This window comes from Camellia sinensis, chromosome 7 (genome assembly GCF_055761805.1).
Source record: "Camellia sinensis isolate YWXY chromosome 7, ASM5576180v1, whole genome shotgun sequence".
NCBI classification, from domain to species: Eukaryota; Viridiplantae; Streptophyta; class Magnoliopsida; order Ericales; family Theaceae; genus Camellia; species Camellia sinensis.
Genome location: NC_138967.1, coordinates 164,153,968 through 164,298,146, shown reverse-complemented (window position 1 = coordinate 164,298,146; position 144,179 = coordinate 164,153,968). Strand labels below are relative to the sequence as shown.

Below are 144,179 nucleotides of genomic sequence, written 5' to 3'. Positions count from 1 at the left end.
CTGTGTGCATAGTGAAACCCTAGCTCCTGACAAAATAGGACAGGGAAACCCTACCCCAACTTAGGGGTGTTTTGGCTCTCTTTTACTTGTTATGTGTTTTTAGAGTGTATCTATGCAGGGAACACACATATCAGTTTACAAGTCTGAGTATCAGGCCTGAGGGCACCAGTATCAGTTTATGAGAATCAGTTATATCTGTGGGTATCCGATTCAGTATTTTGGGGGTAGTGATTCAGGCAATAATGGTCAGCAGTAGAGTACAGTTGTTCGGCTACATCTGTGTTTGATCCATTTAGGCTGAAACGCTGCTTGTTTTTCCTTTCAGTTCAGAGAGTTGATACAGAATGGCTAGTGTTCCCCTTTGCTGAGTGTAGACACCTCATTTTTGACCGTCCTCAAGACTTGGACGTCACCGTTTGAACACTCGGTGATTATCCATGTTTGTGTTCATTTGGAGTTCCCGGAGGTCTCGGCTCGCGTGCCTTGCCTCAGGATCTCCGAACTTGACTATTTAGTGCCTGGTTTTACACCAAACACTTGTGTTTTGCCTTGGAAGGGCGTGCCCCACTTGCATTGGCATGCGTGTCTCATTTGCATTGTCTTACATCCCTTGCGACCTGCATTGTCTTGCATTCATTGTGCATGCTAATTTTATTATCTGCGTAGACCGCATGTTTGCAATTAATTTTATTATTTGCGTAGACCGCATATTTATTGTTCAATTTCTTTACCTGCGTAGACCGCATGTATTGCTTGCGTAGACCGCATAATTGTTCAATTTCTTTCTTTGCGTAGACCGCATCTTTATTGTTCAATTTCTTTACCTGCGTAGACCGCATGTATTGCTTGCGTAGACCGCATAATTGTTCAATTTCTTTCTTTGCGTAGACCGCATCTTTATTGTTCAATTTCTTTACCTGCGTAGACCGCATGTATTGCTTGCGTAGACCGCATAATTGTTCAATTTCTTTCCTTGCGTAGACCGTATATTTATTGTTCAATTTCTTTACCTGCGTAGACCGCATGTATTGCTTGCGTAGACCGCATAATTGTTCAATTTCTTTCCTTGCGTAGACCGCTTATTTATTGTTCAATTTCTTTATCTGCGTAGACCGCATGTATTGCTTGCGTAGACCGCATAATTGTTCAATTTCTTTCTTTGCGTAGACCGCATATTTATTGTTCAATTTCTTTACCTGCGTAGACCGCATGTATTGCTTGTGTAGACCGCATAATTGTTCAATTTCTTTCTTTGCGTAGACCGCATATTTATTGTTCAATTTCTTTACCTGCGTAGACCGCATGTATTGCTTGCGTAGACCGCATAATTGTTCAATTTCTTTCCTTGCGTAGACCGCATATTTATTGTTCAATTTCTTTACCTGCGTAGACCGCATGTATTGCTTGCGTAGACCGCATAATTGTTCAATTTCTTTCTTTGCGTAGACCGCATATTTATTGTTCAATTTCTTTACCTACGTAGACCGCATGTATTGCTTGCGTAGACCGCATAATTGTTCAATTTCTTTCCTTGCGTAGACCGCATATTTATTGTTCAATTTCTTTACCTGCGTAGACCGCATGTATTCCTTGCGTAGACCGCATAATTGTTCAATTTCTTTCTTTACGTAGACCGCATAATTGTTCAATTTCACTACTTGCGTAGATCGCATGTTTTGATTGCGTAGACCGCATTATTATTTTCATTACCTGCGTAGACCGCATGTTTTGATCAATTTCGTTGCCTGCGTAGACCGCATGCTCCACTTACATGTTTGTATTTTCACAGCATTGTTATGCTCCCCACTTGCTTTGCGCTGTCACGCATTTCGAGTACACTACTATGCATATTGTTAACGATATTGTACCTGTTAAGTTTATTTTCTTTTCAGGCACGATATTGTATGTACGGTTCATTTGAGGCTGGCGCAACCAGACGAGCCGCACAGGTATTGTATCTCCCGAGTGAGACGTATTGAGAATTGCATAATTCTCTTACATCCTTTCTGCATTGTAGTGTAGTTCGGTGTATGCTAGCTTAAAACTGTCGCATGTGTGCTTCGTTACAGCTTTCTTTGCATGATCATAAGTTATGTCCGGCTCTGTGCATTGTCTTGCATTTTGCCCCTACCTTCGGGCGCATATCTTGATTGTCTTGCATGTTTGTCTAAGTCTTCGGCCTTGTCAAAAATGGGTCATCTCTGGGCTTTGACATTCACTCCCGTCATTGTTATGACTTTCGAGTTCTGTCAAAGAGGGGCAACTGTAGACACCCCATTTTTGACCGTCCTCAAGACTTGGACGTCACCGTTTGAACACTCGGTGATTATCCATGTTTGTGTTCGTTTGGAGTTCCCGGAGGTCTCGGCTCGCGCGCCTTGCCTCAGGATCTCCGAACTTGACTGTTTAGTGTCTGGTTTTACACCAAACACTTGTGTTTTGCCTTGGAGGGGCAGGGAATGCCTTGTGAGGCATCCCCACACATCACCGGCAGTGGCTAGAGGCCATCGGCTGGTTTTTGCTTCCATGGGCACTTTTTATTGCCGGTCGGCACTATTTGTTGCCGGCCAGCACTATTTAGTGCCGGTCGGCACTCCTTTTGGCCAAGATGGCATTTTTGGCCGGCCGACTACTGTGCATCTGCTTTTGCAGATATTTTAAGACAGCTGTCTTGCTTTTGCTCCCCTTCATACACGTGTATGGAGGGATCTCCCTCTTATGAAGCTTGTCTTGTAAGCTTTACAAGACAAAAGCTTCTATATAGAGAGGGGCTCTCTCTTGTTGCTAGGGTTAGAGAGTTTAGACATTTTAGGGAGAGGAAAACACAGACCAAGCTCTGGTTTTAGGGTTTGAGTTACATACACATCCTATCTCTATATTACTCTTGTGCGTGTTTTAATTCATACTATTGCACACAAGCACCTAGTGTTTCACCTTCCTCTTGAAACTGAGGTTCTAAGGGACTGATTTTGAAGTTTTGGTGTTGGATTCAAGCCAAGGAGGGCCATTGGAGTATCATTTGTAAAGGGGTCTTCAAGGGTGAGAATCTAGTCCCATTATTCTCCATTTTTGCATTGATTTTCTACCTGTCTTAGAGCTATTTTCGTGCTTATTGTATAACACAAAAAAGTTCTGTTTTTTAGTCCTCTTGATTGTTTATTAAGGGTGTTTTGTGGTTTGAGGGTGTTTGACCCCTCTTAGGCCTTGAAAGGCCTCATTTTGTGCTATTTTGTGCTAGTTTCGGGACTTTGGTGTTTGGGCCTCTTCACCACTGAAATCTTGAGGGATTTCAGTGGTGGAGATGGTGCCTTGAAGTCTCTAAAGGGAGAGGGCCACCCCCTCTCCTTGTTGTCCTTGAAAAGGGCATGTTTTGGTCTCTAAAGGGAGCCTATGTTTGAGTGTGTGTTGAGCATGTATAGACTGTTTTTCATGCTTATTTTTCCATAATATAACATGATTTTAAATTGGTTTTGGTACTCCATGCATGCTTAGCATAGTTGTCATGTAATGCCTTGTGATTCCTTAAACATGTCTTAGGTTGTGTGCCTTTGTTTCTAGCATGTTTTAGGCTTTCATTTGTGAAGATTTTGTGCTTATCTTGACATGTTTTAGGTCTGTCCATAAGTGTTTGGGTTGATTTTAGCATGCTTAGTATAGCCCCTTTGCATTCCGGCTTGTTGGCCTTAAGTATGTGCATGTATAGCATGACATCTTTGCATTGATTTGGTGATTTGGGGCCACCTTACATGTTATTTCAGTCCCAATTTCATGCTTGCGTGACTGCCTTGCATGCCTCTTTAATGCTTTGGAAGCATGTGTTGCATGCTCCATGTTTTGACCATCGTGCATGCCTCTAAATTTGAGCCACTTAGATGCCATCTAAGTAGTCCTTTAGCCTTGTTTTAACATGCTAAAAACCTATTTTTAGTTGTTCAATGCATGCCATGATTGTTGTGATAAATGTGCTTCAAAGCTTCATGACTTGCCTCAAGTATTTGGACCATGCTTGCATGCATTTGCTTGTCTTGTTTAACGTGATTAGGCATCATTTTATAGCATGATTTTAGAGCTCATGTTGCATGCTAATCGTCCATGAAATCTCTTGTCAAGTGTGCTTGAATGTTGCTTGCTTAATGCTTGAGGTTTGGACCATAACATGTGTATGTGTGCATGTTTGTTTAGCCTCCATTTTTGGGCATTTTGGCTACTGTTTTGGGCCTTATTAGAGCTGCCCAAGTCTTGTATAAGTCCATCTTTACATCCATTTGCATGGTCCCATGTTTGCTTGTATGCTTGCATAAGCTTGTTGCCATGTCATGTTGCATCCTTAGCTTGCATGCTTAGGTTGCATTGCATCTTGCATGCATACCTTGTTCCTTGACTTGATGATAGGAATTGGGCCTTGGTTTGTTTGATTGGTTTGCATTTCATTTGACATGAAAGTTGCATACTCGATTCTTTGGGCCATCTTACATGGAAATACGTGATTGGTGGTCCGAGAATCGAGACACATGCCCCTTTGAGTCATTACCATGATAAGGGACATGGTTGGTGCATATATGCCTTGAATTGTGCTGCCATGCTTTGCCTTGCCCTCTGTTGCTGTCATTTGCAGATTCTGCAGGAACACTCTGCCGACCGGCAGTGTAAACTGCCGACCGGCAATCATTTCTCTGCCGACAGCTTCGTTTTGTACCGGTGGCCATACCACACTGCCGGTGGCAATTCCATTCAGCCGGTGGCACTCCTCATTGTCCAGAAAAGCAGTCCTGAGGTTTTGGCAACCTCCAGAGGAGTGAAGGAAGGAAAACAGAGGCAGCTCACGCATGGCGGCGCATTTCCCGAGGCGATTTACTGTTTCTTAGTTTAATTAAATTTGCTTAGTTGATTAGGCAATTTGTAATATTTAATTAGCTTGCGTAGTTAATTAATTTGTAATATTTATTTGGTCCCTCCGAGTGAGGGCAAATCTGTAATAAGTGTGTGTGGGTGGTGTGTATGTCTTCCAATCCCCACTTCTTTCTTCCCTTTTATTTACCTGCTTATGATGGTAGATTAGGGCATCTTTAAAATTAGCATACCTTATGCTATGCATGCGTGCATCCATACATTTGTATTACATACATTAGGCTCGGTACATCACGCTAACTGCATCTGTACTTCAATTCACAAATTGAATATGTGGTAGTTGATCGCATTTCACATGCCATGTTTAGGGTTAGCCGAGCCTGCCTAGATTGCATTTTTGCATGTGATGCATTAGCCATTTTTAACATGAACTAGGACATGCATGTTTGCTGACTAGTTTACTGTTTTAGCACGGAGTACGATGTAAGTATTTATGCTTTAGCATCCCGCATGTGTGTGAGTGTTGCCATGACAGTATGCCTGCCATGCGGCTAAGTGCTTATGTGAGATAAACTGTTTGAATGCCTGTGGGTGAAGGTTGGATTGTTTGAGTTGGAAAAACTCGTTGAAATCCGTATTTTAGCCTACTTGCGAGTAGCAAATTCCAAAGCACTTTTCAAAAACCGAACGGATATGCAATGTTTATTTCCAAATTAGGCAATCTAGTCTATACTTGTTTGCTGTGCGCATAACATAGTAATTCTAGGCTAATAAATGGAATAAGAACTCATAACATTTTCAAAATCGGATATCATGGTTAGTAGAGGCCGGTCTTCGGACCGGGCGAAAGGGGGTGCTCATAGCTGACCTTCCCCGATCGTACCCAAGCTCCCGAGCCGAGACAACTCCGGTGATGACGGACATGTGGCCTTCGGCACCGAGTCAAGGTTTCCTAAATTTCCCCATTTAAAAAATATTTAGGTGGCGACTCTGTATCTGGCAAAGCAGTCCATGTTTGGCACTACTTTTTCAAAAATCTGTTTCTCAAAACGATTTGCCAGATTTAGACTCTTTGGTTCAGATTAAGAACCGCGACAACAAAATCGCGAGTCCGAACTGTAGTAACATAAGGCCCCCCTCCATGGACGCGTCTACACTGAGGCAAGACAGATATCTGATCCGTCAGTCACCGTTCAGTACCGCGGACTTATCATGACGGAGAATTCAGAGGAGATTGTGGTTATGACGGCCGCGTTAGATCAAGGAATCACTCTGCAAAGCGAGACCAATGTCGATGTACCGCATCCACCCAGGTCGCCTGTCGTGCACCCGGTCTGAACCCCCCAGTTGTATTAGGCTCGTGAGCCCACCACATTCGAATTGATGGGAATGATAGGTGACCTCCAGAGGTCCGTGGCGGATCTCGCTTACGGAATGTCAGCTTCGCCACCAGCCGTACCGTATGCCGGGAATTTTGTACCACAGGAGCCCCCACTGTTGGGACAGATTGTGATTGAACTTAGCCAACCCGAGATGGCCTCCAACTATAACAATGACATATCAACATCAACCCAAACCGTCGATCAGGATGAGGCCAGAGGCAAGAACAAATGAAGGCAGATGCCGATCCTATTGAACAACTGCTGTGGGCAGTTGAGGCTTTGAAAGCCGAGGAGATGAGTAAACAACAGGTATTCGCAGTCGTAGCTAAGGCTGTAGATGATGTTTTCCCCACTCCAACCGAAGGCAGTACAAGCCAGTTAGAAAATCAGGATAGGCCCCGTCATGCCAGAACAGTCCCTTCCACTCCCAACCCTGCACCTGGGAAAGATCAAAAAGCTAAGGCGGTGCCTGCCGACCCTTTCGCTAGTGCGTCTAGCAAGAATACTCTACCTTCAAAGTACCTGCCCCGAGGGCGTAGGTCCTTTCACGCTCTCTATATGCCATTGTCAAAGGCACTTCAGATCCTTGCCGAAAGGGGGCATCTTAAACCCTTGGAGCCTCGGCCTCTCCCAAAGAATCTCCCTACTACACATGATGCTGCCTCGTACTGTGCGTACCACCAGCAAACCGGTCATGCTACCGACAATTGTTTTCGCCTCTGTCACGAGGTGCAAGACTTGATCGACAGCGAAGTTATCCTCCCGCCCACCTCAGCCAAGTCCGTTACTACCTAGTTATTGGATTTTGAGGATACTAATACTGCGAGTATGTAATCAGGAAGTGAACCACCTGCGGGCAGCGCTCAGTGTATTTTGGATGTGGCGTCTGGTATGTATTTTTGGAGCATCTGCGAATGCTAGTTTTGTAAATTCTGGCTTGGGTGTCGAGTCAGTCTTTTGTTTTGTTTTGAGTCTGTCTCATTGTCTTGAGTCAGTCCTTTTGCTGATGGGTCTGTCTTGTTATAGCGAGTCAGTCCCCTTTGTATAGAATGTCGAGTGATCCCGGAGCTGTTGCCTCGAACACCATTTTTGTTTTATGATTATCATTTTGCTTTCTTTTAAGTCTGTCTCTGTCGTGGAGCCAGTTGCAACCAGGGAATCTGAATGAAACAGCTGCGGCTATCATGTTTCCATGCTTACTACTATTCTGAATTAGTTGTGCCAGGGGACTTGAATGGAACAGCAGTACATTCCACCTGTTCTCTTGTGCCCTAAAAATCATTGCATTGACCTAAGTTTTTCAAAACTTTTTGAACACTGCGATGAGAACAAAGAGGAAGGAATTCCTCGAGTTTTGCAAACTTTGATCAAATTGAGAGAAAGAGAGGCATGCTAAGCCCTTAATGATTGAAATCATGCTTGTCAGCGTGAGTACTGAGAAGGACCCTGGCTTGATCCAGACTGGTTCCACACTATCTTCAGCGCAAGCGATTTGTCGCTTCTTTAAAAACTTTTAAAAACAAAATGTTTTGCGCGGTCCTGCGAAGATTTGTGTGGGATCACTCTTGAGATTGTGCAGCTTAGGATCGCTCTCAGCCTCAAGGCTCGAGCCCTTGTTTTAAAGCCTTGAACCACAATTCGGAGTGTTCAACGATCGACCATCAAGAGAGGCCTGTGTGGCCAGATTGGAAGCAGCCCTCGAACAAGAGGCACCAAAGTCAGATCAAGAAGATCAGATCTCATCAGAAGAAGCCTGTAAAGCTAGAACAGAAGCACCCCTCCAAACTAGGGACAAAAATGTCCGATTTGCTCGAAGAGCCGAAGATGGGTCCTTCAGTAAGTCAATGCAACAGCCACTCTCCTGGATACGGATGGCTTCAAAACCCTAAAACCATTTGGCATGGACTTGTTACACTTTTACCCTTTGAGCGGCTCGCTAGGCCGAAAACCCGAAAGGGCGACCCAGGCAAAATTTAGAGCAAAAGAAAATATATACAAAAAAAAAAGAAAAAATATACAAAAGAGAGAAAAAAGAGAAAAAATATACAAAAGAGAGAAAAATACAAAAAAAGAAAAAATAATAATATACAAGAGAGGAAAAAAAGAAAGGGAAGAAAGAAAAAGGAAAGAAAAGCTCGCAAGGTCGAAAACCCGCATCAGGCACCTTGGCAAAAGTTAGAGCCTAAAAAGTGAAGGTTAATACCCGAGTGTACCTTAACCGGAACTACGTAAGGCTTGATTCCCATGTTTGGGATACGTAGGCATCTTCGTCCTGAAGTCCAGCCCCCAACGCTCTCATAGCGCCTCAGTCCATGTAATGGTTTTGATTATTCTTGCCCTCCCCGAATCCGATAGTTCGGTCGTGACAACCGGATACGTAGGCAACTTCATCCCGAAGTCCAGCCCCCAACACCTTCAAAGTGACTGTGTCCATATATTGGTTTTGACCATCTTCGTCTTCTCTGTATCCGAGAAAGTTCGGTCGTGATCATCACTAGTGAGGACTGTTTACAATATGCTACGGCACTATCCAGACAAGGGGCAACTTTCCGTTACCATGAGTCGCCGTTCAAACCTGGGGCAACTTCCGTTGCCATACAGCGTCCTTCAAACAAGGGGCAATTTTCCATTGCCTCCAATCCGAGGTTGTGCATCTCGAGAGTAGGTTCCGTGCTCTTTGAGCATTAACTGTTTGCAAAAATAGTTTTTGAAAATTTTTACTGAGGTTGACTATTTTCTCGAAAACTATTTCATTTTTTCAAAACTGGACCATTTTCTTGGATCCAAAAAAGGAAAATTTTCAGTGCTCATAGCCTGACTTGCATGGCTTTCAAATCAAAAATCGAACAAGTGTGTTAATCTGACTCTCGTCTTGGTCAAAATTGTTTCAGTAAAAAACCAAAACAAAAAATGGTCAAAATGATGAACTAGGAGGCACAGTTGAGTTGGGCTTCCTGTCTTTCCCACATCACCAACATACTTGCCAAGAAAGGGCACAACTAAAGCTGCCGTTAAAGGGCTGAAAGCTCTCTTAACCTCTGAGCAACGAGGTATGAAACCAAGTGCGAAGCACGAATCTGAAGGGATCAAGGTACTCCGTCCCCTTTACCTGGGGCATCGACCAAATGCCACCAGAAGAAACAGCCGTGAGCTAACTATGTTGGGCGTGAACCCACAACTTCCTATTCATCCATTAAAAAATCCTGGGGAGGGATAAAAATGAGAGAATAAAGAATAGAGAGGTGTAAGTTGAGAGAAAGAGTGAGCAAAAAGGGTTTTGAGAGAAAAACCGAGCTTGAGTGCCAGAGTGATGTGAGAATCACAAATGAGAAAAGGGTGGGAAACAATACCCAGAGAAACTGGCTCCTCGTAATCTGAGGTCCCCCGTCTTCGTTAACGCGTCTGTATGTCGTGTCTTTTGTTTTGTTTACCTCAACCTTTGTTTTGAGTCTTTTCCGAGTGTGTCTCGTTGTATTTAGGTTGTTTACCTTTTTGTTTCCGCTGTTGAGTCGTTCTCACTATGTCCAGTTGTAGGCTCACTACCCCGGTTTAAAAAAAAAAAAAAAAAAAACCCCTTCTTCAATTTCAAAAATTAATCGTTTTATGCTCAGAATGCTATGCCATTCTCCACATTTGTGTGAAAACATGATTTGGTTCTTTCATACAACTGCAGGGTCCATCCCCAATAAGTGTGAATAGAAAAACCTGGGCCTCTCTGAAGCTTTTGGGTTTCGGATCGCATCTGAGTGTGCTTCAACTTCAGTAGATTAAACCTTCATGGTCCGTCTTGTCAGATTTGGGCTGTTTGTTCAGGATCCGCTGTGTGCAAAATGAACCAAGCTCTGTGTTATGAGCTATATGCAGATTAATCCCGTTGGAAGTTGGTATGCCCGAATTCTTGGAGCCGCTTGTTTAGGGGGTTGTTCAGGAGCCGCTTGTTTAGGGGGTTCTATGAAGATTTGAAGATCGAATTCTACAACTCTACCCTGACTTACCCGCAGTCTAACGGTCAAGCCGAGACTTTGAACAAGACCATTCTTGATGGACTGAAGAAGAGGCTTGAGAAAGCCAAAGGAAGGTGGGCTGAGGAACTCCCCAGTGTCCTTTGGGCATACCGAACAACCCCGCGGTGATCTATTAGGGAAACCCCTTTTGCTTTGGCATATGGCATGGAGGCAGTCATCCCGTTGGAAGTTGGTATGCCCACCCTCAGAAGTGAAAGTTTTGAGCCCGAGCTGAACGCCGAAGCCATTGCCTTGGAATTGGACCTAGTGGAAGAACGTTGGGAAAAAGGCTCTTATCCATGTGGCCGCCTACCAACAAGAGCTTTCAAGGAAATATAACAAAACCGTGCACCCCAGATCGTTCAAAGTGGGTGATTGGGTCTTGCGGAAGGTCATGGGCAATACCCTGGTGCCAGGCGAAGGCAAACTAAGGGCAAATTGAGAAAGAGCCTACAAGATAACCGGTCTGGCGGGCAAGGGGGCATATCACTTGAAGGACTTGGATGGTAGAGGAATACCCCGGCCATGGAACGCAGCTAACCTCAAGTTGTATTATTTCTAGCTTTTTGTAGACACCCCATTTTTGACCGACCTTAAGACTCAGACATCACCAGTTGAGCACTCGGTGATATTGCATGTTGTGCTTGTTCAGAAGTCTCAGAGTCGCGGCTGCGAGCCCTGCCTCCGGGCTTCTGAACCCTCTTCTGTGCCTTGCCTCGGTTTGCGAACCAGACTCGGTTTTCTCTGTTTCTTTTCCTGAGGGGAGGGAGAGGTCCCGTAGACCATCTCTCAGTGGCCGTGAGCTACATTTGGTGGCCGTAGGCCATTTTGCCCATTTCGGAGCCCGGTTCTCGATTTTCGGAGCCGTCAGGCCGTGTGCCTCGGTTCGGGACCGCCTAACCACCTCCGTTTGCTCTGATTTTCGTCATACTTCTTATTTTCTCCCTTTTGAGGGACACTGGGGTTTGAGAAACCCACTTCGTGGCCGATTGCCATTTTCGGTGCTTAACAGCCCATTTTCGGGACTCCGAACTGCGTGTTTTGGCCCCCGAGCATTCGTTTTGCATCAGTTTTTGCTCATTTTTGGCAGGTACCTCTGTTTTATCACCAGGAAGGTCACTGAAGGGTGGGAGGCTAGTAATTGTTGCAGCAACCAGTTATCTCTCCTCCGGAGCCCCCCGGCGCCCGTTTTTCCAACTTCCGGGCCAATGTTGAACACCTTGGAGTTAGTGTTGCCAACTTTCGACCATATATCTGTGATCTACACACTTGGGAGGCTCCAAAAAGTTTATGGCCGGCCATTAATTTTTCTTTCCATTTTTGCCCCTCCTCTTCCGGGCCAATGTTGAACACCTTGGAGTTAGTATTGCCAACTTTCAACCACATATATGTGATCTACACACATGAGAGGACACCAAAAGTTGGTGGGAGGCTAGTAATTTTGCCGAAAAGCCAACTTCTTTTTGGTCAAAAGTGGTTCAGCATGAATCCGGGAAGGAGAAAAAGCTGCGCGGCTTCACCGAAACGGGCGTAACTCTTTGTACAAGAGGAATTAAGATATGAGGCCACCACCATTGGAAGGCTTACTTCTGGGGCTTCATTTTGCACTCAAGAATCTCCCAAGTCCAAGTCCGGGGGGGAGAGATGTGGTTGGTTGAAGTCCGCTTGGACTGAATCTGCGCGGCTTCACGGAAAAGGGCATAACTTTTTCTACAGGAGGAATTTTAATGCAAGGTTTGCGCCATTGGAAAGCTAACTTCTGGGGCTTCATCCTAGGGGGTGGCCGGCCACTTTTTCTGGCCGGCCGGCCATTTTTTTCTTTGACCTAGCCGGCCGGCTATGTTAAGTGGCCGGCCGGCCACCTGCAGCAAAAGTACCTGGCCGGCCTGCTTCTTCAGGTTGAGTGCATTCCAGCTGTGCCTTGGTTTTCCCCCAAAAAATATCTACATCCGGGGACCCTTTTGAAAGAAGAAAGAGGCTCATTTTTCTCTACACTTTTGGAGAGGCTCTTCTCTCTCTCTCTTGAATTTTGCTGGCCTCCCAACTCAAGAAAAGGGGTTACAAGGCTTGCTTGGAGGAGATACATAGATAGCACCCCATTTCCTTCAAGTTTTGGGTTCCATTTCTTCATCATCTTCAAGCTCTACCACCACCCTTCCATTCCAGCAGCAAGGGGAAGAATTCCAGCAGCTTAGAGTCACCAAATCTGGTCCAAGAAGCAACAAAAGTGTTGATCTTCAAAGGTAAGTCCAATTTCCCTCTTTTCTAGCTCATTTTTGCACCATCTCTAAGCCATACATGCTTATTAATTCAAGCTCCGGCCCTAACTGAAAGTGGCCCTCTTTTGAGCTCATTTTCACTTTTCATTAAGGGCTCAACCCTGTTTGAGCCCTCCATGATGCACTTGCTTCATTGATCCTCTTATATGTCATAATCTTGCATGCTATTTTTGGCCCTTGAGTAATCTGTTTTTGAGCATGATGTAATTTGTGAATGTGCTTATTTTGGACCTCTCTTCAACATTGTTGAAGGGCCCCTCACCATTTGGTGCCTCCATGTGTCACTTGTAGTTATATCCCTTATTTGGCTCCATTTTTGCATAAATTGGCAACCCCTTTTGCTTCTGCTTTTGGACCTTGGTCCGAACTGAAAGTGGCCTTATTTTGGCCTATACTTCATGTTTCATTAACATTTTTTTTCTGTTTGATGATTATTTTGTATACTTCATGTTATAACACCTTTTGAGCCTCAATCTTGTGCCCTTTTTTTAGCATGTTTGTATATTGATTCGAGGCTTTCCATATACTGTAAACATTCATATTTTTGGTCCCTCTTCAATGTTGTAGAAGGAAATTTTTCAGTTTGGATTTTTCTTATATCACTTGCTTCATTACCCCTCTCTTGGCCCCTATTCTTGCATGCCATTTTTTCCATACCTATGCTTGCTGTTTGGCCATATTTATAACTGTGAAAGTGCCTTTTTTGGGACTTCCCAGCTTCTGTCTTTGCATTACATGTCCATATTGTGCATGTTTGGCATAGCTATAGGCCATTTCGGGTGCCTAAATTCGTGTTTCAGGACTTTTTCATGCATCGGGTGTGTTTTCGCCTCATTTCGGGGCTGTTTTCCCCCATATTTTAGTGCTGAAATTCCATTAGAATGATTGCTTTGCATTTTCATGTCATTTGCATCGCTTTTGCATCGCCTCGGTTTGCGTGCCCGTGTGCACGCATTTCGAGGCACTTCATTTTTATCCGACGGCATCCTATGTGAGTGTGGCTGAGGCTCACTCATGTTGGTATAAGCCCATTTGTCATTTCCATGTCATTTTATTACATTCTATCACTGCCTCGGTTTGCGTGCCCGTGTGCACGCATTTCGAGGCACTTCATTTTTATCCGACGGCATCCTATGTGAGTGTGGCTGAGGCTCACTCATGTTGGTATAAGCCCATTTGTCATTTCCATGTCATTTCATTGCATTCTATCACTGCCTCAGTTTGCGTGCCCGTGTGCACGCATTTCGAGGCACTTCATTTTTATCCGACGGCATCCTATGTGAGTGTGGCTGAGGCTCACTCATGTTGGTATAAGCCCATTTATCATTTCCATGTCATTCCATCACATTTTGCCATTGCCTCGGTTTGCGTGCCCGTGTGCACGCATTTCGAGGCACTCCATTTTTATCCGCCGGCATCCTATGTGAGTGTGGCTGAGGCTCACTCATGTTGGTATAAGCCCATTTATCATTTAAATGTCATTCCATCACATTTTGCCATTGCCTCGGTTTGCGTGCCCGCGTGCACGCATTTTGAGGCACCCCTTTTTTTATCCGCCGGCATCCGATGCGAGTGTGGCTGAGGCTCACTCGTGTTGGTATAAGCCCATTTGTCATTTTCATGTCATTCCATCACATTTTATCATCGCCTCGGTTTGCGTGCCCGTGTGCACGCACTTCGAGGCATCTCATTTTCATTGCATTTTATCATCGCCTCGGTTTGCGTGCCCGTGTGCACGCACTTCGAGGCATCTCATTTTCATTGCATTTATCATCGCCTCGGTTTGCGTGCCCGTGCGCACGCACTTCGAGGCATCTCATTTTCGTTGCATTTATCATCGCCTCGGTTTGCGTGCCCGTGCGCACGCACTTCGAGGCATCTCATTTTCATTGCATTTATCATCGCCTCGGTTTGCGTACCCATGTGCACGCACTTCGAGGCATCTCATTTTTATTGCATTTATCATCGCCTCGGTTTGCGTGCCCGTGTGCACGCACTTCGAGGCATCTCATTTTTATTGCATTTTATCATCGCCTCGGTTTGTGTACCCGTGTGCACGCACTTCGAGACATCTCATTTTCATTGCATTTTATCATCGCCTCAGTTTGCGTGCCCGTGTGCACGCACTTCGAGGCATCTCATTTTCATCGCATTCTATCGTCGCCTCGGTTTGCGTGCCAGTGTGCACGCACTTCGAGGCATCTCATTTTCTCAATTTGCGTGCCTGTGTGCACGCATTTCGAGGCATGTCATTCCATAGCATTCTGTGTATGTTAGGATTGTATCTTAGTTGCATTTCATGCATATCATGCATATTGCATCGTGTCTGGAATAGGAGTTAGCTCGGGCACGGGAAACGAGGTACATTTCGTACTCCGAGTGACGGAATGTGTCTCAATTCCCCAGTCACCGACACTCCGGATTACCCATGATGGAGTTAGGTTTTAGCTGTAGTTTCATGTGCATTCATCCTATATTGAGTAGTGCATTTCGACTCCTTGGCCATCATGCCTCGATATGCGTGATTGGTGGCACGAGGATCGAGACATGCATATATCTGTGTAAATACATTGCTATGCCCCTTTCCTGCTCTCTGTTGCAGCAAAACGAAGAATCAGCAACTTTTGGGGTTTGGCACGCATTTTAAGAGCAGGTGTGAACAGAGGCTAATTGGGGCATTCCGGTGGATTTCTGCGCAAGACAACCCGAATATGCATCATCCATCAGAAGCAAGGCGGTCCCTGGCTTGCACGCCAGTTTTATTTACTTTCGTAGTTAATTTGTTAATTAATTAGAATTTTGTAATATTTCGGACTGTAATATTCTTTTATTTCGGACTGTAATATTTGGGACTGTATATTTATTCGGACCCTCTGCGCGATGGCACAACTGTAATAAGTGTGGGTGAGTGTGATGAATGTCTTCCAACCCCACGTCTTTCTCCCTTTTATTTATCCGCTTATGATGGTTAGATTAGGGCATGTTTAAATTAGCATACAGTATGACAGCATGTTTGCATCATTCATCTGTTTTGCATGCACCGGGCTCGGCGCACCATACTAACTGCATCGTATTTTCAATTCCAAGTTGAATACATGGTAGTTGTAGCATTTCATATACCATCTTAGAATAGCCGAGCCTGCTATAGTTGCATTTTGTATGTGTTGCATTAAGCATTTCTGTATACTTAGGATTCATGCATGATTTCTAATAAGTGTCTATTTTGGCTTGGAGTACTCGGTAAGTTTTTATGCTTTAGCATCCTTGCATACGTGTGAGTGACTGCCATGAATAGCATGCTTACCATGAGGCTATGTGCTTATTTGATATAACTGCCTGAATGCCTGTGGGTGAAGGTCGGGTTATTTGAATTGGAATAAATCATCAAATGTTTCAAAGCCTACCTGCGGGTAACAAACCATTTTCAAAAACAAACATGAAATGTTTCGTTCCAAATCAGGCGACCCGGTCTATATTTGTATGCCGTGCGCATCACATAGTAACCTAGGCTAATAAACCGGAATAAGAACTCGCAATGTTTTCAAAAATTGATATCATGGTTAGTAGAGGCCGGTCTATGACCGGGCGAGCGGGGGTGCTCACGAAGTGACCTTCCCCAATCGTACCCAAGTTCCCGAGCCGAGGCAACTTTGGTGATGACGGACACGTGGCCTTTTGGCACCGAGTCAAGGTTTCCTAAATTTCCCAAATAAAATATTTAGGTGGCGACTCTGTATCTGGCAAAGCAGTCCATGTTTGGCACTTCTTTCAAAAATCAGTTTTCCTAAAAACGATTTGCCGGATTTGGACTCTTTGGTTCAGATTTAGAACCGTGACTACGAAAGTCGAGTTCGAGCTGTAGCGAGGTCCCCCGCGGGCTTGTTACACTTTTGCTCTCTTTTTTTTTGTGCAAAGGAATTTTTTGCCTTACACTTCATGTAATATTCATTTTGGTCAATATATAGAAGTGACTCATTTTTGCCTTAGCATTTTTTGTTGCTTTGAGTTTTGCATATTCTCAACCGAGATTTTTATTCCGGTTGAAAGAGTTGACATTTTGTTCAACTTAGGTATTCTCAACCGAGATGTTTACTCCGGTTGAAAGAGTTGATATTTTGTTCAACTTAGGCACTCTCAACCGAGATGTTTACTCCGGTTGAGACAGTTGATGTTTTGTTCAACTTAGGTATTCTCAATCGAGATGTTTACGCCGGTTGAAAGAGTTGACGTTTTGTTCAACTTAGGTATTCTCAACCGAGATGATTACTCCGGTTGAAAGAGTTGATGCTTTGTTCAACTTAGGTATTCTCAACTGAGATGTTCATTCCGGTTGAAGAAGTTGATGTTTTGTTCAACTTAGGTACTATCAACCGAGATGTTTACTCCGGTTGAAAGAGTTGAGGTTTGCTCAACTTCGGCTTTCTCAACCGAGATGGTTAGTCCGGTTGAAAAATTAATGTTTCGCTCAACTCTGGGTGTACTACCGAAATGATTTACTCCGGTTATATGAGTTAATTAATGAAATTAGTCTTGCCGAGATATTTTGTCCGATTGAAGTTATTCAATTCTAGGACCGTGCAAACACTTGGTGAAACTAGATCTTTTTCATTAATGAAACAAAAAAAGTAGTACAAAATGAGGGGCAAAGAGGCCGGTTACATGTGCAAAGCAAAAAATAAAAGAAAACAGAAAACTACACAAGGGGGGAAAGATTGGCGAATTCGTCATCAGCTGCTTCCAGGTCGACCGTTGTTCGCTCTTGGACACCAGTCTCAGTTTCTCCGGGCTGCTCTTGGCCGCTTCCCTCCTCGGCATTGACCTCGGTTTCTCTGGCAAGCTCTTCCTCGGCCTCAGCTTGCAACGCGCTGAAGACGTCGTTGGCATAGGGCACGAGGTAGACCGATAAGAAGGCAGCCGGGGGAGCGGCAAACACATCGGTATCAGGACCTTGACCGAGATGTTCGCAGGTTGACTTCCAGCCCGCTTTGAAATAAATGTCTTGAGTAGTGAAAACCTGTTTCTTATAGTTGTCCTCGGCTTCCTTGAAGTCGGTGTTGTTGGCATCCTTGCACTCCTTCTCCATTGACTTCTGGAGCGCATCCAGCTCGACCTGGAGCTCATCCCTCTTCTTCTCGGCTTCATCAAGCTGGCCGAGCAACCTATTATTGTCAGCATTGGCAATTTGCAAAGAGGATTTTGCTCGACCCAGCTCGGTTTGAAGGCACTGGACTTGGCCGACAGTGTCATTCGCCTTCTGCCGCAGTTGATGGATTCGCTCCATGACCAAATGTTGCTTCTGGATGGCCTGCAAGAAGAAAGTTCGATCAGAGAAGAAACCGTGCAAACACTTATAAAATTTCAGTAGGAGATTAAGATTCTTACCCTGGTCATGGACTTCACGGCTGATTTCACCAACCGGGTGTCGGGGACGTGGTCGCTGCCGACCACGTCGCTCGGCAACAGAAGGGCTTTTGAAAGGTTGAAGGCGAGCAAGTGCTCCTTGTCGCCCTTGATGGAAGCGTTAGCCAGGATGTCTTTACCCTGGTGCTTCAGCTGTGGTTGCCACGGAGGTGTTGGGTCGACAGTATCGGTGGGTTGCTCGGTGGTTAGCTCAGCAACCATCTCAGCAATTGGATATGCGCAAGGTCTTTTGCCAGCCTGACGAGTCTCTTGTCTGGCCTGCCCGGCGGCTGGAGACGCCAAGGCAACCACAGGGCCGCTGGATTGACCGGCTGCATAAGAGTGGGTGGTGATGCTCGGTATCTCGGCTGAGATGGCTATGAGGAGGTTCTTGATGCGGCTTCGTTTTGTCATCTCTTGTTCTTCGGTCAGCTGGATTAGCGGCACGTCCGGTAGAGTTGGATCCGAAGGAGGTGTTGGAGCACGGAGAAAGTCTGTAACTTTGCTCCGGCGTGGAGCTGAGTATCTGTAGGTTGGAGTGTAGCCGAGCAACTCGTTACAATCCCAGTGGCTGTAACGGAGCACGGTTCAGATGGCTTCAACGTTGGGATATTGGTAGTTGGATTGCAAGGCTTGAATTGCTGCAAAAGAAACAGGAAAAATAGTTAAGTACAGAATATTGAAGGCAGGGACTTAATCGAGCAAATTAGCCCGGCTTACATGTGGAACCAAAGTTCTTGCTGATGAACCAGCCCGGTACGTCGGCTGTTTCATAATTGCCAGACACCCAAAGAAGTCGTCGTCATGTAAGTCCTTGTCCGGGGTGCTGGTTACTATTTTCTCTTTGCCCGGTCTTATTTTTAAATAATAGGCCAAGCAGTCACTGGTGTGCCCAAGGGTGTATTGCCGTAGTATCTCGGCTAAACCTAAGTTTGTTCCTAGCCGGTTGTTTAGCTCGTGCACGCCATTGATTATTCGGTAAGTGTTGGTCGAAACCTGGGTGGGTGCTAGCCCGGTGCAACGCAGAAATTCGGTCATCAAAGGGTTGACCGGGAAGCGGAGGCCATCTTCAATTACTGATAGCACGGTGAAGGGGCATTGGTCAAGCCTGCCCCAAGGGGTTGTTTCCATCTCGGCGAGCTCTAAATGGACGTCTACCGGGATACCGTATTCTTCCTTGAAGGCAGCCAAGGCAGCAGGTGTGTCCACAAGGAAGCGGAATTTTTCCATGTGTGACCGACTAATCTAGCTCGGCTGAGGTGGTTTGGCACAGGTTGGGAATTAATGGCTGCTCGGTCCTTGAGAGCCTCAGAATTGGTCTTTGGTCCCCTTGGACTCTGTAGAAAAATGGAGGGTAATTGTAAGTGGGAGCGCGGTCGCGCAAAACGAGCTAGAGTTGAGCTCGGTCATGGATAGTGCCAAACCACCTCGGTCGTAAAGGTTAGCCAAGGAGCTCGGTCACCCAAGCGAACCAGAGATTAGCCCGGTCGAGCAGCCAAGTCCTTTTTGCTACCCCCGTTTCTCCTAAGGTTGGGACAAACTAATGATTTGCCCGGTCTGAGTGATTTTTTGGATCGAATGAAGATCTGGAGCCCGGTCCACCCCAGATCTTCATTGTTCATCAGGGAAATTGAAGAACAGTGAAGAAACTAAGGGGCACTGAAGGTTTTGGATGGGAGAGGCCCTAAAACCTATGGATTTAGTGCCCTGATATGTGAAAATACCAACTGAAATAACAAAAACGAGGCTCGAAGAACTTACTAGGAGAGGGCAAAGTCTTCTTCTTCGAAGACGAACTCAGCAATGGCAAGCAAACGAAGGCAGAAGCTCTGGATCGACAAGGAGGAGAGAGAGTCGGTAAGGTTGAAATGAAGGAAGGTTCAATATGTTTATAAAGATGAAGAAGACTGCCAAAAATTTGAATCTGAACGGACGTGACGTTTGGCTGCGCGAGGCCAATCAACCAACGACACACGTCCTTATTGACGGTGGCGTCAGTACTGAAGAGATAGGATGGTGAATCGAGGCGTCGACCGGGCAAGTTTTGAAGACAGGCATGTCAAGTAGCCTGGTCACCGCATTGCGAACCGAGGACCGAGGAAGTGTTACCCCGGTCAGAATTGGTAATCCCAGTCACGCTTGCGCAGACGGAATTAAGGGGCAATTGAGAGGGAGAATTATGAGCCGGATATGGGCCGAGTTAGAAGCCGAGCAAATTGGAGGCCCAATGGTGCATTGGGCCGCAATAACTTTGGATTTGCCCGAAGTTGGGGCTGCTCAGAGATGGACCGAGCCACTTGGATCTGCGTAGGTAATAACCGTGCAACTTGCGTTGCTCAGTCAAAGGCACGCACCGTTAGCCCGGTCGAGAAGCTTATGCCAGAAGCCCGGCTGGAAGGCCTTTGGTTGACCGGTATGACCAATCTCAAGGTCGGCTTCGCCGGAATGCTGCTGAGCATGGCTGGAAAGGATCTCGGTTCTTGGAGCAATTGGGCACGAAACACAGCGTGGCCGTTGACAGCTGAGAAGATTCAGCCCCGCTGCCGAGCTCCCAGTAGAGTGGGCTGGCAGTCGGGCTAGGTGATGTTCAGCAAGATTTGTGCTGACAGATAGGATAGCAGAACCACGTGTCGAGAGATCATTGGGAGTAAATTTGGGGCGCAGAAGGTATATAAGCAAGTCTGCGCCCCCCATGCTGAGACAGATGAACATTTGGTGAGATTTACACTAAGCACTCAATCCTCTCTCTCTCTCTCTATCCCTGTGTGTGCCTAAGTTGATCGTCGGAGGGGTATTCCGGCCACACACCGCCGGGTAGCTCACCGCTGTTGTGCACGCAGGTGATCGGATAGAAACGGAGCTTGGAAGAGAGGAGTGCGGGCTCGCCCGAATATTTGCTCCCCGCACAGACTGTTTACCCAATATTTAACTGAGTTCTACTAGGAATTTATCCACATCTTCGTTTGGGAATATGGTTTATGGGTTTTTTGATTATTTTAGTCACAAAAGATAAAATAGGCTATTTTAATCACAATAAATAAATATCACATCCAATCCATAATCATTACACTCTTCTCTTACAAAAAAAGTCAAAAAGTTAAAAAGTCCTTCCCAGACCAAACTTTTTAGCCCAAGTTAAAATAGTCAAAAAAGTCAAAAAATCGAAAAGCCAATCCACTTCCCAAACGAAGCTGAATGAAAAATCCAGTTGCTAACAACATTAAATCTATTACCTTTAAACTTGGGCCAATCTATTTGGTTGTTGGAACCCATCCTAATGCCTTTTTTTTGGCCTTCTGAGAATCAAATCCTGATTCTGTCCCTGTACGTAAGGGACTCAAAAAATAAATTAAAGTAATGCAGGACATCAAACAAGGGAAAAAAAATCATCTAGCATCATCCAATGAGGAGTTTGAGATGAATCACTGAGGTTAATGATTTCGTATACTTAGGAGATCTCGGATTTAAGTCTCACTTAATGTATCCCCAAAAAAAAACAAAAAAAAAAAAAAATTTCAAGGTTTTCATTATTGCTCAATGCTTTATTTGCCATCAAATCACAACCATCATTCTTTTTTTTTTATATATATATGAAAATTGTTAATTAGTGCCCTCAGATCACTGGTTTGAAACTAGAATAGTGTATTTTGAAAATACATTTTAAAAAAAAAAAAAGTATATTGAATTCCATACAAAATGTATCAAGTTCTTCATATTTTTAGTTTTTGCTTGTTTTCAAAAATATTTGTTAACAAAAGTCTTCTCTTGTAACTATTATTTTCTTTTTTCGATTGTGACTCTTACTAAGATCTTTTTATTTCAGTAAGATTGAAATATGACGAGAAAAGCCACATTGGTAGCAATAAGGACTCAAAAATCCTAACATTGGATCTCATAAGAAAATGTCTAATCCATCATATTAACCATTAATTTATCTTATACCCCAATTAAAATTAGCTAAAATATCCATACAATCTAAAATTCAATATTAAAAGCCTAACCATAAAAGGGTTGAGCTATATTGATGACATGAAAATACAATGGCAACGTTGGTTTAGTTTTTAAATTAATATTTTGATCAAAAAATTAAAACATCTGTTTGATTAACAAAATTTTAAAACTCTTTTTAAAATTATTTTTTCTCTCTCCTCTCTCCTTTTCTTTTTTTATTATTAATAAATCATCAATCGTTTTTTCTCATTTCTCCCTCATTCTCTTATATTCTGCACATCAACTAATCAAATTTTCTCTCACATCCATCTATTCAACTACAAAAAATAAATAAAATAAAATAAACTACAAATCATCCCAAAATTATTTTTAAAGCTTATAATCAAATAAATTTTTAATTTTCCAACAACTTATCTTTTAAAATACAACTCAAAATTTAAAATTCTTTTCAAAAATCAAACTAAATGGTGCCAAAGTATGAATCATTCATCAATAAAGTAACGGAGAGCAAAAAAACATCAAAGCTAAGAAGATTAATCTCAATTAGATTGGCATCAAGCAATTTGCCTAACCATGTGCAAGTTCAACCCCACGGTCGATGAGAAGACAACCAAAGAAGAAGAAAAGAAAAAAACAAAACACAAGAGGGCACCAATATAGTATAACAGCTCCCATTCCTGTTGCAGCACGAAAACACCAAACCTCTGCCTCACACACAAACTCTATCTGATTTAGATTTGTTACAATGTTATGGACAGAATAATTCACCCCTTTCAGGAGAAAAGGGTTGACTCTTGAGACTAGACCATTAGGAAGTCCTAAAGGTTACCTTTGGTAGTAAGTCGCGAACTGGCATATAGATTGGAATTCAAACTTACACTTCAAATATTGTGTACAATTCATCCAAACTATGGTTATCAGAATCTCAATCCGGATCTTATAATCCTATGATTTTACAATCCATTTTAGTACAATCGATTCGGATCGTGTAAAAAATTCCTTATAGTAGGATCTTTCGATCCTGGTAATAAGATCTTATTGGATCGTGGAATCTCGATTCGAATCTAATCCTATTCGATCCAATTTACAAGCCCTGTTTTGTATTATATGACCTATTTTATTGTAAACTTTATGTTTGTTGTCTAAATACCAATTTATGTGATAAAAAAAAATAATAAAAATTAAGTAGTATAGAATCAAGGAAAAATTACTCATAAATCTTATTTTGATAAATGTTGATCTAGCTAGTCCTGAGTGTTTTTTCTTAAACCATTTAGTCCTTTTTATTTTTGGTATAATATATGTTTTTGATATATTGTATATGGAGTTTACATTTTTACCCATATTGATTTCATTTTGTAGGTCTCCCAATCTTTCCAACAATGGTAGCCCCTTCGGTAAAGAGAGAGAGAATCCATTCTCATTCGTTTCTCTCAATTTGTATTTGTATTTGTATTTTTGTTTGTATTGTATGGTGTATAAGATATGCAATACCTATCTATCTCAATAGCACGGAGCAGGAATCAGTACAACGATGGCATCATCAGAAAATCGAAGCTCAGAAATCAGGAAAGACACTGTCAATAACCGATGGGTTATCTTCTCTCCCGCCAGAGCTCGTCGTCCTTCCGATTTCAAATCCAAATCTAACCCTAACCCTAACCCTAACCCTAACCCTAACCAATCTGAATGCCCATTTTGCATCGGTCACGAGCACGAATGCGCCCCCGAGATCTTCTGCTTCCCTTTCGATTCCACCTCCAATTAGAAACTCATAGTAATCCAAAACCTCTACTCAGCTGTCACGACCCCAAACCGCCCCTAGTAGTTTGGTGCCATGATGGCCAGTAATCCGGGATTACCGAAGGCCAACTTGAAAAATTCACACACAACAGAGTATATATATATGGGGCTCACAAGTGCAGAAGAAATAATTTAACATACAAGTGGTCCATAAGAGCAGTGCATAAGTCAAATGGAATGGCATACATCTTTACAGCCTTACAACTTAAATACAATTAAAACGAAGTACCAAGAATACATGTTACAGAAGGGCTTTACAAGTCGACATAAACAAAATACACGTAATACAACCGAAAGCATAATCTCCAAGATTGCCGACATCCTCACTGCCGACATAACAAGCATACAAGCACACGTCCTGATCAAAAGACTTCTCGAGCCGACGTATGTAACATACAAGTTTTACAAATCAAGAAGCATAATTTTCAAGACTGCCGACGTAAATACAAGTTAAGCCAACATAATCAAAATCCAAAATAAGCTCCAGAACCACACCTAGGCGTCACTGCCTTCTTGTACATCACCTACATATATATAGAGGGGGTGAGCTTGGATACTCAGTGAATGGTATAAATAATAAAGGGGTTTTGCATGAATAATAGCCGAAGTCCTTTAAAACATTACGAGTCAAAACTCTAGATAACAAGGGATGGACCTCGTCCATCTAACAAATCTTCAAAGCTTCAAGGAATACTGCCTAACATCGCATATTACAATGGTAACATTCCGGCAAACATATCCACGAGGTAAACCGTCACTGGCAAAACAAGACTAGGCAAGAGAGATATCTCAAACAAGGGTGCTACAAAAGTTTAGAGTCCTCTAGCACAAGGGACCTATGTTACAAGGGCCCGTAGCCCTTTAACACGAGAGTGCTGCGAAAGTTTAGAGTCCTCCAGCACAAGGGACTTTCAAAGCAAATGTGCTGCGAAAGTTTAGAGTCCTCCGGCACAAGGGACTTTCAAACAAGATGTGCTACGAAAGTTTAGAGTCCTCCAGCACAAGGGACTTTCAAAACAAAATGTGCTGCGAAAGTTTAGAGTCCTCCAGCATAAGGGACTTTCAAGCGAGATGTGCTGCAAAAGTTTAGAGTCCTCCAGCACAAGGGACTTTCCGAGAAGGTCATCAAAACAAGATCATGCTCGATATACAAAATAGGGACAATTATTCATGCTTAACAAATACTTCCAAAACAAAGCAAAACAAAGTCTTTATCAAAACGTATAACATAGCTTTATTAAAAATACCACTCACTTAGCTCGTCAAACGTCGGGGTCAAGCCACTCCCAGTCCTACAAACACATGGCAAGGTCTATTGAATGTACTACTCAAAACAAGTCTAGCATGCACGTAAATGACCTCGGCATTCTCTAAAAACTAAGTCAAATCGAATCAAACACTGTTTCTCATTTCTGGAAAACAAACTGGGCAACTACCAAGTCTAGGCCGGGGTCCCACATCTCCTTGCCGAGGTGTGGCCCTGACGGCCACATTCAAAAGCGAAGTCGGGAAAATCTGGGTTTCCCTCTTGATAGACATGAAAAGCATGAGCATGAAGAACATGAAGGACATGACATGAGGGAGATAAATGCAAAGATCAAAACTTGTTATTACGAAAACTGAGATTTCATGCTACGAATTCAAAAACATGGAATTGGGTACCCATGTTCAAGGATCTTATCAAAACAAACACAAAAACATGGTTCTAGATGCAAATTTTCGGATCAAACGAGGCTTTTCCTCAAGAACACAAGAAAACCATTTTCTCTTTCCAAAACCAACTTTAAATCAATGCATGGCGTGCAGAACGAGTTCGATCGTGCAATGCAGCTAGATGATCAGTAAGAACAACAAGAGCAGGTTAAGATTCTAACCTCAAAACTCGAATCTAACGGTTCAAGCTCCCACGATCAAGCTTGGAAGTTCTTTTCCTCTCTCAAAACTTCTCCTTCTTCTTTCTAGAGTTTCTCTCTCTAAAAGGCAAGATTTGATACAAATGATATGTTTCTCACGACAATCACTGACTTAATCCCTCTGCCGGGACACGTGGCGTCGACCGATTGGCTCTACACGAAAAGGTGACTGACTTGACAATACAAGACCAAGACAAAGTGTACTCAACAAGCTAGGCGACAAGAACACACCGGCAAGTAGTGACATCGGCTAACAACAAGACTAGGGCAATCAAGGAGCAAGGACATCGGCTTAGAAGGACAACACTTGACTAAACTGTGCCACACCTTAGCCTAGATGTGCCACACCTCGGTCTAGGTCGTACCATTCCAGGAACAAAATCACTCATGCAAGGGTCAAGGATCTAGAACGCCTAGATATTAACATCTCGGCCTAGATGATGCACATCTCGGCCTAGGCGACGCGAACCTTGGCCTAGATGGTGACATCTCGGCTAATATGCCAGGGTGAGGATGGAGGTCAACCAACGGGGTTCCAAGATAGTTCTAAGTGACAAAGGTCTCGAAGGTGCCTAGGCTTAAGATGACCTCGGCAACGCACCAGACGAGAACAAAGCATGCAAGTAATCATTCAAGCAAAACTAGACAAGATTTGCAAACGCACATATTAAAACAAGATCATCCATGAATGTATGCAAGTATGACTAAGTCAAAATGAGGGTTGTTACATCCTACCCCCCCTAAAGAAGTTTGGTCCCCAAACTTGAGTGACCTTGTTCCAAAAACAATTCTGGATGTCGGGCTTTCATTTCCTCTTCCATTTCCCATGTAGCATCCTCTCCGTAATGCTCCTTCCATTCAACTTTCACCATTGGTATCGACTTGCTTCTCAACTATTTCACCTGCCTATCGACAATCCGTATCGGCTTCTCTTTGTAGCCTAAATCTTCATTAATTACGATTCCGAAATGGTCGATCACATGTAGCGGATCTCGAATGTACTTCATCAACATCGAAACATGGAATACATTGTGGACTTGGCTCAATCCTGGCAGCAAAGCAAGTCTGTAGGCAGCGAGGTTAATCTTCTCAAGAATTTCAAAAGGCCCGATGTAACGAGGCGCTAACTTACCCTTCTTCTCAAATCTTGTAACTCCTTTCATTGGCGAGATTTTTAGGAACACATGGTCCTCGACTTCAAATTCCAACTCTCTTCTTCTTTGGTCGGCATAACTCTTCTGTCGACTCTGTGCGGTTTTGATTCTTTGCTGAACAAGCTTAATCTTCTCGGTTGTTACTTGAATCAACTCGGGACCAAGCAGAGCTTTGTCTCCTACTTCGGTCCAACATATCGGCGACCTGCACTTCCTTCCATATAGTGCCTCATACGGTGCCATGCCAATGCTAGCTTGATAGCTGTTGTTGTAGGTAAACTCTACCAAAGACAAATGTACTCCCCAACTTCCTTGGAGGTCCAATACACATAGTCTAAGCATGTCTTCAAGTGTCTGAATTGTCCTCTCTATTTGCCCATCAGTCTGGGGATGAAAAGCTGTGCTAAACTTCAACTCAGCTCCGAAAGCTCTTTGTAGGCTCTGCCAGAATCTGGAAACCAATTTCAGATCTCGGTCTGACACAATTGACATTAGCACTCCATGGAGTCTAACAATCTCATTCACATACAACAAAGCGAGTTTATCGGCGTTGAAGGTGGTCTTAACAGGCAAGAAGTGTGCTGACTTAGTTAGTCTATCCACAATAACCCAAATCGAATCCATACCCCTTTGTGTCCTCGGCAAACCAACCACAAAGTCCATGGAGATGTGCTCCCATTTCTACTCAGGAATCGACAAAGGTTGAAGAAGTCCTGCTGGCCTTTGATGTTCTGCTTTCACTTGTTGGCAATACAGACACTGGGACACGAACTCGGCTACCTCTCCTTTCAGATTTGGCCACCAAAACGTCTGCTTCACATCCTAATACATCTTGGTGTTTCCGGGGTGAACAGTAAACCTGGAACCGTGAGCTTCCTGCAAAATTTTTCTTTTCAATTCTGGGATGTCGGCCACACACAATTTTCCCTTAAACTTAAGCACCTGATTTTCCATGGTGTACCCTGATCTCGGCTTTGTGATGATCTCATCGGCTACTTTCTTCAAGAATTCATCCTCCGTCTGTCTTGTCTTTACTTCCTCAACAATAGTCGGCTCCACTAAGATTGCGGTTAGACATGCCAAATTTCCAACCATCTTTCTGCTCAAAGCGTCGGCCACAGTGTTAGCTTTACCTGGATGATATTGGATCTGCATATCGTAATCCTTCAACAACTCAAGCCATCTTCTCTGCCTCATATTCAACTCCTTCTGAGTGAATAAGTACTTCAAGCTTTTATGATCTGTGAAAACCTGACAAGAAGCTCCATACAAATAATGGCGCCAAATCTTCAAAGCAAATACCACGGCTGCTAATTCTAAATCATGGGTGGGATAGTTCTTTTCATGAGGCTTCAACTGACGAGAGGCATATGCTATAACCTTACCTTTTTGCATTAATACACAATCCAGACCTTTATGCGAAGCATCACTGTAGACATGAAACTCTTCATTACCTGATGGTAGTACAATAATTGGTGCTGCGACTAACCTCGTCTTCAACTCCTGGAAAGCTGCTTCTCTATCCTTGGTCCATTCATAAGCTACTCCCTTCTTAGTCAGTTGTGTCAACGGAATTGTAATCCTTGAGAAATCCTTTACGAATTTTCTATAATAACCAGCCAATCCTAGAAAACTACGAACCTCGGACACATTAGTCGGTCTCAACCAATTCACAACGGCTTCAATTTTACTAGGATCGACCGAAATACCCTCTTCATTAATCACATGGCCCAAAAATGAAACAGTGGAAAGCCAAAACTCACACTTGTTAAATTTAGTATACAATTTCTGATCTCTCAAAGTTTGCAAGGTAAGTCTCAAATGCCCCTCGTGTTCGGCTTTACTCTTAGAGTAGATCAATATGTCATCGATGAAGACAACCACAAACTCATCTAGATATGGCTTAAAGACTCTGTTCATCAAATCCATAAAGGCTGCAGGGGCATTGGTCACTCCAAATGGCATCACTAAAAACTTGTAGTGGCCATACCTCGTCCGAAAAGCGGTCTTCTCGACATCCTCATCTTTGACTTTAAGCTGATGGTAGCCCGATCTAAGGTCAATTTTGGAAAAGACTCGTGCTCCTTGCAACTGATCGAACAAATCGTCTATCCTCGGTAACGGGTATTTATTCTTAATGGTTACCTTATTCAGTTCCCGATAATCAATACAAAGACGAAGCGTACCATCCTTCTTCTTAACAAACAAGACGGGTGCTCCCTAGGGTGAAGTGCTCGGCCTAATAAAACCCTTATCTAGCAACTCTTGTAGTTGAAGTTTCAATTCCTTAAGCTCGGCGGGGGCCATCCTATAGGGTGTTTTAGAGATGGGCTGGGTTCCCGGCATGATGTCAACAGTAAACTCTACCTCTCTATCGACTAAGTGGCCCGGCAAATCATTTGGGAAGACATCGGGGAATTCATTAACCACTGGGACGTCAGCTAACTCAACACTTCCATTCAAATTATTTAGTATGCTACACAGATAACCTTGACACCCCTTTTGGATCAACCTATAAGCTCTCATGGATGAAATTAAGTATGGTGGGGATACTACCCCTTTTCCTTGAAACGTTACCTCGGCTAGGTTTGGGGGTTTTAACGTGACACTCTTTGAAACACAATTTATGGACGCGTGATTTGCCACTAACCAATCCATCCCCAAAATAACATCAAAATGAGTTATGTCCAATGGCATTAAGTCAGCTAACAGTTTAACATTCCCAATCACAACAACACATGCTCGATAGATGGATGCAATATTCATAGATCTCCCAGATGGAGTAGATACAGATAATACATAATCAAGGGGTTCTAGTTTCCTATTAATCTTCTCGGCAAACTTAGCAGAAATGAATGAATGCGTAGAACCCGAATCAATCAATACATATGCACTTTGAGAGCAAATTGAAAGCATACCTGACACCACTGTCTCAGCATTTTGAGTGTCCCCTGGTACCAGTGCAAAAACTCTGCCTTGTCTCATCGGGCCCTTCCTAGCGTTACCCTTCTGCACGGGGCCCGAAGTATTCTCATCTTTTTTACTTTCCCTAGCCTTCGTTTTTGGACAGTCCCTCACAAAATGACCTACTTCACCACATTCGTAACAAGCCCCAGACGCCCAACGACAGACCCCGAAATGTGGCTTCCCATAACTGGAACATATCGGCCTAGTACCACTCTCTTGTCCTGGGTGGCTTGAACTGCCAACGTTCGCTTTTTTCTTGGGACCAAACTGTGCTCGGTGATTGTCATAACTCTACCTCTTCCTCTGGCTCTCTCCCGAACCCTGGCATCTGTTCAAGTTGGCTTCGGCCAGAATAGCTTTGTCTAACACTCCGGCATAAGTCGGCATGTTGAGCATGTTAACCCGGTCTTGTATCGGTCCACGGAGTCAACTTTCGAACTTCCTAGCCTTCATATATTCAACATTGACCATGTGGGGTGCATACCTTGCCAACTCGGTAAAGGCACGGTCATATTCAGCTACTGTTCTACTACCTTGTGTCAAAGTCTGAAACTCGATAGCCTTACGATTCCGAACACTAAAGGAAAAATGCTTGGTGTAGAACAATTCTAAAAATCGGGCCTAGGTCAAGTCTGGATTGCTTTCTCGAACCATCATCCACCATCTGCAGGCGTCGTCATCTAGTGTAAAAGCTGCTAATGTCACCTTCTGGGTGTCAGTGCTGGGAAAGATCTCGAACAGCTTTTCCATTTCCAAAACCCAAGCTTCGACCTTCATTGGTTCTATACCCCCCTAGAATCTTGGTGGCTTTATTTTCTTGAACTCCCTGATCAGAGCTATCGTGCCGTCCCCATATAAAGCTGGCTGTGGGGGCGCTTGTGGCACTGGAGGAGGTGGAGGTGGGACAGTATTTCGGCCGTTTGTCTGCTCGGCCTGAGTCGATGTAGCACTAGCATACTGCTGTCTTGTCTGCCTTAACTCGCGGGCCAAACCTTCAACTAACCTCTCCAGTCTATCCAATCTGTCCTCGAACTGATCTCGGCCAACTGGAGGTCTACCTCTCCTCATGATGCTATGAGTATGCAAAATGTGACTTTTAAACAAGACGAACAAATAATCACGTGGGCAGGTAACAATTAAGCATGCCGAGATGATGCACACCTTGACCACATAGCAAGCAATATGATGCAATCCTAACATCTTTGTAAGGGGGAAATCCTATGCTCCTTAGGACTCAAAGTGTGTGAATAACGTATACCAAGGAACTTGTGCTCTAATACCATTCTGTCACGACCCCAAACCGCCCCTAGTAGTTTGGTGCCGTGATGGCCAGTAATCCGGGATTACCGAAGGCTAACTTGAAAAGTTCACACACAACAGAGTATATATATATGGGGCTCACAAGTGCAGAAGTAATAATATAACATACAAGTGGTCCATAAGAGCAGTGCATAAGTCAAATGGAATGGCATACATCTTTATAGCCTTACAACTTAAATACAATTAAAACGAAGTACCAAGAATACATGTTACAGAAGGGCTTTACAAGCCGACATAAACAAAATACACGTAATACAACCGAAAGCATAATCTCTAGGATTGCTGACATCCTCACTGCCAACATAACAAGCATACAAGCACACGTCCTGATCAAAAGGCTTCTCGAGCTGACGTATGTAACATACAAGTTTTACAAATCGAGAAGCATAATTTTCAAGACTGCCGACGTAAATACAGGTTAAGCCGACATAATCAAAATCCAAAATAAGCTCCAGAACCACACCTAAGCGTCACCGCATTCTTGTTCATCACCTACATATATATAGAGGGGGTGAGCTTGGATACTCAGTGAATGGTATAAATAATAAAGGGGTTTTGCATGAATAATAGCTGAAGTCCTTTAAAACATTACGAGTCAAAACTCTAGATAACAAGGGATGAACCTCGTCCATCTAACAAATCTTCAAAGCTTCAAGGAATACTGCCTAGCATCACATATTACAATGGTAACATTTCGGCAAACATATCCACAAGGTAAACCGTCACTGGCAAAACAAGACTAGGCAAGAGAGATATCTCAAACAAGGGTGCTACGAAAGTTTAGAGTTCTCTTGCACAAGGGACCTATGTTACAAGGGCCCGTAATCCTTTAACACGAGAGTGCTGCGAAAGTTTAGAGTCCTCCAGCACAAGGGACTTTCAAAGCAAGATGTGTTGCGAAAGTTTAGAGTCCTCTAGCACAAGGGACTTTCAAACAAGATGTGCTGCGAAAGTTTAGAGTCCTCTAGCACAAGGGACTTTCAAAACAAGATGTGCTGCGAAAGTTTAGAGTCCTCCAACACAAAGGACTTTCAAGCTAGATGTGCTGTGAAAGTTTAGAGTCCTCCAGCGCAAGGGACTTTCCGAGAAGGTCATCAAAATAAGATCATGCTCGATATACAAAATAGGGACAATTATTCATGCTTAACAAATACTTCCAAAATAAAGCAAAACAAAGTCTTTATCAAAACGTATAACATAGCTTTATTAAAAATACCACTCACCTAGTTCGTCAAACGTCGGGGTCAAGCCAATCCCAGTCCTACAAACACACGGCAAGGTCTATTGAATGTACTACTCAAAACAAGTCTGGCATGCACGTAAATGACCTCGGCATTCTCTAAAAACTAAGTCAAATTGAATCAAACATCGTTTCTCATTTCTGGAAAACAAGCTGGGCAACTACCAGGTCTAGGCCGGGGTCCCACACCTCCCTGCCGAGGTGTGGCCCCGACGGCCACATTCAAAAGCGAAGTCGGGAAAATCTGGGTTTTCCTCTTGATAGACATGAAGAGCATGAGCATGAAGAGCATGAAGAGCATGAACATGAGGGAGATAAATGCAAAGATCAAAACTTGTTATTACGAAAGCTGAGATTTCATGCTACGAATTCAAAAACATGGACCTGGGTACCCGTGTTCAAGGATCTTATCAAAACAAACACAAAAACATGGTTCTAGATGCAAATTTTCGGATCAAACGAGGCTTTTCCTCAAGAACACAAGAAAACCATTTTCTCTTTCCAAAACCAACTTTAAATCAATGCATAGCGTGCAGAACGAGTTCGATCGTGCAATGCAGCTAGATGATCAGTAAGAACAACAAGAGCAGGTTAAGATTCTAACCTCAAAACTCGAATCTAACGGTTCAAGCTCCCACGATCAAGCTTGGAAGTTCTCTTCCTCTCTCAAAACTTCTCCTTCTTCTTTCTAGAGTTTCTCTCTCTAAAAGGCAAGATTTGATACAAATGATATGCTTCTCACGACAATCACTGACTTAATCCCTCTGCCGGGACACGTGGCGTCAGCCGATTGGCTCTACACGAAAAGGTGACTGACTTGACAAGACAAGACCAAGACAAAGTGTACTCAACAAGCTAGGCGACAAGAACACACCGGCAAGTAGTGACATCGGCTAACAACAAGACTAGGGCAATCAAGGAGCAAGGACATCGGCTTGGAAGGACAACACTTGACTAAACTGTGCTATACCTTGGCCTAGATGTGCCACACCTCGGTCTAGGTCGTACCATTCCAGGAACAAAATTACTCATGCAAGGGTCAAGGATCTAGAACGCCTAGATATTAACATCTCGGCCTAGGCGACGCGAACCTCGGCCTAGATGGTGACATCTCGACCAATATGCCAGGGTGAGGATGGAGGTCAACCAACGGGGTTCCAAGATAGTTCTAAGTGACAAAGGTCTCGAAGGTGCCTAGGCTTAATATGATCTCGGCAACGCACCAGACGAGAACAAAGCATGCAAGCAATCATTCAAGCAAAACAAGACAAGATTTGCAAACGCACATATTAAAACAAGATCATCCATGAATGTATGCAAGTATGACTAAGTCAAAATGAGGGTTGTCACACCAGCTCTCTCCAGAGACATCCAACCCTCCTCTCTTCCCCAAAACCCAACTCCTACTCCTACTCTCAGTGGGTTTGGTTTTCACGACGTGGTCATTGAATCCCAACTTCACTCTCTTCACTTGTCCGATTTTAACCCGGTCCACGCCGGTGATGTCTTGTTGGCTTACAAGAAAATGATGTTTGATGATGATTTTTGATGATGATGCTGATTTTTTATGATGTTTTGATGATGGTAAATTTTTTTAAAATGAATCTGATATTCTGATGTTGCTATTGTTCATGATGATGTTCATGATGTTCTGATGTTGCTGTTTTTCATGATGATGTTTGATGATGATTTGATGATGTTGCCGATTTTTTATGATGTTTTGATGATGGTAAATTTTTTTTAAATGAATCTGATGTTTGAAACACCCACAAACATCAAAAACATCGAATGTTTGGAAAATGGGGGAAATCTAAAAAAGGTCTATAGTAAGCTTTTTGGTCAATTCGATAAATTACACATAAACACCAACCCAAAATTACCCCCTCAATTACTGACCCAGATGCGTAAAAAAATGGGTACTAATGTCTTTACACATAAAATAGGACCTATTAGTCCAACAAAAAAAATGTCGGGACTAAATGGGTTAATATTCCCAAATTAGGAATTTAATGGTGCTTTCCCCTAGAATCAAATAGACTAAAAAAAAAACAAATTAGGAAACAAACATTCAAATATTGCGGTAATTTAAGAAAATTAACTAGTTGAAAAAATAAACTTAGCTTTAGCGGAATCTAAGGAGGGTAAGATAATTGCAACTTTATCTCAATTTTTGGAGAGATTTATTTTTGTGACTCGAATCTGCTTTACCAAGGATGTTAACGGCAAACCTTATCATTCAGTTAAGCTGCTCTTTTAAGTTTTTAATCTATTTTCATATATAACTTTGTTAAATATTTTTTCTTCACTTTTTATGCATTATTGTATATTGTAAAATATTTTATTATAGAATTCTTCTTCTTCACCTTCTTTTTAATGAAATACAAAACTTTTACTATCGAATTTTCTATTGTATAATATTATATGTACATTTTACATAAAGTATTATATTTTTCACAATATCTTCACTTCTTTTTAATAGAATATAGGTTCATTTTGTGTATACTTTTTAAGAAATATTTATTTAAATTAAATTATTATGTAATTTTTCTTTTTCGGTAAGTTCTTATGATTCTCGATCCGATTCTATAAGCTCCTCCAATGATCCAACATAGGATCCCGATTTTAACAATTTTGATCCAAACTTAAAATATTCATCCTACCAATCTTGTGTGTTAGCACATTTGATGACTAGTTCTAGTCCTTGGGACAATCAAACTCGAAACTTGAGGCAATAAAATTTACTACTAGTCAATCAATAAGCATGATTCAAGCCCAACTTAGCTTTAGTTACAATAAAAAATAAAGGCTCAACATAGCTTTAACGACCTTTATGTCAAGCTCAACTTAGCTCAACACTTTAATCTAACTTTCTAATATTTTAATGTAAATCGCATAATCCAGTTATGTAATTTTCGTTCGTAAAACTTTAAACAAAAAAATGTAATTTTCATAAGTTAGGCCTTTTTCAAATGAATAGTACAAATTAAATCCCTTTTAAAAGTGATTGGGTGTACTTAAAAGGAATTCAAAAAGAGCATTGTTATTAAAAATAAAAAATTAGACTTAATTTTCAAATTTAGTGATGTGATAATCAATTAAGATATTAAATATAATACTCTCTTTGATATTTTTTCTAATTATCAACCAATCATATCACTTATATCATTGAGTCTATAAAATCAATTTGTTTGGGGTGAACTACAATAACACACTTTTTATTTTTTTGATTATATCACCTCTTTATTTTTTTACATATCTTTTTGTAAAAAATAAAAAAATTACATTCATTTAAATCATTCCAAACAAGTAGGCTCATATATCGTTACCTATTAAAAAAGGAAAATGTCTCGTAGCTCAAATTTTGTGGCTCAAAAGTGGCTCAAATGGCCAAAACGATGTCGTTTTTGCCATTTTTATATTGTTCTGTACTCAAAACAACGTCGTTTTGACCATTTGAGCCACTTTTGAGTTACAAAATTTGAGCTACGTAACATTGTCGATTAAAAAAAGTGTTGTCACCACATTTATGTTGTCACTTTTTTATTTTATTATTTTTTTTATTGATAGAAATCTTAGCATTAGTAGTATATTCTTCGCAATAAGAAATGCTAAAAAATAATAATAATAATAATTCTTAGTGAGATCAAGTTTGGCATACACAAAATAATTTATCTTTTTATTTTTTTTATATCACATCACCTTTTTATTTTTTTACACATCCTTTTATAAAAAAATAAAAAATACACTTATTTAAGTCATTCCAAACAACCTGATAAGAAATGTCAAAAAAAAAAAAATTACATCTTAATAATTAGAACAAGATGAAAAACATGCATCATAATTAGAAGTCTTTGTAAAGTAGTGATTTTTCCAAATTTTAACTTTGAGTAGTCTTCTCCCTCTTTTTACTTTATTTTATAATATTAAAAAAACCGCCATCGCACTGCTTGAAAAGAAGCTCTCTTTCTTTCAGTCTCAGCTTCTCACCATCTCTCTCTCTACTTCCTTCCTTCTCATAGTTGATCAAAAAAGAAAGTTAACAAAGAGACCCCCCCACACTTGCATGAAAAGCAAAAGCAAAAAGCTTCACAAAAGCAAATCAAATTTGACAATGAAGAAGACAACGCATATTCATATAAGATCCCCTATACACTATCATAAGCTCATTATTCATCATCATTCTTCTTCGAGTTCTCATCAATGGCGTCTGAGATCGTCGTTGCAGAGCCCACAAACGAAGGCACTAGCAGTAGTAGTAGTAGTGGTTACAGAAGAGGGTATATCAGCAGGAACACCAGACCTTTTACGAGATCAATCACTTCTGGTCATGATCGTGTTCCTGAGCTCTTCGACAGTGAGAAATTGCCTGTTACTTTGGTTTCCGAGATTCAGAGGTTTCTTAGGGTTGCCAATTGGATCCAAATTGAAGAGCCTCGTGCTGCTTATCTTTGTAAGTTTTGTGTTGTAATTCAAAAAATATTGGTTGATTAGCTATTAGTGTTCAAAGTATGTTACCCAATTCATGTAATTCAGAAAGCAGAACCTTTTTTAACTTTTAAATAATCAGTTTTTTCCATCTTATTTATGCTATAAGCTGCATTAAACAGTCTGATATAGACTTTTAAATTAAAATGAGCTAATCATCTCTTAGAATCTATAACAAACAGTCCCATTGTCAAATCAGAATCGACTTGTGAATCATTTTGCACAAATAGTGAATTGTGAATTATATCGAATTGTTAATTGTAAAATTCACTTTATTATTTCATTTTATACAAATAGGATTTGAAATAAAATAAATATCAATATAGCTAATTATATCTATCTATCTATACTAAAGAGAAGCCTTCTCTTCTCTTGGTGTTTATGTATATCTTATTTTGGGTTTTTTCAAAATACCCTTATATCATTTATATGGGCACCTAAATTTATTTATTTATTTATTTAATTTTTTTTTTTTTTTTTTTCCGAATCTCTCAAATTTTTTTTTCCCAATTCATTTCAATTTTCAGATTTTGAATTCAAGCATATAGTTTACAATCTAATTTTCTAAAACAAAATGATTATATGTGCACACATCGTGTACCCCCCGCTTCTAGTATATATAGCTATGGGTGCACACGCGATGTGTTTATAATTTCACACTTAAAATCTATATATGGTTTGATGATTGAGGGATGATTTGACAAATGATGAGAACTTTTTAATAGTTTTGGACAGGTTGATGAAGCATGTATTGGATGCGATAGTTGTTGAATATGAAGGGCATTATTGAAAAATAATAAGAATAGTGTGATAGTTTACACGAAAAGAGGTGTAGGATTTATATAATAGATAGAAAATGACATGGTTTCATGCATTATGCAAGCAAAACTGAACCGTAGTGAATTGAGTGAATTGCAAAGAATTGTAGTACAACACAATTGAATCGTAAGATTCAACAACACGAATTGAATAATGTTGGTTGAAACTTGTATCGAATTGTATGAGTCAAATCATGAATTGTAAGATTCTAACAACTATGGTTGTAAGAGTGATAATTTGGATGAATGAGTTCAAATTGTTTCTTGTGTGTTTGTGAACTGTAACATTTGGTTATCAATTGCAAGAATTTGGTTTTCCTTTACTATTATTTTGTTTTCCTGTTATTCTTTCTTTAGGCTAGGATGAAACAATAAAATATTTTGTTTGGTTGCTAAAAAAAATGAAGAGGGAAAAAGAGACTGATGTTTTGTTTCATTGGTTGTTGAATAATGAAAAGCAAGAATCAGAGATCATTCTATGTTCCTATATTTTCCTAGCAATGAAACAGGGCATAGGAGAAGTCAGTGGCAATAATTGGTTGCAGAAAGGCAAAATATGGCGATATCCAATGTTTTTGTTTTACGTTCTAAGTGTGGAATATTGGTCATTGTGTGATGGTGTTTTGTGTGCAGGCCGCTTTCATGCTTTTGAAGTGGCACATAATTTGGATCGGAACTCAAATGGCCGGGGAGTACGGCAATTCAAAACTTCTCTTCTTCAGCGACTTGAACAGGTAATTACTGAACTGAATCCTTATAGCTAAACGTATTCCTGGTGGAAAAAAAAAAAAAAAAAAATCCTTCAATATTGTTGTTTTACCAATGCCATTTCTTACTTGATATTGAGAATAATTTCTATTGAAGTTGCTTTAAGGGGGTGTTTGGATCATGGATTTGGATAGAGATTTGATGAAGGAAAGGAGAAAGGTGAGGGAAATGGGAATGAAACATAAGCTAAATTTTTCTCTCCATTTCTTTTGCATTTCTAAATCCCTACTTAAATTCAGGGTCCAAACATAGTCTAAACATAGTCTAGAGGGAATATAAATGTACAAAAGGTCTGGATAACCATACCATTCAATAGGAACAGTTTCATGAGTGGCATGCTCTGTATTGTGCTTCTCCCACTTCTCCTTGTCTTGTTGCATCCTCTTGATACTAGGACTTTAGGGCATGTTTGATTAGTGAGATTATAGTATAGGATTGGGATTGTTAGTCCATAGACTCACAATCCCATGCTTGATTGCAAATTTTATTAACCGGATTACATGTACGGCGGATATTTAATCAAACAAAATTGGCGAATTTTTAATATTGAGAGGTGTTGGGGATCATAATATCAAGTATGAAAGAAAAAAAAGAAAATGAATACATAATAAATGGTTAACTCACTAATTTAATTGGATAACTAATCCTACACTAATTCTTGGGATTGTTAATCCTTTCACTATTAATCTTGTTAATCAAACAAGGCCTCAGAGTATTAGCATTTTTCTCAGGAAAGATTGCTTTGTTAACAAACAGTATTGTTCATGCCCATGTATCTGGCATCTCACCATAATTCACTATAGCTCCGTTTGGGAAGTTGGTTTGTGGGTTTTTTTGGCTAAAATAGCCACAAAAAACAAAATAGGCTTTTTAGTCCAATAAGACAAAACATCATATCCAACTCATAATCTTTATATTCTCTCTCTCTCACAAAAAGTCAAAAAAGCCAAAAGCCCTTCCCAAATTAGGCTTTTTAGTCCCAGGCTAAAATAGCCAAAAAAGCAAAAAAACCAAAATGCCAACCCACTTCCCAGTATAGTTTATGACTTGTTAGGTTCCAAAACTAAGCAGCAAGTGTACCACAACCTGTCTCATTCATTATGTTTGATTTGTCTGCGGAAGAATAGACCTTACAATGTCTAGCTTTGTTCATGACAAATGAGTCTTTTCGCTCTTTTTACAAGCGAGCGTTTGACACCTTTATGCTCACCCTTTCATAGAATTATCCTATGAATATATGTGATAGCCTATGAAGCGTGCACACAAATATGAGATACAAATAATTATGATATGGATACGATGATATAAAAACCTGAAAAAATAAAATAATATATTGGTACAGCCAAGATACATTTATAAATATATATATATATTATTAAAAAATTTAATATTGCATTATATATAAGAACTAGTAGCCATTTTACTTTTAAATTTTCAATAGGTCCTACAAAAAATTCCTTTTCAATATCAAGTCTAACTACTTATATTGCCTATTGCTTTTCCCAGTCACACTTAAAATATGTTATGCAAAAATGTTGTGTGTAATTTTATTTGCTTGTTTAATTGTTGAAATACGATTTTAGTATCATTATATTTTCTCATATATACTTACTTTTTATAAATATGGGACATATGTATGACACATTAAGAATATGTTAATTTGTTAATTCTTAAAAAGTAGGGTATTGCTTTAATCTTATTATTTTCTTCTTTCCTAAGAATTAAGCAAATTATTGAAAAAAAAATTCTGGTATTTATCCTAACAATTATTCTAATATTATTAAAAAATTATTACAATTTCAATTTCATAATAGTTTGGATACGTGACATAGAGTATTCGGAAAGTATACATATTTCTCAAAATTAAAGAAAATTATGAATATGTTTAGGAAGTATTGGATCTGTGTCTGCCTGTGTCTAAGGAGTAATCAGTATCCGATACAACTCCCTTCTAGAAGTATCTGTGCTTCATAGCCGATAGCTAGGTAATTCGTCATGTAGTCCTTCGTTTATTTGTTTTACTCATACTAATTATGTAGGCGAGCAGTTTCATTATAGGTCTTGGTTCACTAAGTTAAGCTGTCTGAATGATTGAATGTCATTGGCATCCCTGTACCTTGTGTCAAAATTTTCTTTAACATGTGAAAATAAGATACTTCCAATGATCATACCATATTTCAAAGCCAAAGCATGAGGATAAAAGTTACTGCAACTGCATCCTCATTAATCTATGTTTTGGATAAAAGTTCAGCGTTTCAATATTTTCATGATCGTTAATTTGTTTTATACCATCTTCACTATGAGGAATAATAACTCAGATTTCTTTTAGATTTTTTTCTTTTCTTTTCCAGATTCTTTCCAGTTAGTCTCCTATATTCTCAGATTCCTGCTTTCCTTCTTCTTTGGTTATTACAGGATGAAGAGTTTACTATTAGAAAAAGGAAAGAAAAGAGTGACATACGTGAACTCAAGCGTGTTTATCACAAGTACAGAGAATACATTATCAAACATGTCGGAGACTGTAATCTTGAAAACAGGTAATTGTTTCTGCTCTTATAGGAATTATGTTGTGCTTCTTTTGAACTGAAGTTTATGGGATATTTTTAGTTTCTGTTAGTTGAAAAAATGAAAACTCTCAAGTTACATCTTGACAGAGAAAATAAGGCACGTGCAATTGCTTCTGCACTGTTTGAAGTATTATGTACAGTTAGCAAAGCAGCTGGTTTGCAGGTATCTTCTTTTTCCATTTTTGTTTTTATTATTTGTTTCTGATATATATTTTAATTCTTCATCCTTCCTTATCCTTTTCGTTATTTAGCAGATTTCTCATAGGATTAAATTAATTTATTTTTACTTTTCATATACTTAACAGGCCCTTGCCGATAAGGACAGCGCAAAATCTGAATTATTTGTGCCATATAATATTCTTCCACTTGATCAAGGAGGTGTTCATCATGCAATAACGCAACTCCCTGAGGTCTGATGTTGTGCAGAAAAAAATATCTATTTTAAGCCCCGTTAAGTTATTACAGTAGTGTTAGCTACCCTTAAGTTATTAAGCCCCTCATTGCTACAGTTGTAAGAGTATTATGCTGTCAAGTGGCACATAATTGAGGCCGATTTACTGTGCCAAGTGATATCAGCGTGTTCTCTGCAGCACGCCCAAACTTTATAGAATCGAATGAGTTTTATGATAAACTAATAAAATGCTACAGATTAAAGCTGCAGTCTTTGCTGTTCGCAATGTTCGTGGTTTACCTTTCTTGGAAGATTTCAAGAAACGCATGGTGTACTTGGATTTATTTGATTGGCTTCAATTTTGCTTTGGATTTCAGGTAATGTCATCTAACATCTTTTATTTATTTTATAAATGGATTACATCCCAAATGGATTACATCCCAAATGGCCATGGAAATATAGAAATTTACTTGAATTTTTTAGTTTTGTGTCTTTTCAATTTTGAGGATTTTTTTTGTTGTTGTTGTTGAGTAAGAGGATTTCTTATTGCATTTGCGTTGAATTTCTCATCTCAGAAAGGAAATGTTGCAAACCAGAGGGAGCATCTGATTTTACTACTTGCTAACACCCATATTCGGAAAATTCCTAAGCAAACAAATGTGTCGCAGGTACTTATGGAATTCCATACTCAAGCCTTTTTCTTTACAATGATTTGCTCTTAAATTTGAAATCTAAATTCTTTCATGGTGTTAGTTGGGAGATGAAGCTATCAATGAACTGATGAAGAAGTTTTTTAAAAATTATACAAGTTGGTGCAAATTTTTGGGGAGAAAAAGCAACATCCGGTAAGATTGATAGTTTAATACTCCTATCCTGTTCTTCTAATTAGAAATATCTTCACTTCCGTTTAACATGAACAAATCATGTATCGTTTCACCCTTTATGTTTTTTGTTTTTTCTTGTCGTACAAACTTGTTCTATTAATGCCTTTCTGTCTCCCATCTATGTTATTTACTTTTGTTTCTTCTTGCTTTTTGAACAATTCTGTCAAAAACATTTTCAAGCCAGTTGTCTTGTTCTTAATTTTTTTTGTTTATTTCTGTGCGTTTGCTCATCCATTTAATATTTTTTTTCCCCTTGTAGGTTGCCATATTTGAAACAGGAAGCCCGACAATATAAGCTTCTATATATAGGGCTTTATCTTCTTATATGGGGGGAGGCTGCAAACCTACGGTTTATGCCGGAGTTCCTCTGTTATATTTTTCACCATGTAAGCTGACTGTTTGGTTTTTTAAACCCATTGCGAAAAACTCAGATTTGTGTCAATGAGTTTAAAAGATGCAAGAAGGCATATTATTTGACAACATTGTGAAGGATTGATTTCTAAATATTTGTCTCTCACATCGTTCAGGAATAGACCAAAATCAAAGCATGACATTTAACAAAATTTTGTTGCAACAACATTTACAACATGGATGTTCAGCTTTCTATAAATTCTTATGTTGTCTTCTTGTTCTGATCCTTCCATTTAAGTAACTCTTCCGAGGGTGATTGAATGTTCAAAGTGTATCTCAATTTCCCCCCACGAACCTCTTCATAGGCATTACAAAACCCTAAAAACACAACTAGTTTTTAAATTAGCCATGTCTAATATAGAAACAATGTAAGGTCTGAATTCCACTCCTAAATTTTTTTGACCTTCTATAAAAATGAATACACAGTAATATTTGAAAAAAAAGAAACAATTACACAGACTTGGATATCTTCTTTTTTTTTTTTTTTTTTGATAAATCAGACTTGGATATCTAAATTACATCAACTGCTGAATTATTATCTATGTCAACTAGGCTCCAAATATTGATCTACACCATAAAGTTGGGCACATGAAAGGGGTTATGACATTAGGTTGCATAATCTACACTTGAATATGGTTTAAATTAACTCAATAAACTATAAAAGGGCTTAGTTGAGGAAAATTTATGAACACAAAGCAACTCCTGCTAGATAGGTAACAAAACACATATTACAAATCACATCTAACGCTCGTGGGCATTTTTAAAATTATAATGTGTAGGTAATTAAATAGAAATCTTCAGATTGAATGTAAATTGGGTGTTTCTTTGATTTTTTTTTTTTTTTTTTTTTTCAGATGGCATATGAACTGCATGGTATTTTGAATAGTGATATTAGCATGATTACTGGGGAAAGGGTCATGCCAGCTTATGGAGGACAGTCTGAGTCTTTTCTTAACAACGTAGTTTCCCCAATCTACACGGTCATACAAAAGGTACTTTGAGCTTCTAACTACATCTTTATGTATCTTTCTTTCATCTAACTTCCTTTTTTCCTCATCAATCATTGAAGGAAGCTATGAAAAACAAAAATGGGACAGCTGATCATTCTACATGGAGAAACTATGATGATTTAAACGAATACTTCTGGTTAGAATTATACTTGTAGTCACAAGTTTACTTTTACTTTTATTGTGCTTCTGATAAATTATCATCTACGTAAATGATGCTTTTAAGATGTTCATCTCATCTTCCATATCTGCAGGTCTCCTGATTGTTTTGAAATAGGTTGGCCCATGCGTCTGGACCACAATTTTTTCTGTGTACAACAATCGGACAATCGGACGGTCAGAAAAGCTCGGGAATCAGTTAAGAATCTTCAGGAAAAGAAGAGAGAACAAAATGAAGATGAAGTAGACGTAGAGGTAAACTATGCATTGCAACATACCTATATTTGCTCATTTTTTTGAAATTACATGAATTATTTTTATATATGTATACATATATACATGTTATGCTGCAATGTAAATTTGTTTACAGTTTGCTAGACCTCATTTTGGACCATAAATATGTGGTATATCTCAATTTTTCAGAAGAGAATATTACTGCTTCCAGATTTTTGGGTAATGAAATATGTGCTTATGGTGCATGTCTTTATCTGTGTGTATATATACAACTGCATGTCTATTTATGCATGTATATCTGTGAACATTCACAGGTCAGTTTGTTTGAGTTTCCTATTAGTATGACTGGCTGCTTAGTTTTTTCTTTTCTTTTTCTTCTGTGTGTTTGTACTGGATACAGGATTACTCTGTCATTTCGCCCACTATATTCGATTTTTTTCCATTGAAACTTTCTTATAATAGGTAATATGAAACATAGATTGATGATAATCTAAAGTGCATGCTGATGGGACTTGACTAAATAATTTGCACAGTTGATTACCACTGTGTAAAGGCATGGGTTACCTCTCTGTGTCTCAATCATTAAAAGTTCTTCATGAAATAGCATAGAATCTTTTCCTTGAAGTATGTCGTGGTGACATAAAAATAATGTTTTTGTGCTCAATAGTCAAATATTGATATGGGAAGGAAATTGCTGAGTTTGATGAGGGCGTTGTCATCAAGATTTTCCTAATGGATCATACCTTTCTCTCTTTTTTTCTTGGCTTATCTCTTAGCATATAGCAATTTCATAGATAATTATCAATATGTTTGAAACTGAGACTTAAAGAAACCGCATCTTTTTAATAAAAAAAAAAAAAGAAGAAGAAGAAGATAAAAGAGATTTATCTTAATTATTCCTTGTTGTTGACAAAATATAAGGAATAATAGGATTTTAGTATACTCTTCCCATTGGCTGGCATATGAATGATTTGAATATCACCACAATAAAAAAATAATAAAAAATCTGTCAGCTCCATCTTTTGTTGTTTTTGCCTGCCTTTTTGCTAACAATAAGGTTCAGTTTTGGGGTTTTTCTTTTTTACTTTTCTTGTGCTTGTAGTGCCCAACAAACAGCATATGCCTGCCAATTTGGTGGTCAAAAAAAGCATGGCAGATAGTGCCCACTCATGGGTTCATTCCTGCTGTGCCAAACTCTACTTGGACTAATTCACCGCTGCACACATGCTCACATAGACACTAACTAATGTATCTCCCATGATTTTGTTTTCTCATTAAGCTTGCTGCCAAAAAATTTCATCCAACCCCTTTGTGATATTCAGGCTACTACTGATGAAAAACAGGAGCAAATATGGTTAGGGAAGACAAATTTTGTTGAGGTCCGATCGTTTTGGCATATTTTCAGGAGCTTTGATAGAATGTGGAGCTTTTTTATCCTATCTCTTCAGGTATCTTAAAATTGACAAAATCTGTTTAGCTACTGATTGTATCTTCTAAAAGTTTTGGCTTATATACACTGAATGGTTTTCTGTTGCTTTCTAGGCAATGATAATTATGGCATCTCATGATCTGGAATCTCCATTACAAGTTTTTGATGCAACAATACTTGAGGACGTTATGAGCATCTTCATTACATCTGCAGTTCTTAAACTCATACAAGGTCTGGTACTGTATTCAGCTAGAACAATTTCTTCAAAGGCAAATGCAAGATGATAAGGCGTCTTTGTAAACCAAGTGTTAAATATTTCCTAATGATAATATAACAGGTTAACAACTACAGGACTAGATATACTTAACTGAAACAACAATAAACATATGCACTTTAAAGAACCAGGAAAGTTTTGTCAGGAGTCATTTGTATACCACAATACAAATCAATGTTACATGGACTCTGGTACAAATGTCAAGTGTGGGCATGTATCTAAGTCTAATTCCCATGTTCAAGGACAAGGGGATACATCAAAATATTCATATTACTTCAGTTTTTTTTTCTTATTTTCTATGGTAATATGGTTTTTACAAAGTGACATAAAGCATTTCATGTAAAATACGGGAGTTTTATGCATAGTTATATGGTAACTCTTTATGTATAACTAGTTATATGGTAAACTGTAATTATTATATATGTTTTAGGAGTGAATGACCAACTACACATGTCAAACACACATCCCATAAACTTACAATAGTGTCAACCATCAGGTTCTCCACACATTTTGAAGAGTCTGAGTAACATAGCTATAGATAATATGCTTAGGAGCTAAATAGGTTCATGATCTTCTCAAGAGAAAACCCGGAAATAAGTACGTAACTCAACTAAACATGCCTCAAATTGAATTATGTGTCTGCTATATTGATCCCTTTTCTCTAGTTGGCTTTTTGTAAAGTCATTCCCTTTGTGAAATCCTATACAGTCATCTTCTTTCTCAACCTCTTGGCACCTAACTTGCATAAAATCACTCCTCGTATGGATACATTTAATTGGTCTGCGTCGCATATGGTTGGACCATTTCAGATGACTCTTTCTCAATCCATGTGGCTTTTTAACTTCAATTCAATGCTTTTGTTTCTCATTGCACCTTTAGCTGCACATCCATTTGTACATATTCATTTTATAACCAATATTCATCTGTTAAAGTAGTTTCTTAGCTGCACAACATGCTATGCCAGTAATTGGTGAAACCAATGTAGACTACGTTTCCATTTCTTCTTAAAGTTAAAACTGAAATACAATGTTTTCTTTAGTCTCTCATATTACAAATGGGTAATGATAATTGACTCAATGACAAACTAAGGATGAAGACTGCTTAAGTTTTCAGCATTAAACTGGAGTGTTGGTTTTGCCAACTAAAATATTCATCTGGAGTGAGCTTGGCTGTTTCTATGGCATTCCATCTATGTATTGTGGACAATCATCAAAAAGCCTTGATATAAGCAATCATTAAAAAAGCCTTAATATTTCTCAAAATCCTTTGTGTTTGGAAATGGGTGGTTAATGTGTGACAGTTTGTCTTTTTGTTACTTTATTGAACATGAATAAGTGTAATTTTGATGTGATGTCGGCCGTATAAAGAGCTTGTTTATCGGATTGAGAAGTTTTCTTGGATAATTTTGAAGATTTCACAGATTTTTCTGAAGGCTCTCTTCAAGTAGTTGGGTTCTCCACTTTGTGGTATTTAAGCAACACTTTAGAGAACCGTCCGTCTTTTATTTTCCCACCATTATGCCCTAAGGGTATTCATATCTTTCTTGATTAATGATTAATGTGGCTTGTCACACTTGTTACATGTAATTGACCATGATGCAGATGTAATGCTTCCGAACTCTTAAAATTCACTGAAATGTTTGTCATGGAGTTATGACCCTTGAAAGTCAGTTCTTTAGAATTAGAATGCTATTGTTAAGTTGAATGATGTCATTCCAAGTATTGCCTGGCTGTTTCCTGACTGATATTTATTTATTTATTTATTTTCAGCTATTCTTGACATAGTCTTTACATGGAAAGCTAGATCCACAATGCACTCCTCTCAAACCCTAAAACATGTACTGAAGGTTGGGTTTTCGGTGATATGGACTATTGTTCTTCCTGTATGTTATGCTGGCTCTAGAAGGAAATATACTTGTTACACGACAGATTATCATAGCTGGCTTGGAGAATGGTGTTATTCTCCTTATATGGTTGCAGTGACATTTTACTTGATGACCAATGCCGTAGATATGGTTCTTTTTTTTGTACCTTTGGTTGGCAGATATGTTGAGACCTCAAATTGCCGCATGGGTACCTTTTTGTCTTGGTGGACTCAGGTAAGATTCGTAATACGTTCTATTACATTTCGTATGCTTTCGGATCAACATTTGTTTCATCTATGTTTTCATTTTGAGCTGGAAAGTCACAGAATGCTCATAATTTTCAGTATTTGGAGTAGACCTTGATTTTTTCTTTTTTTTAAACCCAGAGCAGAGCAGGTTTTGTAACTAATTGATCATTGAAGGCATCAGTGCATATCAATCAATTATGATCATGTGTAGATAATGTCTCATAAATTATGTAGAAATTTAATGTATAAAGAGAAATAGAGAATTGTATTATTGATTGATATAATGTTATTGATTTTCTGTCTATTACAAATGGTTCCTTATATAGATGTAGGTGTAGTGGATGGTGTGTAGTGGATGGTGATAGTGGTGTAGTGGGTTAGGTTTAGTGGAGTAGGTGAGGTGGTAGTGGTGTAGTGGGTTAGGTTTAGTGGAGTAGGTGAGGTGGTAGTGGTGGTAGGTGATGGTAAATTCTAACAGCCCCCCGCAAACTCAAGGAGGATAGAAACTAACCAACTTGAGTTTGAAGAGAGGAACAAAACAAGAAAATACATAAAAAATAAAAGAGGATAGGTGACACTGTATGGTCGTGTCAGACCATTGGTGAAGACACTGGATGGTGGTGTCATAATGTTGTAGAGGACACTGTATGGGGGTGTCATAACCATGTAGAGGACACTGTATGGTGGTGTCATAACGGTGTAGAGGACACTGGATGGCGGTGTCAGACCGATGTAGAAGACAGTTTATGGGGTCATGTCGGACCGTTGTAGAAGACAGTTTATGGGGTCATGTCGGACCGTTGTAGAAGACAGTTTATGGGGTCATGTCGGACCGTTGTAGCAGACAATGTTGTGACAGTTGTTGTGACAGTTTACGGAGTCTTGCTGGACCCTTGTAGAAACTAACCGGAACCAATGTCGGGACAGTTTACAGAGTCTTGTCGGACCCTTGTAGAAACTAACCGGAATCTTTGTCGGGACAGTTTACAGAGTCTTGTCGGTCCCTTGTAGAAACTAACCGGAATCTATGTCGGGACAGTTTACAGAGTCTTGTCGGACCCATAAAGGAGCTAACCGGAATCAATGTCGGGACAGTTTACAGAGTCTTGTCGGACCCTTAAAAAGTCGCACCCTCAAAAGGTGTGCCCAATCTTTCAAAAGGCGTGCCATCAAAAGGCGTGCCCAATCCATAAAAAGTCGTGCCATCAAAAGGCGAGCCCAAGTCATAAAAAGATGTGCCGGACATGATGGCGAGGCACGTGAGTGCCTTGGCTGGCGCGCCCGTTTGTCGTCTGGCGTCAAGTGGCGCGCGATACGCGTGGCTGCCTCGCTATTTAACCAAGGTTGATGCTGAGGCTGAGGCAGACAAAAAACTTCTGAAAATCCTCTGAAAAAACTCTTCGTTGTGCTGAGAGAGAGAGTCTGTAACACTCTGTTGCGAGAGATATTCTGTAACACTCTGTTGCCCAGAAAATGGCTTCGTCGTCCCGTGGGCTGCTCACTCTCTTTCCCGACCTCAACGAGTCAACAAGAGAGACAACTGGTGCGGTGGCACTGGAACCTCAACCAAACGCCCCGGAGTTTACTCCGTTGAACTTTCCGATGCGGTCTGTGGAGCAAAGAATGGCAGTGCAGTCGGATGTGGAGGCCAATCAGTATACTTTGAAGTCATGTGTGGAAAGCATGACGGCGGTCACAAACTTGTCGCACCGGCTGCAGAGTAGGACAAATGAGGTGCAGCAGTTAAATTCCCAGCTGGCTCTGCTCCAACGCATGTATAAGGATGCGCGAGCAGAGATAAGTGTGCTAAAGGCAGAAAACAAGGAACTGAAGCGGAAGGCCACCGTGATGTTCCGTTTTGGAGGTCCGCCATATGCTGCAGTGGAGGAGTATGGGGGAGTGAACGTGCTCGGTGGACAAGGAAGCACTGAGGCAACACCGTCAAGGGCCGTCCAAGACGGAGGCAAAAAGAAGAGACCGGCGGCAGAGTAGAGAAGAAAAAATCCCACTGTGCCGATTTGTGTTGATTTGGTGTTGTTTTTGTTGTTTTTGTTTTTGTTTTTGTTTTTGTTTTTTTTTGTTTTTTTTTTTTTTTTTGTTTTTTTTTGTTTTTTTTTTTTTTGGTGTAAAATGGTGATCAGGGTGAGCCCGACATGAATAAAATAAGTTGGTGTGCAGTTCGTCGTCTTCCGTTTTTTTTTTTTTTTTTTTTTTTGGTGCAAAGAAATAACAATGAAAAAAAAAGATGAAAAATAAAGTGAAAGAGAAATAAAAAAAGAAAGAAATAATAAGAAGATATGGGAAATCAAAATGAGAGAGTGAGAAAAAAAGGAGAATGGTTCACGTGGGTTCGTGGCCCACGATGTTGTGAAAATCTGCAATGGTTGGTTTTTTTTTTTTTTTTTTTTTTTTTTTTTTTTTAACAAAAAATAAATAAATAAAAAAAATAAAAGAAAGAAAGTGGAGTGCAAAAGGTGGATACTGCCAGTGAAAAACATGAGAGTAGTGATTAGACCACTTTTTAATAATAATAAAAAATGAGACCACTTGGGTGGGCTTTTTAATAATAATAAAAAAAATGAGACCACATGCGTTGTGTGAGTGGGTGGTCTGTGTCAATAGGGTGCTGGGTGTGTAAAACTGTGTAGTGTTTTGTGTTTTGTGTTTTTTTTTTTTTTTTTCCCGTGGGTTTCTTCGTTTTCTCCAACCCCTGGAGGCAAGAAGGGCTCCCACCAGCCAGACTCGTACTTTGGATACGGTGCCACCCAGCTTTCTGGCTTCTCAAACTCTAGCGTGACAGGATTTGATGCCAACGCATCTTCCAGACTGTCGGCTTCTCAAACTTTCTGTTAAAACTCTGTCCAGCCTTAACTTCATGAACGTGATCCACGGATCAAGAGCAACGGCGGGTCTCTTTAACCGCTTGGTAATGTTTGGAAATTTATCCAAGAACTTGGGTTCAATCACAAGCCAGAAGTCCTGCTCTTTGTCACGCTCTCCATAGTGACGAAGCCGTTCTGACAACTGCTCCTGGAAATGCTCCTCTTCATCCAGCATGAATTTCGCGTTTGCTACAACGAAATAGTACCTTGTGCTGGTTTGTTGTTGCATCTTTTCGGCAGGATCGGAGGAATCAACGGCAGCAACAGCTGTCTTCACAGACGTGGCAGTTTCCCAGCCGTTGGATGTGGTGGAGATAATGTTCCGTTTGGTCAGAGTTTGCGGCGGAGTAGACCATAGTGGCACCGATTGTGACCGTTGGAGGCGGCTTCTGCCACTGTGCGTGGCCACAGTTGCAGACAAGGCGGCCATTGAGGCCGAATTTAGAGTTGCTGCAGAAGCTACTAACATTATTGCAGCTTTTGTGGAGGGTCTAATTGCAACTACTCACCTCAGTTCACAAGATTAGAAAGAGAGGAGAGATCTGATTTCTGAGATTGTATATTGTTTTCGGGTTGTGAAGATTGATGGGAGAGTATGGTAATCAGGAGGAGCTCAAGGTATGTGTAGAAAAGAAACGGAATAGGTTAAGGTCCGGCGGACGGTTAAGGTGAGGTTGCCGCCCGCCGGTGAAGCGAAAATATTAGGTTCTAAACCTGCTCTGATACCATGTAGAAATTTAATGTATAAAGAGAAATAGAGAATTGTATTATTGATTGATATAATGTTATTGATTTTCTGTCTATTACAAATGGTTCCTTATATAGATGTAGGTGTAGTGGATGGTGTGTAGTGGATGGTGATAGTGGTGTAGTGGGTTAGGTTTAGTGGAGTAGGTGAGGTGGTAGTGGTGTAGTGGGTTAGGTTTAGTGGAGTAGGTGAGGTGGTAGTGGTGGTAGGTGATGGTAAATTCTAACAAATTATCAAATTCAGAATTAAAACCATAATACTCTATACCAGTTGAAAAATTATTAGTTGCATGTGGCTTCCATATTTGCATGTATTATTGTCATGCACTTAATGTTGCTGAATGACAATTTATAAGTTATATGTTGCTTAATGATTTTGTTTTGTGGTCTAGGCTTATTTGTGCAGTAAACATAGAGATGTAGCATTAGCAACTTCATCATTGGTGAATAGACAAACAATTCATCTTGTCTCCCAATCTGTGGTGTACAGTTGCCTACCAAAAGAACTGCAGGATAATAATTGAGAAAACATGCTTTACTTGTGAACATTAAATGCTTCCTAATTCGAAACTCGTCTCGTAAATTATTTGGCACACATAATACATAATTTGGGAACTTACTGAGAAATATTGTGATAAATTATGAAACTGGTAACAGTAATAGTGTTACAGAATAAGAATTGAAAAAAAATAAAACAATAATAATAGGAGAAGAAAATAACAAGAACACTATACAGATACACAGCTAGTTGCACAGGATTTTCAATATTCCTGAATAGTTTTGATTCATTCTACGGAAGCATAAGTTGAGGTTGGATATTACTGGTTGCACTCCACTAAAAAGAATTACTATATACCCTCACTCGTATAGTGCTCAAAGCTAGTGCCACTTGTTATAGAAGTGCCTACTGAATACTGAATACAAGCATGTACCTGGTGCAGCTGATGTGGAAGTTTATAATTCAGTTGTACTTGGGAAAAGTATACATGGTTTCAATTGCTTCTAATAAAAATAATTAACCCAACAATGTCTCTATCATTATGCAAAGATTTTGGTGGACCCTGCACTGGAAAAAGGATATTGTAATGGGAACCACGAGTTGTCTTTAACAGTCTCTAGATGGCGGAGGAAGTATATTAAACTAATGCCTTCACTTTGGCATGCTCAAATGATGTTTGGCTCTCTTGCAACCTTTCATAGATAATAAAAACCGAGGCTTCATCAAGTCTTAGTTTCTTTAAGCTTGTCAGCTGCTGGGTAATTTAAATTTGAGCTTTTCAACTTCAATTGAGTTATAGGCAATTCTGCAATTTCATATTTGGTGGCCTTTCTCTGTAATAATTGTGATGGCTTCCTAGACAAGCTTAGTTGTGTATCGGGCCTTTGCTTATGGTTGGCACAAATCTTAAATAGGTTTGACAAGTTGAAAGTTTCTCATTTGTGACTGTTGAAGTCCTTGTCCTATTATAATGAGTAACAGCTAGCAACCTATATATATCCACGAAATTTTCAATTCAATAGAGGAAACTATAAAATTGACTATGCAATGCCAGCCTAAAAGAAACTGTGTTCACTGTAAAATCCAAAGTGCGACTGCTGGATTCTTCTTCTTTTACATATCATTATTACTACTGCACTCACTTATTTACAGAAGCCAGTTATCATCTTTCCAGATTTTAATGTAGACGCCTACAGTAGAATGGAAAGAATGGTATTGGCTTACCTATGAATGAGGTAGAGGCCATGTGTATATAATATATTCATGATACAATTTTGGAAACAATATAAACAAGGCTCTAAATCCGTGATTTATATAATCATGGATTTTATACGATCTAAAAAAATAAAAATATTCTAATTCCTATACTTAACATTCTAATTCCTATATTTAACACTCTCCTTCAAGCTGGCGTGAAGACATTCACCAAACGCAGCTTGTCAATGGATAACTAGAGCAACATTGGTCCCACAAGTTTTGCGAACATGTCTGCCAACTGCTGAGAAGAAGAGACAAAGGATGGACTCACAATGTCCAAACCTTTTCTCTAATGAAATGTATGCCAACCTCGATATGCTTGGTACGCTCATGAAGCATAGGATCAAAAGATAATATAATGGCATATTTGTTATCACAAAATAAAGAGGAAGGAACAGTCTCCTCAAAACCCAACTCTGCCAAAATAGAGCAAAGCTAAAGAATCTCGCATGTCCTATGTGCATAGCTCGATACTCAGCCTCTGCAGAAGACCTAGCAATAACCGTCTGCTTCTTACTTTTTCACGATACAAGATGATCACAATAGAAAGTACAGAAGCCTGAAGTGGAACGCCGATTAGTCCTAGATCCTGGCATCCTGCATAGTCAACATTGGTGAAACAGGAGAGCCCAGATTAAAGATGAGATGTGAAGAACAATCCCACGCCAGGAGAAGTCTTCAAATACCTCAAAATGTGATGAATCGCATCATGGTGCTTTGTGCGAGGTGTATGTACGAACTGACTCACAACACTAACCGCAAATGTCAAGTTAGGTCTAGGTCAAATAAATGAGGCGTCCAACAAGACGTTGATACATGCATGGGTCATCCAGCAACTCACCAAACTCTGATCTGAGCTTGACATTAGAATCCATAGAAGTAGAAGCAGGTTTACACCCTACTATACTAGTATCCTTAAGAAAGTCAAGAGTGTACTTCCTTTGAGACAAGGAGATCCCCTTCCTTGAACGAGCCACCTCAATTTTCAAAAAATATTTGAGACATCTCAGATCCTTAATATCAAAAGTTTGGCCCAAGTTTTTTACTTAACCAATGCCAAAAGAGTCATCACCTATAAGAATAATGTCATGCATATAAACTAACAAGAGTATAAACTGACTCGCAAAATTACAGCGAATGAAACAAGTATGATCTGAGTGGCACTGAATAAAGCCTATAGATATGATAAAAAAACTGAAGCGACCAAACCATACTCATGGAGACTGTTTTTGACCGTATAAAAATTTGTGTAACGGGCACACTTTCTCTGAATACTGTCTCTCAGCACGAAACCCAGGCGGAGGAGCAATGTAAATCGTCTCAAGCAGATCCCCATGAAGAAATACATTCTTGTCATCAAGTTGATGAAGAGGCCAAGAATATGATGCTGCAAGGGAGATAAGGAGATGCACAGAAGTAAGGTTGGTGACAAGGGAAAAAGTGGTTCCAAAATCCTTGTTATGGATCTATATGAAACATTTGGCCACTAGGCGGGCTTTGTAATGATCAACAGAGCCATCAACAAGATACTTTATAGGGAACACCTATTTGCAACCAACAGTGCTTTTCCCAGGAGGTAAAAATACAAGATCCCAAGTGTGATTCTATTGTAAGGCCGCCATCTCAGTTTGTATAGCCTTTACCTATTTAGGATTTTGAAGGGCCTCAGACACGGAACGAGGAATGGACTCCGACTCAAGCTTGCCAAGGAAAGAACGATAAGAATCGGAAACTCTGTCATAGGAAAGATACTGAGAAATGGGATAATTAGTACTATTCAAATAACCCCAACGATCTGGAGAATGTCGATCCTGAGATGGGTTACGACGAAAAGGTGGAGGAGATAGAGCCAAAGGAGAAGAGTTACCTGACCTAGAGATCGGAGAGGCGGCAGGGGACAACTGAGTGTATGGGCGACGAGAGTATTCCAGTAATAGATTGAGAAGGAGGGAGGGCAACAACCTAATCTTTAACCTCGTCCAAAATTGGCACTAGGCGAACACCGGAAGTAATGGGAGGATAAGCTTGCAAAAGAGGGTTAATACCAAAGAAAGGAAGATCCTCACAAAAAGTAACATCCAAAGTATGGTGAAAATGACGAGACACAGGATCATAACACCTATACCCTTTGGACATGGAAGAGTACTCTAAGAAGACACAACGAATAGATGCGTCATCTAACTTATTGCGAGTGGGACTTTGATTTGAACAAAACAGGTACATCCAAAGACACAAGGTAATAGAGGAAACAAAGTGGTAGTGGGCATAATATGAAACGGAGTGAGGCCATGCAATACACGACTAGGGGTCCTATTAATGAGGTAAACAGGAGTAAAGTAAAGACAGCCATATGCCAATAAGACTTGGGAACACCCATACCCCAAAGAAAACACCAGATAACAGATATAATATGACGGTTTTGCATTCAACAACACCATTTTGTTCAAGGGTCTGAGGACAAGTACATTGTTGAAGAATACCGGTTTGATTAAGATGGGAACGAAATTTATTCCCTACCATTATCAAAACGGATATTCCTAACAACTGTATGAAACTGAGTTTTAACCATTTGTAAAAACTGAACAAAAAAGAGAAGCACGTCAGACTTGCGACGAAGTAGATAAACCCAAGTGCACCTAATTTGATCATTAATAAAAATCACATAATATCTATAACTAGACAAAGCAGTGACAGGGGATGGATTCCAAACATCAGAATGTATAATATCAAAGGCACTAGGAGCACGAGTCATAAGGGATATAGCTAGTAGGAGTATGCTTAGACAACTCACAAACCACATAATGAAATTTAAAATCTTTGCAAGCTTTATTAAATGAAGGAAAAAGTTGACATAAATATTGAAATTAACATGACTCATACGAACATGCCATAATTCTAAAGTTTGAATATTAAAAACACAAGACATAGAAGTAGGCAAAATAGAGGCCTGAAAACTAGATAAAGAAGAAGAATGCTCGTCCAGTGGATCTCCAAAGTAGTAAAGCCTATCATGCTCACAGCCTTCGCCAAAAATCCTTTTCGAACTCAGGTCTTGTAAAAGGTAAGAAGAGGGTAAGAAGATGACAACACAATTAAATTGTTTGGCAAGATGACTAACGGATAAGAGATTATATGCAAAATTTGAAACATGTAAAACAGACGATAAAGTAATGGTAGGAGATAAAGACACTACACACTTATGACGAAAAGATGATGAAGAACCATTAGCAAGACACACAGGGACTGGAAATGGAAGAAAGGAACTCACCTGTCATATGATCATTAGCCCTAGAATCCAAAACCCATGAGGAACTAGTAAATCGAATATGGAAAGCAGTAGAAGTACTTGTAGCAACAGTGGAAGATGATGGGCCATGAGAACTAGCAGTGAGAGATTCAAGCTGAGCCTGAAGCTAACCAATTTGAGTCTGCAACTCCTGTAAATTAGGGATATTAGGAGACCCAGGAGCAGAAGTAGCCTCCACTAAAGTAGTAGTGTGAGCGGTGCTAGTACTATGAGGGCGAGAAGAACGTTGCCTCAACTCAGGATGAAGTTTGAAGCAACGAGCCTTAACATGACCAGAAACACCACAATGATGACAAGTAACTGGACTAGTAGAACCCCGAGAACCAGACTTTGCAGCAAGAGCCATCTGATCAGATGAAATCGGAGACACAGGGGGAGGGCTCGGCTGAACCAGATGCCGGCGCTCATGATTATCGATGGTGGCAAAGGCCTTATTAAGAGATGACATGGGTGATGTGTTTAAAATCTGAGTTCGAAGAGATTCAAACTTAGAGTTTAAACCCATGAGAAATTGGTAAGTGTGTTGAGGAGCAAGGCGTTTGGACACGAGAAAGGCAATATCTGCTGGTAACTCAGTTAAGAGCTCATATTGAGCTAACTCTTCCCAATGGGCCGGAAGATATCCAAAGAACTGTGGCACAAAAGTCCCAAAGTAGACTAAGAGGCACGAGTAATATCCTCATAGAGCTCAAAGATGCGAGCATTATTATGAGCATGAGCATACATCTGTGACAAGGCATGCCATAGAATCAGAACTATGTCACAATGAAGGAACATATGTTAAATATGATTCTCTATGAAGTTGAACATCCATCCCAAGATAGTATAATTATCAATATCCCATTAGGCACAGGTAGGGTCTGTCGTAGCTGGCTGGGTAGTAGTAGGTAAAAATCAGGGGGCCTTTCCCTTTCTCCCTAAATAAAGTTTATGGGAGCGGCTCCATGCGGCAAAATTTTTCTCATTCAATACCAGACTTGTAATGCGATGAACAAGTGTGTGATGAGGAGAGAAAAATCAGAACTAATTGGGACAGGTTTTGTGGGTACATCAGAAGAGACAACAAGAGATGGTGCAGTCATGGTGGAATAATAGGGGTTAAAAAACACACAGAATCATAGCAAAACAGTCCGAAACAATGCAAGAAGCTGGAAAAAACTCAACGGCTTATCCAAATAAATACTACCGAACAAACCCCATAGCCCAATGAGCTAAGTAAATATAGAAAAGTGCTTACCATGTCAAAACAAGAACCTAGAAGGGTGAAAAGAAGTTCACACTGACCCAATACAGCAAGGGTCTAGTCGGCACTCAAAAAACCCTCGACAAGAGAGGTGCGGAGGTATTGGAAGGGGAGAGAAAGGACTGTCGACTGGTGTAGAGGGAAGAGAAACGGTTGTCAGTGGATGGGTACGGGAGGAAAGGGCTGTTGGAGTGGTGGGTGTGGCTGTGGCTATGGCTATAGACTACCAAGAGAGAGAGAAAGAGAGAGAAAAGGTGGCTAGGGTTTGGCTCTGATACCAAGAAGAATGAAAAGAACGGTATTGGCCTACCTATGAATGAGATAGATGTCATGTATATATAATATATTCATGATACAATTTAGGAAACAATATAAACAAGGCTCTGAATCTGCGATTCATACGATCACGATTTTATACAATCTACTAAAAATAAAAGCATGGTATTGGCTTGCTTATGAATGAGGTAGAGGCTATGTATATATAATATATTCACAATACAATTCAGGAAACAATATAAACAAGTCTCTAAATTCATGATTCATACGATCACGGATTTTATACAATCTACCAAAAATAAAAATATTATAATTCCTATATTCAACACCTACTTCCATACCTGATCCTCTTCCTATGTTTTGCAATTTGAAACCTCAAACTTCAAAATTTTCAAGAATTTTTATAATGTAATTCTTGGATTTTTGAGAAGTATACAATCTAAATACTTTGGTACATCTCTTCCAAAACCACATACTACTATAAACTGCCACTCAACCTAAATCTATAATTGACAGCTTTATTTACTTTTCAGCTCTGTGTTACATCATATTTGAAATATACCAAAAACCTAGAAAGATAGGAGTTGATATGTTCATGATATTTGTAACATGGATACTTCAACTTGTGCAAAGTATGCATGTCGTGACACGAGGAGATGTTCAAGACTAGGGCTGTGCAAACGAACCGAGCCGAGTTGAGCTTGGCTCGTTTATTGAGCTTGAGTTCGGCTCGATAAGGAACTAGGTTCGAGCTCGGCTCAATAAATTTTTTTAAAATATTATTTATATTATTTAATATATAAATATTGTATTTATTCTATTATTTATATATATTTATATATTATTTAATATATAAATAATATATTTATTATATAATTTAAATAAAGATAAACAAGCCGAGCTTGACGAGCCGAGTTTATGCGAGCTCAGGCTCGGCTCATTTACTAAACAAACCGAGCCAAGCCGAGCCCTTAACGAGCCGAGCTGAGCTTGTTCATGAACAGCTCGGTTCATTTGCAACCCTAGGCATGACGAAAGATGTGTTTCAGACACTTGTTGGGTGCAATTGCATATCCAACAAATTTCTCTCAAATATGAACAATATGGGAATAACTTTTGTTTGTTAGAAGTTTTCTAGCTTACTTTCTTTAATTGTTTGATTTTTAATATATATATATATGATAAAATAGCATCCTTGTAATGTCTATAGATGGAAACTTACTTTTTAATAGTTCAGCTATGTTTTTGTGTATTAAGTTAATAGAAGGCACAGATGAGCTTGAGATCTACATACACACAACTCCAGTACTCGCATTTTAGTTTATGCAACATTGATTTTAAGCAGCGTGTTACTTTGTAGCTGATGTAGATTGGATAATTGGAAAATCCACATGAACCTGTTGTTATCTCTTGAAGGTGAAAAACTGTTTTAATCCTAATAATTTCCTTGCCTTAGTCATGAAACTCTTCCAATGGTATGAATTATTTGCCATTATAGTGTGATATATCAGATGAATTTCATTATTTTTTAAAGTTCAAATCTCTGGTTTTAAGTTCCTAGCATTTTATCTCTTATTATTTCTGTTGAACCGGAGTTGTTCTGTGTCATGGCCATAAGACTAAGATGCATTTATTTATGGCTTAGGTTTTCATCTGCTTGATTTTTGTTATGAACTCTGTGAACTTACCTTTAAAAACTTCTTTGCATCATGTAGCCTAGACTATATATTGGACGAGGAATGCAAGAAAGCCAGGTCTCCCTTTTGAAGTATGTCCTTATTTGTGCCATAAAGTTATTCTTTTAGTCCTTCTTGTTCTCTACTGACAACCCTCACTTGAGATGTGTATGCTCTCTTATTTGTAGGTATACATTGTTTTGGGTTCTTTTATTGTTAAGCAAGTTCTCCTTTAGCTACCACTTTGAGGTAATTATTTGGTTTTTCTTCTCAATGTTATTTTACAGTATTGCTTTTTGACCCTGGTGCATATTGATACTTGTTTCTATTGAAAAAATACAGATAAAACCACTTATCGCACCAACAAGACAAATCATGAAAATAGGGGTAAAAAATTATGAATGGCACGAGCTTTTTCCGAAAGGTACTATTCGTTGCTTTCAATGTCTTGTGTACACAAAATTGGAACAGGTTTATTGTTCTAGATTCATCTAACTTTAAGTGTCCTCCTAATTCAGTCAAAAGTAATGCTGGTGCAATCGCTGCTATTTGGGCTCCCATAATTCTTGTGAGTTTTCTACATAAGTATCATAATAAATCTCTTGTGGCTTTGAAGTTTGAATAAACAATATATGGGCTAGTCTTTTTTTTTCCCTTTTTTTTTTTCAACAAAAGACTTGTTTCAACACTAGTCTCAAAAATATTAGTCCTAGTTCTCTGATAGTCAATTTTATACTCAGCAGATTGTTTAATTAATTCGGGCATATATAACAATTGCTTTTTCTTCAGGTATACTTTATGGACCCACAGATTTGGTATTCTGTTTTTTGTTCAATATTTGGTGGAGTTTATGGAATCTTGCATCATCTTGGCGAGGTGAGCTTTCTTGTTCTATTTGACTAAATATGTATGGTAAATTGGTAATCACCTCACTTGTCTTTTTCTGAATAGATTCGGACATTGGGTATGCTGAGAAGTAGATTCCAGTCTTTGCCTTCTGCATTCAGTGCTTGCCTGGTCCCACCCCCATCAAGTAACGAAAAAGATGCCAAAAAAAAGAGTTTCTTCCAACAGAGATTCCAGAAGGTTCGCTTTTCTAATGACCTATGGCTAACTGCTTGGACTCTTGATATGTTTCTGATCTAGTTATTGTGAGGTCATTGTGTTTTAGGTGTCTGAAAATGAGAAGAACGGTATTGTTAAGTTCGTTCTGGTATGGAACCAAATTATCAGTAGCTTTCGGGAAGAGGATGTGATAAGTAACAGGTCATTTTGTAATTACAGCAGCATTCTTCTTCTATGTCTTTATACCAGTTGAAATTTAGTAAGAACGTGTTCATTGACAACAGGGAGATGGATTTGATGAAAATACCTTTGTCATCAGAGCTATTTTCTGGTGTGATTCGCTGGCCTGTTTTCCTTCTAGCAAATAAGGTGTGATGTCTATTTTATTTTATTTGTTTTTTTGCAACTCAATGCTACTATTTTTATTAATATCTGCATCTTCCTATTCTTTACAGTTTTCAACAGCATTGAGCATTGCAACAGATTTTGTTGGAAAGGATGGGAATCTTCATAGAAAGATTAGAAAAGACAACAACATGTATTGTGCAGTAAAGGAGTGCTATGAATTGCTGAAGTATATCCTAGAGATGCTTGTAGTAGGTGAGCTGGAGAGAAGGTAAGAATTAGTGGCATCATTTGATGAAATTACCTTTTCATATATGTCACCTAAGAAACACGGACAACTCTATAGAGGAGGCAGTGTGTCATGTCGGACATGACACAGCAGATACTCCTAAAAAGCATGTCCGACACTTCTTCAATGTGTATTAATTAAAAATGTAAATTCAAAATATCAGACACTTTACAAACACTTCTCAGAAGCTTTGACTTTGAACCCTCAAAACACGACCTATGTGATGAATCTCTTCATAGTAACAATGTTCTATATTCTTTGGAATGCAACTTATTCACTTTGAATATGTCATGTGTATTTCTATATTCTATAATTGTTTGTCATTATTTAGATTGTAATTGTTACATGAATGATATTTTGATATTTAACTTATGGAATATATGACTTTTTAATTTTAATTAGTGTTATGTTGTTTTTTCATTAGCTTTGAATAAACTATCCATATTTTATAAATTTAAAAATTTTTAATGTCCCAAGTGTTTCTGCAATTTTTGAAATCAGCGTATCGGCGTATCAATGTCATGTCCGTGTCGTATCATGTATCTGTGCTACTTACTATGTCCATTAAATTTGATAATTTTTCTACATTTGGCAAATAGCTAACAATCAACTCATATAAATTTTTAAGTTGTTTAGGAATGAGCCCCACAATGTATGTGTCAAGCTCTCACACCCTCTCTTATGTGTGAGTTCCTCTTGGATGTGTAACAAGACAAACACAAATTGAACTGGATCGGATACACAAGCATGTCCAAAATGTAGTGCACAAAAACAAACATAACGAGGAACAAACACATACAAAGAGACTTGAATCCAAGACCTTAGGACCAAAGATTTATGCCATGTTAACTACCAACTCATTTGAAAGTTCAAGTAAATTAGGCAATGGGTCCAATAATATATATATATATGTCAAGCTCTCGTACAAGTTATGCATTGAATATTCTGCATTGCTAGCCAATAATTCGATACCTGCTATGCACTTCAAGCTTCTAACATGTTTTTCCTCTCTGGTTGCATTGCTTTTAAGGATTATTTCTGGCATATTTGATGAGATTGAAGGAAACATTGAAAGATCAAGCCTTCTTGAAAATTTCAAGATGAGTGAATTACCATCTCTACAGTATAAATGCGTCGAGTTAGTAGAACTGCTGGTAACTGTTGCACTTTAAAAGTCTAGTTCTAGGTTTGAGTAGGCTTAATTTTTTCCTCCAACTTTTTTGAATCTTGGCAATGTTATATTTTACATTTAAGGTCGAGGGAAATGGAGACCATCGTAATAAAGTTGTGAAAGCACTCCAAGACATTTTTGAGCTTGTAACATACAACATGATGGCAAATGGTTCCAGGTTTGTGTGAGAATATTAGGTTTTATGTATATATACATCATTTTATAGTACTCAATTTACCAAAATTCATTCGCAATGGATGCAGAATATTGGATTCACTTTACTCTGAACAAGAAATAGAGGTAGAGGAAACTGAATTTTTCGGCCATATTGAACCAGAGTTATTTGCATCAAATCATTCTATACATTTCCCGTTGCCAGATAGTGGCCCTATGAATGAGCAGGTGATTCTATTTACATCTTTTCATGATATTTCTTCGTTGGACTTTTGATTACAATATTGGCATCTGGGGCCTGATCTGATATTTGGGTCAAAATCATGAATCTAAATTTGAGCTCACAGGCCATTTAAATTATGGTTTCTGTTGTAAATAAGACAAATTTATGTGCATATACACACCAAAAGACATGTCAGAGGCTTGCAACACATAATACATGTAATTAAGTTGTCAATCTTTGGATGGCAGATCAAGCGTTTTCTTTTGCTGCTTACTGTCAAAGATACAGCTATGGACATACCCTCAAATTTGGAGGCTCGGAGACGTATTTCATTCTTCGCTACATCTCTCTTTATGAATATACCTAGTGCTCCTAAAGTGCGTAACATGTTGTCATTCAGGTAGATACTCTTTTGTATTATTTTCATTTCTTTGTGATTTGTGGTGGTATGGTGTTATTTTCCTTAATATGTATTTGTCATCTTTTGCATGTACAATTTGTAGAAAGAAAGCAATCTAATAAGAATTACCTTTTTTTAACATAGAAACTGTTTCCCAATCAAGATCAAGTTATGCTCTTGGCATTTGTCCAATTTGCACCATCATGTAATTACAGTAGGGAAATAAAGGACAGCAAAGCTTAGGTGTGGTTATGGTTATGGTTTTTCTTATTCTCCATGATCATGTGTGTCTTTAAGACATTTCATCCTCTATTTCAATTTTTTGTTTTCTTACTAAAATTTTGGCTTTGTGTTTGTCTTGAGAGACAGGGGTGAGGATTATATAATATGGGGTTTTAGTTTTATGGGAGATTGAGATTTAAGTAAACTGTAAAAACTATTGCCACATGACTAGTGCTTCATATAGGCTAACCAATTTGATTACCTAAACAATGGTTAAAAATATACATCATAAAAATTAGACAAAACATGCACTAGCATCATGCAAAAGGGTGTTTAGGAGCATTCGTAAGGAGAAGAAAGGTACTTGTTAAAAAAATACTTGCCCCAAAAGCTTAAATTTGGAAATTGGTGAAATAATGTTCGTCAAGCACTCATACTATCCCTCAGAAGCAACCACTTCACCAGTGGGGAAAGAGAGAGAGGGAGAGAAAAGAAACAGGGTGCAACAAATTTATAGAACAAAAGGCACATGGATGAATAAGTGAGAGAACTGATACACATAGAGAGTCTTGAACTCTTGCCATGCTAGATATCCACTAGGCCCAAAGTTTAAGATGTTAGGAAATAGGCAGAACATGTATCAAACTCTAGTTGTACTCTCAGTAGGTTTGAGGAACAATTCAATCTATGACCAAAACAGGTTTATATGTTGGTAAAATCAACTAAAATGCATGAGAAGAATTAATCTTTGCATGGCCAAGGTTTTTCCGGTTATTTTAGTTGTGCTGTGAAATTCAATTGCTTAATTTAGTGGAACCATTTTTTTTTTTTTCAACCTAGTAAAATATTTCTTTCTACTTGAAGTTCAAGAATGGACAAGGAACCACTCTCAAGAAACACAAGTGGCAAAGAACAAATGTTAACATTTGATGAGAAATGAAAGAAAATACACTGAAGTTCACTGGATGGAAATTAGATTGGTTGAGTCAGTTTTACCAAATGTTCACCTTTGTTGTACAGTGCTTCTAAGCACGATGTTTGAACATGCGTTTACATTGCCTTGTGGTATGCTCTTTTGGAATGCAATTTTACACTGAATGAACCAGCAAGTCAACAACAATGCCTTGTGTGCCAAACCTACTTATGCAAACTCAATGATCATGAGCATGGCTTTCTAGCCAAACTTGCGCCTCATGACACTAAGCCATTCAGTGGTTTAGAAAACTCCAGTTTACAACTTTGTGATAAGTTGTTAGGAAAGAGGTCTAACAATGCGCATTGAGCTTTTCCACACCCTCCTTCACGTGCAAGAGATGTAGACATCCAATCATGTAGAGAAAGATAATGCAAGTCGGAAAACAAATGCAAATGATGAGACTTGAACCCAAGACCTCTCCTAACTTGATACCATGTTAAAAGCTTGTTAGGAAAGAATCCCAACAATGCATATCAAGCTCTCCAATATCACAAATGTCACATGTTAATTCCTGGATTATCAATCTTGTGAGGAGAATATATCCTCAAAATGTTTACTCAACTAATATTAGCTGTTCTATAAGACATCGGTACTTTGTAATTATGTCTTTTGTAGAGATCTGATTAAAATCCCAATTATCTTGATTCAGTATATTGTCTTTTATTTGCAGTGTTTTGACTCCGCACTTCACGGAAGAAGTTATATTTTCAGCAAAGGAAATTAGTTCAAGCAAAGAAGAGGTTTCCATCAACTTTTATATGCAAAAGATATATCCAGGTGCACAGGAAATAAGACTGCGTATTTGTAAATTGATTTTTCATTACATCCAATTGGAGCCTTAGCACTTGACTGTTTTCATATCTCATATATTTTTTTCACAGATGAGTGGAAAAACTTTTTGGAACGCATGGGGATTGAAAATTTAGACGGATCAAAAGTTGAAACTGATGCAGAAGTTCTGAAAGATCATAGAAATTGGACTTCTTTCCGGGGACAAACTCTGAGCAGAACAGGTGAGTGGCAATCATCCAGTATGTTCTTGGAAATTAGTGTTAATTACAAACTAGCTCTAAATGTGGTGGTTCTCTATGTAGCCTTTACTTTTTGTGTTCTATGTTTACAACAGTACGAGGAATGATGTACTACAGGGAAGCCCTGAAATTACAAGCTTTTCTCGACATGGCTGAAGATGAAGGTTTGTTGCATGAATGCACTAAGTTGAACTTCCGATGTAGAAATTGGTATTCAACAGTCTTTTGACAACTGAATGTTTTATATTATTCATTTGGGTTAATTCCACTTTTATCCCCTAAACTATTTTCATTTTTCCTATTTCATTCCTAAACTATCAATTTCGTATGTTTGGTCCCTAAAGTTTATAATTACAGTTCATCTAGTCTAATTGGAGACAGTCTATCCAATGTAATGCTGGAAACTCAGCCTAACAGGTAAAAATGTAATTTTACATTTTAGATGGCTTAAATCATACAATCGAACACCCCATCTTCTTGCTCACACTATATTAAACAATTTACACCCTACATTCCATGCTTCATTTTGAAGTAGTGAATACAAAATTGAGTTTTTTCTTATATGGTTTAAATTGTTCAAATTTTGGTATGACTTTTTTGTCCATCAAATTAAGCTTTAATGTGAACAACCGTCTCCAATTGGACTACATTAGCTGAAAACCCTAAACCCGTAACCCTATTCATTATACTACAGTGAAAGCCCAATGTGAGGCCTATTTACATGGCTGGAGATTATTTACCGAGGTTTAGTTTCTCTAACTGTTTTCTTGGCCAATTGGCCCAATCTGTTCATCCAGATATTCTTCAAGGTTATGAAGCCATTGAAAGGAGAAATGATACATTATCAGCTCAACTAGATGCCCTAGCAGATATGAAATTTACTTATGTCATTTCATGTCAAATGTTTGGATCACAAAAATCTGCTGGAGATCCCCAAGCCCAAGATATACTTGACTTGATGATTAGGTAATCCTTTTTTAGCAAAAGGAGATCATTTATTTATTTTATTTTATTTTTTTACACAATCTATAAGTTTTACAAGCTATTCGATGTTAGCTTTCCAATTGTTGCTTGAAGGTACCCATCACTCCGTGTTGCTTATGTTGAAGAGAAAGAAGAGATTGTGGAAAATAAGCCTGTAAAGGTTTACTCTTCCATATTAGTTAAAGCTGTCAATGGTTTTGACCAGGTAGTGGACAGATGCAATCTGTAACAGCTGTCAAATTCAATGTCTAATATAGTTTTGACAACAGTCTACTTGATATTATTTGTCCAATTTTATATGGGTTGCCCACTCATTTCTTTGAAATAAATCCTTGTTTTCTGGAGCTTAAATGAAAATATTTAACTTACAGAACTGATAAAATGAAACTGGTTTGCATAATTGAAATTATATATTGCTTTGGTGTTTATAATTGCATATATTGCTACTTTCAATCTCTGTAAATTGTACACTGATTTTTTTCTTTTTATATGGGTGTTTAATTCCTGAATTGTTTACTCATACACACTAGGACTAATAAGATGCATGCATTCATATGTTTTCTAATTTAAAAAGCCATTAAATGGCTTACCAATGTTTAGCTTGTTGATTTAGTTCAAGAAAATTAATCCCTACTAATTTCTCACACATTGGAAAATATTTAGTTCTGAAAATAATTAAATGTTGCACGAAACCAGGAAAATGTGCTAACATGTTTAAGCCTGAACTTTGCTTAGAGATATGATAACCTACAATAGTTGGATGGACTGGATAGGATAAATGACCAAAAGACTATTTTACTCTTTTTCAATTGTTTATTAAATAATAGCAATATTAAACATATTTTTAATATTTTATTTTATTTTTTACACAATTAAATAAATTTATTTTTTAAAAATAAAATAAATAAAATATCAATAAAAATATATGTTATTTTTTAATTAAAATTTTAAATAAATTTGTTTTTAAAAGTAATAATAATTAAACAATGAAATTAAATAAAACATCTATTAAAATTTAAATAATGAAATTAAATAAAATATAAACAAAATTTTAAAATAAAACATCAACAAAATATCTATAAAAAATTATTTTAAAAAAATTAAATAAATAAAACATCAATAAAAAGTTAAATAAAATTATTTTATTTTTAAATTGAGACATTTAAATTTTATTGAATTTTACTAAATATAATATATAATTAAATAGTAGAGGGTCAAAATGGTCATTTTATCACCTAATCTCAACAGTGGATTGTCCCCCAAAAATTGTCCCACACCCCCCTAGGACACAATAGTCCCCCCATATGGGGGATAAGGAGTCCGGCCGGACTCCATGTCCGGCGGACTAAAAAAAAAACAAACGGCGGATTGGATGTTTCCTTCGGATTACAATCCGCACAGTAAATAGTCCCCTCCCTTATCCCCACAATCAAACACACCCTAAGGTGAATGTAAATTAAAAATGGTAATAGATTATAGACCACTAAGTTATTACATCATAAGCTATTTAACTACCTATACTAGGTTATCTGCATCCTTGCAATGCTACTTAATTGAATGTATTGTTCATATGACTTCACTCGTTTATATTTATTTATTTATTTAATCAATGAAATCAAGAAAGCCTAGCATTTTTTTTATGAAGTTTGAAATTCTGTAATAAACTTGTCTTGGATAAACTGTTAATTTTTATAGGAGATATATCGCATAAAGCTTCCAGGTCCACCAAATATTGGGGAGGGGAAGCCTGAGAATCAAAATCATTCCATAATTTTCACACGTGGTGAAGCTCTCCAAGCAATTGATATGAACCAAGTAAGCTCAGCCTCCAATTCCTAAAAGATGGCTTTTATGCATTTTGTTTATATAACCATATTATACATGTTCTTGCAGGATAATTACATGGAAGAAGCTTTCAAAATGAGAAATGTATTACAAGAATTTCTACAGCACCAAGGACGTCCTCCAACTATACTTGGGTTGAGAGAACACATATTCACAGGAAGGTTAGATGGTAGATCCTTAAATTATAATTAATACAAGATTCACCTTCATGAGCAAACTGAAGAGAGTTGATGAGGAAGTTTTCAAACAATTCATGCAACACATTTTAGCTGCTTTTGGAATTCTTTTTTGACTGATGTTTATGCTTTAAAAATGAAGTATATCCCATAAACATAGCAAAATCAATAAACACTCATCAAGTGCACAAAACAATCATTGAAATTATATTTGAATAGAAAATAGAATTCTCAAATAGTATAACACACCTTCACATACATTGATGCTGGTTACCTTTGCACTAATCCAATTTAGAATGGATAAGGAAGATACTTGGGACTTGGAAGATGATGCTAACACTATGTGGAATTCGATGGCCAATTGTATGAGGAGATTCTCAAGGGAAGTGCTTGGAGAGTCGAAAGGAACGGGATCCAGCTCTAGGGAAACTTGGTGGTGGAGGGAAGAAGTTCAAGCGGTAGTTAAGGTAAAAAAAGAGTGCTTTAAAAAGTGGCAAAAGGATAGAACTGACGAAAATCTTAAGAGCTATAGATTGGCTAATAAGGAGGTCAAGAAAGTAGTAAGAGAGGCTAAGTTAAAAGCTTATGATGATGACCTATACACTAGACTAGATAGTAAGGAGGGATAGAAGAGGATATACAAACTTGCTAACATACAGGAAAGAAAAATAAGAGATTTTAATCAAGTTAAGTGCATCAAGAGTGAGGATTCTAAGGTATTAGTGAGGGATGAAGAGATTAAGGAAAGATAGAAGAATTATTTTGAGAAACTATTAAATGAGAAACATGAAGTGTTAAAACCTATCACCTACTTCACCCACTTAAACCTACTCCACTAAACCTAACCCACTACACCACTACCACCTCACCTACTCCACTAAACCTAACCCACTACACCACTACCACCTCCACTTCACCTACTCCACCTACCACCTACTCTTCTATATATAGGAATCATTGTAACATTCAATATATCAATCTATCAATAATACAATCATTTCTCTTTATACATTTCTACATGGTATCAGAGCAATAGGTTAATCTCTTGGTATTCTTCGCCTTCCGGCGGGCGGGCAACCTTGCCTTGACCGCCCGCCGGACCTCAACCAATTTGAGACCTCCATCAACTCGCAAGACCTTCTGCAAGAGCTTCAGTGCCTCCTCAGGTTCATTAAAAGATTCATAAATGGCTGAAATTTCTGTCATCCCACTTGCAATCTCTTCTGCAGTGGCTCCAGGCACAGGTTTTGCATATATCCTAAGGGCATTTTCACAATAGGATCTGGACTCTCGCAGCTTCCCTGTCTTGTAGTATAGGTCAGCAAGACGTACAAAAACAGAGGCAACTGAAGGGTGGCTGTCACCCTTTGATGATTTGAAGACAGTGAGTGCCTTCGGGTAGGAGAAGACAGCCCCATCAAAGCGAGATAGGGACATGTAGATGTTGCCAATGCTGACATCAATTGAAGCAACCTCATTTTCTTGTCCATTGGCAATCATTGCCCTGCTGGCAAGGACAAGGTGTTCAAGAGCTGATTTGTAATCTCCTTTAGCCTCACATATGAGGGCCATCAACCTGCGGTCTGCCACTTCCTCGAGAGATGCTGGTGGACTGTGCACACGATGGATTTCAAGAGTCTTCTTGCTCAAATTTTCTGCTTCATCAAATTGCATTGCTTGAACATGGGCCTCAGCCAAATACCTGCAAGTCTCTGCAACTCTCGGATCTGTGTCTCCCAAAGCCTCCATCTGAATTTTCAACCCCTCTTTATAACAATCAATCGATCGATCCAGCTACCCAAGCATTGAATGCGTGTCGCCGAGCTGCATATACCCTGAAAATGCCGCGAGAGCATGATCTGCACCTCTGGTAGGCTTCTTGCGGTCTCTCTCTCTCTCTCTCCTCAGTTTCTATTGAGGGTTTTCCCAGAAAATCGTCGTTGGAGCTGATTGGTGATGGCTCCAAAGCAACCTAACACTGGCCTCTTTGTGGGTCTAAACAAAGGACATGTTGTGACCAAGAAGGAATTGGCTCCACGCCCTTCTGATAGAAAGGGGAAAACAAGTAAAAGGGTCCATTTTGTGAGAACCCTCCTCAGGGAAGTTGCTGGCTCTCATATCCTGTTCCTCACCCTCTATTTTTTTATTCTCTTTGTTCCCACCATGTCTCACCCACCACTCTGACCAACCACCACTCTTCTTTTATTTACACATAAAACCCTCTCTCCACTCATTCATTTTATTATTATTATGCACACACTCAGCATCCACAATCCATGTGCTCTTTGACCCTTTTTTATCAACCCTTCCACCCAGACCCACACACCCACATATATATATTTTGATTACTTTTCATTAGTATATATCTTTTACTTACTTTTCATTGAAAAAAAAAAAAAAAAAAAAAAAAAAAAAAAACAGAAGAAGACGAACTGCACACCAAACTCATTTTATTCATGTCGGGGCTGCTCCCCCTGATCACCATTTTACACCCAAAAAAAAAAAAAAAAAACAAACAAACAAACCAAAAACAACCACATCCACAGTGGGATTTTCCCTTCTCTACTCTGCCGCCGGTCTCTTCTTCTTGCCTCCGTCCTGGGCGGCCCTTGACGGTGTTGCCTCCGTGTTTCCCACTCCACTGGGCACGATCACTCCACCCTGCTCCTCCACTACAGCATATGGCGGACCTCCAAATCGGAACATCACGGTGGCCTTCCGCTTCAGCTCCTTATTTTCCGCCTTTAGCACACTTATCTCTGCCCGCGCATCCTTATACATGCGTTGGAGCAGAGCCAGCTGGGCGTTTAACTGCTGCACCTCATTTGTCCTACTCTGCAGCCGGTGCGACAGGTTTGTGACCACCGTCATGGTCTCCACACATGACTTCAAAGTATACTGATTTGCCTCAATATCAGTTTGCACCGCCATTTTTTGCTCCACCGACCGCATCGGAAAATTCAACGGAGCAAAACCAGAAGCGCTTGGTTGAGGTTCACTGGCCACCGCACCCGTTATCTCTCTTGTTGACTCGTTGAGGTCGGGAAAGAGAGTGAGCAGACCACGGGACGAAGAGGCCATATTCTGGGTAGCTGAACGGGAAGACGAGGCCATGTTATGGGTTGCTGAGTGTTTCAGAGAAGGGTTGGTTACAGCGTGTTTACAGAGTGTTTCAAGATTTGCAGCTCTTAGCGACAAGCTCTCAGAGAACGAAGAGGTTTTCCACTGGTTTGTTATGCTTCCAAGCCTCAGCCTCCGCTTCGGTTTATAAAGACCATGATGAAGAGGCAGACACGCGCATCATGCGCTGCTCGGCGCTAGACGACAACTTGGGCGCGCCTTTTGATGGCACGTCTTTTGATGGCACGCCTTTTTATGGATTGGGCACGCCTTTTGATGGCACGCCTTTTGAAAGATTGGGCACACCTTTTGAGAGTGCGACTTTTTAAGGGTCCGACAAGACTCTGTAAACTGTCCCGACATTGATTCCGGTTAGCTCCTTTATGGGTCCGACAAGACTCTGTAAACTGTCCCGACATTAATTCCGGTTAGCTCCTTCATGGGTCCGACAAGACTCTGTAAACTGTCTCGACTTTGATTCCGGTTAGCTCCTTTATGGGTCCGACAAGACTCTGTAAACTGTCCCGACATTGATTCCGGTTAGCTCCTTTATGGGTCCGACAAGACTCTGTAAACTGTCCCGACATTGATTCCGGTTAGTTTCTACAAGGGTCCAGCAAGACTCCGTAAACTGTCACAACAACTGTCACAACATTGTCTGCTACAACGGTCCGACATGACCCCATAAACTGTCTTCTACATCGGTCTGCCATAACCATACAGTCTTCTACAACAGTCTGACACGACCATACAGTGTCTCCTATCCATTTTTATTTTATTTTATTTTATTTTTCTTGTTTTGTTACTCTCTCCAAACTCAAGTTGGCTAGTTCCTATCCCCCTTGAGTTTGCGGGGGGCTGTTAAAACCTATCACCTAGTTCACCCACTTAAACCTACTCCACTAAACCTAACCCACTACACCACTACCACCTCACCTACTCCACTAAACCTAACCCACTACACCACTACCACCTCCACTTCACCTACTCCACCTACCACCTACTACCACCTACTCTTCTATATATAGGAATCATTGTAACATTCAATATATCAATCTATCAATAATACAATTATTTCTCTTTATACATTTCTACATGGAGGTACGGCAATAAGAGAAGAAATAGCCAGTAATATGATACACCAAGACTATAGGTTCTATTGCAAGATTAGGAATTTTAAAGTGGAGATTGCACTTAAGAAGATGAAATCAAATAAAGCTTTAGGACCAGATGATATCCCTATTGAAGCTTGGAAGTATTTGGGTAAAAATGGGGTTACTTGATTGACTAGGTTGTTTGGCAAAGTTTTGTTGACTAGGAACATGCCAAATGAGTAGAGGCAGAGTATTTTAGTGTCAATCTATAAGAATAAAGGAGATGTCCAGAATTGCAACACTTATAGAGGAATCAAGCTAATATGTCATATAATGAAAGTGTGGAAGAGGGTGATAGAACGCCGATTGCGAGATATAACAGAAGTGTCAGAGAATCAATTTGGGTTTATGCTTGGCAGGCAAGGTTCAGAAAAGCGGTTGCGGTCGTAGTAATGGTAGCGGTGACACGGTTGTGGGGTGTAAAGGCCGTAGTGTAACGGTTGCGGTAACCGGAACCGTGAATTTTTTTATTTTTCGCACAATTTGAACATGATCATATTTATTGGATTAAAAATAAATATTGATCAATTTTTGTAAATTTTTTAGTATGATCCAATATATTTCATATTTTTAAATCACTATAAACTGAGTTTTTTACATTTTATTTTAATAATTAATGACTTTATATTATACAAAAATTCAATCCCTAACTATAATATATAAACAATGACAAAAGTATGAGAATAAATAAGAGCCTAAATATATACATATTTTAACCAAGCCAAATAGATAATGACCACACTTATTATTATTATTATTATTATTATTATTATTATTATTATTATTATTATTATTATTATTTTCAAACAATATATAGATAGACACACACAAACAAAATGGTTTAGTGATAGCAGCTGAATAGCATAGCATAGGTCATACAGTTTCAACAAATCAATAACATATTCTTCATCTTCTCTCTTCTCTCTCTCTATCTCTTGCTCTTCCATTTTCTTTCTTTATTTTCCCTCTTCTCTCTATCCCACTTCCCCCATTTTCAACTTTTTTTTTTTGTGTTTTTTCAAAAGAAACAGTTTGGAACCGTTATGTAATGGTGCGTAACAGGCTGTTACGGCACCATTACGACCGCTACGGCAGCCGTTACAGCTGCCACACCTGTGAATCTCAATCACACTGCAAAAGCAGCCGTACCGGGTGGCGGTAACTGCCAAAACCGTTACGTAACGGCGTTACGTAACGGTTGCGGCCGCTTTTTAAAACCTTGCTAGCAGGTCAACAATGAAAGCAATCTATTTTTTGAGGAGAGGTTAGTTGCACAAAGCGGGAGCAGGGGCGGGGGCGGGAGTGGGAGCGAGGAAGCGTGAGCTGATAGAAGTTTCTTAGGTTAGGAGCGTCTCAGAGAGCGGTAATATATATATATATATATATTTAATACACATTAGAAGTTTTTTTATAAATATTTTTATTTTAATACACATTAATTATTTTATTTATTTATTATATTTTTTAAATAATGTGTTATTGTTAATTTTCTTTATTTTATTTTACATATATGTGTTTGTGTTTTTTTATTAATATGTATAATATATACTCATATATATGTATATTTTATTTATATGTGTTAATGTTTTTTTTTATGTATATATTTTATAAAGATTATATATATTAATATTTTTATTTTTTTTATTAATGTTTTTTTATTATATATTTATATGTATATATATGATATATATATTAAATAATAATGTGTTGATGTTTTTATTTTTATTTTTTAAGAATATGTATTTATATAAAGATTATATATGATTCATCTTTTATATATATATATATATATTACTTATATTAGATGTATATCATGACAGAAGGCCAGAGAGAAAGAGAGTGCGAGTGAGATGAAGGCAGAACGCAAAGACGAAGGCAAAGGAGACGATGACGATCAGCAAGGAGACGATCTGCGAGAGAGAGAAAGAGAGAGAGAAAGACGATCTGCTAGAGAGAGAGAGAGACGAATTGCGACAGAGATGAAAAACACACATATAGAGAGACGACCTTCGAAGTGATGAAAGAAGAAGAAAAACGAAGCAAAGGAAGACATACCCAGAGACGACCTTCAGGTTCTTCTTCACCTTCTTTCTTCTCTCTCTCTTTGTTGACCAATAAGCTAGGGTTTTTGTTCATAGCCACCAACGATCCCATCTTGGACAGGATCGCGTTTCTCTCTCTACAGAAACGCGATTCTTACACGTTTCTTTCTATGAAATGCGGAATCGCGTTTCTTACGAAGATTCGTCACCTGGTTGCACGATTCCTGCAACTAAGAAGGAGAGTAATAGAAAAGTATAGAGAAAAGAAAAGAGACATTCATATAGTGTTTATTGACCTTGAGAAAGCATATAATAAAGTGCCTCGGAATATAATATGGTGGGTGTTAGCAAAGAAATGGGTGACAAAAGGTTACATTGATGTGATTAGGGGCATGTATAAGGGGGTGGTGACCATTATTAGATCACCTGCTGGAGAGACAAATGAATTTCTTATCACTGTAGGGTTAAACCAAGATTTACCTTAAGTCCTTATTTTTTTACTTTAGTTATGGATGAGTTGACGAGATATATCCAGGATGACGTGCCATGGTGTATGCTTTTTGCAAACGATATAGTGCTAGTAGATGAGATTATAGAAGGAGTTAATACAAAGTTAGAAATTTGAAGAAAAACTCTTGAATCTAAAAGATTCCGAATAAGTAGAATTAAGACAGAGTACATGGAGTGTAAATTTAGTAACAGTAACAATGAAAGCAGAGAAGAAGTAAAGATTGAGAACCAAGAATTGTCTAAGAGTGAACATTTTCGTTATTTAGGGTCGATTATCACAACAGCGGGGGAGATTGATGCGGATGTAGCCTATAGGATTAAGGCGGGATGGTGTAAGTGGAGAAGTATGTCTGGGGTACTGTGCGATAAACGAATACCCACTAGACTTAAAGGTAAGTTCTATAGAACGACTACTAGACCAGCGATGTTGTATGGGACGGAGTGTTGGATAACTAAGAAACAACATGAAGATAAGATGAGTATGACTGAGATGAGAATGCTAAGGTGGATGTGTGGCAAGACCAGACAAGACAAAATTAGGAATGAGTGTATTCGGTAATGGATAGGAGTAGCACCGACAGAAGATAAGTTGAGAGAGAATCGATTGAGATGGTTTGGTCATATTCAACGAAGACCAACAGAAGCAGTAGTGAAGAGATGCGATACTATAACAGTGGATGGAAGTGTTAGGGGACGAGGTATGCCTAGATTAACATTGGTTAGCATTGTAAATAGAGATATGGATCTATTTAATTTGATTAATGAAATAGCCTTTGATAGAGCCGTGTGGAGAAGAAGGATTCATGTAGCCAATTCCATTTGATGGGACTTAAGGCTTGGTTTGGTTTGGTTTGGTTTGGTTTTGGTTCTCTTGTCATGTAATCCAGGTTCCATACATGCATAAGATAATTTATGTGGGGTTTGAACATTAAGTTCGCCTTTTTGGGTTTCATGATCCTTTTACTTATGTCTCTTTATTCTTCTAGAAACAACCAACTAATATGTTGACAAGATTTGGACCCGGGGACATTTCACATAAAGTAAGATCTGAAGATTGAGTTTTGAATTTGTCACATTAAGTGCCTACTAAAAGGGTGCAAATTTGTCACATTAACTTTTAATTTCAATTTTTTTGTAAACATTGTGATTTTTTTAATTGTTTATGACATGGTCCACCCCATTGATCTACTATTTGCTACTTAAATACCAGGCTTGAGAACATACAAAGATTGAAAAAATTGTGTAAAGAAACAAGCAGGAAACTGTAGAGATTTAATGTATAAAGAGAAATGATTGTATTATTGATTCATGTATTGATTGATTTTCTGTCTATTACAAATGGTTCCTTATATAGATGTAGGTGTAGTGGGTTAGGTTTAGTGGAGTAGATGAGGTGGTAGTGGTGTAGTGGGTTAGGTTTAGTGGAGTAGGTGAGGTGGTAGTGGTGGTAGGTGATGGTAAATTCTAACAGCCCCCGCAAACTCAAGGAGGATAGAAACTAACCAACTTGAGTTTGAAGAGAGGAACAAAACAAGAAAATACATAAAAATAAAAAAAGGATAGGTGACACTGTATGGTCGTGTCAGACCATTGGTGAAGACACTGGATGGTGGTGTCATAACGTTGTAGAGGACACTGTATGGGGGTGTCATAACGTTGTAGAGGACACTGTATGGTGGTGTCATAACGGTGTAGAGGACACTGGATGGCGGTGTCAGACCGATGTAGAAGACAGTTTATAGGGTCATGTCGGACCGTTGTAGAAGACAGTTTATGGGGTCATGTCGGACCGTTGTAGAAGACAGTTTATGGGGTCATGTCGGACCGTTGTAGCAGACAATGGTGTGACAGTTGTTGTGACAGTTTACGGAGTCTTGCTGGACCCTTGTAGAAACTAACCGGAATCAATGTCGGGACAGTTTACAGAGTCTTGTCGGACCCTTGGAAAAGCTAACCGGAATCAAATATCGGGACAGTTTACAGAGTCTTGTCGGACCCATGTAGAAACTAACCGGAATCAATGTCGGGACAGTTTACAGAGTCTTGTCGGACCCATGGAAGAGCTAACCGGAATCAATGTCGGGACAGTTTACAGAGTCTTGTCGGACCCCTAAAAAGTCGCACCCTCAAAAGGTGTGCCCACTTTATCAAAAGATGTGCCATGAAAAGGCGTGCCAGTTTGTCTGGCGTCAAGAGGCGTGCGATGCGCGTGGCTGCCTCGGCTATTTAACCAAGACGAAGGCTGAGGCCGAGGCAGAGGCGGAGACAAAAAACTCTGTAACACTCTGTTTTCTGAGAGAGATTTCTGAGAGAGATACGTTGTAACACTCTGTTTTCTGAGAGAGAACTCTGTAACACTTTTTTTTTTTTTTTTGAGAGAGATTTCTGAGAGAGGTACTTTGTAACACTCTGGTGCCCAGAAAATGGCTTCGTCTTCCCGTGGGCTGCTCACTCTCTTTCCCGACCTGAACGAGTCCACAGGAGAGAGAACTGGTGCGGTGGCCCATGAACCTCAACCAAACACCACTGGGTTTGCTCCGTTGAACTTTCCGATGCAGTCGGTGGAGTAAAAAATGGCAGTGCAAACGGATGTGGAGGCTAATCAGTATACTTTGAAGGCATGTGTGGAGTCCATGACGGCGGTCACAAACCTGTCGCACCGGCTGCAGAGTAGGACAAATGAGGTGCAGCAATTAAACTCCCAGCTGGCTCTGCTCCAACGCATGTATAAGGATGCGCGAGCAGAGATAAGCGTGCTAAGGGCAGAAAACAAGGAGCTGAAGCGGAAGGCCACCGTGATGTTCCGTTTTGGAGGTCCGCCATATGCTGCAGTGGAGGAGCAGGGAGTAGTGATCATGCCCAGTGGAGTGAGAAACACGGAGGCCGCACCGTCAAGGGCCGCCCAGGACGGAGGCAAAAAGAAAAGACCGGCGGCAGAGTAGAGAAGAAAAATCCCACTGTGGGTGTGGTGGTCTTGTTTGTGTGTTTTTTTTTTTTTTTTTTTTTTGATGTAAAATGGTGAACGGGGGAGCCCCGACATGAATAAAAGGAGTGTGGTGTGCAAGTTCGTCGTCTGCCTGGTTGTTTTTTTTTTTTTTTTTTTTTTTTTTTTGTGTGCAAAAATTAAAAAAGAAACAAAAAAATAAAAATAATAATAATAATAATAATAATAATACTAATAAGAATGGTCTGTGCAATAGATGAAAAGAAACATAGATATATAGATATAGAGATAGATTAAAATAAGAGAAAGTGGAGTGGGGTTGATTAAATAAAAAAAAAAAAAAAAAAAAAAGAAAAGGGGCTCTTTATGCAGGTGTATGTCGGCTGAGAATGCATTAAATAAAAATAAAAATAAAAAAAGGAAGAATGGGTTTTGTCCTTGAGTAGAGAGAAAGAGAGATCTGTGTTGTGGTATCAATTATAGAGAGAGAGCCATTACCAGTATCGGCTGGCCCAAAACAAAACCCTTGTCCTTGTCTCTCTCTCTCTCTCTCTCCTCTGTGTCTGTCGTTCTGTCTTGGGGCTTTGTTGGTTTGGATTGTGAAATGCTTGGAAGGGATGCAGAAGCTGCCAAACACACCCATCACGATGCAAACTATAAGGATAACCAGTACTTCAGCTGAGAAGTCCCATGTCAATCCCCTGATGTAAACCAGCGCTAAGAAGACAGATAAGCAAAGGAGATTGTTCATGGTTGCAGCCCCATATAACTCAGAGAAAGTCAACGAGGCAGATCTCTGCCTTTTTCTGCTAGAAAAGATAATTGCTGTTACTGACTTACTGGAGGTGGTAGCCAAAGGCAGCGCAATAAATGAGATGAAGAAAGATGGAATGCTTGTCGCATCGGAGAAATTATCAACAGCGTCTACCAATGGATCAGCAAATGCAGCTGCAATGACGGTTCCCAGAAGCAGCAACAACACTGCTTTGATGAAGAGTTAAAGGAGGAAAGTTCCAACTCTGACATGCAGAGCACCCATAAGAAAAGACTCACTTTCTGCGTTGAAGGAAATATCAGTGTAGGGAAGACGAGAAAGGAGATCCAGGGGAGGGCATGGAGAAGATGTCAATGCTATTGAAGAAAATTAAGGAAATTTGGGTTTGTCCGGCGGGCGGCCAAGGCGAGATTGCCGTCCGCCGGTGGAACGAAAATACTAGGTTTTTAACCTTGCTCTGATACCATGTAGAGATTTAATGTATAAAGAGAAATGATTGTATTATTGATTCATGTATTGATTGATTTTCTGTCTATTACAAATGGTTCCTTATATAGATGTAGGTGTAGTGGGTTAGGTTTAGTGGAGTAGATGAGGTGGTAGTGGTGTAGTGGGTTAGGTTTAGTGGAGTAGGTGAGGTGGTAGTGGTGGTAGGTGATGGTAAATTCTAACAGAAACAACAAAAAATGTTTCATCAAATGAGAAGTTATGGAGGTTATGCTAATGAATGCAATGAATAAAAACTGTCGTTTAATGAGATAGTGTATTTGTTGACTTTAGAACTCAAGTACTAAGAATCTTACTTTGTCTCATAATTGCAGTGTTTCTTCATTAGCATGGTTCATGTCTTATCAGGAGACCAGTTTTGTCACCATTGGTCAAAGGCTTCTAGCGAATCCTCTCAGGTAACAGATGGCTTGTTTTTGATGGCTCATGTTAATAACAACTTCGTTGGAAATTCCAAAAAGTGAGATTGTAATGGTGTGGAAATTTTTGCTTCGCATTCAACTAACAGAATGAATTATTCACAATTTACATCTTAGTTAATAAAATTCTAATTGGTTATATGTTTTGAAGTGCGTAATCCTTTCACTTCACTTGCAATGTTGAAGACTTGTATTGTTATTTTTTGACATTCAACTGATCTTCACCAATGTGTAAATGCTTAGTCATTCTATCATTTTCTTCCATCATATGTTATCATGCAGGGTCCGATTCCATTATGGGCATCCAGATTTATTTGATAGGGTGTTTCACTTAACAAGAGGCGGCATAAGCAAAGCATCTAAAACAATTAACTTGAGTGAGGATGTTTTTGCGGGTAGGAATTAATTATTTTTCAATTTGTTGTTTGAAAACATGTATTTTTTTTTTTTAATGAAGTATAATTTTATTGAGATCTTGGTTCAGTGTCCAATTATAGATAATCTGATAAATCACAGGATTTAATTCTACTTTACGAAGAGGATATGTCACGTATCATGAGTATATGCAAGTTGGCAAAGGTCGCGATGTAGGCCTTAACCAGATCTCAAAGTTTGAAGCCAAAGTGGCAAATGGAAACAGTGAACAAACTCTAAGCCGTGATATATACCGCCTTGGACGTCGGTTTGATTTCTTCCGGATGCTTTCTTGTTACTTCACAACCATTGGGTTTTATTTTAATAGCCTGGTAATCTTTTGAACCCTGGAAATGATTTTGCTTCGTTACTCTATGAATATAAAAATATCTAGTTATGTACAAAACAAAGAACTGGTTAATCATAATAATTAACTTTTTCAAAAACACAATTGTAAATTGGGAAGACACAAGCACTGCCTTAAATACTGTTTATATCCAGGACTAGAAGAAATTATTAATCAAGTGAAACATGCCAGGAAAAGCACTTGATAGGCAGAAGTAACATCTGCAAACCAGGAGAAATTATCCATTGCAATTCTCAAAATGCAAAAACCGCTTTAAGTATATTTAAAAAATGTTCTGTTCAGTTGTGTGCAAAAAATGTGACTTTAGTTTCCAATCAATTACCAAAAACCATGCCAGAAAACCATATCATTTTTACAAAATATCAGGCGTATATGCTGTTTTATTTAACCCAAAAAAGCAAACCAAAGAAGTGCAACTCGTTTATCTTTAAAGATGGTTTTGATGATTTACACCAAGACACTCTCAACTATTGTCGAATATCACTTTATCTCCCTTATCTATGAACTCATATATTTTGATTCCCTCATCTATAAAAAGGCTTCACTCTTAATCCACCCACAAGGGGGCATTTGTATGGATTTTTTTTTTTTCTATTGTAGTTAAGGGGATCAAAAGCTATAGGGTCATAGATAAAGGGGTTAAGTGATACTAGCTAGTTGAGGATGTCTTGGTGTAATTAAAAGAACGAAAATAATTATTTGACTTACCCATGAATGAGGTAGAGACCATGTAAATATAATAAATTCATGATACAATTTAGAAAACGATATAAATAAGAAAACAATACTAAATTCAGCGATTGACACAATCACAAATTATATACATAATACTAAAAATAAAAAGATTCTATGTATTCTAATTTCTATATTCAACACTCCCCCTCAAGCTGGTGTGAAGATATTCAACAACCGCAGCTTGTCAATGTATGACTGGAAGAAGCCGAAAAAAACTCAACGGCTAGTCCAAATAAATGCTACCAAACAAATCTGTTAGTCCACTAAATAAAAAAGACCAAAAAAGTGCTTAATACATCAGCACACACCCTAGAAAGGAAAAAAAAGAGAGACTAAACTGCCCTAGAAGAAACTGACAGGAATCAATATCGGGACAGTTTAAAGTGGTCATGCTGGACCGTTGTAGGAATTGACTAGAATCAATGTCGAGAGTCATGCCGGACTGTTGTAGGAACTAATCGGAATCAATGTCAGGATAGTTTAAAGGAGTCCTGCTGTACCAATGTAAAGAATTGGATGTTGAACCAGCAAGCGCGGCACACACATAACTTATGACGTGGTGCTGAACGATGATGGCAACAAATGACTGCGTGTGCCACGGGGCGGCTTATTGGAAAGTGCACCAAGGGGGGCGACTTAGGTGGCGCGCCAAGGGGGCGACTTGGGTTATGTGCCAAGGGGGTGACTTGGGTTATACGCCAAATGGGGCGACTTAGATTGTGCGCCAGATGGGGCGGCTTAGGTGGTTCACATGGTACATCACTATGCTTACTATGATATAGGTATAGTGCCCTCCCTCAAACTCAAATAGGTTTGAAGATAGAAATCTGTTTAAAATTGAAATAGAGGGAAAGACAAAGTGGAACAAAAACACAAAAAAATGGGTTGCGAGTAAAAAAAGATATGATAGATATTTGAGGTAGGAATAAACTAGTGGATAGAGAAAGAGATCACCACAAAGTGATACTGAAAGAAAATATGACAGTGGAATGGATTGAGGTTTGGCGGGCGGCCAAGGCAAGGCTACCACCCGCCGGCGGGCTCTAATACCAAAAAGAATGGAAAGAATTATTTGACTTATTCATGAATGAGGTAGAGACCATGTATATATAATAGATTCATGATACAATTTTGGAAACAATATTAAATCAGTGATTGATACAATTATAGATTATATACATAATACTAAAAATAAAAAGATTCTATGTGCTCTAATTTCTATATTCAACATAATTAACCCTTTGATATATTGCTTCAATTGAAATTCTGCTGTTTACATCAGGTTGCCATGTGTTTTGTAACTTTGCAGATATCAGTAATTGGAATTTATGTATTCCTTTACGGGCAGCTATACTTGGTTCTCAGTGGTTTGGAGAGGGCATTCCTTCAGGCTAGAATTCATAACATACAATCATTGGAAACGGCTCTAGCTTCCCAATCATTTATCCAACTTGGACTCTTAACAGGCTTACCAATGGTGATGGAGATTGGACTCGAGAGAGGATTTCTTAATGCCGCCAAAGATTTTGTCCTCATGCAATTGCAGTTAGCTGCTGTTTTCTTCACTTTCTCCCTTGGAACAAAAGCTCACTATTACGGTCGAACAATTCTTCATGGGGGTGCTAAGTACAGACCTACCGGACGCAAAGTTGTTGTGTTTCATGCGAGCTTTACTGAGAATTACAGATTATATTCACGAAGTCACTTTGTGAAAGGATTTGAGCTTCTGCTACTGCTGGTTGTTTATGATCTGTTTAGGCGGTCTTACCAAAACAACATGGCATATGTGTTAGTCACATACGCTATTTGGTTCATGTCACTGACTTGGTTGTTTGCACCATTTTTCTTTAATCCTTCTGGATTCGATTGGGGTAAGATAGTTGATGATTGGAAAGATTGGAACAAGTGGATCAATCAACAAGGCGGGATAGGAATTCAAGAGGATAAGAGTTGGCAGTCTTGGTGGAATGATGAGCAAGCCCATCTTCGTCATTCACGGCTGAGTTCTAGGTTGATTGAAATACTCCTATCACTCCGGTTTTTCATTTACCAGTACGGCCTGGTCTATCACCTTGATATATCTGGGAAGAGCAAAAATTTTATAGTTTATGTGCTCTCGTGGGTTGTCATCGTTTTCATTTTCTTGTTAGTCAAGGTAAATTCCCATTCCTTTCTTTTGGGTTTGAAAAAATGTATCCATACAAATCTTACCTGCCTTGGATGTGTCATATTATATGCTATTAGCCACAAAAGATATTGCTCAAGTTAAAATTAACATGGATCTTGAAGTAAATTTGGTTAACATTAGAGAAACTCCAATGGTGTGCTGCTATAACTCATCCAAATTCATCTCTAATGATGCGCTATTTTGTATGCCGAATGTCAATTTGGCGAGAGCTCTTCTCTCTCTATATCTGTCATTCCACAAATGGCATTTATATTTGACTTTTTGTGGTGTGTGTGTTTGGGGGGGGGGGGGGGGGGGGGGGAGAAGAAATAACATTTGCACTATTGGAGCAATATTGCTAAATTATGGCATTTTAGCGCTGTATCATGTCAAAATTCGGCTGTGACATTGCCATTTTGGCATCAACCATTGGAGAAACTACAGTTCAATCCCATTTTTTTGACAAAAGGATGTGATTAGTCATCATATTAGATTGTGAATCCCAACCTCTGTCCTCCATCTCCATTTTTCCCATCTCCTAATATATGTTAAAACAGTCAAAATATTTTTAAAAAATCGGGAAAACAATTTGAGACAGTTCCAACAGCATCAATGGTGTTTTTCTGATGTCTAATGTTACTGCCATGTTAGCTGAGTGTGTGATGATTACTTGTAGATACCATACTAATCTCTATGAGGATCTTTAGATATAGCTTTAAATCTCAACATTGAGAACGACTCTAATTCTATTAAACCTGCTTGTTTATAATTTTATTTACGAATTCATACACTGACAGTATTATTTATATATTGTACTAAGCTATGTGATCTTGACATGCAAGCCAGGCAGTGAATATGGGGAGGCGTCTACTCAGTGCTAATCATCAACTCGCATTCAGGTTATTCAAAGCGTTTCTTTTCCTAGGCGTTCTATCTACCATATTCACTCTCTCCCTCGCCTGTAAACTATCTTTGAAGGACTTGATTGTATGTTGTCTTGCATTTTTTCCTACTGGATGGGGTCTTATATTGGTAAGCTCAGTCAATTAATCCCTTCTTTCTTTTTTTCTTTTCTTTTTTAAGGGAAAAAGGAAAAATAAATTTTAAAAAATCCACTTGAATGATATTTTGGTTTTTTTTTTAATAATTTTTTTACAGGCTGCACAAGCTGTCAGACCAAAGATAAAGGACACGGCACTATGGAACTTCACCGAGGTCTTTGCTCAAGCTTATGACTACGGAATGGGGGTTGTACTTTTTGCTCCAATGGCTGCTTTGGCATGGCTTCCAATCATCTCATCTTTCCAGACTCGTTTCCTTTTCAACGAGGCTTTCAGTCGAAGACTGCAGATCCAACTGATTTTAGCAGGAAAAAAGAAGCGTACATAAATTTTTCCCATTGGTGACATTGTGAATATGATAGTTTTGTATAGTCAAGTCATAATGCTCATTGTGAGATGTACATGTAATGTAGGTGATTCTTATAATTAACAATACGAAAGAGTAACGATATTCACACTTTTCTGAGATGTTAAAAGAAAAATAAATAAATAAAATAAAATAAAAAAAGAGTTTGGGAGGTGTTATAATAGATTGTGAATATCATTGATCATAGGAAATGAGAAGTTTTTAATTAAAGTGAAGTTCTTTAGTTCAATGCAGATGACTTTCTCAAACAAAAACATCTATTCCTTGGTTGTATTATATAAACTAGGGCTTGGCCAGAACAATGCTCAGTACGCAAAGGGTGTGTTTGTTTTGAAGGATTAGGGGGTGAGATTGGACTATTAGTCTTTCCGGACTAATAATTTATTGTTTGTTTTATTTTTTTGCTCCGGACTATTAGTCCCACAAATATGGGACTATCCTATCCCATGGGGGAGGTGGGATAGAAACTATGGAATTGGTATCCCATGAGATTATTTTGTGAAATGCCTATTTTACCCTTCATGCTATTACTTAGCAAATAATTAGAAAATGATAAAATAGTCTTTTGAACATTTATAAATTATTTTTTTAGTGTCGTTAAAAAATTAAATTTACATATTAAATTAAATTATTTTTTTAGTGTTGTTAATTTAAAATTATATATTAAATAAAAAATATAAATTATAAATTAAATTTATTTAAAAATAATAAATTATAAATTTTGGCCTTATAAATTAAATTTTTTTAGTGTTGTTAAAAATTTAATTTATATATTAAATAAAATTATTTTTTATTGTCGTTAATTTAAAATTATATATTAAATAAAAAATATAAATTATAAATTACAAATTTAATTTAATTGAAAATAATAAATTAAAATAATTAAAATATTGTGCAAAAAATAAAATAAAACAAATTTTTATTTAATCTAGCTAAAAATAATTAAAATATTAAAGTTATGTTTAATATTGCTATTACTTAGTAAATAATTGAAAAGGATAAAATAGTCATTTAAGCATTTATCCTTCTCCATAAGATCCCAAACAAACATTGGATAACTAAAAATAATCCAATCTAGACATCTAATCTCATGACTAAACAAACATAGGATACAAATTTAATCCAACCAAATAGTTCCAGGACAATGTATTCTAGGATTAATAGTCCGATGGATTACAATCTCCCCGTATCCAGTTCATCCAAACAAACGCACCTAGGGTTTTAAATATATATATATATATATATATATTAGGGCGAATTACATTAACGGTCTCTCTAGTTTGGGGCTTGTGTCACTTTAAACCTTGACTTTTGAATTGTGATACATTTGACCATGAATTTCGAATTTTATTCAAAATAAGGACAATTGAAAATACTATTATTCAATTTCAAGGGCAAAGTCATCAATTTGATAAAATATAAATTAATTTGACAAAAATAAATGTCAAAAAAATATTTTTGAATTTTCAAAATCATTTCTACTTACCAAAGAAAAAATTATGTAAAAGTGATCAATCTTTTACACATTTATTTATTTATTTATTTATTTATTTTACTAAATTAACTTTTATTATGTGTTTGAATAATGATCTTGTAATGAATGGTTGTTTTTATTTTCATTAAATTAGTTTTTATTTTCCCTAAAGTCAAATATGGCAATAACTTTGATATCATTATTAAACTAATCTATTAAATCAAAAAAAATCTAACACTAAAAACATTCATATATTAAATATATCGATTACACATTAAAAGCCTCTCAACCACTCATTACATGATCATCATCCAAACACATAATAAAAATTAATTTGGTAAAATAAATAAATAAATAAATAAATGTGTAAAAGATTTATCAATGTTACATAATTTTATCTTCAGTGGGTAGAATTATTTTTTAAAAATTCAAAAATATTTTTTTGATATTTATTTTTGGTCAAATTAGTTATATTTTATCAAATTGACAACTATGCCCTTGAAATTGAGCAATGGTATCTTCAATTGTTCTTATTTCGAACGAGATTCAAAATTTAGGATCAAATGTGTCGTAATTAAAAAGTCAAGGACTAAAGTGACACGAGTCCCAAACTATAGGGACTGTTAGTGTAATTCGCCCTATATATTAATATAAAGCTAAATTAATACAAAGTAAAAAGAATAGAAAATTAGTCATAAAATCATAATATCTTCAAGGAGAACTGAACTACTAAGCTTATGAGAAGGCATGATTATCCAAAAAAAAAAAAAGTGCAGTGAGACTTGATCTTTAACATCATGCTTGGTTAAAAAGAAAAAAGAATTGCCTCATCAAGTCTTTCTTTGATCTTTATAACAAATATTTAATTCAAAACATCTCCAACAGACTCAATATTCTTATGAAAAATGCTTGGGAGCACTAATTAGTGTTCCCACTAATTAGGTGGCAGTGGGTCCCGTCATTAATGATGTGATGTTTTGGTCTTGGAGTTGTATTTTTTTTTTTTTTTTTTTACTTTTTTAATGCATTAGTGCTATTAGTGGTGATGTTTTTAGTGGGATGAATCATTCTTGATATTCTTATATCTGACTCAAAATAGTGTCATTTAATATATATATACCAATTGGCCTTTTATATCCTCAAATCACTCAACAAATGAAGATGGGTAGTAAGGCTCCCTAAAAAAAACTCTCTTATCTTTCCAAATATCATCAAGTGGAAGGATAATTTAATTTTGAAAAATAATAAATATATTTATATATAATAAAAAGGAGAATAGACAGGAGCTCAGGCCATAAATCTAATTTTTAAACTTATTTGGTAATAGGTCTAAGCACTAACTTGATAGGTTAAAAATTTTGGGACAGATAGATTAAAATAATTTAGACAAATATGTTAATAATCTAGTTAAAAATAATTTGGACAGATAAGTATACACAGGGCATTTACTTGGGACACTTACTTTAAAATAATTTGAACAGATAGATTAAAAATATTGGAACATAATTTAAAAATAAAATAATTTGGACAGATAGGTATATGCAAGGCACTTGCTTGGGATATTTAAAATAATTTGAACAGATACATTATAATATTGGGACCTAATTTGAATAGATAGGTTCAAATAATTTGGACATATAGATATATATGAAGTAAATTAGCTATCTGTTCAAATCGTTTATGGTGTTAAAACTTCAATAAGTCATAAGTTTGGGCTTGATAGTCCGTTTTGGACGATTTTTTTTTAGTCCATTTATTTTTTCAAGATCTATCCATAAAAAATCGGCGAAAGCGGTTTCGGACACTTCAAAAATGTTGTTTCGTTGTTTTGATTAACTAAAAAATCAATCTATTATTTTTTTTTATATATTTAATATTGATCTTGTTTGAAAGATCTAAAAAAAGACAAATCTATAAATATCAATTTTGTTAAAAATAAATTTGTAAAACTCAAATGATGAGATTGAAAAAAAAAAAATAGCACAAAATGCATTTTAGACTTATCAACCAAGGTTGTACTTATAACCAATAAAAGATCAAAAGGTGACCTCTGTCCCAAAACACTCTATAGGTTGGATTTTTCACTAAATTTTCCTAGAAAATATTGTTTGAGAATCTATTTATAAAAAAGATAAATTATGCTCACCTCTATTGAAATTTAAATATACATATACTAGCATATCACCCGTGCTATGCATGGATTGTGTTTACAATTATTTATATATGTGAATTGTGATTTTTAAATGTTTTATTTTTTTATATTTTAAATGTCTTCTTTTTTTCCTTTTTTATATTATATTAAAGTTTAATATTTTGATAATAATCATATGTGTTGGACTTTTCAAGGAATTAAATGTATTTTCTTTTTTATTATATTATATTAAATTTTAGTGTTTTGATAATAATCATGTGTTGGACTTTTCAAGAATTTTTTTTTATACTTGTTTTTAATGCATTAAAGTGTTATTATGAGGAATAATAATCATATGTGTTGGGACTTTTCAAGGAATTCATATGTGTTGGATTTCAAAGAATTTTTTTTATGCTTGTTCTTAATGCATTAAAGTGTTATTATGAGGGTAAGACTTTAAAGTTGGGAAAAGTTAATAAATACTAAGATTTTTTTTTTTAAATCAAAAAATCAGGAAATTTAGATTGAGAGATTGGAGCTCCCACAATGCTTGGGGTTAAAAACCCCTTTTTGCTTAATATATAGTATATATATATATATATGCATATATTAACCCTGCATTTTTAATATAACTACATTATTCTCTCTTTTCGTAAGTTAAAGTGACCAAAACTAATACAGATAGTGGATAGATACTGAATTAAATAAAGATAAATATATGTTTTAATATAAAAGAGATAATAATATTTTTTCATTCATACGACTAATAAATTACTGATAAAAAATGTAACGCCCTGAAATAATTGCAATAATCCAACTCCAAACAACAAATACAATGTGAGATAATTGAGATGATAAGTTTTCGTTAATCAGAATTAAAATACAAAAGGTGATAAGAAATGAAAGCTAAACAAATGTTCATATGCCCTAAAAGCTTACATCTTTCCAAGCAAAGCTTGGGTACATCAAAAATGAGTCATAAGCTCAATACAAATAAAGCCCTAAGCTTGTACAAAAGATAAATATAAGATAAACAAAACTGAGCCTTCAGCTCCACAATCCTCCCAAGCTAAGTCCTTGGTGGAGGCATATCATCAGCATCTGAAAATGATTTTCCCAAGTAAGGTGAGCCAAAACCTTGTAGAAATAATCTAACACAATGTATGAATATTTACAAAGATATAAGTATGGCATGCATATCCAATGCTCAAGATAAAATCATTTATAACTCTTTTACAAAATCATACAATACCAAGCTTTATATCTCAATTCATGAGTCATTCACTATTTTATTCAAATAACCAAACTGAAGATACAACTCAATGGGTCTCTAACCAGTACCACCATTATACAGACACTTCCATTTTTCATTTTACGGATATTTCGTCTACGGGAATCGACACCTATATATACGTGCGATTTTCGGGACTTTCACCCTAGACACACAGGCTAACTTAATTCAATGGAGTTCATCCTCTTTCTTCTCCCAAATATGGAATACATCTCCTTTCTTCTCACAAACATCATACATTTACAATGTATCAAAGACATAGTCATATTCAATGACAACGGATAAGAGATTAGTTTTAATTCACTTAATCCTCATGCAATTTCTACAACAATTATAGCTATCCTCCACTGATAGTCCAAAACATATATTTCTAAACAGATATGCAATCTCCATAACAGATAAATTATCAATATTTTCATAGGTGAAAGATAATACACATCTAACTCCACTATTTATATAAACACTCATTTAATTCCACATTCTCAATACCAATTTCATTTATTTATACAAAATAACTATTTGAGACATTTTAAGGCAAAACTCTCACCTCTTTCAAAATGCATCCAAGTACCCAAATCAACAAAGTTATCACTATACAACCTCATACTTATCTCGATAACCATTTTAATACACACATTTGAAAAATTCTTCTTTTGATTTTAAACAAAAATCCTAGGTTTGTTCAAAATCTTTCCAAATTCCAATATTACTTACACATCACCAAATAGCCAAGTTAAAACCCATAAAAGAGTGTAGAAAATCCCTACCTCGAGTTTAGAAGATCAATGAAACAATGGAGGAGCTTTAAAGACGCCGAAACGAAGCTATATTCGGATCAAAACGTAGCCCTTGAGGTGTTCTATCTTTTTAACAAAGGCACAAGGGTAGAGAAACCACCAAATCTAGGTGAAAATGTAAAGAGAGAGGCTCTAGATCTAGGGTTTTGAGATAAAAATATGTGAAAAAGTTATGTAGAAAGGTGTTGTTACGAACTGATATACGTACAGTCCGTTTGAGCACAAGAAGTGATGCTCGAGCACAAAATGTACACTCCTAGTAGTTTTGCAGACAACAAACCAAAGCTCGAGAGAAAGACCACTCGAGCGTAGAATACACTCTTCTAGTAGTTTTGCAGACCTGCAAAAGTATTGAGAGTTCACAAAGCCCGCTCGAGCGCAAGAAGTGCCGCTCGAGCGATGGAGTAAAATTCTAGACAACAAAAGTTTGAAAACCAAGCAACCAACCTGTTCCAAACGTAACTATTACAATCTAACAGCCAAACCCAAGGAAGTATGAAGGAAAAAAGACATAAACAACACTATAAAACCACGAAACCCAAATCCAAGATACAAAAGGGTCGGGTTAAAACCGAAATCACTATAAAAAATAACATTTTTGTTACGTGAATTAAAATTTCAAAAAAGACCAGTATAATCATATTAAAAAAATATGAGAATAATTGTAATTTTTATTTTTCCTGAACATGAGGCGAGGTTAGTATAATTTACCCTTATAAAAATAGCTAAAATTCCATCTTGGGTAAATTACAAATACACCACCTGAAGTTTACTTAGCATACGGATTACCTCCTGTAATTTAAAAAATTATAAATATCCTTTTATCAGAATTTTTTATTTAACAGAACTAACTGAAAAAATAAAATTCCTAATTGCTTCCTATACACTAATAAAATTATGGGTAAATTACAAATACACTCCCTGAGATTTGATTAAGGTACATATTGTCTCCTGGAGTTTAGAAAATTACAAATATCCCCTTATTAGAATTTTTTATTTGACAGAATTAACTAAAAAAATGAAATTCATAATTGTTTTCCTATACAATAATAAAATTACCTAAATTATTAATTAAAATATATTTCTAATATCATTAAAAACTGTTAATTGACTTGATGATTTATTAATAAAATGAGCAACTTGTTATAAAATTAAGGGAGTGAAATGTGGTTTTTAGAACCACAGGAGGCAATTCGTATTTTAATTAAATCTCAGGAGATGTATTTGTAATTTATCCTAAAATTATTTGAATTATTAATTGAAACAAATTTATGATATTATTAAAAATTGTTAATTGACTTGATAATTTATTAATAAAATAAGTTATTTATTATGAAATTAAAATTTTCAAAAGGAAAGTAATTTTTAGAACCACATAGAGTCATTAGATTGGGTGTCTTAGGGAGGTGTTTGGAAAGTAGATTAGAGGCTAAAATAGTCAATAAAAACAAAATAAGCTAAAATATCGTAAGATAAAATATCACATCCAAACTATAATCATTTCACTTTTTCTCTCACAACTATTAAATCAACTACAAAAACAAACCAACCAACTTCTCAAACATAATTTTTTTAGCCAGACTACAGTAGCCAAAAAATTAAGCCCTCGTTTGGCATGGGGCTAAAATGAGGTTGGGGGCTAAAATAGTCATAACAAGACAAAATAGACTAAAAAGTTAATAAAATAAAATATTATATCCAAACTATAATCATTTTACTTTTTCTTTTACAAAAGTCAAAAAAAAAACCAACCCAAACAAAGTTTTTAGCTCCAAGTTAAAATAGCCAAAAACCAACTCACTTTCCAAACAAAACTTAAAAAACTAATTAAAATAAATAATTTTTCAAACAAAGCCCTAGAATATCTAATAGGACAATCCATTGGATTGCTCGAGCACTTAGATGAGGCTGTACCGTCAGATTGGATTTCTCCTCCCCTCAATCATTTTACTTTTTCTTTTACAAAAGTCAAAAAAATAAAAAAAAAAACCAACCCAAACAAAATTTTTAGTTCCAAGTTAAAATAACCAAAAACCAACTCACTTTCTAAACAAAACTTAAAAAACTAATTAAAATAACTAAGTTTTCAAACAAAGCCCTAGAATAGCTAATAGGACAGTCCGTTGGATTGCTCGAGCACTTAGATGAGGCTATATTGTCGGATTGGATTTCTCTCTCCCCCCGCGCAACTCTTGTTGAGTATCTTTTAAATTCTATGTAATTGAGGTTTTTTCGATAAAAATGAAAATAAAAATAAAAAGCCACGTTCATTCATATTTGTAATTTACTCTTCCACTTAAAAAAAATGAAGAAAATATATCTATACTATTATATATGTGAATACTTATTTTGGTGTCTTGAAACTTTTTTTCTCGTGTCCAATTTTCTATTCACAAAAGACAAAAAAAAATAAAATAAAGAGAACGTGACTTGAACTTGAGATCACAAATTTAATAAATTAAACTTTTACCATTTGAATTACATATAACATATAATAAATATTTTGTTTATTTATTTATTTATTTACCTTGCACCCACATTGCAACTCAGAGTACATATATATACCTGACTTCCTTCTAGTTCCAGATCAAATTAGAGACTACTGTTGGACCCGTAAAGGCTCATCACGGCTTTCGTTTCGATAATCCGAACTATTTAATGTGTAAAAATCGTCAAGTACTATATGTCTATAAAAAATCACATTGATCGGATATCGATAGCTATTTCATCAATTTAATTTTTTGTCAACCGTTTATTTTTTCAACGTCCATTTGTCTTTATACAAAATTAATTTGATCACGTAATTATCGATATCCGATCAATGTAATTATTTATAAATATATAATACTCGACGATTTCTACATATTAATCGATTCAAATTATCAAAATAAAATCCATAATAAATCCTCACAGACCTAACTGTACCCCCAATCCGATCCGGGGCCGGAGAGAAGCCAGTGCCATATGTGTAAACATTGCTACGAGCTCACTCCACAGTTCACTCACGACAAAGCAAGTCCAATGCTCCGAAGTCACAATCTTAAAATGATTTCACGTTTAATATTTGCTAACAACACTACCCAAATTCACCAATCAACTCTTCAATCTTCATTGCTTTACCCTCTTCCCCAAATTCTCAACCACAAATCGAGTTCCTCAATCCATTCTCACTCCTTTTCTTCATCTGGGTCATCTCCAGATTCCAATAATCCCACCATTCTCAATCACAAAGACTGGTTAAGCCCCAATGAGGTTCTCAAGCTCTTCCAAACTCTCAAAAACCCCAATTCAACACTCTCTCTCTTAACCCAACTCTCAAATCGCATAGACTATCGACCCAATGAAGCTCTCTACACTGTGATCGTCAACAAGCTCGCTCTAGCCAAGAACTTCGATGGGATTGAAGATATCATGGAAAGAATCAAACTTGAAAGAAGAAGTTACAGACTCTCTGAAGATTTTTTCTACAATGTTATCAAGATCTATGGCAATGTGGCGGGTCGTATAAACCGAGCAATAGAGACCCTTTTCGATATGCCCAATTATAATTGTTGGCCAACGGTAAAATCTTTCAATTTCGTGTTGAATTTGCTTGTTTCTTCGAAACAATTTGATGTTGTTCATGAGGTTTATATGGGTGCTTCTAAGTTGGGTATTGAGATTGATGCTTGTTGTTTGAATATCATGATTAAAGGGTTGTGTGGGTGTGGGGATTTGAATGCTGCATTCCAAGTGCTCGATGAATTTCCTAAACAGGGTTGTAAGCCAAATGTTAGAACTTATTCGACTCTAATGCATGGGTTGTGTGATCGTGGTCGGATCGAAGAAGCATTTGGGTTGTTTGAGAGGATGGAGAAGGAGGGTATAGAGCCGGATACGGTTACGTTTAATATATTGATTTCGGGACTTGGGAAACAAGGGAGAGTTGAGGAGGGGATTGAGTTTTTGTATAAGATGAGGCTTAAGGGGTGTGACCCGAATGCTGGAACTTATCAGGAGGTCTTGTATGGTTTGCTCAACACCAAGAAGTTTCTTGAGGCGAAGAATTTTATGGGTCGGATGGTTTTGATTGGGGTGAGTCCGAGTTTTGATTCTTTCAAGTTGACAATACATGGACTTTGTGATCAAAATCTTGTGGAAGACGTGGATTGGGTTTTGAAGCAAATGGTGCAGCATGGTTTTGTACCAAAGATGGGAATGTGGAAGCAGATTCTTCGGTGTACGCTCTCTGGACACAGTAGTTGTACTTTTGAAGAAATTCTAAAAAACTAGCCTACTTGGAACATTGAGATCATTAATGGAGTTTTTCATGATGCTAGCCTATTTGAAAAACTGGAATCACTAATGGTGTTACTTATGCAGCTACCATATTGCAAAAAGTACTTCTCTTCTATAGAACGGATATGAATGGTTTAATCAACATCTTAGAGGCCCTGCATCACTTCATTCAATCGCTCCTCCGTCATAAAGAATGCAAAAGATTTTATTGATCAATCACTTGAAGCTGCCTTTCTTTCTTTGCTTGCCACAAGGGATGGCTCAACATAGTTAACCATGAACAAGCCAATGATACATATGCCTATGAGGAACAACTGCAAGTGGAAACGGATGAATTTTATCTTTCAATGCTACATGGGCAGCAATCTGTACAGTAACCACCAATAATACTTCAACATATTTATCTGTTTATAGGAAGTTTACGTATACATATTAAAAAAATTAAAACAAGGTGGCCCAGATTTTGTTGTCGTTCTGCTTGTGGCTGCAACGTATATGGAAAATCACCAATGTTAGTGCAGTCAGTTACATGAATTCTGTTTTGTCATTTTGCTTGATCAGGGGGCATAATCTTAGTTAAACTACAAGTTAACATGACTGTTTTTACTCTCTCCACTCAAGTTAATTTGGTCTCGTCCCCTGGTATTACCCTCAATGGCGATCGTGTCACTCTTCGACAATTATTGTTGTACAATGTTCAAACCATCTTAATCGCTCTACCATCTCACGAATCGTTCCTAACCCTCCCTCTCCTAACTTGCACAATCACCTCAACATTCATCCAGTTACATTCATTTTGCTAACATACTGTTTCTCCCATTGTATGCCATGAAGCAATGGTTCTTGTGTATATATATATATATGTATATTTATATATATTGGCCTATGTTGCATTCCATATAAGATGTGAAGAAAAATGAAACCCAAAAATAGCATTGAGGATTTTGCTAATTTGCTATACATAGTGAATGCCTCATTTTGCTAATTCGATGTGTATCTTTTAATTAAGTTGCTATATACATGCTAAATATAAATGCATTCAGTTCTATAAATTCAATACACATTAGTTACATAAATATTATAGAAATTTCCTAAAATACTCACCTTTCAGCATTTATTTTACCCTCTGGCAGATCTTTTCCCAGTTTAGTTTACATTTATCTCTTCAATAGCATTCGGCACTTCAAACTGAAACACCAGAAATGGTGATACCAGATATTACTGTAAGTTATACAAGTAGTAAGACTCGAGACTAAATGTTCTGATATTTATTGCTATCATTCGCATACAAAATTTACTAACTGTTCCGAGCTTCGTTGGAATTACATATTTGCAAACAATGAATGATACAATACTCACAAATCACCACATAAAAAAGCTATGAGATGTAACAAGATCACCAAGTCTAATAGAATCTACAGACAAGTTGATCAACATGCAACTAGATGGAGCATTCCTGATCTTCACCATAACTTGATTCCGCAAATTCACTATACAACACAATTATCACTAACTAAAATTTAAATTTATACAAGAAATCTATCTTTTATCTACTTCCAAACTTTTCTCAGAAAGGTCGGGGTTTAGCGAAGACTCGATCAATATATCCTCATTTTCTTCAGAGCTGGCCGATGGGTAATCACCTAACTTGTCGTTACCTTCAAGAATTTCCTTATTTACCGGGTCCTCAACATTCATTGTAAGGTGACTTGGAGTTTTCTGATCATTAAGTTCTTCGGATTTAAAAGAATCATTACCACAGCTTGATATGACTTTGGAAACAACTGGAATCCCTTCAGAGGCACAAACCGATGACTGAAGAGATTCTTCATCAGAAGACTCTGACTCCACAGAAACATCTATCTCTGTTGTCACTGATCCTGAATAACCTTGGGATTTTCCTGACCCTTTCGGAGTAAATGCATGCTTGACATTACGAGCAGAATTTCCAGCATGCTTTAAAATGTTCTTTGCCATGCCCTTCATCACATGTCTGTCCGGACTTTCTGTACCTTTCATTTTCTCAACTGTAACAGGAGACGGTGCAGACAGGTTGTCATCCAAAATGAAATTCACGCCAATTGTCTTCGCATTAACTGCCTTAAGGTTAGGTTGCGGAGATGGAACCAGGTCTTCCATCATACACGACATATCCTCCTTTTTGGACTTGGAATTCCTCCGGTGAAATACTGAACCGATCTTATGTATACCCCGCATCATTTTGTTTGGCCGATTTCCCTTACTACATTCCTGGCTTTCATCGGTGCTACTACTTTCATTGTTATAGGATCCAGAAGTTGATGATTTGACACTTCCAATACAATCACTACCCTCCCCGTGAATTTGTGAATCGAGGAGTCTATTCCTCCCCTTTCTAGGCTCCCATATTTGTGAAACTTCACTTCCTGGGTGATGCACCCATATCCCAGTCTCGCGTTGTCCTTCAATGTCAATGGGTTCAAAGTTATCTGCCAATTTCGGAGACTTCTCTAACAATCCAGATGAAAAAGAACCTTTATGAACTTTTTCATCCACAATGGGGGTTTTTTCATCATCATAATTTAATGTTTCACTCTCGCTTGGCTGATCTGACACCTGCACATATACGTGTAATGATTAGATCAAAATTCATACTTCGGTTACAGAATCCTTGTAAGCATGTAATTGTGGTTCACACAAAAGTATGATCCAACTTCGTTTCCTGTGACATTTGAAATGAGTCAGATCCTTTTGTGGATATATAGTTTTTTTAATGGATTGTATAAACACGTAGCAATTTCGTCAATTGTCATGTTGGCTCAAACATGAGGAATAGTACTTCAGTGAGAAAAAATAACCTTTTTGTTGCTTTCAAATACAGTTATGGCAAGATGTAATCTGCCCATTTTAATGTTCCGAAGAGGCAACCACATGTCACGTCTCTGGCCACCCCTAAGGTCACTGATGGTTACAGAACAATCCCTGTAAAGGAATAAGAGATTTAGTACATCAAATAAAAATTTGCAGGACAGAGACCGTGTACAACTGTTCAGAATCTCCAATCCATAATCAATTAACCTCAAAGTTGAAATTATTAAAATAAAAAATAAAAAATTCAAATCCCAAAACTTTGCATAGCACAGAAGGTCATTCAGTGTGCAACAACTAGTTTAAGTTCTGAAATATAATTCAAAACGTTGTCTCATATTCAGTATATGTTCGAAACATGTTTCAAATGGCAATGATGAGCAAAAGTGTTTAGGACATTACAACTTACAAACCAGAAGGCAATAAACTCAAATTCCTTCGACTCTTCAATTTTTTATGTAAAAGGATGCTCAAACATAGAAGTTAAAGTTGAGAAATAACCACCAGTTGATTTAGAACAGTCATTAATCTAAGGAATTCTTAAGGTGTTGAGATACCTCTGCTTAGAGGACTAAGCACGAGTGAAGTTTAGGCTTTACTAGAGCCTCTAAGTTAGGTTAAAATGCCTGGTTGTTGTTGCATGTGAGAGAGAGAGAGAGAGAGAGAGAGAGAGGGATAACATTGCAGTGTTACTATGACATTACCCAAGGCAATCATCGACAAAATGGTCTTTGTCACGAACTTCAATAGCTAGCACATTAGGCGACTCCCATGTACAAATGGGGACCTTAAATTCCTCGTGCCATTTTGGAGTCAATGTTTTCCTTTGTGTCTTACTCCTGAATCTGTAATTACCAAGTTGCCCTTTAACATATGGATCGGCCAATCCTGAAATGGAGTTCCAGTTATTATGCATATACATACTTGGAATGTAAGCTATGGTGTGAAAAGGTCAACGATAGTGTAGTATAAACCAACCATTCATATCTGACGGCTTCATGTCAGCTGCTTCAATAACTTCCACCAATGCATAACCAACTGGTTCCTTCTCATCCACAGAGAACCAAGTTTCTGAAATAAGAAATACATATAATTCAAATATTAGAAATCCTTCAATAATCATTAATTGCATTGAATTACCGTATGCATCTAACAAAAGAAGCTAAGAATTATAGCTATTTATGCATCACTAATATGATTTGCTAAAAAGTTAGCTTATAAAAATAAGTCAACAAAAAAACTAATGCTAAAAAAAACTAGTTTGTTTAGTATATTCTAACTTTTTTGACTTTTCTAATGTCTTTCTGCCGTGACAAATCTAAAATCCAAAAAGTAAAAATTTTGACTCAAAATTGAAATTGAAAAAAAAATTAAAAGACAAAATAGATTAAAACTAAAAAAATTAACTAATTTTTAGTTTTTGCCAATCTAGCAGCACAAGTTGACAAATACAATCACATTTTAAAGAAAAAAGCTAGGAATCCAGACATACAGACTCAGAATTTGTCCAGAAGAAAATTGTGTGGTTGAGATTTAACTAGTACATTGTGGGTCTATGACTTGAATAAATTTGGATCACAAGTTGATGTTTGCTGATGAAATTCTGGGGAAAATTCTGGGAGTGTAGCATTCCTGGTAGTCATGTATTTCTGTATCCAAATTTATTGCATATGAAAAGTCGGATAACATCATACCATTCTGAAAAAGGTTGAGTCTAAATTTTTTGGCATAATCCACTAGAGTTTCATATATTAATGTTCCTTCCATAATCTTAATTGCATATTGATTGCATTTCTTATCCCAAAACTAGATATTGAAAAAAAATGAAGTCCAATGAAAGGGGAAATAGAAGCATAGTTGTTGAGTGATAATTAATAAGATCCTATACTACTCCGAATACTGAAGCAACATAGTTGTTGAGTTATATTAAGTAATTGAGAAGCAATGAGCCTAATCCTAATTTCTTTCTTCACAAAAATTACCTTGCTGTGGCGAAACGAATTTCTCCATGTCAATGACCAACATATTGGGCTGCAAATATTGTGAAGATTCAGAATTGAAAGTCTATATAACTAAATAATCAACTGCTAATGTCTTTGAGACAATACAAAAAGAGAGCCTAAACTGTCTCAATGGAATAAGGAAAACACTAAAACACTACAGTGGAGTATCGAAGAGAAATTCACCTCAACTAGTGTCTGCTCAAACGCAACTGCTAGAAGCTTATCCTAATCAGCAAGAAAGATTTAATAAAATAAACAATTAGTAAGAGATAATGAGAGAGAGTGACAAAGTAATTGTTGCACATGACACATGACAATAACTTACCAACCATCCAGCAATCCCTGGAAGTTCTGTAACATCAAGCCCATGAGTGAAAATAGGTTTCACTGTCATCTGAAAATATGGTGGCTCGACAAAGCATACCCTCAAACGGCCAAGGAAAGGCCAGTGACGAAGGAACTTTACACCAATCAAGACCTAGAAGAGACAAAGAAAGACATTTTCTGTTAAATGCAAGAAGAAATTACTAAGCATTAGTCATTTTTTCGCAATCAATGGCACATGACAAATATTCCAATTTTAAAAATCATTACGAAACATTATAGATCGATCCTGTACTCTACAGATTACACATTTCTGATGCGGTGAGAAAACATGAAATTAAGAACAGTATAACAAAGGATAACTCATTATAGATGTGTGATGTGAAAATTTAACAGTAATTTATTACCTTCCCTTCAACATGCATGCCCATCAAATGCAACTTTGCCCGCATTCCAAATCCCAATCTCTTACTTAATTTCACAGCAAGTATTGCACTCATATCATCTGCAGTCCGAAAATTCATTCCCAACTCCAAAACCTGCATTTAATGAATTTCAACTATTATTCTGGCTACGAAACAGATTATGACTAGAAGTAATACACTATTGACATGAATCCACCATGACGAAGACAGTATTACATACCAAGTGGTCGTCATCAGTGGTTTGATGAAGAACCCTCATTTCTGTGAACACAGGAGGTGATCGTCCCATATACAGATGCTGAACCACGGCATCTTTCTGTGTATATACCCAAATAATTTTCAAAACTAATCATCAACACATTAAAAATGATTTAAAAACACAATTTTCATACATAAAACTCATCCAAAATGATGTGGTGTAAGTAATGCCATTTTTCAAATTATAAGTCATAACATTGGGCATTTTAGTTTGAAATTAATATAACCCCCAAAAAGCCGCATTATTTGTATGCGAATTTTGTACAAAATTTCCGTTCGTGTAGAATAGGGAATTCCTCAAAGACAAAGGCATTTTGAACCAGAAAAATGGAACAAGAACAGCAATTAATTGTATTTAGGAGGGCAGACTCGTACCACAGTCCATGGTTTGTACTTCTCCAAGAACCAAGGTATGATAGGGAGGAGAATTTTCTGTGAAACAATGGGCTCCATACAAACAGGCCAAATCTTTTCAACCGCATGGTTCAACCACCGCACAGTTTCAGAATCAAAGAGTACCTTTAGAAAAGCAAAAAAAAAAAAAAAAGAAGTTGAAATTATAAACATTTATACATATTTATACCGGCAAGAAAGTAAATTCTCAGAAGGAATCTCAATATCTAACTACACACACATATATATACATAGAGATAATAAAAAAGATGCAAAGAAAAAATGGCCCGAATTGACAAGAAAGCGAATTTATAAGGGAAATAAAGCTCACACTGTAAACTAAAACTTTTCAGAGTTTTGGACCCCATAGAACAAACTTTTTTTGTACTAGATTGAATACCTTTTTTCGATCACAAAACATGAGAGTCAAATTCAATTTCCTTTGCCGCAATTTTCTCATACGTATTCTTATTAGCCAAACAGGAAACAAAATTCCAAAGCTAATCTAACAACTAACAATTGAATTGTGCCAATCATAATTTTTTTTTTTTTTTTTTTTTAAAAAGAAAAAAATTCTAAATCAAAGTAGCCCAAATTTACCCGTCTTTGATTAGACCGTTTTGTTTCCTCGTATCGTAGTTTTCTGCGCAATCTCATCTCATACCGTTCATGAACCTTCAAAAACAGAATAAAAATTGTGAAAGTGAAACACTAGTCATCTGAAAAATGAATCCATGAAAATACAATTAGTAATTGAACACACATTAAAATGCTCACCAAATAGAGGTAGATTAGAGAGAAGAAGTAGACGATCGGGTGAGAACAATTGAAGAAAGAAAGTAACCAAAGCAAAAGAAGCACAATGCAGACATGGTGCAAAATCGAAACCTCCAATAAACTACTCATCTCCTTCTCTTCTTCTCTTTCAAACCCAAATCCAATCCAATCCAATCCAAACCAAATCAGTTTTTACTAGGAAAATCTACCGATCAAATGGTTCATCGAAGTCTTGGGAAAGTTATGGATCTAGATTCAGAAGTAAATGAAACGGAATCTGAGAAATGAATAATGGTTTTAGACTTAAAAACAAACAAAACTTCACTGGATTTGCATTTATTGAAGTTGATTCGATATGAGAAAGTAAATATTTGAATGTATATCTGTAGTAGAGAGGAGAGTGAATGGAATGAGAATCAAAATCTGATGAAAAACCCAATTGGATTCGGCTTGGTTACGCGTAGTTCGTGTTCCGGAGAAACACGCAGTCTTATAGACGAAGACAGAGAGAGAGAGAGAGAGAGAGAGAGAGAGAGGAGTTGTTGAATTAAAATGAATATGAGAGACCGGTTCGTCTTTTTTATGTTTGAGGGATACGGTGGACGGCAGTTTTGCGCCACGTTTCATGCCACATCACGGATGTGGCGTTGTGTCTTCTCGTAAACAATTGTAGGATAACTATTCCTTTTGAAAAATATTATTGGTTCTAAATTTTTTATTAAATAAATAATTAAATATTTTACATAGATATAATTTATAAAATTGTGACTCTCTTTTTCATGTGAAACATTTGATCATTTATTTGATAAATAATTTAATATTCTTAACATTATCTTTAATTTTTAATCTACTTTTTAAAATAGGCCACACATGTTAGTGGTGTGTTTTAATGGCAAAAAAAATATTTTCGTGAAATTTTTTTATTTTAGTAGAAGAAAATTAAATTTATTGTAGACGAATCCACAAAATTAATAACTATTAAGTGCTTTTTGAATTTTTTTTTTTAAAGTTTTTTGATTTGTCTAATCATGGAGAATCTAAAAGTGTAAAATCTAAAAAAAAAAAATTACAAAAAATCATTACCGATAAAAAAGGTCAATCCTAAACACCCATTTTACAAAATATCGAGTAAGGTCTTGTTTAAGAACTTGACATTTAGGTTAAAAATGTCAATATTTTTCTTGACAAAAAAAAAAAAATTCAAATCAAGCACACTAGTTATTCACGATTTTTCATCAAATTGAAAAAAGTCTTTCAAACACATTAATTTTTTTTTCAGTTTATAAAAAAAAAAAATTATTAAAAAAATCAAATCTCAAACATGTCCTAACTTATATTGGCAGCTGTACACGCAATGTGTCACATAAGTAGTTTTTAAATTGTGACATTTTAATATATATAAGAAAATACAGAATAGTGTTCACCAAGAAGTATGAATATGGACACACAGACATAGTAATTTTCAAAAAATGCACAACATGACACATGAAGAAATACACAACTCGACACGTGAGGGATACGCACAAAATATATAATTTTATATAATTATTTTATGTCATATCTATAAACATGTTTTAAGACAATAAATAAATACAACATAATATTAACTTCTATAATTAGTTCCGTGTGTCAAATCAATGGACACGTGTGTTCTCTAAGTTTTCAAAGAGTGTCCGAAAAGTGTCTGGATCCTAAATTCTTTATAAAAAAATTAGGATACGTTTGGATGAGTGTCAGACACATATCGAGAGAGTGTCTGATTAGTATCGGTGTTCGACACAAACATGACACGGATACGCTACTATTTTAAAAGTGTCCATACTTCTTAACTGTTCATACCAAAAAATCTTTTAGACTTTACAGTTTATACAATAATATAAATATTATAGATGAGATATGCTATTTTAATAACAATAAGATTACAGATATCATTTATCGTCTACTTATAATAAGAGTGAAATCCAACTCATGTGATTGCGTGGGTGATAAAAAAAATGTAATGGTCTTATAGATTCTTTGTTTTAAATTTTTTTTTTTTTAAAAAAAAGAAAATTATCCTGTCTCTCGTACGATAAAGTTGGGCCGAATTCACTAGCTAACTTTCCATTCGTTATTCACCCAAAAAAAAAACTTTCCATTCGTTTTGGTGCACTGATTTTTTTGTCATCGACCCTCTTTGTTGTCATGTCCTAAGGAATTAATTGTTGAATATATTTTGAATTTTCTATAGTTTGATTGAGATTTTAATATATTTTTAGAATACCGATGTTTAGGGATAATGGATCTTTTTTGTGTCATATGATAAATTATTCATTAGTTTTCGATGGCCAAAGGCGGAGATCTGACATAAGGGTTTTATATATTTGTTTAAAAAAAAAAAACTTGCTTCTGTATATATAATTATCAAAATTAGATATTAAAATTTAGGTCAAGTTTGGGAAGACTAAAAAAGTGTACTTTTTGTCTTTTTGGACTAAAAAATTGAGGTTGAAAATATGGATATTTGGGTTAACTTTTTGACTTTTTATTGAAAAATGTGTAATAAAAAATTGTAAAAATTGATTTGTAGGGAAAAATTTGAATTGGGAGTTGTGCACCCGTAATTGTTGACTTTTGGTGAATAGTATTAACTTTTTAACTTTTTGAGTAACTTTTTGACTTTTTGACTTTTTTGAATTTTCCCAAACTTGGCATTACTTACATACAAAACAAAATCCAGTTTACGATGAGTAAAAGACACCAAACTAATCTAAAATTATAATATTAACTAAATATTGAATAAATTATAACAAATTGTTACTTAAATGCTACTCTCTTGCTTTTTAAATTATAAAATTACTAATTAAACTTACATAATTCAATTTATTTATAAAATATTTTTTCAATGAATAACATTATTAATTATTCAATCTTTCTTGTCATATGTTGACTAAAAATAAAATTTAACAACTTTTATCTCCAAAAGCAATTGTAACTTGTGTAATCAGTAATATTTATGAACCATTTAGTTTTAGATTAGGTTTTTTTTAATTGGGAAACTGAAAACAATCTTAATGCTGTGTTTGGTTTGAAGATTTGGAGAGGAATTTGGAAAGGAAAAAGGAAAAGGTGTGTGAAACTATGTGAAATGTAGGTATATTTTATTCATATTTCACCTAACTTTTCCTTTTCCCTTTCTCTTTCCAAATCCCTTCTCAAATCCTCCAACCAAACAAGGATATTGTTAATGTTAGAAAAATATGTAAAATATGTAATAAAATGTGTGAAAAATGTATTAAAATTAAAAAAAAAAATTGCATTTATTATTATTATTTTTTTTTTGACAACTTTCAAAACTGTCATTAGTGAACCTTTTTTTTTATCTTTATTTGAACCATAAAACGTAAAAAGAATTTTAAAAAATATTAGACTTGGCATAAGGTTATATTTTTTTAACCCCAGGTGGTGTTTGGAATGATGATTATTGGCTAAAATAGTTAATAAGATAAGAAAGACTAAAATAATTAATAAAATAAAATGTTAAATATTACAAATTAATTAATTATTTTTTTTCTCACAATTATTTATTCAACTATATAAAAATTTAAAATCACTTTAAAAATAATTTATTTTTATTAATTAAAATAATTCAAAATTCAAAAAACTAACTAAAATATTAATTGTAAACATGCCAAAAGAGGGCATTTGGAGAGAAGTTTCATAGTCAAGAAGGGACAGCTGAGAACCGTTTGATCAAAACAGACTCGTGATCTGTGGTTGTCAAGTTTGACTAGGCGTATTTTGAATGGTAGGTCGCTCATTTGGGTATAAGTCCATCGTTTTATCGTGCACCGGTTACACAATATCATATCCTTATTTTAATTTTATTTTTTTTAAAGATTGATATCCTTATTTCAGAACTCTCGCATGTTGTCAACTTGCAACATGTCGGCAAATAACGTGTGCGATTGGAAGTTTCTCTCTGTCGCAATCAGCATACGTTGTTCATAAATAGGCAAATAATGTTGATGTTTAGCCACCTCAGTAAAATTCAGTTTTATACTCTGTTGTAGTGATGTGGCGTGACTCGATTGGGTCTTTATTGTAGTTATTTTGTATGGTTCTGTAGCAGAAGCTTCCTGCATATTTAACCGGTTTTAACTGCCCGCAGTGATCGAGATTGCATTCCCACTTAAGGCCTACTAATTTTATTACACGTGTACCCTTTTGTGAAATCTAAACAACTAATTTATTTTACGACAATGCTACGTAACTTAAATTTTGTGACTCAAAAGTGGCTCAAATGACCAAAACGACGTCGTTTTGAGTACAGAACAACATAAAAATGGCCAAAACGACGTCGTTTGGGCCATTTGAGCCACTTTTGAGCTATAAAATTTGAGTTACGAGACATTTTCCTTTATTTTATAAACCAACAATGCTAGAGGGCCACAATTTTTGTTGCAACAATAGCTCAAAACTGTCAAAACGACGTCATTTTGACAGTTTTGAGTCATTGTGACCACAAAAATTGTGCCCCTCAAACATTTTTCTTTATAAACAAGGAACATAAATACTTTTCAAATCAAATAATTAGAAACCTAGGGGATGCGGGATGAGGGGTCACTGCGATGGTGCCCATGCTGTGCCTGCTGTGCTGTTCAAAACGGCACCGTTTTTTTTTTTTTTTTTTTTTTTTTTTGAGGATTACATTAACTTCTTATTTCATTACCACACAAAAAAAAAAAAAAAAAAAAAAAAAAAAAAGAAGAAGAAGGAAGAAAAGAGAAGAAGAATAAGAAGAAGAAGGGACACAGTTTCACCTTCTTTTTTTTTTTTTTTTCCATATTCTCACTATGTTTTTCGGCATGATAAATTACACTTTATCCTTATATTTGGTCACTTTTTTACTTTAATTCTTAAATATATATATATATATATATATTTAGGGTTTAGTGTTTAATTTTTAATTTTTTTTTTATTTTAGGGTTTAGGGATAATTTTTTATTTTTTATATTTTAGAGTTTAGCATTTAGGGTTTAGGGTTTAATTCTTAAAATTTATTTATTTTATTTTAGGGTTTAGGGATAAATTTTTCTTTATTTTTTTATTTTAGGGTTTAGGGTTTAAGATTTAGGGTTTAATTCTTAATTTTTTATTATTTTAGGGTTTAAGGATAAAATTAATTCTTTTTTATTTTAGGATTTAAGGTTTAATTCTTAAAATTTATTTTTTTTAATTTTAGGGTTTAGGATTTAATTCTTAAAATTTATGTTTTTTATTTTAGGGTTTAGGATTTAGGATTTTTTTTTTTTTTTTTTTGGTGGCAAGAAATAAGAAGTTAATGTAATCCTCAAAAAGAAGAAGAAAAAAAAAAAAAAAAAAAAAAAAAACGGTGCCGTTTTGAACGGCACAGCAGGGGGACACCATCGCAGTGACCCCTTATCCAGGGGATGCGTTTGCTTCTTTTTGAAATTAGAAAAATACTTCATACCATTAATTCAACACTACTAATGCACTACTAATAACATGACATCATGTGAATCTCACTGTTAATGTGATAGTTTGCCCTTTATTTGTTTGTTTGTTTGTTTGTTTGTTTGTTTGTTTTTTCTTACGCTTATCAACTCATTAGTGGTGCTTTTAGAGCTTTTAATTTAGTATTCTAAATCGGGACTGTTGAAATTATGATTTTAATTAAAAAAAATTTAAAATTTATAACTAAACATATAATTCAAAATTATTGAAAAATTAATTTAAAAATTATTTTCAAAACTCATAACTAAACACACAATTCAAACTTTTTTCAAAATTCTATTTAAAAAAATTAAAAATATATATTTTTATTTTGTCTTTTAAAATTATTTTTAGAATCATGACTTGAGTATAGAATTGTGCTTTGAGTTTTGAAAAAAGAAAATTTGTTTGGTTATGAGTTTTGAAAAGAGTTTTGAGTTGTATTTGAATTTATTTTTTAAAATATTTAAAATATTCTTAATTTTATTTTTTTAGGGTAAATATTTTATATTTTAAATATTTATTTATTTATTTTAATGTGAGCTATGTTTCATACATTTGTGTACTGTATTTTTTAAAAATATTTTTTAAATATTAAAAATATTATTTTTTATTTTAAATATATAATTTTTATTTTAGATATTTTATTTTATCTTATAAATATATTTTTAAATATTTTAATTTTTTTGTTATGTGTTTGGTTATGATTTGAGTGTGGAGTTTGAAAACAGTGTAGAGGTTTGAGTTATGTGTTTGGTTATGAGTTTTGAAAATACTTTTTTAATTGAGTTTTGAGTTGAGTGTTTGATTACGATTTGAGTGTTGAGTTGTGTTTTGAGTTTAAAATGTTAAAATTAAAATATTTACAAAATAAAATAAAATATTTAAATAAAAATTATATATTTAAAATAAAATAAAAAAAATTTCTTAAACATTTTTTAATAATTAAAAAAAATAAATCCAAATTTTTTTAAAATACAACTAAAAATTCAAAAACTCAAAACTCAAAATATAACTCAAAACTCTTTTTAAAACGCTTTTCAAAACTCTTTTCAAAATTTATAACCAAATAAAATTTTCTTTTTCAAAACTCAATTCACAATTGTTTTCTCAAATCACAATTTCACGCTTAAATCATAATTTCAAAACTAAATCAAACGGAGTGACTGTATAATAGGATATTCTACGGTATAATTCTAAGTGGAAAATACTTTTGAGGACCTCAGTGGGAAGTGCTATGGATAGGATTTTGATTTATGTTTTAAATTTAAGATATATAAATATATTTAAAAGTGTATAAAATGTGTAAGAACTTATTTATTTATATATATTTTTTTATCATACGACAAATGCTAAGATGTTAGTGAGTTAAATTATAATAAAAAAGTCGTAATTACTTTATCGATTTGAATCTTGAAAATCTAATCTTCTTACTGTCCTAAGAGACAATTACATGAATCACTAGGCCAACTATTTTGTCATAAGAACTTTTTATTAGTACATAAAATTTATTAACTTTAATTATTGGATTAGATTATATTAGATTTTATTAACATTAATTTTTCTTTTATGTATAACTTTTTTGTGTTACTTTTAAATTTGATTTTCTTATTTTTATTCATTAATTTTGATTTTAGTTTTAAAAATTTTAAATCCATACTTATTAATCATAAATAAAGTAACAAATAAATTTTAATTAAAAAGTACCCATAAGTAATCTAAAATGCCAATTAAATTTTCTACTACAAAAGGTGATCCAAACATCTCATAGCACAACCCACAACTCTAATTGGGTTTCTAACTTTTATCCAACACATTATCCATTGCTCTTTTCAATTTTTATAAGAATTGATTCTATTTATTTATTTATTTTTTTTGTTTTAAATTATTTGATGATGAGATAGAGCAATATAGATAGTGTTTTTAGACATTATTCAGCTCAGTGTATGTGTTGCTAATGATCTCATTTTGTTTGCCAAAGCCAACAATAGCAACTGTGATTGTATTATGGAAGTGCTCTCTGATTTTTGTGATATGTCTGGCCAGAAAATCAACCTCTAAAAATCTAAAATGTTTGTCTCCCCTAACATTTTCTAGAAGAGAAGCCCTTCCTCTTAATCACAAGTGTGGCATATTCTTGACTAATGACCTTGGCAAATAGTTGGGCACTTCCATTCTCCACCATAGAGTTAACCAATCCCTCATAAAAATATTATTGAGAAAATGTCCAAAAAACTCCCAGGATGGAAAGCCAAGAACTTATCCTTAGCTGGTCGAACTACTCTAGTTAAAGCTATAACCTCTGCTATCCCTAATCATTTGATGCAAACCTTGGAAATCCCTAGGAAAGTGTGTGACCAAATTGATAAATTAAATAGAAATTTCTTATGGGGTAGCACTGAAGGTGCTAGAAATGTTCATCTTGTTAACTGGCACCAAGTGTGTAAAAATAAGAAACATGGTGGGCTTGGCATAAGGAAAGCCAGAGAGCAAAATTCAACTTTTATCTCTAAATTGGGCTGGAAGCTTACTAACAATACTGAGGACCTTTGGCGCAAAGTCCTTGAGATCAAATACCTCAAGAATCATTCTATCTCCAACTGGCCTAGCAAAAAAAGAGCTTTTCACACCTAGAAGAGCATTATCAAGAACAGAGATGTACTAGATAAGAATATTAAGTGGAATGTGGGCACAGGGGAGGACATCTCTTTGAAGACTGATTGGTGGTATGGATCACAGGCCCTTTGTAACAAATATCAAGGACCTCATGTTGATAATGGGGCTATGGTCCAGTCTATCATTGATGATGAAGGACAATGGGATTTATCTACTATTCAAGATGTCATTTCTCAACAAGATAAGGATGAGATTCTTAACATATACCGGCCTAGGTATGTGACATTTAAAGATAGTCCCACCTGAAAGGGTTCTAGTAATGGCAATTACTCAACTGTAGCAGCCTATCAAGCCATATCAGGGCATGAAGACAATGGAGAAGATTGACAGTGACTGTGGAAGATTAAGGCCACTCAGAAAATAAAAAGCTTCATGTGCCTTGTTGTTAAAGAAAGACTACTAACCAACCATATGAGGCTCATCAGAAACCTTTTTTTAACTGATACTTGTCCCAGATGCCAAACTAGTAGGGAAGATGTCCCTCACTTACTCAGGAGTTACCCTAAAGCACAGTCAATATAGTTAATTTTAAGGGACTACAACTGGTGGCATCACAGCATATTTGTTCCCCTTCAAGAATGGATTAAAGCTAACCTTAAAAGCAAAGGGCAATACAATGGTATATAATGGCACATACTCTTCCTGCCAACACTTTGGAACATTTGGAATGAGAGAAACAAAGAAGTTTTTGACAACTACATCCAACCACTCTCTGTCAGTGTCAATCTCATTTTACAGCAAGCAGAGGCAACCCAACAAGCCTTCTAAAATGTCCTTAATCCAAATTATACTAATCTCATTCTAACTATGTAGTCTTGTACCATTGCAGGTAAACTCAAACTTAACACTGATGGTTGCTCCAAAGGAGACCCGGAACAATCTGTCTATGGAGAACTACTAAGGGATGAAGTGGGTTCATGGGTGTAAGGCTACCTAGGACACTGCACTAGCTTGGAGGCAGAAATTTAGGGCATTTACAGAGGTTTGACTATTATCATGCAAAAAGGGATGTCCAACATCGCCATTGAAACAGACTCCCAAATTGCCATGAATCTGATCAAAGATGGTGCTGCAAGTACCTCACCCTATCGAGCCATTGTAGAGGATGCAAACTGTTAATGTAAAATGTAAATTGTGTAAACTACCACCACCCACTCTACACCTACTACTCCCAAAACCTCTCTATATATAGGACTTGTAATATACAGATATAAATATCAATATACAGAACAATCTTGTAATACATCAATCAATAATACATCATTTATCATGGTATCAGAGCTATAAGATTTAAGCCTGTATTTCTTTGTCACCGGCGGGCAGCCGGCCGACAACTTTGCCTTTGCTGCCCGCTGGAATTTTCTAACACATACCTTCCACTCTCGTAGCTTTCCGGCCGATAGGAGTCCGCGCATGCGCCACCGGAGGTCACCGGAAACCGGGCACACACACAGCCGGAAAAGCACGTCTTCCAACTGGTGGACCCCACTCTTCGACTGGTCCTTCGAACCCGACTACATTGACTCCGCCAACAGCACCAACACCGATCTTTCGGCGAAGTCGGATAGCAAGTCGTCCTCCGATCTGGACCAGAAGTCTGCCAGATCTCGGTTCTCGCCGGGTTGCTTCACAGACGAGAAAGCCAGGCAGCTCCGGCTGATGACTAAGGAAACGTCGTCGTTCCACGACGTCATGTACCACTCCGCGATTAATCATATCTAAGAAACGCTGGTCCGATTCCTGTCTCTGTAATCGGATCTGGTGGTTGAAATTCTGGATAAACGCTTCCACTCGGCTGTTCAACTCGTCATGACTCAGCAAATTAAGGTGGTGGTCTCTCGTCAGGCGCTGACACCGACGACACCCCTGCATCATTGAACGTCTCGGACTTCCTCAGCTCCTTCTTCCAAGCCGTCAACGTTGTGGTCGTGGACGACCGTCATCAAAGTCGCGGTGCTCGCTCTTCCTGATGAGTCGTGGACTGCTCTGTCGTGGCCTCCCTCCTCCTTCCGCCATATTTGCTTTCCATGTTCCCTCCACTGTATCATCATCATCGCTGGTGGTTCCCACCTTGCCAATCATACCCGGCTGATCAACCTGCCTGCAGAGAATAATACTACCTTCCCAGCTCACATCAACTTCAAAAGATCCAACTTTCGTCAAATGTGGAATCCCGTCCTTGACCCGTCCCTCCACCCATTCTCTCTCTCTCTCTCTCACTTTGCACCCACTCTCCCAATCCACCACATGCCAACCGACTCCCAATAATATATCTTATCCCCACTTTCATCATTAACCACACCAGCACTCACTTTCCTCTTTTCTTTCTTTATTTTACACACTTTTTCACGGAAAGTGAGCCAGCCCTTTTCAAATCATTTTTCATTCCATTTTTCTTTTATAAAAAAAAAAAAAAAAAAAACAAACAAACAAACAAAAAAAAAAAAAAAAAATATTCATTCCAGTTGATTTTTCTGCCTTACCACACCTCCCATTCGAATTTGCAAAACACACTTATTTTATTCATATCAGGGATTCACCCCGCTCACCATTCTACACCACAAAAAAAAAAAAAAAAAAAAAAAAAAACAAACAAACAAACCACAACCCTTTTTCAATTTGCACAACAACCATCTTTTATTCATCTCCGGGATCAACCCCGCTCATAATTTTACACAAAAAAAAACAAAAAAACAAAAAAAAACAAAAAAAAAAAAAAAAACAAAAAAAAAAAAAAACAAAAACAAAAAAAACAACAACAACAACAACACAAGCTTTGTTTTCTTTTCTGCAGCGGCCATACATCGACCTCCATTTTTCTCTACTCTGCTGCAGGTCTCTTCTTCTTGCTTTTCTCTTGGGTGTCCCTTGCCGGTGTTGCCTCCGTGTTTCCCACTCCACTGGGCATGATCACTACTCCTTGCTCCTCCACTGCAGCATATGGCGGCCCTCCAAATCGGAACATCACGGTGGCCTTCCGCTTCAGCTCCTTGTTTTCTGCCCTTAGCACGCTCATCTCTGCTCGCGCATCCTTATACATGCGTTGGAGCAGAGCCAGCTGGGCGTTTAACTGCTGCACCTCATTTGTCCTACTCTGTAGCCGGTGCGACAGATTTGTGACCGCCGTCATGGACTCCACACATGCCTTCAACGTATACTGATTGGCTTCCACATCCGACTGCACCGCCATTTTTTGCTCCACAGACCGCATCGGAAAGTTCAGCGGAGCAAACCCAGCAGTGTTTGGTTGAGGTTCACTGGCCACCGCACCAGTTCTCTCTCCTGTGGACTCGTTGAGGTCGGGAAAGAGGGTAAGCAGCCCGCGGGAAGACGAAGCCATTTTTTCTGGGCAACAGAGTGTTATAGAGAGTGTTACAGAGTATCTTCTCAGCAAAACCTTCTCAGCAAAACGAAGAGTTTTTCAGAGGATTTTCGCCACTTGTTTGTCTTCGCCTCTGCCTCAGCTCTGTCTTGGTTAAATAGCCGAGGCAGCCACGCGCATCGCGCGCCTCTTCTCGCCGACAAACTGGCACGCCTTTTCATGGCACGCCTTTTGATGTCTCGGGCACGCCTTTTGATGACACGCCTTTTGAGGGTGCGGGCACACCTTTTGAGGGCACGACTTTTGAGGGCTCGATATCTACATCCATGTATATTTTTTTGGGCAGCCTATCTACACACTCATACAGTGTCTTCTACACCGGTCAGCTTTATCAATCCCTTTGTTTCAACCTCAAATAGGTTTCTATCTTTACACCTATTTGAGTTTGAGGGGGGGTTATACACAGTATCATGTATAAGTCGCTCATGGCGCACTCCCTAAGTCGCCCCCTTGGTGCACCACCACAAGCTTCTACAACGGTCTGACACGACCACACAGTGTCTGCTACAACGGTCCGACATGACCCCATAAACTGTCATCTACAACAGTCTGACACAACCACACAGTGTCTGCTACAACGGTCCGACATGACCCCGTAAACTGTCTGCTACAACGGTCCGACATGACCCCGTAAACTGTCCTGCTACAACGGTCCGACATGACCCCGTAAACTGTCCTGCTACAACGGTCCGACATGACCCCGTAAACTGTCTTCTACAACGGTCCGACATGACCCCGTAAACTGTCTTCTACAACGGTCCGACATGACCCCGTAAACTGTCTGCTACAATGGTCCGACACGACCATACCGTGTCTTCTACAACGGTCTGACACGACCATACCGTGTCTCCTATCCTGTTTTATTTTATTTATCAGTTTATTTTTCTGTTTTATTACTCTCTTCAAACTCAAGTTGGTTAGTTCCTATCCTCCTTGAGTTTGAGGGGGGCTGTTAATGTAAAATGTAAATTGTGTAAACTACCACCACCCACTCTACACCTACTACTCCCAAAACCTCTCTATATATAGGACTTGTAATATACAGATATAAATATCAATATACAGAACAATCTTGTAATACATCAATCAATAATACATCATTTATCACAAACTTCATACTGAGTAGATGCCAGTGCTCCATCCAACATATACCCAGGGAAGGCAACCAAAGTGCTGATGCTTTGGCAAACCTTGGAGCCAGTCAACAGGAACATCTGTTATACCTGGAGGATCCACCTAGCTCTATTCTTTGTCTTCTTATTATTGATATGGTGGATGCTAATGCTAATTCTAGAAGGGATTGAAATATCCCAGGACTGTCTTGTTTGCAACTTTGGTTGTTTTTATTCCTATGAATCAAAAAAAAAAAAAAGCTACTTCGATTTTTTTGGGATGACGAGCCGAAAGTCGGTATAATGCTATAATAATTATATACTGTTTTTTAAGGAAAATGAGTGAGATCTTCAATTTTGAAAATCTCCATGACCTCTGGAATTAGGGGTGTGCGCGGTGCGGGTCGGTGCGGTTTGAGAGAAAAATAGAAACCGTATGGCGGGTGGCGGATTGATAAAAGTGTCACTAGAATTTGCCATTTTCCTTATCAAAAACCGGCGGTTCGGTTGGAAAATAATGGCGGATTTGCCTTGGCGGTTCGGGCGGATTGGCGGTTTATAAAAAATATAATTCAAATTACAAAACTTATATCAAAGAGTAAAAAAAAGACGAGAGACATCGTGATGTTAAGCATCTTGCGAAGCTTTCTTCTGATGCAGCAAGTGTAGCAACAACATGATAATATCAACGACTATGCCATCAATTCATTACAAGTATCTGTGGAAGCTGCAATGTTCAAATACAATACATAAAATTCCCCTCGAGCATTAATGTAATACTATATTCTAAGGTATAGAACAACAAGCAAACTTAAGTAAAAAAGAATTTTTAGAATCCTATAAAACATGATTTAATAGCGGTGCGGGTCGGTGCGGTTTGGAAGAAAAATAGAAACCGGCGGATTGATAAAAATGTCACTAGAATTTGCCATTTTTCTTACCAAAAACCGGCGGTTCGATTGACAAATAATAATGAATTTGCCTTGGCGGTGCGGTTCGGTGCGGTTTTGGCGGTTTCGGCGGTTTTGGCGGTATTATGCACACCCCTATCTGGAATCATCTGGACCATTTATATGTGTTTTTTTTTTTCCCTATCTCTCTCATATGAGTGGTTCAGATTATTTTGAGAGTCATGGGAGTTTCCAAATTTGAGGTCTCAATCATTATTGATTTTTTTTGTTATACCGTAATGATAACAAACATAATTGATGGAAGCTACTAAATTAATATAGTATTGATATGAAAAATAATCAATAAAATATAATTAAAATATTATTATTGTAACATTATTTTAATTTTTAAATTTGTGATTTAAAACAAAATTTTTGCACCAAAGTCAAGAACTTCTAATTTGAAGATTCCCCTTTTATTTGTTATATATCAACTTTATTAAATTTTCTAACTTGTTATTTTAAAAAAATTGTGTGCACTTTTACAAAAAAAAATAAACAAATAAATAAATAAAAATTAAAAATTAAAAAAAAACAAAAAACAAAAAAACAAAAAAAAAAAATCTCATTCAGAGTGTCTATCAAATGTGTGAATTGAATTTGGACAAGTTTCCGTAAAAGATTTTATTTTAATTAAGGCTTTGTTTGATCAACTAGATTAATTGTGAAAGGATCAATAATTCCATAAATTAGTGTTAGATCAGTTATCTAATTAAATTAGTGAGATAATAATTTATTATGTATTTATTTTATTTTTTTGTTTCATACTTGAAATTATTATCACCAATTTCTCTCAATATTAAAAATTCGTCAATTTTATCAGATGGAATATCCACGGTACATGTAACCCGATTAATAAAATTTATAATAAAATATAGAATTGTGAGTCTATAGATTAACAATTTCAATCCTAGACTATAATCGTATTAATCAAACATACTCTAACAAAAGCTAACCAAATCCAGTAAAATTGACTTTTTAAAATTTTGAAATGTTAAGCAATCTAAATTTGTATAGAGTATGAGAATTCAGACAAAGGCCATCTAAAATTTCATGCAAACAATGGTAGTGTTTGATTCAAAGTAAAATGAAATAATAATTTTATTAAAACATTTATCCTTGCAATTGATTAATTAAAAATAATAATAATAAGGGAATTTTATCTTCGACTCCCTCATCATAAGTTTTTAGTAGTTTAAGGACATAAGAAAAAAGTTTTTTTTGTTCAAGTTCTCTAAGCCTCCGTTTGGGATGTGGGTTGGCTTTTTGGTTTTTTTAGCTATTTTAGCCTGGGTTAAAAAGTTTGATTTGTGAAGGACTTTTTGGCCTTTTGACTTTTTTGACTTTTTTTGTGAGAGAAGAATGTAATGATTATGAGTTGAATGTGATATTTTGTTTTTTGTGGCTAAAATAGCCTATTTTATCTTTTGTGGCTAAAATAGCCAAAAAGGCCCCGTTTAGCTCTTGCCAAACGGAGCCTAAGACTTCCAACATCATTTGAACCAAAAAAGCGAGCTTGTACAAAAAGCGGACTGGGCTGAGTCAGTCACACGAAATCTCAGCCCAGCCTCAAGGGGTACTTAGGTCGGACCGCCAAGGCTATTCATTTTTTTTTTATTTTTTAAATTTTTTTTCCCACCAAAATAGCTTAAAAATGACATTGGGCCTCATGCGAGGCAAGTCTTGAAGCAAGGCTTGAGTAAGTCGGTGGGCCGAGCTTTGGGTTAGGCCAATTAGGCGGCTTCCGTCTGACATTGGGCTTGAGCTCGGGCTTGAGCCTGATCGAGTTGGACCAATTTTACACCCCTAAAAATCAAACAAAATTAATGATTGAATTGAGATTTAGGCCTCGTTTGGGAACAAGTTTTTTTAGTAATTTTTTGGCTAAAATATAAAGTAAAAAAGCTAGTATGTTTAGAATGACTTTTTGATTTTTTATAAAAAGATATGTCAAAAATTGAGAGAAAATGAAATCTTTGACTTTTTAGTATATGTCTTAGATTTTTTTAATTTTTTTAATAGCTTTTTGACTTTTAAACTAAAACAAGCGAAACCGAAACGAGGCTTTAAGAATGTATTTGCCAACCGATTAAAAGAGTCAAAAATTTAGAAGCCACAAAAGCATCTATAATGAGTTAAAAAAATAAAATATCACATCAATATGTTTCACTTATTTAAAAATAAAAAATATTAAAAAAAATCAATCCCAAACTACCAGGTTGGCATTGACAACCACGTTGGCATTGTTTGAGAACTTGGTTTGGGACTAAAATAGTCACAAAAAATAAAATAGACTATTTTAACCACAACAAACAAAATATCATATCTAATTTATAATCATTACACTCTTCTCTCACAAAAAAAAAAGTCAAAAAAGCCAAAAAATCAAAAAACTCTTCTCAAATCAAACTTTTTAGCCCAGGCTAAAATAACCAAAAAATTCAAAAAATTAAAAAGTCAACCCACTTTCCAAACCACACCAACATGATCCAAAGTGATTGAAAACAATAATGGCGTGTATATCTATCCCCAGTCCCTACTAATAATGTTCTGATATTCCAAGAATTAATTGTCTCAGGATAAGATATTTCTTTTCAAGCGTTTGTGATCACATAACTCACAATTAGGTAATTTGATTTTATTTTTAAATAAAAATAAATAATTAAACAAATTGTGTAATTTTTATTCACTCTTAACTAAAAGATTTGGGGATCAATTATTGTTAAAAGACAAATATTAATTAATTCTTCCTTATTAAATAGTCTTTATTTCTTTCTTATTATAATGTGTATATATATATATATATATATATGTATTAGTTATTGTTGAAGTGGGGCATGTGAGTTTTGTTGGAATTTTTTGTGTAATTCAATTTTTTAATTGATATAGTTTTCTTAATATTTTATAAATAATTTCTTAGCCATTAACAAAAAAAATAAAACAAAAAGGCATAAAAATAAAGGAATATGCACATTTTTTAGGCAGAGGATCCAATGCCAATTGTCACTATGCAATTGTTAACTTTTATGTATTTATTTTTTGCCAAAAAGGTAGACAAAGATAATATAGATCAAGTAAAACATCCATCCCTGTCAATATCATTGTCAAAATGTGTCTGTGTGAGGGTCCATGAAATAAATTTGGGAAAATTACCAGAGAGTGGTGGTTTCACAAAATTATTATAAATTTAAATTATTAATATTTATAAATTCTACCATTAATTTGTAATTTATTTTTTAAATATCTCACGAATTGTTATTTGGAAGAATAACAAATCCGTGCACTTTTTCAACAAAAATTTCCAAAGAATGGTAAACTTTAAAAAGCCTTCGGTTGGGATGTAGGTTGGCTTTTTAACTTTTTAACTGTTTTAGCCTAAGGTTAAAAAGTCTCATTTGGGATGAACTTTTTGACTTTTTTTACTTTTATAAAAGAAAAAATAAAATGATTATGGTTTGGATGTGACATTTTGTCTTATGAATTTTTAGCATATTTTGTCTTTTTTGACTAAAATAGCCAAATTATATGCCGAACATAACCAAATATTAATAAGTAAATTCATAATTTTTTTACTAATTTATAAATATTTTATCAAAAAATCACTGATATGTAATTTCCTCTTGTTATTTCCCATTCAACAAAGGAGTGAATCTGCTTATATTACAGTTTTTTTTTTTTTATATATATTTTTAGCGAATGTTATCTTTTTTTTTATTTTTTTATTTTTTTATAGAGTTAAAACAGTTCATGATACAAAAATGAAGTTACATATTTTTATAGTAGGGTTACATATTTTATGATTCAAATTTTTTTTGATAAATATTTAAATTTTTTGTGGTAATAATATTTAAAATTTATTTTTCTCACTTTTTTAAATGAAAAATATTATTATTTTTTAATTTTAATTTTTTTAGGATAAATTACACTCATTTCTCTTGTGGTTTGAGAAAAATATAATTAACTTCACACTTTTGACATAATGACACTGTCTTTCTTGAAATTTTAATTTACATAACAATTAGACCGAAACTAAAATAGTTAATAGGCATACACTGAAATAAATAAAGATAAATTTATATTTTAGTAGAAAAAAATTATAATATCATTTTTTATTTATACAACTAACAAATTATTGATAAAAATTATTCTTATTTTAGCTTACAAGAAGGGAAGTCGGTGTAAATATGTTAAAAGTAGGGACTAATTACACTTTTCAAATCTCAGGAGACATGAATGTAATATACACTTTTTTAAATATATTCAGAGGTTTAATTAATATTTTATAAATATTTTGGGGTAAATAAAATTTGAAATGGAGTTTTAGTATCACGATAATAATTTTTGCGGAACTACTACGTAGCTCGAATTGTCGAGCTCGAAATTGGCTCGAATCCAATTTCAGAAGCAGAGAAGGAGAAGAGAAGGAAGGAGGAGGAGGAGGAGGAGGACTCGAGGGGGCATAATCACAGGGGGAGAAGAGAAGGAAGGAGGAAGGAGAAAGGAAGAAGGAGAGGGGCTCGGCCGACGGCAGTGGTGCTGCGGCGAAGGGGAGGGGCTCGGCCGACGGCAGTGGTGCTGCAACGAAGGGAAGGGGCTCGGCGGGACCGAAGGCGACGGCGGTGGTGCTGCGACGATCGCTGGTGCTACGACGAAGCGGAGGGGCTCGGCCGACGGCAGAAGTGGAGGGGCCCTCTCTTCTCTCCATTCCCTCTTCCCCTCCTCTTTCTCTTCTCCTCTCTTCTTCCTCTCTTCTCTCCCTCTTTCTCCTTTGTTTCAGACCACCCAAAACGCCTAAAACGACATTCAAGCCAATTTCGAGCCAAGATTTTTGAGCTACGGCTCATTTTCCTAATTTTTGTTTGATTATAAATAGCAACTAACAGTAGGGATAAAATTAATTTTTAAATCAAATAATTTAAATATGAAATTGATATTATTAAAAAAAATAAGAGTTAAATTGATTTTAAATGATAATTTAAAGAATAAAATAAAATTTCTCTTTTTTTTTTAAATGCCCCAAGCTTCAAGTGGCCCAATGATAAAAGTTTGCTTGAGTCCTAAAAAGCTTGAGCCGACAGTGTTTTTTTACTTTATATTTTGCCATCAACTGATGATTCATAACCCTAAATTTAGAGTTCTAATAATGCACTAATGAAGTAATATGGAGTAAAAAAAAAAAAAAGAAAAAAAGATACATATATCAAATTATTCATGAGTGGAGTCACTGCCATATAAATAGAGTTCTCATTAAAACTCTACTTTTAGTGTTCTTAAACATTTTTTTTTTTTGCTATTTAGTGTGTGCAAGTACAACATTACTCTTTAAAGTAATAGGTGATAAATTTATCTTCTTTTTTTTTTTAAATCTTTAAAGTGTCTCGTGCTAATGGATTGAATTTAGGGTTTGTTTGGAAAGTGGGTTGTTTTTTTGGTTATTTTAATCTGGGGCTAAAAAGCCTCGTTTAAGATGAATTTTGACTTTATTAACTTTTGTGAGAGAAAAAATATAATGATTATGAATTAGATGTGATGTTTTGTCTTATTGAACTAAGGGGTTGTTTGGGATGTCCTAAATAAATGCACTTTTTGAATTTTTAGACTAAAAAGTTGAGGAAAAAAATATGGTTGTTTGGGTTAATTTTTTGAATTTTTATAAAAAAATATGTATTAAAAAATTATATAAATTAGTGTGTAGGAAAAAATTAAGATTGAGAGTTGTGCAGTCGTAATTTTTGACTTTTGGTGAATAGTGATAACGTTTTAACTTTTTGAGTAACTTTTTTAACTTTTTGACTTTTTGACCACATGCCAAACTTAATCTAAAAAATCTATTTTATTTTATTTTTTGCGACTATTTTAAGTAAAAAAAGCCGTAAAACCTATCTTCCCAAACAGATGATGAAGGATGATCTTTTTTTTCAGTCCTGCATTTCCGCCTCACTCTTTGCAGATTTTTCCTACCCCAATGAGGAGATTGGCCAGGACAAATTGTGCTTCTCCATTCTAACCAACCGTTGCCTCAATTATATTTTTACTAGCGGATCGTATACATATCACATGTACAATTTAAATAAGTAAGTATAAAAATAAATAATAATAAATTAATATTACAATATGTATATTAGTAAGTACTAGAAATGTTCTTAATGAAAGTTAAAGTTTCTTACGTTCAAATCTTTTAGATTAGATAAACTGTTATGTAACATAACGTGAAGATTTGGATACAAAATCTAATATTCACTTAATAATAGGATAGAAAATATCTAAATATAGATATAGATATATATAATATATATCTTATAATTTTTGTAATATAATAAGACTAAAATGTTACATTTAACATTCATTTATACTTATTTATTTACTTTCATTAATTATAATTTATTATCTATAATATAATATTTTTATTTCGTAACTTACAAAATAAACCCACCCCCTACACCACATACAAACCCGCCCAATCAATATCCCTAACTGAATTTAAACTATTATATTGGTAGATGAATTGGGGGTTGTGATTGGCATTTGAAAATGGATAATGGAGTTGTTCTATTTTGAACAAGAACAAGATGTTTTGATATGACATAGTGCACTATATACATTATTATATAAATCGATCAAACTGACTTTATGAAGGAAAAAACCTACAAATATCTCGCAAGTCGCAACTGGCTGGCTATAAAAATTATAGTGATGATGATACAGCACAAGAATAAAAAATTTAATAGAAAAATATTTGATTATGGAAGAAGGTCTAATATTTGATTTACGATGATATGATATGATATAATATAATAAGTGTCATCGGTCTAAATTGTAAGTGTTGGAGAAAATACCAGAAACTAAACAATATTATTGATAAATGATGCAAAGAAAATGAGATACAAATAGATCAGGCTGAGGCACGGATATCTCGTTTTCTTTAAGGAGATCAAGCCCACTGCGGTAGGAAGAAACCAAATACCGATGCAGCAGTCACAATACTATGACTTGTCCCCTCCAGGATACAACAGCCCGACCACTTGTCGTATGGTTCAGGCCAACTCTGCACAAAATGGTGAACCCAAAGCTCCACCAATAAAACACCCTTCTTTGCTAGTAATCTCTCTTGTATAGAAAATAGCTTATCTCTATAGATAGAAAAGAGTAGACTATATATATAGGCTATAAGGACCTTACAGTTACACCAAAAATAATGACCATTAAACAAGAAAATGGTTACATCAAAATAATGACCATTAACCAAGTTCATAAATTCTATTAAACCTCTATTTATGACCAAGAGGTTACCAAAGTAATAAAACCCCATTAATGAAAAAGATAAATCAATAAATAAATATAAGATATTAAAATGGTCCAACAATCCCCCACTCATTTTAATATCAACAAGGATAAAAGAGATTACCAAACAAAGATAGACTAGTATGCATCATGAAGGTGTGCTCTGCATTGAACCTTCATTAGTGAAACATCAACCTCTACTCCAGAGTCAGTAGTGGTCTCAGACTTGAACTATGACTGCTTAAGGGAAATAAAGTATTACTGCTCACACATAATAGTCCAGGTGTTGACATGAGCTTTAATAGCCAGCACATTACGGCCTTGTGCTAATCCCAGTTTTCATGAGCATATTTGAGAATAAGCCTAGTTCTCATAGAAAGCGGCCCCACTTTCATGCTCACATAGGTGAAATCTGTCAAGGATGTTCCTGTAATTTACACACCCCACTCAACAAGAGCTACAGAATTTCATTAAGAGTATAAAAACTCAACCCTCCAACATTACAGGACAAATGCACTTACATCATAGGGATGGATAACAAAATATTAAAGAGTGCATTTTTACAACCGCCATATGATTCGTTCTTCCCATTGAACCTAGTTACATGATCTCTGGTCCCTAGGTTGGGTATCCTCATACATGGTTTTTGATTTTATAGGCTTCAAACCCATCCCCCTCGATGTATTCCAGACCCTATCTCTCGCCAAGGCCTTGGTTAATGGATCCGCAAGATTATCACAAGATCTTACATAATTCACAGTTATGATGCCATTACTCAAAAAGGATCTCACATTACTGTGTTTCCTTCTAATAGGTCTGGATTTACCATTATAAAAATGATTGTTCACTCTACCAATAGCAGCAGTGCTATCACAACGAATTAACACAGGAGGAATTGGTTTTTCCCAAAAAGGAATTTCATGTAACAAATCTCTTAACCAATTCGCTTCCTCACATGCTGAAGCTAATGCTATAAGCTCAGCTTCCATTGTAGAATTAGCAATTATCGTCTGTTTTTTAGACTTCCAACATATAGCACCACCACCCAAGGTAAAAATAAAACCCGAGGTAGAGAGAGAATCACCTGACAAAGTGTTCCAATCGGCATCACTATATCCCTCAAGTACCGCAGGATACTTGTTATAAAACAAACCATAATTTTTTGTTCCAAATAAATATCTCATAATTCTTCCCATGGCTAGCCAATGATCTCGACTTGGTTTGCTAGTAAACCTGCTAAGTACTCCAACAGCATATGCAATGTCAGGTCTAGTACAGTCAGTAGCATATCTCAAACTACCAATCATACTAGCATATTCCTTTTGATTAATCACTTCTTTTTCATTTGTTACAACAGATAAGTGTATGCTTGCATCAAAAGGAGTAGCAACATATTTACAGTCTAGAAAATTATATTTCTTTAACATTTTCTCAACATAATGCGACTGATCAAGAAAAATGCCATCCTCAGTCTTGGTAACTTTAATTCCCAAAATAAAATTAGCTTCACCAAGATCTTTCATATCAAAGTGGCTATTAAGCATATTTTTAGTCTCATTTATAATATGCAAATTAGAGCCAAAGATAAGTAGATCATCCACATATAGGCTAATAATCACATGTGCATTCTCACAAGTTTTATAATATATGCACTTATCACATTCATTAGTCTTATAGCCATTCTCAAGCATGCAGGAATCAAATTTCTCATGCCACTGTTTAGGAGCTTGTTTTAAACCATAAAGGGATTTAGTTAGCTTACACACTTTGCTTTCTTGGCCAGGCTCCACAAAGCCTTCAGGTTGGTCCATGTAAATCTCCTCATCTAGATCTCCATTTAAAAATGCTGTTTTTACATCCATTTGATGAATTTTTAAATCATGAATTGCAGCCACTGCAATTAACAGTCTAATGGATGTTACTCTAGTAACCGGAGAAAAAGTATCAAAGAAATCAAGATCAACTTGTTGCTTAAAACCTTTAGCGACAAGCCTCGCTTTATATTTATCTATAGTTCCATCCGGTTTAAGTTTTTTACGAAGGACCCATTTACATCCAATAGTTTTACAACCTGGAGGTAAATCCACTAACTTCCATGTTTTATTTGAAAGTAGTGAGTCTATCTCATCATTTACAGCCTCTCTCCAGAAAATAGCATCAGGTGATAATAAAGCTTCTTGTATCGTATGAGGAATTTCTTCCACATTGTAAAGATAATAGTCAGGGCCAAAATCTTTTTCAACTCTAGCTCGTTTACTTCTTCTTGGTTGAATTTGAAAATTTTCTTTTTCTTGAAAAACTTGAGAAGGAGTAGAAGTGCTAGGCATAGATAAAATATTTTCAGATATTATTTGACCCCCACTATTTCTAGATTTGAAAGGAAATTTATTTTCATGAAAAATAGCATCACCTGATTCAAAAATAATATTATTTTCCATATCAAAAAATCTATAAGCTGTACTATGCAACGCATACCCAAGAAAAGCACAAGTGGTAGCTCGTTCACCCAATTTAGGTCGTTTAGGATCTGCAAGCCTCACAAAAGCTAAACAACCCCAAACCCTCAAATAACCTAAATTTGGTTTATGCCCTCGCCACAACTCATAAGGGACAATTTTAGTCTTTTTGTGTGGCACTCTATTTATCACATGGCAAGCTGTCAAAATAGCCTCACCCCAAAAATTTAAGGGAGTACCTGAATCAATAAGCATAGCATTCGTCAAGTCAATTAACGTTCTATTTTTTCTTTCAGCTACGCCATTTGATGAAGGTGAATATGGTGGAGTAGTCTCATGAATAATTCCCAATGACTGAACAAAAGAGTTGAATCCTAGAGATTCATACTCCCGGCCTCTATCACTTCTAATTCTTTTAATCTTTTTACCGAATTGATTTTCCACTTCAAGAAGGAATTCTTTAAATTTCTCAAAAGCATCACTTTTATTTTTTAATAAATATACGTTCGTATATTTTGAAAAATCATCAATAAAAGTGATAAAATATCGGTTACCACCCTGAGTTAAAATTCCTTCAAACTCACACAAATCAGTATGAAATAATTCTAGCAATTCGGTATTTTTTCCAGCACTTTTATGAGGCCTCTTGGTAATTTTTGCTTTACTGCAAACTTCACATTTCTCAAAATTTTTTGTCACTTTAGGAATTAATTCTAAACTACTCATGATTCCCACATATTTACTATTTATATGACACAAGCCAGCATACCCATAAATTAATAGAAGACAAAGTGTAAGTGGTGTCATAGTAATAATCATAAAATTAATCAGCAAGTAAATTTAAGAGATAAAAGCGACATTTATACTCATCTGTATTATAAGAAGCCACTTTTGCTTCATGTGCCTCATAGTCTTCATCATTCATCTCCTCGGTTGGGATTTTGTTCGGATTCTTTCCTGTAAGAACATATGCAACTTTCAAAAGGCTAAGGTAAAAAAGAACTTTTCCTTTCCACCTCTTAAAATGAACTCCTTTGAACTTGAAAGGTTTGTTGAGATCTCCAATTCCATCATTGGTTTTTTCTAGTACTTGTTCCATGTTTGATCTCCTTAAAATTGTTGGAGAAAATACCAGAAACTAAACAATATTATTGATAAATGATGCAAAGAAAATGAGATACAAATAGATCAGGCTGAGGCACGGATATCTCGTTTTTTTTAAGGAGATCAAGCCCACTGCGGTAGGAAGAATCCAAATACCGATGCAGCAGTCACAATACTATGACTTGTCCCCTCCAGGATACAACAGCCCGACCACTTGTCGTATGGTTCAGGCCAACTCTGCACAAGATGGTGAACCCAAAGCTCCACCAATAAAACACCCTTCTTTGCTAGTAATCTCTCTTGTATAGAAAATAGCTTATCTCTATAGATAGAAAAGAGTAGACTATATATATAGGCTATAAGGACCTTACAGTTACACCAAAAATAATGACCATTAAACAAGAAAATGGTTACATCAAAATAATGACCATTAACCAAGTTCATAAATTCTATTAAACCTCTATTTATGACCAAGAGGTTACCAAAGTAATAAAACCCCATTAATGAAAAAGATAAATCAATAAATAAATATAAGATATTAAAATGGTCCAACAGTAAGTCTAAGTAATTCTTTTAATAATATTTTAGTTACAAAGGTGTCGTTGTCATAACTTATACCATTTTGATTATAATACTTCTATCAACATAAAATCGATAATCATTAAGCGCGTAGTTCAGTTGGTAAAAGGTTGGGCTAGCTTAACCAAGGTCTTCGGTTCGAGACTTGGGAATGTAACTGCGTGAGGTAGGGAGAGCTTACCGCCCTTGTGGTCCTTCCCGGCTTGAATCCAAATTAGTCGGAGCCCAATTGGGTTTCTGGATACCGGATGGTTTAACCAAAAAAAATAAAATAAAATAGAATGATAATAAAACATAAATTTAAGTGAAATTGTATGTTTTATTATAAGTTTCACTGTCTTATTTGTACGGTTAAGATTATTTTATGTGGTTCATTCTTTGGTTGGTAATGGGTGTACTAGTTGTTTTGATAGAAAATTCTGTAAAAATACTCTGTTTGATTTTAAGTTTTTGAATTATTTTAATTTTTTGTATTTTGTTGTTGTTAGAAAATGTTTTTCATATTTTAGTTATTTTTAATTTTTTTAGATGCACTTAAAATGTAAAATACTTGTGAATAAATTTTTTAAAAATTCAATAAATACAAAAAATATATATGCTTAATTTATATATATTTTTATATTTAGTGATTATTTAAAAAATTATAAATATTTTACTTCTTAAGTATCTAAAAATAAAAATAAAAAATTCACCAAAAGACATAAAAATATTAAAAGATAAAAAAATTCAAAAATTATATTTGAAAAGGTTTTTTTCTAAAAAATATGCAAGACCAGCGAGGTCGGCAGTCCTGGCCTGGATGGCATTGCCGAAAAAGCAGAGGGGGACATATCCGAAGATGTAAGAATAAATATGATGCAAATATTCGGGGGCGAAGAAGTAATTAATCACACTTTACATGCCATCTTTAAAATAAAAAATATGAATATTTATACACAAGTACTAATATATGAACTTATATTTTATTATGTCTTAACTAACATTTTTCGGACATTTAAATCTAATTAACTAACATTTTTCGGACATTTAAATCTAATTAAATTTTTAATAATCGGAATTGTTCTTCAAATAATAATTGTTCATCATTTAAAATTATTTATAAATGAAAATGATGATTTGACATTTATTTTGATTTTCAAAATTTTAGAACATCAAATTTTAAATTGAAAAAAAAAAATATATGTGCAAAAAAAAAATTGAAAAAATTGAATTATTTTTTGTGCAAAATTAAAAATTTTGTGCCTATAAATGAGCATGATCTTGGAACATTAATGTGCAAAAAAAATTTAAAAATGAAAAAATTTATAATTTTTTTCAATTTTATTGAATAGTATAATCAAACCAATAAGTAGAAGGGTAAAAACGTTTAATCTCATGCTTTATTTTTTTTATTGATAGTGAAATAATTATCTGAAACATTATTATGCAAAATTAATAATGTTCTTAATTTTAAAAATTGAAAAAAACGGATAATATTTTTAATTTTACTAAATATGACTTATTAGTTCAAAAAATCTTAGATAAGATCTGAGGTACCATAACATTTGTAAATAGGAATTTTAGTTAATTAATTCTAAAAAATATATATAGATGGATGTACTTAGATTATTCCCCCCCTAATGTGAAGTTATATTTTGAATTTTACTCCAGGGACAAAGACCTTATTTGATTAGTTTTAAAATTATGATTTAAGTATGGAATTGTGATTTAAGTGTGGAGTTGTGAGTTGAATTTTGAAAAAAAAAAAATTTGTTTAGTTATGAATTTAAAAAAAAAAGTTTTAAAAAGTGCTATGAAAAGAGTTTTTGAATTTTGAATTTTAAAAAGAGCTTTGACTTTTGAGTTGTATTTTAAGTTTTGAATTTTAAGTTATATTTTGAAATTTTTGAAATTTATTTTTTTAATATTTAAAAATATTTAATAAAATTTATTTATTTTTATTTTAGACATTTAATTTTTTTATTTTAAATATTTTATTTTATTTTGTAAAATATTTTAATTTTTTTAATATTTTAAATTTAAAATATAAATTAACACTCAAATCATAATTAAATGCATAACTCAAAATTCAATTCAAAAAATATTTTTAAAATTAATAACTAAACGCATAATTTAAAACACTACATTACTTTTAAAACTTCATGCCCAAATTGTAATCAAATTTAACTGAATAACTCTGGCCATAGCATTCATTATGATTGTTTCCCCATTTGGCGTGTTGTGGACTTCTGATCAATCTAATCAACATCAATCATCAATCAATGGATGTAGATGTGCCTTTGACCTCAAGTTATCGGCTCTTATTTAATTATTATTAGGAAAATATAAAAATCTCCTCTATGGCTTCGTTTGAGAAGTCATGATTTGGGTTTTTTTAACTATTTTAGTCACAAAAAATAAAATAGATTATTTTAGCCATAACAAACAAAACATCACACCCAACCCATAATCATTACATTCTTCTCTCACAAAAAAACTCAAAAAAGTCAAAAAGCCAAAAAATCCTTCCCAAACCAAGCTTTTAAGCCCAGGCTAAAAAAGCCAAAAAGCCAACCCACTTCCCAAACGGAGGTTGAATTAATAGTTAGCTTATTTTTTACAACAAATGTTATAATAGTATTATTATTATTAAATTATAATAATAAATAGTAAAAAATAATAGAATTAGGCCCCGTTTATTTAGGATTATAGAGAGATGATTGAGATTGATAGTGATGTGAGACTACTATATAGGGTATTTATTTTGAGAGATTGGGAGGAGACTCCTAATCCCTTGGTATCAGTAAAGGCCTTGGAAGGAGGGATTGGGATGGATGAGGTAGAGATGATATTAGAAAAATAGTGAGGGAATTAAAAAAAAAAATTATTTATTTTTTTTTTTACATATTGGGAATTTTTTTTAAATATTAATGTTTAATTTTTTATATTTTTTATTTGTTTTATTATTTTATATAAAAATAATTTAACAATTCTACACTAACAACTATCATAAAAAATAAACACAATTTTACTTAATCCCCTCACTAACAATCCCCTCACTATGGCCTCGTTTGGGAAGTGGCTATTTTAGTAGGCTATTTTAGTTTTGTGTTTGGGAAGATGAGATGAATTTTTAGTTGAGTTGTCGTATTGGAAAGTGTATTGAAATGATGTTTAAATTTAAAATGACAAATTTGTCCCTAAAAATATATTTTTTAAAATTGATATCAAGGGCTAAAATCGTAATTTACCTATTGATGGAACAAGTGCTGTAGCTGACAGTGTAGGCTGTGCAGCCTATACATTTTTTTTTTTTTTGAAAAAGCTTCCAACAGTGTTGCTTTTGGGCTTTTTTCTCAAAATAAGCTATAATAGCCTCATTTCTGGCTTCCCAAATAGCGCCTATGAATCCCCTCTATTCTATTTCTGAAAACAAACGGGGCCTTATAGTAATAATACTCTAATGACCAGTTGTCATTTTGATAGAACTAAATACAAAATTAATGTATCTTCTGTGTTTGATTCTGCAAAAATGGAAAGCGGAAGAGAGAGAGTGAAAGAGGTTTTGCTTGATGAGTTGACAGTTGCCAAAAACTTGTGTCAAATTTGACATAAGTTTTGGCATTTGACACAACTTTTGGCATTTGCCAAATTTAACAGCTGCCTAGCTATGTTTGGGATAATCTTTTTTGGCTATTTTAACCACAAAAAAAGGACTAAAAAGTCAATAAAACAAAATATTCAAATCATAATTATTTTATTTTTTTTCTCAAAAAAGTCAAAAAGTTCATCCCAAACGAGACTTTTTAGTCTCAGGGGTTGTTTGGGGTGTCCTAAATAAGTGCACTTTTTGTCTTTTTGGACTAAAAAATTGAGGTTGAAAATATAGATGTTTGGGTTAACTTTTTGATTTTTTATGAAAAAATGTGTAATAAAAAATTGTAAAAATTGATTTGTAGGGAAAAATTCGAATTGGGAGTTGTGCAGCCGTAATTGTTGACTTTTGGTGAATAGTGTTAACTTTTTGACTTTTTGAGTAACTTTTTGACTTTTCGATTTTTTTACAAGTTTCCAAACTTGGCCTCAGTTTAAAAAAGTCAAAAAGTCAACTCACATCCCAAACGAAGGCATAACCAACCATTTGAGACTTTTTTTTTTAATCTACAATTGCCAAATTATGGCAATATCAACTCCATTAACAAACCATTGAAGATACTTTTATAATTTGTAATATGTTTTTAGTTATGACATATTTTGATGGTGGTTATGATATTATTTTGATTATGATTTAAGAATTATTTAGTTATACCTCATTTAATATTTGATTATAACTTAATTTTTTCTTTTTTATTTATAACTTCCACAATATTGAGTTATGTCATTTATAATAATCAAACTCACAAATAACATAACTTATATATGATACACACCCTTTTCAAGAATACCATACCCTTCCTTGGGAAATATTGTTGGTAGTTTCATACGTAATGGGAGAATACTCAACTAGAATTTTGTAACCAAAATGGAGTACTTATGATTTCAATTTTTGTTTTTGAATTGCACATAGAGATATTGAGATGAAAAGTTGTTTGTTTAGTAAATCAACCTTGCTGTGTGTGGTTATGTGCCACCTAATAATAGAAAATCTCAATCTTGTACCAAAAATAACTTCATTTTGTGGGGGAAAAAAAATGTCTTTTTTCTCTTCTACTTCTGTCCAAAACAATGTCATTTTGGAGGCAATATAAGATGCACTACAAAGGGTCCAAATTTAATAATAAAATAATACAAAATTAGTTTATCTAAAATATATAAGAACAAAAATAAGAAAAAATAGTTACATGTTATAATTGAAAGAGCACACATATAAGTTGAAACTGCCAATCTTAGAAACAAACGTAGGGGCTCTTTTTGGGCTTTTATCAGTGACAGAGAGACTACCAAACCAGGCCTATCACAGGCCACAGGCCCACAGTCCATGTGTTTGTTTCCTTCTACAGTTCCATTTCATGATTAATGTACAAAATAAGATTTATTTGACCCTATAAATACCAATAACCTTATGTTAATGTTCCTTTTTCACTTAATAGATAAAATTAAAAATTGTCGCATGTGAGATTTCAGGTTTTAGTTTTATGGAGAAATGTTAATTTACGTTGTAATTTAATTACTAACATACTAATTACTAATTCAAGTATAAAAAAATGATTATCCAATGGAATATTTGTCACATAATGCCTTATTTAAATATAATTGGGTTGTAAGGTAGGACTAATTATATGTGTCAAAAATTATCTAATAATATAGGGTCACAGATAATAATTGGTGATTGGTATAGCGTCAAGGAAAACCGCCCGGCCTACCAAATTGATGCCCAAATTTACACATGGACTATGGTTAACTATGTTTTTTACCAAAGGCCCAGAGGAAGCCAGGACGAAATACTATAAATTCAGAAAATAATTATTTAAAAATTATTTAAAATTATTAATGTGTGGTTTAAATTTATTTTGTGTATGAATCTTACAATATATAATTTTAATATCTACCACTCACTCCATTTTTGACCAAATCTGAGACAAAGTCTGGGTTCCAGACTTACTGAAATATCAAGTCTTGTCTAGTTGGTTTGGCTTAGATAGACTAGCAAATTGAGTCTATTTGGACCCAAAAAATTATTTAGTATGTTTAATTTCTTAGTCCTCTCTATTAAATTATTTAAGATTATAATTTACTTTCAATACATTCTAAATTTTTTTCACAAATTACCTTTCAAAATAAAATCATAATTTTTGGTACACTCAAATCATTCGGTATTTAATGGCGTTTTTTTAACGGCGTTTTTTTAAACGCTACTTTTTTTAATTTTTAACGACGTTTTATAACCGCCACATATTTTTTAATCAAAACGGCACCGTTTTATAATTGAAGGCGTTTTAAAACGCCTCCAAATGCGGTGGGTACACGCGCTTCTTTCGTGCTCATTTTGAAACCCTTATTTTGATTCTGTGCGAGTGAAACTTTGAATGTTACAACTCTCTCTCTCTCTCTCTCAACCCTTATACGCACATCTCTCTCTCTCTCTCTCTCAACCCTCTCGAAGCTCCATGAAGCTCCATCTACACCCGCGATTTCGAAGCTTCAGAGCGATTTCGAAGCTCCATCGCCCCACCATCTACTCACTCTCTCTCTCTCTCTCTCTCTCGATTTAGATCTACTAAGCTCCATTTTTCCAAATTTCGAGGTAGCGAGCTCCACCGTCTCTCTCTCTCTCTCTCTAGATCTGTGAAATCAATAGAGAGATCTATGAAATCAATGTTTGAAGGCATTCTTACTTGATCCTTATTTGCAGAGACTCAGAGATTCAGTGATTTCAGAGCGATTTCGATTTCGAAGCTCCATCGCCACCACCATCTGCACCTACGATTTTCATTTCACTAAGGCGAGCTCCACCGTCTCTCTCTCTCTCTCTCTATATATATATATATACCTACACTTTCTCTCTCTAAAACTCTCTCTTCTCGTCTTCCAGAAGCTCAGATCTGAACTCTGACCCCTCGATTACTCGCATTTCAAGCCCCAATGGCCGCGAATAGTCTACTTTGGTTCTGAACTTTAATCGGCACTCTCTCTCTCTCTCTCGCTCGCTCGCTCTATGTCTTTCGAATTTTACTGAATGTATAACATTTGAGTTCTTGGATTTGTGATTCAAAACTCCATCTTCAAATCCCTCTTTTCTCTCATTTCGTATCTGTTTATATATATATATATATATGTATGTATGTATGGTTTGATTTGTGTTCTCATTCTCAGATTGCATCTTATAAAGAGGGGTTCGGTTTGATCTTGTTCTCTTCCTTGCAATTTCAATCCGGGTCAAGAAAAATTGGCTATGGCAAAAACCTTATTGTTCTGATTGACGGAGCTTGATTTAGATTTAATTTATTACTGTGGATTTGGGTTTTTCATTATTTGATTTAATTTGCTGGCTCTGTCATGCTATTTGTTTATTTTTTTTTTATGGTTCCAATGTTTCATATATTCTAGTATTTAATTAATCACTCTTATGGTTACAGTTGCCTGTGAATTGGAATTGGTTGAAACCATCATTGTGGGATGGGATTCTTCATGCTAATGTTTGAACTATATGTATGAGTATGATTACTTATGGTTGCATTGTAGGAACCATGCAAATGGCAGTTGGAGTTACATTTGGTATGTGTCTGAACTTTTTTTTTTGTCAATATCGTGGTTGTTCCATAACATTGCCCTCATTAGTTTGTTACAGTTAATTACTTATAATTACTTTTGAGTAATTTGTTAATGTGTACTGTTGCTCTTGATTATGTCTAATAATGTTTTTATTATATCCAAACAACTTTCTATTGCTTATTTGTGTTGTGTGTTTGTGTATATATGTATAGAGAGGATCTAGCTACTTTTTCTAAGTAATCTTATTCTAGCCATCAATTTTTGAGGATAAAATTAGTTTTCATTTTGCTATTTCTGATGAGAATGTGAACATGTGGAATTCTAGATGGCTTTTTTAGCATGTACAAATTTTAAGTAAGTGTAGCATTTTAATATGGGCTTATTGTTTCAGAAGAGGGCATTGTAAGCGGAAGAGGAAATGATGCGAGGAAGGACTAAACTGAGGTTTGTGTCTATAGATGGTGTGAAATTTATTGTACAAGTTATATTTCATGGACTAATTTTTCTGTCCAAATTTCTGCCGCTTCTAGACAAGCGGGGAAAGCGATGAATTTACATTAGCTTATTTAATTTTGCATGTTAACTTGTTACTGTGATAGGTTTGGGACAGACGTTGCTTTAAAGCAGAGGGAAAGCCAACAGGGGGTCCTGGTGGGACACGTAGAAGGGGTTACATTTCTTGACAGCCGTGGAGATGGTCATTATTTCATTTCAAACGGTAAAGATCAGACCATCAAACTTTGGGATATCCGGAAAATGTCCGCCAATGCTACTGGGTATGCTCACTTCCAGGCCTATTTGTAATTACTTGTTTATTTTAAATGATAATAATCGTGAAAAGTATGAGTTATTAATCAAACTTTCTGAGTCAACTAATTAGTTATGTCTCATTGTGCCAAAATTTTGTTTGACTTTAGTCCAAAATGTTGTACATGTTGAACAGCTTTGAAAGAGCTAATAGGAACCCCTGTAATACATTTTTCTTTCCTCGATTTCAGCAAACCTGGATTTGGGCATTATGAATGGGATTACTGATGGATGGACTACCCATCTCAGGCAAGAGGTTTAAAGCACCCAAATGATTAATCATTGGCCACATATAAAGGTCATTCAGTATTGCGCACTCTCATTCGCTGTTACTTTTCGCCCACATATAGGTAACACTATGTAAATCTCTTTCCCTGTACATTGGGGCTGTTATTTTGAAGTTATGGATTTGTTTTCTTGGTTAGCTCAGTTCAACAAGCTTGCAGGTTGCATCCTATCTTGGTTTTACCTGAAGAAACTCTATTTGCCTATTTGTTAAGAGTATATATAAACACCATTTTACAACTTTAGCCAATGTGTTCTCAAATTTCTTGATTGATTTTTTCGCAGCACTGGTCAGAAGTACATCTACACTGGATCTCATGATTCTTGCATATGCATCTATGATGTGGTACGTAATGAAATATATCGACTGTTTTTCTCTTTTCTGAATGCTTTACCCCAGTACAAACCAAAGTTCTTTATCAGAACGGACGTGCAGGAGGTTGCAATTCTCTGATTCCATTCTGTGCTTGTGGTTTGCATGTAGGGAGATTCAAAATCATTCTTACATGGGATATCTTAGGGAAATTTACTGTGAACACACACAATTATATTGAAGATATGACAAAGATTTCTTTTGGTGTTTCGAAGGAAAGAACATAAATATCATAATTGGACAGATATGATATATACGATAGAGGAAATGTTATGCGTGCATGCGCTGTTTTCAACTGCCATATTAGACATAATGTAGTAAGTGGCTTGTGCAAAACCGTGGTTTTACTAAAGCATTAATAATAGAACAAACACACACAGAATCAAGAACACAATATATACTTGGTTCAGCAGGGTGTCCCTATTTCCACAGTAGATGTGCAGGCTGTTTCGTTTTGTGCTGGGCTCAATTTTGTGCCGGGCTCAGGCAGTTTAGAGGAGTCCCAGGTGTGTGTGTGTGTGTACATTTTTCATCTGGAATTCGTATACTTATTATTATTATTATTATTGTGTGTGTGTGTGTGTGTGTACATATATAATGCTGATATTGTTTAAATTTTATGTTAAATCAAATTCTTTTAGTGCCTCAATGATGGGACTCCAGAAGTGAGGGATGCAGCCTTTTCTGCTTTGGCAGCAGTGGCTAAGGTATTCCTTTCAATCATATTGCTACTCAACTATATCATGTCTTTCTAGTAAAACTTGATTCTTATTTTTTTCCCCAAACTTGTGAAGGAAATAGACCAAGATTTGCTAGTTACTTCTGTTGCACTAATTATTGTTTCTTCATTTTTCTTTCTATTCTAGGTGGTTGGCATGAGGCCTTTAGAAAAATCGTTGGAGAAACTGGATGACGTTAGAAAAAAGAAGCTTTCAGAAATGATTGGGGGTTCTGGAGCTGGTTCAGTTGGTTCAATCTCAGGTTTGAATTATTTTATTGTTTTAAATTTGTTACAATTTATCTCCTGAAAAAATGATACATTCTTTGAGGTTTTCTCTATGCTGATAATAATCATGATATGCCAGTTACAGTTCAAACTTCTAGTGGAAGCATTTCTTCTGCAGCTGTGAGTTTATTCTTGCCTTTCAAATTAATGGCCATGCTTTGTATACTTTTTACCTATGAACTAATAGAAATTTTAGGGCTTCATGAAGTAATCTTGACACTAGAATTTTGGTGGATGGAACTTCTAATGAAAATTCCATTTTTGGCTTACTCAAAAGGGTTCTGCTTTTTCAATTACTTACCTCCTTCATCTCTTCTCCAAAAGATAAGGATCCGTGGAATCTTCATCATGTAGTATCATCAATTCTATTTTCATGATGGTAAAATGAAGCATGGCATAGTAATCAATTTAATATTTGAATAAATGCATGTGAAATTTAAATCTTATGAATTTAGGCCTCCAAGGAGTCATTTCGACATGTTTATCTAGCTTCAATATGATGTACACGTTAATCTTTTTGTAGGTTTCTGAAGGATCATTTGTCAAAAAATTGGCAGTAAGCATGCTTAGTGGGAAGAAACCTGTTCAGGCTGTTGTGAGTATTTTCTTATAATTTTTTCCTTAGCATGTCCTGTTTTATGCATATTGTGTTAGATAGCATTTTTTTGCATCTTTGTGTTCTATTATTGGGTTTATATGTTTTCTCAGCCTGCTAGTAAGAAATGAGGGGCTGTAAAATCGGGTGTCAATAAGAAAGGAGATGCTGTTGGACAGTTAAAAACATCCAAACCAGCTGAACCTGAAGACGTTGAGGTAAATCATTGATAATTTTATTTTAGCTATTTGATGTGCAGCTTGTACTATCTTTTGTGATGATGACTGTGTACGACGTTTTAATTGCGCCACTTTTTAACAAGCTCACTCCAGTGAGTTTCAAATATTTTTTTAGCCCATTTTACTTGAAGAAATCAATTCAAGTTCATGTTTAGTTTAATGGTAATTTATTGTGGAACTTGCCTTGATATATGGTTTTTATTGTACCCTTCATTGTTGCCTACTGTTTGCTTACAGTATTACTAGTTTTCTGAAAGATCTTAGGGCCTCATCTTAAAAGTTGCGTGGCATTTTCTTATAGGAGCACCCTAAAACATTTATTTATCTGCATAGCCAATTCATGCTGGTTAATGGGTTGTGTGCAAACTTGCTTGGTGGACTGGGTAGTGATAGACACAACATTTTCATTTTGATAGAAATTTGGGTGATATTCAAGAATCTATATCAAAATAATCATTAGAATGGTTTGCAATGGCGAAGCAACATTCTATGGTTCCGCATGAGTGGTTGCAGAACACTTGCACTAGGATCTGGTGTGTTTGGCATGTCTTTCTTTATTTTTTGTTTGGCTTGTCTTTGGCATGTTTGTAGACACTTCAATGTATATTCTAGGAGTGTAGTTAATGCTGCTGCTGTGTTGTTGTTATGATTAGTTTTATTTGTGAGAGAATCTGTTTTTACAGAGCTTATAGTTTCCTGTTGTTGGAGGAGAGGGAACATTTCTAGTTAGTATATATGCTGGAAAAATAACATTTCCTTTCTAATTAATTATGCTCAGATGAAATTAGTTGTAAACATGCTGGACCTTTCCTTCTTTAACCATACTGGATTGATAAATTTGCAGGAATGGTGATTGACACTTTGTTATTCCTTTTCATGCATGTGGGGGACTCCAAAACTTGTGCAGAAAATGCCTACCATACAGGTAAATCTATGGATTTGGTTTTAACTTGGATGATTTTCATGATTTTCCCCCCTCCTAATAATGATAAAGGACCATGTAACAGCTGTGGAAGGATGGCAAGAAACAGGCAGATGCGTCCTATTGGACCAAAAGCTGGTGGTTCTCCATGAAAACAATATCAGTTACTGTGTAATACATTGGCATGAAATTTTGTTTGTTCTTCTTGAATGGCTATGAGATGTATTGGTAAGTTGTATAGGGAAGAGGATTAAATCAAATAAAACTAAGCTGTGTATCACAACCAGAATTTATTTGCACCATATTTTATGTATGTTCTCTTGAAACAAATACATTAGATTTTTTTTTTTTTTTTTTGGTATTTGTGTTTGCAGTTTGAAGGCCTATTTTCCTATTGTTACTGTACTTGTCAAAGTGCTTTTGAGGGCTTATGCATCATTAAGTATGGGTATATCAATAATTAGTGTTCATTTTATAAAAAAAACAAAGAATGGTTTATTTTTAAAATCACAGAATTAGCATAATTTAAAAAAATAAAAAAAATGAAGTTATAACGGCGTTTTTCAAACGCCACTATAGTATAGTGTTAACTTCTATATTTTTAAAATTGAAAAAAGATATCACAACGTTTTTAAAACGTCGCTAAATACTAGTGTGACATCACTTAACACATTTAGCGGCGTTTTTGAAAACGCCGCCTATACTAATATAACGACGTTTTCCAAGCGTCGTAAAGATACAGCGACGGCCGCATCTTCGACGTTTGATATTAAGCGTCGCAAAAAGAATTGGCGGCGTTTTTGATAGCTATAGAGGCGTTTTTTGAACACCTCTAAAAACCTCATTTCCAGCAGTGATTTTAGGGATGTTCGCGGTTTGTGGTCCAAAATGTGGTAGATTGATTCGATTCAAGCAGTTTGGACGGATCGAGATTGTTATCCCAGGTAGGCAACCCAAGAGGGGGGTGAATTGGGTTATTAAAAATTTTACAATATTAAAAATAGCACAATATTCAGAATTTTAACAAATAAAAAAAACAGAATAATAATTATCAATATAAAAGTAAGAGAGATAGGGAGACAAAATCAAACACTGAGATTTATAGTGGTTCGGCACGCCAGGCCTACGTCCACTCCCCAAGGAACCTCCTTGAAAATTTCTTTACTATCAATTGAATAAATATACCACCAAGCTTGTGGATTTGACACAGGACTTACTCTTATCTATTGAGTCTCACTCAATAATAAATGTCTTACCCTTACAAAATCTCTCACAAAAATAATGAATAAGTGGTACTTAATCCTTCTTTTACAATAATTCTCTCACAAAGAGTAGATATGAAAATGTAAGAACAATGGCTACACTTAGATTTGAAAGTGAAAGAGCAGAATACAATATACTCAGAATTTTGGAGCACACAGAAATTTTTCTCTTCAAGTTCTTAATTTTTCTTCATACACAACACTTCTATTTATACACAAAAATATACCTGTTGGAAGTAGAACGCTCATTGCTAATGTCATGGCTTACATAAGCACGCTCCTTGATTTTAAATAGTCAGCAACCTTGCTGACATCATGGCTTACATAAGCACGCTCCTTAATTTTAAATAGTCAGCAAATATTAATTATTAAAAAGATAAAAGTAAGATTATTTTTTTCTTTTCTTTTTTTGTTTTTTTTAAACATGGAGCCACCGTTTTTGTAGATAATTTAATACAAAGTTCACAACTTTCAAACAAGCAAATGATTTGCTCCATCTTGTTTTATTATAATATATATATATATATAACTCCATCTTTTTCTTCTTATTTTATTATAATATAATCAATATAGTGTAAAAAGTTTAATTACTCACGTGATGTATTCTATTTATATTATATGCATTTTATATAATATTCTAATCAAATATTTGCATATATAGTAAAATCTCTTCAAGTAATATTTATAATAGATCTGATCATACCCTTTTTAAATTTTTGTAGAGATTTTCAACTAAACATAACCTACCACTCCATTTGGATTTATCACTTTTGTCAAAAGAAGACAACTCATCAATATCACATTTGTCAAGATAATACAACCAATTAATCAATTTTGTCAAAATAATATAATTAATCAATTTTAATTTTGTCAAAAAGTAAATAGTGATCAGCCTAAATTTTCAAAAAGTGAATAGTAAAGTGTTCAAAAATATTTTTTATTTAAATAATATTTAACAAATTTATCATACAATATATATTTTAAATAGATAATATTTTGTGTCAAATAATATAAAATATGCATATTATTTACAAATTTTCAATTAATATTTTAGACATCATCAAAACTAAACAACATGATTGACAACCTCCCCCTTTTTGATGATGGCAATATTTGTATGGATTTGACACAAAATAATAATTTTGCAACATAAAATATGTAAAACGCATGCATGCACAACAATTCAAAGTCATATTTTTTCTTCCCCTTTGACATCATCAAAATAAAATATGAAGATAGAAAATAGACACATTTGGTAAAATAATCTGAGATACAAAAAATATAATAATGGTCCGTAGGTCTTGTCGAGATCATTGTGGGGATTTTGGAGCATCTCGAGCGCACAAAATGTTGACAAACAAAAGATTTGAGCAGATATGTATCGAGGATTGGATCGATGGAGTGTATAAAAAGTAACAAGGATGATAGGCAAAGAAACGAAAATATCAACTGTTGGAGAGAAAAATTTGTTTTACCTTCTTGTGTAATCATGTCATTCCTTACCTTGGCCATCAATGGTTCGAACCTGCATGAGGTGCTTGTAATGCAGGAAAATGAAAGGGTACCAGTGGTGCAAGCACATGCTATGCCTGTAAATGAGGGTCCTAGTGTTATTGGTAATTGAAATAATATGGATACTATTAATAACACTATGGCTCTTAGTACACAGGCAATGACAGCAGTTTCCAATATGGCGCAACAATTGCAAGCAAGAGTACAAGAAAATAAGCAATGGAGAGATGGGGTGTGCTTGTTAAAACAACAACTGATTAATATGTGTAAGGAGAAGAAAGAGCTAAAAAGAAAAAACGCACAGTTGGAGAATGCGGTGCAATATTATGCAATGGTTATAATGCCAAGACTCACAGAAGTCGAAAATAGAGAAACGTATGTAAAAGAGGCTTATGAAAAATTGTTGAGAAAAGTGAAACGGAAAAAAATCTGTGAAGCCTTCTGAAAATTTACATGTAATCGAGTAATATTTTCTTCTTCTGAAATAAAATTGCAAGTTTTTCTTCCTTATATATATATATATATATTTTTTAATTCTGTCTTTGCACAAAAAAAAATTGTTGTTTGTTGGTGCAAATAAGGAGTAAAAAAAAATGTATATATACTCCCCCTAAAATTATGCACAGAATATACACACGCCCTTTTCTTTTTATATTTTTATGATAATTGTTAATCTCAAAATATATGAGTCTCCCCCTAAATTAATGCACTAAAAATTATATAAATTTGAAGAAACAAATTACCAATCTATAATACCAAGGGCCATTAAGATCCGGTCATAAACAACTACACCAAGTGCACTAGCATAAAAGGAGAAAATAAAAATAAAAACAATTTCTTCAGACAAAGTAGAAGCAACCATTATTAAATTCAAGAGAGTTTGGAGCACATACAACAAGTACAAAAATATAACACAGTGCAACAAGAATTTTAACATGTTGATCGGTGATGACCTTGATGATCGGAAGAAATAGAGAAAATTGGGTAGATCGGTGACGAATTTGTGTAGATCATCAATGGATCCTGATGGATCGGTGATGGAACTTGATGAATCGGTAAAGATGGCGATGCAGATTTTAGGTAGAGAAGAGATGGAGTTCGGTAGATTGGTGAGGGATTTGGGTGGATGATGGTAGTGATGGATGATTTTGTGAATGGTAGAGTTGGTTGTAGACGATGGTGAGGATGGAGATGGAGTCGGCTGAGGATGTGAGGAAGAAAGGGAGAGTGAGAGAGCAAGAGAAAGAGAAAAAGAGAGTGAGGGAGAGAGCAGATGCGAGAGAAACTGAGTGGGTGAGAGAGAGAGAGAGAGAGAGAGAATATATATGTATATAATTTATTTTTATTTATTATTATTATTATTTATAATTATTATTAGAAATATTTTATTTAATTATTTTAAAAAAATATTTTTAATATAAACATTATATTGGAGTATTCATCATACCAAGTTCTGTTCTAATATAACAAAATTGATCTTCATTTAGAGGCTTGGTAAATATGTCAGCTAATTGACGATTTGTAGGCATAAATTCGAGTTCAATGTCACCTTTGAGTACATGATCTCTTAGAAAATGATGCATTATTTCAATGTGTTTAGTGCATGAGTGCTGAATAGGATTTTTTGAAAAGTTAATGGCACTTGTGTTATTGCATTTTATAGGAATATGATCATAGTGAAGTCTAAAATCTTGAAGCTGTTGTTTCATGTAAAGCAATTGTGCACAACATCCAGCGGCGACAATGTATTCTGCTTCAGCAGTTGACAAAGCCACTGAGTTTTGTTTTTTGCAAAACCAAGAAGTGAGAGAGTGTCCAAGAAAATGACAAGTGCCAGTAGTACTTTTTCGGTCAAGTCTACATCCCGCAAAGTCGGCATCTGTGTAACCAAAAATTTCAAAGGTGGTTCACTTAGGATACCATAATCCCAAATTTGGAGTGCCGACAAGATATTCAAAAATACGTTTGACTGTGGTGATGTGTGACTCTTTCGGTGCGGATTGAAAACGTGCACACATACAAACACTAAACATTATGTCGGGCCTACTTGTAGTAAGATAGAGTAAAGAACCAATCATACCTCGATATTTCTTTTCATCTACAGGTTTACCTTGCTTATCTTTGTCGATTTTTATCGATGTGCTCATTGGAGTTGTTGCAGGCTTTGATGATTCCATTTCAAACATTTTGAGTAGATCTTTAATATATTTCGTTTGATTTAAATGGAATCCATCATTAGTTTGTTTAATTTGTAGACCAATGAAGTAATTTAATTCCCCCATCATACTCATTTCAAACTCACCCTGCATGTCTTTAGCAAACTCTTTGCACAAATTTTCATTAGTAGCACCAAAAATGATATCATCAACATAAATTTGAACAATTAGCATATCTTTCTTTTTTATTTTTATAAAAAGTGTTGTATCAATTTTTCGTCTAGAAAAACCTTTGTCAAGTAGAAAATTACTCAATCTTTCATTTCATGCTTTAGGAGCTTGTTTCAAACCATATAAAGCTTTTGAGAGTTTGAAAACATGATCTGGGTATTTATTACTTTCAAAACTGAGGGGTTGTTCAACATAAACTTCCTCCGAAATGTACCCATTTAAGAAAGCACTTTTAACATCCATTTGATACAATTTGAAATCTTTAAAACATGCAAAAGTAAGTAACATTCTAATAGCTTCAATTCTAGCAACTGGTGCAAAAGTTTCATCAAAATCAATGCCTTTTTCTTGATTATAATCTTGGGCTACCAACCTAGCTTTATTTCTAGTAACAAC

The 144,179-nt window shown here is 36.2% G+C and overlaps 4 protein-coding genes, 1 long non-coding RNA gene and 1 pseudogene across 7 annotated transcripts; 4 read left to right on the top strand and 2 right to left on the bottom strand.

The window, feature by feature from the left end:
- The first annotated feature begins 36,173 nt into the window (after positions 1-36,173).
- On the top strand, positions 36,174-85,333 carry GSL04 (glucan synthase-like 4). 2 transcript variants are annotated; one of them, XM_028256995.2, is made up of 41 exons: positions 36,174-36,711; positions 38,198-38,298; positions 40,748-40,869; positions 40,987-41,062; positions 41,205-41,309; positions 41,548-41,667; positions 41,866-41,958; positions 42,044-42,135; positions 42,434-42,560; positions 43,440-43,577; positions 43,655-43,731; positions 43,847-44,006; positions 45,329-45,433; positions 45,528-45,645; positions 47,458-47,786; positions 59,727-59,779; positions 59,876-59,936; positions 60,030-60,111; positions 60,206-60,255; positions 60,477-60,563; positions 60,639-60,773; positions 60,859-60,953; positions 61,037-61,121; positions 61,208-61,368; positions 62,417-62,540; positions 62,641-62,735; positions 62,821-62,959; positions 63,203-63,354; positions 65,223-65,329; positions 65,434-65,565; positions 65,679-65,747; positions 66,381-66,549; positions 66,661-66,772; positions 68,263-68,382; positions 68,461-68,573; positions 79,955-80,038; positions 80,342-80,454; positions 80,576-80,805; positions 82,885-83,730; positions 84,589-84,774; positions 84,901-85,333. In XM_028256995.2, exons 1-41 carry the CDS (start codon positions 36,462-36,464, stop codon positions 85,129-85,131), a joined length of 5,844 nt encoding a protein of 1,947 aa, XP_028112796.2. In that variant the 5' UTR covers positions 36,174-36,461; the 3' UTR covers positions 85,132-85,333. The 2 variants fall into 2 exon arrangements, with proteins under 2 accessions (XP_028112796.2, XP_028112795.2); XM_028256994.2 differs by having other exon boundaries at positions 45,308-45,433.
- LOC145795421 (protein KINESIN LIGHT CHAIN-RELATED 1 pseudogene) lies at positions 69,387-71,007 on the bottom strand (annotated as a pseudogene). The gene has a single exon (XR_014336354.1). The product of XR_014336354.1 is annotated as a protein KINESIN LIGHT CHAIN-RELATED 1 pseudogene (transcript).
- On the top strand, positions 74,140-74,776 carry LOC145795422 (uncharacterized). Its single transcript, XR_014336355.1, has 2 exons — positions 74,140-74,225; positions 74,683-74,776. It is a non-coding gene; the product is annotated as an uncharacterized LOC145795422 (long non-coding RNA).
- An 8,473-nt stretch (positions 85,334-93,806) lies between the features above and the next one.
- On the top strand, positions 93,807-95,675 carry LOC114310885 (Pentatricopeptide repeat (PPR) superfamily protein). Its single transcript, XM_028256992.2, has one exon. The coding sequence runs from the start codon at positions 93,828-93,830 to the stop codon at positions 95,133-95,135; it is 1,308 nt and encodes a 435-aa protein (XP_028112793.2). The 5' UTR covers positions 93,807-93,827; the 3' UTR covers positions 95,136-95,675.
- Positions 95,676-96,387: 712 nt separating this feature from the next.
- LOC114310886 (C2 domain-containing protein At1g53590) lies at positions 96,388-102,805 on the bottom strand. The gene is made up of 12 exons (XM_082879690.1): positions 102,169-102,805; positions 101,992-102,066; positions 101,374-101,517; positions 100,961-101,056; positions 100,723-100,854; positions 100,317-100,469; positions 100,175-100,216; positions 99,971-100,019; positions 98,967-99,059; positions 98,693-98,876; positions 97,979-98,102; positions 96,388-97,736 (listed from the first exon to the last, which is right to left on the bottom strand). The coding sequence occupies exons 1-12, from the start codon at positions 102,295-102,297 to the stop codon at positions 96,681-96,683; spliced, it is 2,277 nt and encodes a 758-aa protein (XP_082735816.1). The 5' UTR covers positions 102,298-102,805; the 3' UTR covers positions 96,388-96,680.
- Positions 102,806-135,485: 32,680 nt separating this feature from the next.
- Positions 135,486-137,380, top strand: LOC145795420 (uncharacterized). Its single transcript, XM_082879689.1, has 6 exons — positions 135,486-135,552; positions 135,773-135,833; positions 136,241-136,366; positions 136,502-136,567; positions 136,727-136,841; positions 136,946-137,380. Exons 5-6 carry the CDS (start codon positions 136,736-136,738, stop codon positions 137,218-137,220), a joined length of 381 nt encoding a protein of 126 aa, XP_082735815.1. The 5' UTR covers positions 135,486-135,552; positions 135,773-135,833; positions 136,241-136,366; positions 136,502-136,567; positions 136,727-136,735; the 3' UTR covers positions 137,221-137,380.
- Positions 137,381-144,179: the final 6,799 nt, after the last annotated feature.

Bases quoted from the DNA above. Each gene is read 5' to 3' on its own strand.
- LOC114310886 (XM_082879690.1), bottom strand. From the start codon at position 102,297: ATGAGTAGTTTATTGGAGGTTTCGATTTTGCACCATGTCTGCATTGTG. The intron at 101,518-101,991 runs GTAAATTTGGGC...GCTTTTCTAAAG, and splicing joins AACGGTCTAATCAAAGACGG to GTACTCTTTGATTCTGAAAC. The intron at 100,470-100,722 runs GTAATAAATTAC...TGTCTCTTCTAG, and splicing joins GCATGCATGTTGAAGGGAAG to GTCTTGATTGGTGTAAAGTT.
- GSL04 (XM_028256994.2), top strand. From the start codon at position 36,462: ATGGCGTCTGAGATCGTCGTTGCAGAGCCCACAAACGAAGGCACTAGC. The intron at 60,774-60,858 runs GTTCGCTTTTCT...ATTGTGTTTTAG, and splicing joins TCCAACAGAGATTCCAGAAG to GTGTCTGAAAATGAGAAGAA. The intron at 65,748-66,380 runs GTTTGTTGCATG...CTGTTCATCCAG, and splicing joins CGACATGGCTGAAGATGAAG to ATATTCTTCAAGGTTATGAA.
- LOC145795420 (XM_082879689.1), top strand. From the start codon at position 136,736: ATGAGGCCTTTAGAAAAATCGTTGGAGAAACTGGATGACGTTAGAAAA. The intron at 136,842-136,945 runs GTTTGAATTATT...ATGATATGCCAG, and splicing joins TTCAGTTGGTTCAATCTCAG to TTACAGTTCAAACTTCTAGT.
- LOC114310885 (XM_028256992.2), top strand. From the start codon at position 93,828: ATGTGTAAACATTGCTACGAGCTCACTCCACAGTTCACTCACGACAAA.